The sequence below is a fragment of the Mytilus trossulus genome, chromosome 2 (assembly GCF_036588685.1).
Source record: "Mytilus trossulus isolate FHL-02 chromosome 2, PNRI_Mtr1.1.1.hap1, whole genome shotgun sequence".
Lineage (NCBI taxonomy): Eukaryota > Metazoa > Mollusca > Bivalvia > Mytilida > Mytilidae > Mytilus > Mytilus trossulus.
The window spans coordinates 65,718,016-65,862,194 of record NC_086374.1 but is presented as its reverse complement, the minus strand read 5'-3'; the positions used below and the strand labels follow the sequence as shown (position 1 = coordinate 65,862,194).

At 32.2% G+C, this 144,179-nt stretch overlaps 6 protein-coding genes across 8 annotated transcripts; 2 read left to right on the top strand and 4 right to left on the bottom strand.

The window, feature by feature from the left end:
* Positions 1–56,734: 56,734 nt before the first annotated feature.
* LOC134707819 (protein CutA homolog) lies at positions 56,735–76,494 on the bottom strand. The gene is made up of 7 exons (XM_063567874.1): positions 76,381–76,494; positions 66,658–66,800; positions 64,608–64,667; positions 63,084–63,129; positions 62,661–62,710; positions 60,307–60,349; positions 56,735–58,455 (listed from the first exon to the last, which is right to left on the bottom strand). Exons 2-7 carry the CDS (start codon positions 66,777–66,779, stop codon positions 58,372–58,374), a joined length of 405 nt encoding a protein of 134 aa, XP_063423944.1. The 5' UTR covers positions 66,780–66,800; positions 76,381–76,494; the 3' UTR covers positions 56,735–58,371.
* A 5,385-nt stretch (positions 76,495–81,879) lies between these two features.
* On the top strand, positions 81,880–94,437 carry LOC134705333 (uncharacterized). 2 transcript variants are annotated; one of them, XM_063564078.1, is made up of 5 exons: positions 81,880–81,976; positions 89,166–89,292; positions 89,936–90,059; positions 93,787–93,952; positions 94,281–94,437. In XM_063564078.1, the coding sequence occupies exons 2-5, from the start codon at positions 89,171–89,173 to the stop codon at positions 94,379–94,381; spliced, it is 513 nt and encodes a 170-aa protein (XP_063420148.1). In that variant the 5' UTR covers positions 81,880–81,976; positions 89,166–89,170; the 3' UTR covers positions 94,382–94,437. The 2 variants fall into 2 exon arrangements, with proteins under 2 accessions (XP_063420148.1, XP_063420149.1); XM_063564079.1 differs by having other exon boundaries at positions 81,904–81,971; positions 89,165–89,292.
* LOC134705944 (uncharacterized) lies at positions 85,133–88,545 on the bottom strand. The gene is made up of 3 exons (XM_063564657.1): positions 88,010–88,545; positions 85,633–85,774; positions 85,133–85,142 (listed from the first exon to the last, which is right to left on the bottom strand). Exons 1-3 carry the CDS (start codon positions 88,455–88,457, stop codon positions 85,133–85,135), a joined length of 600 nt encoding a protein of 199 aa, XP_063420727.1. The 5' UTR covers positions 88,458–88,545.
* A 6,618-nt stretch (positions 94,438–101,055) lies between the features above and the next one.
* On the bottom strand, positions 101,056–107,826 carry LOC134705332 (uncharacterized). 2 transcript variants are annotated; one of them, XR_010105535.1, is made up of 4 exons: positions 107,392–107,826; positions 104,512–104,577; positions 102,747–102,816; positions 101,056–101,539 (listed from the first exon to the last, which is right to left on the bottom strand). XR_010105535.1 is itself a non-coding variant. In XM_063564077.1 (4 exons), exons 1-4 carry the CDS (start codon positions 104,974–104,976, stop codon positions 101,428–101,430), a joined length of 336 nt encoding a protein of 111 aa, XP_063420147.1. In that variant the 5' UTR covers positions 104,977–105,208; the 3' UTR covers positions 101,056–101,427. The 2 variants fall into 2 exon arrangements, 1 of the variants encoding a protein (XP_063420147.1); XM_063564077.1 differs by lacking the exon at positions 107,392–107,826 and adding an exon at positions 104,889–105,208.
* Positions 107,827–108,410: 584 nt separating this feature from the next.
* On the bottom strand, positions 108,411–124,708 carry LOC134705943 (uncharacterized). The gene is made up of 9 exons (XM_063564656.1): positions 124,645–124,708; positions 119,469–119,780; positions 119,089–119,217; positions 117,328–117,432; positions 116,640–116,726; positions 111,244–111,449; positions 110,690–110,936; positions 109,118–109,147; positions 108,411–108,448 (listed from the first exon to the last, which is right to left on the bottom strand). The coding sequence occupies exons 1-9, from the start codon at positions 124,706–124,708 to the stop codon at positions 108,411–108,413; spliced, it is 1,218 nt and encodes a 405-aa protein (XP_063420726.1).
* A 1,012-nt stretch (positions 124,709–125,720) lies between these two features.
* LOC134707818 (uncharacterized) lies at positions 125,721–143,773 on the top strand. The gene is made up of 9 exons (XM_063567873.1): positions 125,721–125,938; positions 127,510–127,627; positions 133,882–133,982; positions 134,510–134,651; positions 135,508–135,602; positions 136,820–136,925; positions 138,320–138,404; positions 139,505–139,694; positions 140,464–143,773. The coding sequence occupies exons 1-9, from the start codon at positions 125,795–125,797 to the stop codon at positions 140,584–140,586; spliced, it is 1,104 nt and encodes a 367-aa protein (XP_063423943.1). The 5' UTR covers positions 125,721–125,794; the 3' UTR covers positions 140,587–143,773.
* Positions 143,774–144,179: the final 406 nt, after the last annotated feature.

Genomic DNA, 144,179 nt, shown 5'->3' with positions numbered 1-144,179 from the left:
AATCTATACGCTGTAGGTGTTGATAAATTGGACATGTGTAAAATCATCTGTCTGTTTGGTTTTTTTTAAACCGAGAATGCAGAAATTTATCTTAATAATGAACGTTTATGGTAAGCGAAAGTCAAGTAGTCCATTAAATTGTGTCAGCTATTATCGTCAATTTTCATCCTAAGTTACATAAATCAATATATCAGCAAGTTTGATTGTTTAAACTCTGACTAGATAATGTTTGATTAACAAATTTATGGACACATACTCTGCTCTATCGGTTTCTATGCTCTATGTTTGTATAATAACATAAAACTTTTATAATACATTACCTTTTCTATATTGTATAGGGAAAAACTATATTGAATTAGCATTGTAAATTCATTATAAAATGTGCAAAGTAGAGCTTAGTTAATATGACATCTGCATGTCCGTTTGCCAGTATACTTTGGATGGGATGAAGTTAAAAGAATGATAATGAACACTAGGCTTTGGCAATTACAAACAAATTATTATTAACGATTTTTTATTAGACAATTATATAAATTTAACATTTTTTAAATTAGAATGATGGTTTTCCCGTTTAAATGGTTTTACACTAGTATTTTTTCTTCTTTTTTTTTTGGGGGGGGGGTGGGGGGGGGGGCTTTATAGCTTGCTATTTGGTGTCAGCCAAGGCTTCATGTTGAAGACCGTACCTTGACCTTTAATGGTTTACTTTTATAAAATTAGACTTGGATGGAGAGTTGAGACATTTGTACTCATACCACATCTTTCTATATTTAAGATATGACCAATTTTATTGGAAAGGGTATAAGTTTGAAAATTTGCATTAAAGGAAAGTTAAAAAGTATAGATACGCCATAATAATTCATTAAATAATAAAACTATAAACTCAAAATGACAAACTGATCTTATTTTTTTCTATTTCAAAATCGTGTGTTGACATCTAAGATAATGACATATGAAAGACTTCAAAATGTATCACTAGCTTAGGTGAAGAACAAATATAAGTTTTGTTTTCAAATCTTTGTATTTTTGATATTGCATAAATATCTTGATAGAAAAAAGTAAAATAACAAACATAAAAAAACTCCAAGGTAAATTCAAATCGAAAAGTCTCTTTATCAAATGGCAAAATCAAAAGATCAAACAAATGAAAAAGTATTGTAGTAATGCTGACTTGACTCCAAACAGACATAATAGGTAAGAAGAAAATTAGGCGTTTTGCAATCAACAGTGTGTTATCAGCATACTAGTTATCGAGATGTTTAAAGTCTCATCATTCTTATACTAAATGTCACTTAGCTTTCAGCATTTCATTTTATAGTCAACTAACTGTGAAGACAGTTTAAAAGCTTCCATTAAAGCTTTGTTGTTAACTTTGTGTTGACAAGCAATTATACTGTTATACGATAGATAGTTTTCCCTTTCTTTTCTGATCACGTGATATAGGCTCAGACAGTATAAAAACAAGAAGAAGGAACTGTTTCGATAAAAGAGTTTTTATTTCTTCAAGGAATTGTTTTTATACACGAAAAACTCGTGGGTAATTGTCAAGAAAAAATAAAGTTTAATTGTGTTTCAAGAAAACACAATTGTTTTCTGTTTTAAAATACAGGGTAGCTAAACTACGTCAAGGGCATAAATAGGGAAAAAATGGGATAATGTGGTACCGGTATGATTACTTATGGGACAACTCTCCACAAGAAACCAAATACCATAGCAATTAAGTACTAAAGGTCAGCTTGTCTTGTGTTGACAGGAATATAGGGGATCAATATGTTACAAAACAATATTTTACAAGGTGCAGACATTTATCTTACATGTAGTCTTCCGACTTTAATGGCAATGTCAACTTACCAACCTAGTACATGTATTATTTAAAAGCTAGACTACTTTAAAAACTGTTGACACTTATGGCCATTGTTGAAAGCTGATTGATGACCTTTCTGAACTATATAAGATCCAGTTTGGACTCGAACGGCAAACAAAAGATTGATACAATAGATTTTGAGTGATAGATTACAACAGGAGATTCTGCGAAGATCTCCTTCCACGTAGGTAGGCTGGAACTCATGCCCTTAATATCCGAATGAACTCTATCAGGACTGAACAGTAATACTACTATACGATCACGTGCCCATGTGACGATATTGAACATCCTACAATACAACATGAAAGACAGTTTGTGAACATTGGAACATTTGAACTCTGGAAATAATATTGACTTTGTAATTATATAATAAAATTATTTAATCAACCACTGACTTCATTACATCAATACAAAGGGAAACGGACACTCAAGAAAGTACGTACTATGAATGATACAGAAGTAGCGAAAACCCCAAACAGTGTGGTAAAAGGAGTACAGAAGAGCGTGAAGACAAAAAGTTAGAAAGGTCGAAAGTTTGATTGGTGTTCTTTTTTCCCAAAGGAAACTGATAGCACAAACTAGATAACGGCTGTTTTGTATAAATAGATATCAATATGTACATTTATCGCAATTACTGTTGAGTAGATAAAGTTTCATATTTGGTACACATTTCAATCCACACACAAAATGCATGCCCAATTTCTTTACCTGCTACAATACTCATTAAGATTATATTTAAGCTTTGTGTGTAAAAGTATAAATCGTAATTACTGGGTCATTTTTTTCCGCTTCTACAAGGTTACATGCAAGTATAGGTGTAATATCACGAAATTAGTTTAACATTTTTGAGAATGAAATATATCGCAAATTATATATATATATATTTATTCTTGCACACTCAAAGTATAAAGCATATTGTATTACCCTCAATCTAGAGAGAGGTATTTCTTGTGAATAAGTTGCACGTATATATCCCCAAAAGTGTTTAATATTTTGACTTCAAATTGCATTTTGTTGAAGACTCACGTTTGATTTTTTTTTAAGGATACACTACTTTTTATTATTAAATTTTAACGTTTTCTTGAAAAATAATTGAAAATGGCTCACCGGTTTCGTTTTTGCCAATTTTTTATCTGCATGTATAATATCTTCACATGTTGAAAAATAAGATAGTAGTCACAAGGTCATATTTATCGTATCCTTTTTTCAAGGTCACTACACACTGTGTAGAATAATCAACTATTTATACAGACAAAACGGAGTTGGTGACACCTTTACATTTTATATCATCGAAAAGTGTGATTTTAGTGGAAATAACATACCCTTTTAAAAACGCATTAGTAGGAAGCGATTTTGATACATAACTATTTAAGTAAAAATCTGCTAAATAATTATCTGCTGGAAGACTTCATTGTGGATTTCTATAGATATGCCATGTGTATTGTTATGATATTTTGAAAAGTATAACAGCTATACAAATGATTTATTTCGATAATAGACCTTTCCAATGAACTAAATCCTTAACTTTCAGATTAGCCGCTGAGATTTGATCCATCTTACGTCGGTTTTTTTTACATGTCTCATAAAATTAATCACATCACGATTCTACGAAAATATTAGAAAATAACAATCAACAAAATATAAGGCATTTTTTTTTAATAACAAGTGACAGAAATTTAATAAAAATATGTTCGTGTTGCTTTTAAAATTGACAAAAGTACCTTGATAGACAATAACTAACTACAAGTTTGATAACCTTTCGTTAAAGCCTGTTTTATAACCGATTAACGGCAGCTTTTGTTTTTGTTTGTATGTTATCTTTTTATAGGAGAAAACACCGTTTTTATCATTGTTTTAATGAGTATTCATTCGTTTTATCAGTCGCCCACTGTCTGTATCACTGTGCTCAGCTATTAATGAAATTGCACATCACGGATTTGTGACGTCACATATATTGACCCTCCTTATTGTACCTAGCGTGTCCTCTGCCATGTTGGATTTTAAAATAGATAACAATTGGTCAGAATTATATTGAAATGTAGAGAGGAGTATGTGGTTCATGTAGAGTGACTCTATCCTTTTCGTGTTCTTATTGAAAGCATATAATTAAAGCTATTTTTTCATATTTTATCTGAAAATTATATGGTGTAGTGTTTCTTGCATTATATGAACTACATTTTGACAAATCAATTAAAGAACTTCTATGAATTTTAATGTAGACAATCTTAATAACGTTGACCCGGATATATTACCGACGTCATAATGATCAAAACGACACTGATAGGCTATACCAGGTCCGCAATATGACAGTTGTTTTCCATGAGTTCGACGTCTTTGATCTTCTGATTGTGCCATTTGATCCAGAACTTTCGGTAACCAGTTTCATCTGGAAATGGGCGTTTTCGTTAATTTACTTTTATTTTTAACAAGTTATCTGCATTTTTATATTGTCAATAACATATTGGTCAACAATGTCAATATACAGACAACCTGAGAATCGGTACTTTATAGGTCGTAAAAGGAACAGAGTTATTAGTATCTCATTTTATATATTGTGCAATATTAGTATTAACTGGTGATATATGACAGTTTTATACTTATATTACATCATTTTCTTTTTAAAGTAATCGAATAAAACGAATGTATATTATAATGCATATCTCGCAATAGGAATACATAATGGTATTTAAAGAGGGACGAAAGATACCAGAGGGATAGTCAAACTCATAGACTGAAAATAAACTGACTACTCTATGGCAAAAGAAATAAAAGACAAACAGACAAACAATAGTACAGAAGACACAACATCGAAAACTAAGATTAAGCAACACGAACCCCACCACAAATTCACTATATATTTCTTGTTTGGGCTATCCATAAATATTTCTATTTCTATTTCTAAATGCTAATATCAGGTTGTTTTTTTTTGTTTTTAGAAATATCATATATAAAATTACATCTTTGTAGGTGTTTTATTTGATAAAAATCTATATTTCATAAAAACAAATAAATGTATGTAACTTACGACAGCTCGAAGAGGTCATTAAACGAGTGTCTATGTATCTTATCAATCCTCTGAAGGTGGCTCGAGCCTATTAAGAGTTTCTATTAGAAGTATACTTTAATCTGTATAATGACTGCATTAAATTGATCAAAACAATAAGAGGGCCCGGACCGTTTAAGCTCAAAATAAAACTGTTAAAGAGGAAAGTAATAGAGACCTTTTTTCAATGAAATGATAGGGAAAATAGAAATGTTGACATATTTTTATCGAAATATAAAAAAAAGTGCAATGACACTTTGTCTAAAACTGTAATATAAAAAGCTGAATATTGCTACAAAGAAAAAACAATTTGGCCTGATATAGCTGGTTGGATATTGAATATCGAATATCGAATATCGAATAACGAACCGGCTGCTAACATCACATACATCCCAAACTTGGGGATGAACTCATGTGCTCCATAAGGGTAGGCAGATCCTGCTCAACATGTGGCATCCATCATGTTGGTTTTGTTATTACGAATCCAGTAAATAGTCTAATTCGGAAGGTGACATTCGTAAAAAGCGAAGGATATTGTAGTTACGACATAAGGAACATATCCGATATCATTTGTGAAACGGTTATTCCATAACGGTCTACCAACTCGTGATGGCGTCCGTAAAATTTTCGAAGGAATGATTTCAACTTTACCATTTGTAAGTTTTTTGTTTAATACCTCCCTTGCGAACAGCAATCCTCTATCAAGAAAATCATGACAGGAAATACAAGCCCGGGAAGATCGTTTCAATTGGGAGATATATACTCCGTTTGCAGGCGCTCCCGGAATGTTGCTACATAGAAATGAAGAAATAAAAAGTTCACAATTGCGGAGCTGAAATCATCTCTTTTGTCGTAAAGTTTTGTTTTCAACCGACCCTCATTGTCAATTTCTAGATTAAGGTCAAGATAGGGCAAACTGAACTATCCCTGTTGTATCCTTCATCTGTAGTTGGAAGGGTTAGATTCGTTCAACATAGTCACTTAATTTGGTATTAATTAGTAAGAGAACATCATCTTTAAAGTGGAACGTACAGTTTAAGGATATTGCTAATTTCTTATCTTTCGTCTTAAGAAGTTCCTGTATGAAGTCAGTCTCATAATAATAAAGAAACAAGTGGACAAGAAGAAGGGCACAATTGGTTCCCATTGAAATTCTGACAGTCTGTTGAAAAACACGTCTTTAAAACGTAACAAATATATTGTCAATCAAGAAATCTAGCATCTTGATAATGTCAGTTTCAGAGATTTTTTGGTTGATGCTTTACAAAGTAGGATGTATCTCTCCCTAAGACAATATACTTGTATATACGTACACCATTCTCTTTAATGAAACACAGTAATACCAACTCTTTTTATTTATCTTTTAGTTTGGAATTGGGAATACTTGTGTAAAGTGTAGAAACGTCAAATGTTTTAATACTATTGCAAGATGAGAGAGGCTGAGCGTCACTGATGAGTCTTTTGTAGAAGAAACGCGCGTCTGGCGTATATACTAAATTTAGTCCTGGTATCTATGATGAGTTTATTATATGTACACTAAAAGATCGTTTTTGGTATCCACATCTGATTCACGCCACCTCTAGAATAGGCAGGTTCAAAATAACGTTGGAACCCGGTTTTGATTGCTGATAAAATAGATGTTAATAATTTAGAGTAGGTTTCGAGGAGCACTTGGAAGTTCCGGCAGTATACTGTTGTTTGTAAGGATCCTTATGTAGTTTAGGTTTCCATTACAGTAATGGAAGATCCAGTTCTTCGTCTTTGGTTGAAATTCCAAAGGAACATATATCTTTAATTATTAAGTTAGACCATAATCGCTTCCGATCATAATGTATCCGGCGAAATATACTCATCAATCAGGTATCGAAAACCCATATTATTATCTTATACCACCCTTTTTCCGTAAATAATTTCTTTTCCTTTCCATAACGTGTCCCAGATTCTCTAACTCATTGAAATGAATGAAATCTGAACCACATTACCCGGAAACCAATTTCAGAAATTACTAAAGTTTAGTAATAATTTCAAGATTGCGTGTATATCGTATGAAACTAATAGGATCGTAAGAAACTCTATGCTCTGTATCATGATGCAAAGCAATTAATGTTTTTGATTTTCCAATCAAAGAACAAAGTCAGCATTTAATTTAATAAAATCATTTATTGTCATTAGTTAATTGTCTATTTTATTGAGAAAAAAACAATTTTCCATGCATGTTTTTCTATCTATGCTACTCAAAAATACCTCAATACTCCGTTTGGGTAATTGATTAATTGGTTGTTTGTTTGCGTTATCTTTTGAAAGTATTCTGGCTTTCATTATGAAATCTATCATTTTGAATTGACCAACTATGATGGTGTGAATACACTCATGATATATACCAGGATTGAAATTTAATATTTGCGCCAAACGCGCGTGTCTTCTTTTGTAGACGAAACGCGCGTCTGGCATAAATACAAAATTTAATCTTGGTATCTGTGATCAGTTTATTTACCGATAGCTCAAACTAAATAGGGGCTGTTATTGAATATATGACTATGGTTATTGTTATGCCTTTACTTTTCTATATTGGCTAAAGATATAGGGGGAGGGTTGAGATCTCATAAACATGTTTAATCCCGGCGCATTTTTGCGCCTGTACCAAGTCAGGAGCCTCTGGCCTTTGTTAGTCTTGTATTATTTTAATTTTAGTTTCTTGTGTACAACTTGGAGTTTAGTATGGCGTTCATAATCACTGAGCTAGTATCTATTTGTTAAGGGGCAAGCTGAAGGACGCCTCCGGCGGCGGGAATTTCTCGCTACATTGAAGACCTGTTGGTGACCTTCTGCTGTTGTTTTTTCTATGGTCGGATTGTTTGCTCTTTGACACATTCCCCATTTCCGTTCTCAATTTTATAATGTACTTATACTGCAATTACTGTACATGTACATCATAAAATTAAACCGAGTAGATAAAGATAAATGTTCGGTATACATTTAAAATCGGTTTCTGTAAAATGCAAGATCACCACTGAAAGAAGGTGAATATTTATGTAAGAAGCTTGTGGGTATAGATACTGTTGATGAATTCTATATAATACTGACCATATAATTTAGATAAAAACTATGCTTGCTTGGCGGATGGAAGGTTTTGTTATACAATGCTTCATTGTGTAATCATACGTTTTTTGATTGAGTTAAGTCTGCCAATTATATTTTATCGTATGTTTTTCTATGTTGTGATGTTATGCTATTGTTTCAGAAAAAGGGAGAAGGTTTGGGTCCATTAAAACGTTTAATCCCGCTGCAAATGTTTGCACCTGTCCTAAGTCAGGAATCTGATGTACAGTAGTTGTCGTTTGTTTATGTAATATATATGTTTCTCGTTTCTCGTTTTGTTTATATAGATTAGACCGTTGGTTTTCCCGTTTGAATGGTTTTACACTAGTAATTTTGGGGCCCTTTATAGCTTGTTGTTAGGTGTGAGCCAAGGCTCTGTGTTGAAGGCCGTACTTTAACCTATAATGGTTTAATTTTTAAATTGTTATTTGGATGGAGAGTTGTCTCATTGGCATTTACACCACATCTTCCTATATCTATTTACAATTGTTTATATCAGTTTCAATATGGAAACGGGTTTTTATATCAAATCTAAAAAAATATGGTTTCGTTATTTCAGTTAAATCCCGTATTTTGTAGACTATTTATTTACAATTTCAATAAAATGCTTCATCATTCATCTATTTTGACGATAGTCATTACTTTTTCTAAATACAGTAAAGTAGATTCAGGTATAATGAATGATTCTTTAGGAGGCGTCTAATCTTTAAAATTAAAAGATGACACTGAACACGTTAAATGAATCAATGTCAATATTTCAGTCTGTATTCATTGCATCGATGTTACGTAGATATAGGAAGATGTGGTGTGATTGCCAATGAGACAACTCTCCATCCAAATAACAATTTAAAAATTAAACCATTATAGGTTAAAGTACGGCCTTCAACACGGAGCCTTGGCTCATACCGAACAACAAGCTATAAAGAGCCCCAAAATTACTAGTGGTAAACCATTCAAACGGGAAAACCAACGGTCTAATCTATATAAACACGTGTCTTTCAAGATTAAAACGGTTTTATCTTCTTCCTTTGAACTTTTTTGGATAATTTTATCATTAAACCACTTCTCCTTTTTTATATATTGTTACGTCTATTACTCGTGATGCTTATTCTTTAGTTTTCTATGTTGTGTCATACTATTGTTTGTCTGTTTGTCTTTTTTCTTTTTTAGCCATGGCATTGTCAGTTTATTTTCGATTTATGAATTTGACTGTCCCTCTGGTATTTGTAGTGCCTCTTTTATACTAAATTATAAGCTATGTATTTTTGAAGAGTTTTTCAATATGTACTATCGATACTTCTATATATCGGGTTATTACCAAAAGAATGATGTATTTTTTTTTTTTTTAATCTTTGTTTGCCATTGTAAAGTTATATTATTAAAAAACAATATTTGAGCTAATATGTTGAGTAAAAAAGACAAATGCACTTTATTTATGGTTTCGCTAATAGGTCAGATATTCGGAATACTCTGTTTTTGCCATATAGTGCAAAATATTATATTAAATTTATATAAATCAGGACATTTTAAATCAAGGGATGACCGACCAATATCTGGAAAATCTTGATCAGAAATTAAGAAAGTTTTTGAGTGTATGTAAATCGCCGCAATTAGTGATCACCATCATATGTTGACTCAACCATGAAAGGGAAAAAAACATATTAATCAAAGTAGTTCAAGGAAATGCCACTGAACGTTGTTCTTTTAAAACACTTTTTATCTTATTAATGATGGATTTAAAATGGGTCTCTCTATAGAAACTGTATTCAAAAAAGTAATCATTAGAAAAATTGTTAACAGCGATAACAAATCTGTTATTTATTATAAAAGTTTATTTTACTTGTAGTTTTTTCTGTTGTTTAGCGTGGATTGTATAGTAAAGTTTTACCTGTTCGTATACCCGGTAGTGCCTCGATAGCCGCGTTATCTAAGTAGTTTATTGTTAAAATATTTGAATAAATTATCTTCGTGATATTACCTTTGTGCGCTAAAGCCGTGTAAAGCAAGCACTAATCAATCAGTCAACCAATCTAGGTAGTCAACAACTGTAACACTAGCCTGCCAACACTAAGATAAGGATTCCGAATCCCGTTCATATCAAGTGCGCGCACCGCTCCACTCTTATCTTCTTTATTATGGCTTCTTCCGGGAATAAAACCTGACTGCCACAAACTAGCATACTTTTGCTGAAAGTTGCGTTTAACTTTTAGTAATTTTGGTCCTCAATACTCTTCAACTTCGTACTGTAATTAGCCTTTTTAACTTTTTTGGATTCGAGCGTCAGTGATGAGTCTTTTGTAGACGAAACGCGCGTCTGGCGTGTATACAAAATTAAGTCCTGGTATCTATGACGAGTTTATTTACAACCAGTGAGTCGATGCCACTGCTGGTGGAGATTTATTTCCCCGAAGGTATCAACAGCCCAGTAGACAGCACTTTTTTGTTGTGCTGACATGAATTATTTTTGATATTTATAAATTACCTGTTCACACAAAATTTTAAATTTTTGGATTCTAAGGCTTTTCTACCTCAGGCAAAGATTACCTTAGCTGTACTTGACAAACTTTTAGTAATTTTGGTCCTGAATGCCTTCAACTTCGTACTTTATTTGGCCTTTTTAACTTTTTTGGATTCGAGCGTCACTGATGAGTGTTTTGTAGACGAAACGCACGTCTGGTGTATATATACCAAATTTAGTCTTGGTATCTATGATGAGTTTATTTATTAACATTAATTAATCAATCAATCATCGATAATTGATGCCACATGATTCTTTAAGTATCTATCTCTTTACAGGTCCTCTTATATGAGATGCGTTATTACTTGATTCTTTAGGAAAATAGTTCGGTATTTGCTATCTGCTATTATTTTTTATAATGTAAACCAACTAATTTTCGGGAGCGATATCTTTTCGCGTTTTTCGCGATTATTAAAAAACGTGAATATAAAGAGTCGCAAATATAAAAAAAACTTGGATCTTTCTTTATTCAACTACATCAAGCAAATTTGAAAATCACGACTAAAGGACTAAATGCGAAATAAAGTATCCGCTAAAATAATAAAATTGAGAATGGAAATGGTGAATGTGTCACCAATCTGTCTTCAATGTAGCGAGAAACCCCCGGACCATAAGGCGTCTTTCAGTTGGCCCCTTAATAAATATGCCTAATAGTTCAGTTATAATGGACGTCATAATAAACTCTGAATTATACACAAGAAACTAAAATTAAAACTCATACCAGACTAACAAATGCCAGAAGCTCCTGACTTGAGACAGGAGTTGGTTTACAATATACAGAAAATCTATTGCTTGCAAAAATACCTTTCGATGAAAATCGTTGACATGTTTGATGACGTAAGATTAAACACTCAAGATATGGAGCATAATTTAAACGTAAATAAAAAAGGCGAGGCCGAACTGTCAAAAAGATTGTAATAGTTATAATAGAATGGAAAATGGAAACTGGTAATGAGTCAAGGTCCTCGATGCTGTTCAACTTTGTACTTGTTTCGCCTTTCAAACTTTTGTATCTGGGCGTCACTAGTAGGTGTTGTGTGGAAAAAATGCACTTCTGGCGTATTAAAATTTTAACTTGTTGCCTTTTGTTGGCTGTTGTTCGTGTGAGTCTTTGTCAATTGTGTTCTCTAATTTATTTATATTGTAGTCCTGTGGTGTTATGTTGACATTTTGATCTTATATTTCACATGGCCATAAAAGTGCGAGGTTTGGCATGCCACAAAACCAGGTTCAACCCACCATGTTTTCCTTTAAAAATGACCTGTACCAAGTCAAGAATATGTCCATTGTTAAATTATAGTTCGTTTCTGTGAGTGTGTTACATTTTAACGTTGCGTCGTTTGTTTTCTCTTATTTTTTAGTGTAAATTCACATTGCGATAAGACGTGTCACTTTACTTGTCTATCTCAAATTCATGTATTTGGTTTTCATGTTATATTTGTTATTCTCGTGGGATTTTGTGATGCTCGGTCCGTTTCTTGGTGTGTGTTACATTTCAGTGTTATGTCGTTGGTCTCCTCTTATATTTAATGCTTTTCTCTCGGTTTTAGATTGTTACCCCGATTTTGTTTTTTGTCCATGGATTTATGAGTTTTGAACAGCGGTTTACTACTGTTGCCTTTATTTATCGACCATATTGCAGAAAACAATTTCAGTTCGCTCCTTAACAATGACATATAATAGTTCCGCAAAATATGTATAACTCTTAATGAAGAAAAGAAGATAAAAAAAATACACTATGATTTCAAAACTGATTTTTGTTCCACGACTTTTAATTAAGAAAGTTGAAAATGTTGGTGTCTTATATAAAGTATTTTGTTGTTAATATTAAGCTTGCTGGTAAAATATGTATAACCGTTTTTGAAAGCCTTCAAATACAAAGAAAAGTGATGCTGATTAAGTAATACCATGAATTCGCATGGCATCAAAATATAAATAGATTCAGTCATCCTTTTATACAGTTTTTGACCACTTAGGAAAGTGAACAATATACTATTTTGTGCAAAATCATTATATATTTTAGTATATAAAATAAGAACTGCAATGTATATTTGCAGATTGTTTTCGTAACACGCCTTGAATGGAGACATATGATATAATATTCCATTCAGACACTTGTCCAAACAAGATATGATCTGGATTTTTACATTTAGATATATTGATGTGCTTTCCATTAAAAACATGACCTTTTCTTATTCCATTAATGTTCCCCCCTCCCCACAAAGCAGAATAAGAAATTAAAGAAAAAACAGACTTGGCTTCCACCGCCTCATTTTTAGACTTATAACTCGAATTCGACATACGCGGTCATCTCAGTACCAGAATCTAAGATAAACTAGACGATTTTAATTTTGAAATTATCAATTTCCACCACCTCAGTAGCGATATAACAACTTCGTCTGCATATGTGATAAATATTTTCTAACTTATTCGGCTTTCGATAGCTTGTAGCTGCTACTCAGACTTTGTAAAATTTAAAAATTGTCTGAGTAGAAAGTTTATGAATCAGGGTCATGTCAAAGAACGCCTTGTCTTCTTTCTAAAACAAAATCATCGAAAAGTACCAAGACCTTGTTCAACTTCACATATAATACATGGTGGTCTTGAAGTATAGATTCGTGGTACTGACGTTGTTTATTATCATAATATCTCGTTATAATATTATTTTATTTGTCTTTATGGCTTATAATTTAACTGTTTATTATTTGTCTTAATTATTAAAATACTTTTACTGTTTAGTCTGTTTTTGTGAAATCCATTTGGTGTGACTTTGTACTTGTGTTCTTGTTCTATGGTAAAACAATTTGAATTCTTGTCTATCAGTTTAGCTCATGTACTTGTACTTTGTCTATATGCCTTGTTGTAATTCTGTTTAACACATAACGTGGCTCTGTACTTATCCTGGTAATGTGTGCTATGGTGAATTTTTGTATCCTTGTCTTTCATTTTTGTTCTTTGCTTAGAATTGTTTCTTTGGTACATAATTGTTTGTTTTTATTGTGTTTGAGATTGTAACACAGTGTTGACTGCTGTACCTTATTTTTTTACATTATGACCTTTTTCGTCTGTTTGATTTGTTCACACATCGTTGTTATAGTGGAATTTTGTGCGGCTGTCATTCACGTGAGAAGTTTAGCTAGCTGTAGAGTCTGTTTAATTCATCATTTTCTACTTTGGAGCCTGTGCCAAGTTTGAAATATACCAGTTATCCATTCGGTTTATGTATTTGAGCTTTTGATGTTTCCTTTTGATTATGAACTTTTCGTTTTGAGTTTTTTCCTCGGAGATCGGTATTTTTATTATTTACTAATTTTTGTATGCACTGCATTAACCTTCATCATGTGCAGTAAAAACAATCTAAAAGCAAAATGTTCCAAATTCAGATCGTTTGCGATATTCTTATCTATCAAAGAATGCATTCGGTCGATTAAAATTGATTTAACGAAAAGTAATTGTTCAAATATGGTAAATGTGCAACATTGTCAGAAATTTCAACACATTTGCTTGCATTATTCTGTTAATTCAACCTCATTAATAAATGTAGATATCAAACTTACATACGAAAACATTTACAGCACAACCGACCGTGAGAGGAATGTATATCCAGTCGAGGTCGTTTAAATAAAGGCAACAGTAGTATACCGCTGTTCAAAACTCATAAATCCATGGACAAAAAACAAAATCGGGGCAACAAAACACGTGCATCATCATTTACAGCACATAAAACGTTTGGGAGTATTCACCGAACGATAATCTGACAAATAAGTATGAAACACTATAAATAACATCTTATTGAGCTTTCAATTTGTGAAAAATAAAAGACTGAACTTGATTTAAGGTGGTATGGGAGTCTCAAATAAAAATTATAGAATTTGTTCATACTTTGTAAAAACGTAGTATCTATTAATATATGTTGAAAAATATAATAAAAATGATAGGTCATCGCGCATTTTCTCAAGCTACAGTTCGCGACAAAATGACACATTTTGTATGGAATATACAGGAAAAAACACCATTTTGTGGTTAGAAACTAAACAAAATGATTGAATTGTTAAATACTTAAGGATAAGGTACTTTTCAGACAATGCTTAAAGAATTTCAAAAGAAAAGAAAAGGTCGCCGTATGTTTTAACCGGCTAAAATACAAAATGGGAAAATTCCATGTAGAATCCTTCAGAAAATGCACTGTTTGAGAATTACCTCCCCTTAAAATGGCAATTTAAAAAAAAAAAAAACATTTGCAATAATATTAATTTTTTTAAGTTATATTCTTATAAATTGGTTATTTTAAATGAAAATTTACATTAAATATCTGCTTTCCTGCATCAAATTTGGCTAACTTGATAGAAAATCTGGAACTATGGTTCTCTGTTTTTTACAATCCAAGATGGAGGAAGACACCCATACAACCTCAAATAGTGTTCGATTCATCTTAATATTTTGATGCGATATCATGAGCGCTATCGTTTAAATGGGCTGGATTTAAACAAAGAAACATAATATTCCAATTAGTTCACAATCTTTTTGCATCATAGTTTATAGAAACAGGAAGTGTTATTGGAGATCGTAATATTTTCAATGATTAAAATATCCATCAAAGATTAGAGGACGTGGGTGACAACAGCTTCAGGTGACGAAGCTGTTTGTTTTTGTATTAAAGCGATTTGTATAAAATGCCAACTTCCATTGCAGCTGTAATAATTATACAATTGTATTATTAGTCATAGTTCACGACTGCTATTACATGTCAATGAAAGGTTGCACATACTTTTAACATGGAAACAACAGAAGTAAGGATATTAACATTGTCTTCTATTATTAGCGTTTCATAGAGTGAAAATCTGGATTTTCCAGAAGCCATATTAAGTCATTGGGAGAGAGAATAACATTAACCTGTCGTACAAACAAGAATAGGAATGTTCCATTGTTCTATTTGTAATCTCTCTTAAGATATTATTTCTGTAAATGCGGTCACATTGTGTCTGCCTCAGTAATTTGATTTACATGCCGCCATATCATGGACCGGGAACTCCAAGTTTTCGTGTTAAAGTCCGGTAAATTTTCTTATTTCTTGCACATTAAAAATTATACACCAATTGGACGTATAATTGAATACTAGATAAAGTAATTTACAGTGATTTACACCCTGATGCGATTAAATGTAATTGAATATCCTAATATAAATTTGTCATATCTTAACATAAAATATGATCTCTAAATCATTGACATCAATTAGTATTTATTACCTGTGATATTATGGTGGTGTTTATGGATTCATGCATTCAGGCTTACATTCACCCTCCAGTATCTTATAAAAATGACACAATAAACACGTTCGTTACTTTTAGAGAGAGACAAAAATGCAGACAGTATAAACCGGATAATGGTTGTTTTAGTATATAGAATAATGGATGTTTTAGTATATGGAACAATGGTTGTTTTAGTATATAGCATGAGGGTTGTTTTAGTTTATAGAATAATGATTATGAGCATTTATCGCAATAACCGTACAATCCCACATTCGATTGTCGATGTTATTAACCTTGTATGGTAAAACCGTGCAGATAAGATATTTTTTTGGTATAAATCTAATTTATTGTCGGGATCGATTGCTTAAGTGCCCAGCGTGGTCGCTTTTTAAAAATTGTCAGTGAATAAGGGCATCTAGAACAGAAAGTCTAATTAATTTGAATAAATCTGCCAACAAAAGAGAAATCTTCGATGATTAATTGTACTTGGATTTTATTTAATTGTATCAATACTAAGGATAAGAAATAAAACATTTATTTAGAATAATGTACGTGTTATAGGTGGAACAGACCTCCTCATGATGTTAACGGTGAAATGCAAAGGTTTTTAAAATTTTTGTTTGTTTTATATTTCAATCAATTGATTGAAATAAAAACTAAAAAAAATATTGGAAGTGATTTGTGTGTTCGTGTATTACCAATAAAACTGGTAACTTTTTGTTGACCTGTAAAAGTTCAACATGATTATCTCCCTTTATTTTGGAATCCTTGTGACGTCATCTGTGTCCATCCATTCGCAATATATTAAAAATCAACCGAACGTTTCAATCACTTAAAAAGAGATTTAGCTTCAAAATGATCAAAGTATGTTTTCCAAACTCTGTACATGAGATGAAAGTATTCCTGAAAATATGTTCTGTATAAATGTTTTGAAAGTTTTATGATTTGTCAAAATTATATGAAAATTAAACGTGCCAATTCGGTTATAGTGAAAATGTGGGGTACCCAATTTTCTGTTTCAATGTTTCTTATTCATGTTAACATTTATATATCAGGATCACAAATTCAAATTGGTTAGAAAGAGTCCTGTTCCAGAATTTGCATAAACGAACTATTTTTAAAATTTATTGGTTTCTATGGAACTTATGATTCTCAGAAACATTAAAGTATGGTATAATCAAAAACGTGCTTCAATGAAATGTCGTTGAACAATATTCTTTTAAGATGCTTGATGTTTTTCATCCTATTATTTTATCGGTTTAAAAAGGTGAGAACTGTTTTCGAAAAGTTATTAGTAAAAAAAATATATTTACAGCAATAACAAATCTTTGTATTACTTGTAGATTTCTTTTTTTATTAATATTATTGTTCGTACATTCCTGATGCTGCAAGTATCTTACTCTTTACTTATCGGCAATTATTGGGTTAATCCGCTCCTTCTATCTTAGGTCGTCGACTACGATTTTATCATCTCTCTGTAACATCCCCAATATAACCTTTTGACCCGAGTCGAGTTCTACCTTCCACTTCGGCAGGATATATCTAGTAGATTAAAAAAAACACGATGGAAGACCAAGTATAGTAAATAAAAAGAGCCCAGTTTATATCATACACAATTAATGTATATATAAAATGGTATTTAATTGAGCTTTCAGTTCGTTAAAAAAAAGACTATACTTGATTAAAATTTTATTTGATTCTGCGGTTCTTTGATACAAATGTGCTAAATTAAAATATAAACAAACATGATATCAATAACAATTGTTTTGTACCATATTTTACAGAAACATTGAGTTCTGTTTTACATTTTGCCATGGCTAGTCCGGTACGTGTATACTTAAGAAATAGGAGATTTTATGATTTTCAATGAGACAGCTATCAACCATGGATCTTCGGACGTGGTTGAAAAAGCTTGACCAGACTGTTTATAGATAAATTATATTATTTTTTTATTTTATTATTGTATCTCATATTGATTGACATATACATATCATATTATATCTGTATTCAAATGATTTGTATAAAATGTCAAATTTGACTTCAGTTTTGATAATTAAACAGTATAAAACATTGTTCATAGCTCACCACATCTTTACAATGTCACTAACCGATTTGTAATATATTTTAACATGGCAACATCAGAAATAAGGATATTAAGACATTATATTTTATGTTGTTTTCGTTTCCATTTAAAATGTGTGCGATTCTGTGATAATATGATACAAATGTGCTTAATTAAGATATAGAAAACTATGACATCAATAAAAATTAAAATCATTTTGAATCATGTTCTAAACCCCGAGTTTTTGGTGGAATTCGTGTGGCTTAGTCCTTAGATATCTTTGTTGTGTCCTGTGTACTATTATTAGTCTATTTGGTTTTTTTTAAATTTCCATGGCGTTGTCAGATTATTTTTAATATATGAGTTTGACTGTCCCTCTGGTATAATTCGCCCTTCTTTTACAGAAACATTAAGTTCTGTTTTACATTTTGTCATGGTTAGTCCGGTACGTGTATACTTAGGAAAAAGTCGATGTTATTATTGCCAATGAGCAGCTATCAACCATAGATCATAGGACGTGGTTGAAAAAGGCTTAAGGTGACCAGACTGTTTATATCTATATTCAAACGATATATATAGAATGTAAAACAATAGAAATAAGGATATTAATGTTTTACTTTTTCTGTTGTAATCGGTTCCATATTGAGTTAATAATAACAAGCTAGTTGGATTTATCAGAAGCCTTTAAGTCATTGGAAGAGGAATTACATGGTCTTTGTTAACTTTACAAAAGAGAGGAATCATGTTATATAACAGGGTGTGTTGCACTATTCTGTTGAGAGCCTTCCTTAACGTCAGAAGATGTTTTGGTAATGCAGATTTATTTTGTGTACTGATTTGATTTCCTATTCTAATATTTTACGAGACTGTCTTTTGCTACTGTGAATAAAAGCAGGTGAGGTGGAAACGATTATGAGACAGAAACCCATAAACAAAAATAATTAAAAGATATCTACAGGGCAACATATAGTCTTAAAAATAAACACAAATAAGCTGTGAATCCACATGATATTTTTTTTGGATTTCATAAATAAAATTCTTTTTTTTTTTGTGGGTGATCTCAAATAATACTCTTTTTTTTTAATGCGTGCTTCAATCATTTATTTCACGGTGTGTTTATTTTTTCGGCTAACCGGACAACTAGTTAAAAAAATCTCTATGTGTCCGGCCTTCCGTTTCCAGATGCGTAAATCTTTATGATTTCATATTGATAAAATATTAGTAGGTTTTTCTATATGAATGGGATTTTGAATAAATAAGCATATTCACCTGCGGAAAATGGATATTCACCGCGCAAAATGTCGCGTGCGTTAACGTGTATAATTTTGGTAAAAAACGTTTGTTGTAAAATTGGTTCTGGTTAATATTTTCCATTACATTCGTTTCTCTCTGAATATGGAATTAGGCCGTGTTCACACCAAACGTCGTGTACAGTAAACATGTTTACGTTTGGTTGAATGTAATGTACACTAGTTTCACATTAAATTTGTTCATATCTATACACCTTGTTTAGCTACATGTTCATAAAGATTTGTTCACACTTGTAAACTATATGGCATTTAAATGTTCATAAGGAAAAACCGAATTCAAATTTTTGAACAACTTTTCTAGCAGTTAGGGAACGACCATTTGACTTTAAAAAAAAAAGGGGGGGATGGACTTTTACACAATTTGATTCAGAAAATCAGAATGAACAAATATTCTGAATCCAAAGTTTGCTCATACATAAAAGTGTTGAATATTGAATTGGTACCATCGGAAAAAAAACTAATTAAAAACTTTCGCGCAAGAAAAAATCTGACTCAGACCCTCCTTTTTTTTAAGTGAAGTGGTTGCTCCGTTTTGCAAATTGTAGATCGCGATTTATATATTTCAAGATGTCATAAAGAAAACTAGAGAGAATGTGATTGATTTAAAACAAATTTGTATATGTAAGTGACTCGAGAACAATAGCATATATAGTTTACATGTGAACTGAGAGGAATAACGCCTGACATCAAACTGAAAGTTTTACTACAACGCAGGTTTATGATATCTGATATACCTTGACTTGGAATAGGATACGAGGGTTGGGGTAATCCCCCTAAATTATTCTTTTTAACTTAATAAATATTTATATAAGTGCCTATAAATAGCAGCACATGACATACAAATCTATGGGAGTGTGGATTAATCAGTACAGAGTATAATTCAATTACACAAATAAAATTATAGATTGCCTAACAATGTAATTTTAACACACTATTTTGTATGTAAATATAAGAATGTTTAAAATATTTACAAAATGATGAAAATAAACGCAATATTTCACTAGACCAACTAGCTTTATCAAGCGTGCATCTATCCAGGTGAAATCGGATGTAGATGATAAGAAAGTCTTAACATCTTTCCGGATGAATAAACATGTTTGACTATTTCTTCAACTAGCCGGACGAATAGCCACTTCCTTTCTTATAATTGATAGATTTCTCTGTTGATTTTTAAGAAATTATTCTTGTGTGAAGCCAAACATTATTGTTCTTTTGAATCATCCCCATCTTAAAATTTATCATTTTTGCATGGCAGTTAGATCCTTGTCGTTACTCCTATTGGCATCATTTTGAATTGTTTTGCTATTTTGCTAATTTTCTAATATAAAAAGAGGTGTATTTCTTTAGCTTGCTAGAACAATTTCTCCGAATTGTTAAAACAATACAAAAGCATTTTTTTTTCAATATCAACTGCTGTTATCTCGTATTACATACACTGCTAAGGGATAGTACTTCAAATGTATTAAATGTTTACATCTGAACGAATGATCTGTTTATTCCCAGCTGGAAAATTCATTTCTAATTTTGTCAATGAATATGGTTAGCTTTATTCACAACGCAGACATCCCCAATAGAGGTTTTAGATTTACATCAAGGAACCTTCCATCGTTCATTTACCTTTTTATTCCGACATCTTCCTTATTTTGTTTACTGTGTCATGGCCAAAACCGTTTTATCTTATGTAAGACTTTGCTAAATGTGTTAAGAAATACATATATGTAAGAAATAGCTGTCAGATTATATAAACATACGGAGATGTGGTATGATTGCCAATAACACAACTATCAAATAACGTATTAATGAATTGTATGTAAAAACCTATAGGGCTTGAATGACTTTCATAAATAATCAAACCCGGTAACGTATAGTCAAACATAACAGAAAAAAAACGTGACTTATTTTAATCGGAGAAACCAACGGCCTGACAAAACATGATCTAAAATAAATTTGATGTCAAAACTTTAAAACACTTCCACTTTGATTTCAAATATTTTGGCCACGAGCATCACTGAAGAGACATATATTGTCGAAATGCGCATCTGGTGCAAGAAAATTGGTACCGTTAATTTTATTACTAAATTACAGGCTAGAAACTTAAAACAGACACATACAGAATATGACAGGGATATAAACATCTCTCTAAACTAAAGCAAGTAATGTCGTTACAGCACAACATAAGAACAAACTATAAAAATCAGTAGCTAATTATTCCACTCATCAGATCGGCACAATGAACAAAAAAACTAACAAAAAGACAGAATAGTCTAAAGGTACTCGGGGGTTATTGAAAATTAGCTAAAAGCAAACTGTAATCAATAAGTACACAGACACTATTGTGGTCTTAACGTTAGAAACAATCTTTTCATTAGTGTATATAACATGGTTTGACGATTATATCATTTGCATTTTTTATACATCAGATGATATCGGCTATCACGATATGGCAGTTGTTATCAAATAGTCCGTTAATGTTGGTTGTTTACTGTTTCTGTTTTTCCGTTGTTTACCTCTAAAAGTTGATTATTTCCCTCGGTTTAAGTTTATAACCCGGTTTTGATTTCTTCAAATCGATGTATGACTTTCGAACAGCGGTATACCAATGTTGCTTTTACATAAATCATTTGTATGATTTTTGTTTTGTTTAGTTCAAAATTGATGTTTTTATTTCAAATGTTCTTATTTGGGTTTTTTAACATTATTTAATGTCTATATCTCCATTTCTTGATCTGTTATTCAACGAGAATGGCACTTGTCATGTTCATAATAATGTCACATAAATTACAGTTGAAAATGCATGTTTGTATTTCATTATCATCTCAGATATTGAGTGAATAAAGTAAGGCATCTATAATATAAACTTGTACAATAAATACGTTTTCTGAATTGTAAAGCAAGTGAAATTTCAAGTTTTATGTGATAAAACAAAAATATCAATCAATATTTATATATTTCCTGAAATGCATTTTCCTCTACTTTTATATTGTGTAGTACTAAAAAATCAATCAGTACACATGCAATGGGTTCTGTAAAATAAGGACTTGATTCTAAGAAAAGTATCAACAGGACGTAAAGATAGATACAGTACAATAGAACACATTTAGTTTGGTTTTAATTTATTAAACCCGATATTAAAGCTAGAAAATGTTAAGCTCTTAATAATCTTCAGAAATGCTCTATCACAATCTGTAAAAACTTTGCAGCTATGTCAAAATGTTTTATTTTCCTACGCTTAACACTAATCATCAACATGCTCAATTGAAAGATCGACTCGGTCGTCTTAGAAAAATACTTAATTTACCAGAACCACACTTAATCCTACATCAAATACATACACAATATTAGATCAATGTCAGGAAAATATAAACTTTTTTGTATGAGGCTGAGAAACTGGGGAAAGGCGAGGTTCTACCGGGCCCTTCCTCAGTTATGCGTCGAGTACAAAAAATTTTATATTTTTTTTACATTGACCTAATATTGTTTATATAATGCAACTGATATTAATACATTAATATGTTTTAATACAAATGTCAAACTTAATTTCATCCCTTTATTGACCCATGATTGACGAGAAAGTGTTCCATGATGAAATTGACCTTATATAAAACATAGCTTTGTTACTATATTTTGGAAATAAACACAACTAGTTGTAGTATCAAAGAACATATTTGTTGAGTTTGGTTAATTTTTTTTGTCATTAATATGGTTATATTTATAAATTGACTGTTTACAAATGTGTGTATTTTTTGAAATACTTAGGCTTTTCTACCTCAGGCATAGATTAATTATAATTATAATCCTGGTACATTTGATAACTATTAACTTAACTGTATTTGGCAACACTTTTAGGGATTTTGTTTCTCAATGCTCTTCAACTTCGTACTTTATTTGACATTTTAAACTTTTTTGGATTCGAGCGTCACTGATAAGTTTTTTGTAGACGAAACGCGCGTCTAGCTTATCTACTAAATTTAGTCCTGGCTTCTATGATGAATTTATTTGATATTTCGGCAGAAGATCAGTCATATTGTGCAACATTTTTTTTCGATACCTTCTCAGAGACAATAAGACAAATATCTTGCTAAGTTCTTTAATTTCACTATCAGATTTTCTATCACTCATTAACCTTAAATTGAATGAGTACTTACCTCTCAAATATCATAGCAAACATGAGAGTTGTGATATTCTAAAAAGTAATAGCTCGGCTTTTTGTTTTGATATTTCCTTTTTCCTCGATGTTGACACAGATGGGTGTGATGATCCATCTTTCCAATGTTAAACTTCCCATTCTCTCTCTGCTTCATAGTCTGCTGTCAGCATATCTCGGAAATACGATACACTCCTGCAATACCCTATTGACGTTCATAATTATAAATCAACTATTAACAACATTTTGATTTTTTGAAATAATAAGGCTTTTCTACCTCAGGAATAGATTACCTTAGCTGTATTTAGCAAAACTTTTAGAAATTTTGGTCCTCAATGCTCTTTAACTTCGTACTTCGTTTGGCCTTGTTAGCATTTTTTTATTCGAGCGTCACTGATGAGTCCTTTTGTAGACGAATCGCGCGTCTGGCGTAAACATGAAATTGCAATCCTGGTATATATGATGAGTTGATTTACTGTTAAAAGGAGTATGTCATAAACAAAGACTGCTCCAACATAAAGATGTGGAAAATAACTGAAAACGACATGATATAAGTGTGGCGATCAAGATCACGATCTGGTTGATCGATACGATATGTCGGTGTCTCAAATTAGTGACATATTTTCGCGCTCTTTAATTTTTAGATAGCAGTAAAGATGACTCTGATCTGTAAGTATACCGCTTTTGTCTTATTCCGATTGTGGCCATTTTACTTCGGTGCGAAGTTACATGGCAATAATGATCAATGTTCCGTGTATCTACACAACAAGTCACGCTCTTTTAAAGTAGATGCGATTGTATCTGGGTTTTTTTAGCCTAATTTGGTCTCTTTCCTCTAGATTTGCTGGATTTGAAACATGTATAAACTGTTATCGCTTTAATTTATTGCCGATAAAATATGTAAAAGAGGGACGAAAGATGCCATAGTGACAATCAATCTCACATATTGACAATAAACTGACAACGCCATGGCCAAAAAATAAAAAGACAAACAGACAAATAGAAGTACACAAGACATAACATAGAAAACTAAAGAATAAGCAACACGAACCCCCCCCCCCAAAAAAAAAAAATAGGGGTGATCTCAGGTGATCCGGAAGGGTAAGCAGATTCTGCTCTACATGTGGTGAAAAGAGAACGCGATTGTATGAACAACATAAGGAACATATCCGATATCATCTATGAAACGGTTATTCAATAACGGTCAACAAACTCGTGATGGCTTCTGTAAAATTTACGAAGGAATGATTTCAACTTCACCATTGGGAAGTCTTGGTTTGATAGCTTCTTTGTGAGCAGCAACCCTCTATCGAGGAAATCATGATAGGAACTACAATCCCGTGACTATCGTATCAATTAGGAGATATAAACTCCCTATGTAGGCATTGTTGGAATGTTGCTTCACAGAAATTGAAATAATAAAAGATTACTACGGATTTTAATTGATAACTTTTTAGAAGTTTAGTCATGATCGACTAGTTTAAAATGATAGTATCTAAATTTGCAGGCTCTATAAACAGCGTTACCGTAATGTAGGGATATGATATCCCGTTTTCTGTAAGAATTCTACAAATAAAATGTGCATAACTTCTAAACCAATTACATGTATCTTTGAAAGATTATAGAACCAGTTTTAATTATTTGTTGTATCGCATTCCTTGACTATATAAATATTTTTTCCCGTTCATCACTTCACGTTTAAGAATTCTATGCTAGGAATGATTTGTCCCTGGTGGTTGATACAAATTTATTTTGATTTAGCATGTTCGTGCATCGTCTTCTTGATTAAATTTGATGGTTTTAGTTACGTTTTCATGTTTAGTTTTGCATTTTCCATTCATTATTCATTTATAAAATGCATGTATCACGGATATTAGTTTGAATGATTGAGCAAATCGACTGTGTTTGCCTTAAGTTAGCGAGGCATAGTGCAGTTTTGTTAATATCTAAAGAATACTTCACTTCGCAAATTTAAAAAAAAAGTCTCTTTAGGATAAACTAACATTGACAATATAAACCTAACTGGCTGAATTCATTACTATGCCTTTCAAATCTTCTTGTTCAGTAAATTAAATGCATTTCGTTTGGTTTAGAATAGAGATTAGAATCACTTTACTTTACATTGTATAATATTCTTAAAATTCCTTATAACAATAGATGATGACTAACAAGATGGATTAACAATATATATTTGTAAATCGTCAACTTGTTTCCTTCCATATTCTTTCAACCTGCATATTGAACAAATTCCTTTTCTAAATGTAGTACATTATAGTCTCATCGTCATTATATTGTTCATACCATTTTAGTATATTGTTTTGTTATATATCCTTTGTACTATAATGATGAAGCGATAAATATTGTAATACAGTTGAGATTTAAAATGGGGAATATTTCAAAGAGAAAACAACCCGACCAAAGAGCAGACAACAACCAAAGGCCACCAATGGGTCTTCAATGCAGCGAGAAACTCCTGCACCCGGAGGCTTGCTTCAGCTGGCCCCTTTACTAAGATGTATACAAGTTCAATGATAATTGACGTCATTCTAAACTCCAAAATATACACAAGTAACTAAAATTAAAAATCATACAAGACTAACAAAGGCCAAAGGCTCGTGACTTGGGATAGGCTCAAAAATGTTGCGTAGTTAAACATGTTTTTGAGATCTCAACCCTCCCCTTTACCCCTAGAAAATGTTGGAAGAACAAACACACAATGCGCACAGTAAAACTCAGTTAAATAGAAGAACGAGTCCGATGTCAGAATAAGTAACAAAAGAAACTAAAGGACTACTATCAGTAACTGACATGCCAGCTTAAGCCCCAATTAAACTGATTGAAAGATTATGTCATCATCATATATATATCAAATATAATCCCTCCCGTTAGGGATTAAGTTTCATACAATCATAGAATGTATGAAAAGAGCATAATCTGTATCATGCCAACAACTGGTCAAACTGGTATAACTAGACTATACAGTGTAGGCTTTGCTCATTGTTGAAGGCATATAATTGTTAATTTTAGTGTTATTTAGGTCTCTTGTGGAGAGTTGTCTCATTGGCAATTATACCACATTGTCTTTTGTATAAGAATTTGTCTTGACACACCAACTACACTATCAAAGTTTAATAAAGTATCCACTTTATTTATCAGGAAGCACCAATGAACAATGATCAGCTTCAATCACAAAATATGTGCATACAAAGGCAACTTCTTTATGGTCTTATCCTACTAAAATGCACTAAGACATAAAAAAAAAATGACACTCTTATTCATTTTCTGAAGTAAATGTTGTGAAAGTTTTTCTGAATACAAATATTACTGATTTCGCTTTTCAATACATTTATTTCTGGAAAAAATGAAGATTATCTTGATACCCAAACCAAAATAACTTAATATAAAAAAGTGGTTTTGATCTTGATGAAATATTTTTTTTCTTATTCTCTACCAATCTGTATATTCTATGTTTTCGATGAGATTTTGGGAAACAAAGCAAATAACTTACTATACCAACAATAAATTTCATTTTCATTCAGTTATGACGGTAATAAAAAGCTATTTATAATAAATGAGTTGACGACATCATAAATATTTGAACTAACTCAATACTAAACGTTAGTTTGAAGCTAGCTAAACATCTCCTATATATGACAATCATGTAAAAATCCATGAAATTGACAACAAAGGGATAGAAAAACAAACTAACATGATATACTAATTCTAGATAAAAAAAAAACACGTATATCCATCTGATCATAATGAATTATGTCTTTTTCGACTGATTTTTATAATTTGTTCTAATGTTGTACTGTTAAACAACTTTGACGATTTAAAGAGCAAGAGTCTCTCGTCTTGGTTTATGTGCTTATTTAACAAAGAAAACTATCCAACATTGTAGATGAGAATATAATTCATGATAGATATATCTTCTTCTTTAGGTTTTGGTCTTGGATTGCTGATCATTCAGTTTCTATATTTTTTCTTTTAGTGTTAACTTTGCTCAAAACATAGAAGAGGGTAAAAAATCATCATTAAAAGGCAATCAAACCTATAAAGAGTTATAGTATAATAACTTAAATGGCCAAAATTAGTAGAGTATGCCTTAGTGATCATTTTTGTGTTTCAAGTGTCTGTAATACGCTTTTTTAAGTAACAATCGTCATTAAAGGGCAACTATGGGTCGACTGACGATTTCAAACATATAACGTATTGTGGTAGAACTTTTTTGTATGTCTATTATAGTTTTCAAAATAAAAGGAAAAAATGGGAGAAAAGATAGAATTTGTCATTTAAGGAAATAATTCATATGAGGAATTGTCTAATAGTTTTAACATAGTTATATGAATAATTGGTGGAGCTCAACATTTTGAAATTGTTCAAGTTGAGATAGATTTGGCCCATAAGTTTCACAGGAGAAGATATCTGTAACGGTCAACGACGACGGACGACTTACGACGACGACGACAAACACCTAGTGATGAGAAAAGCTAACGTGGCCCTCCTTCAGCCCAAGTGAGCTAAAATGGCAATAGTTTATTATTTAACCGTATATAATTAAAAACAACTTCTATGACAAAAATGTTTGTGAAACAATGTCAAGATCAAGTTGAGCACGTACATTTTTTTTTATCTAGGCAATACAAAATGTTTGAATATGTAGACATTTTTAATATCAAAGAAAGGTTAAACGTCGTGCCATTAACAAATAAATAATGTCTATCATTAATTGTCTGTTTGGAATCCCCAAAGGCTTTCCCATCTATAGACTTTATATTCCTATTAACGATAATGTATTATATTTACTTTCAACAATGAAAGTTCATTCTATTATATATTTTGTTAGATAATGGTACATTGTATTTTTTCTTTCATATCATGATTTATAATATAGAAGCTAAATCAGAACGTAATTATGCCCTGTATTTGTTTTTATTATGTAAATCATCTTTATTGTCATCTATGCCGGAACCTAATTATACATTTGCGATAAAAACATTTTTCTCCAAGAAATGCCTCAACTGTAATTGAACTTTAACCAAGGTTAAAACCCTTTCTCTCCTTCAAACAAAGTTGAACAAAGACGTTTTTGTTGTTCTATTAAGGTACTTTTAGCTTTGATTCTTTCAGACATATTTTATCATGGTTTTTTTCTAAATTGTGGGTGTCGAGTTTTTCTGGTGTAAGTTATTCACCAAAATATTTGTAAACCCGAAAATTAGTAATCATTTTGAATACAGCTTTTGCATAATAATCTCTTAATAAGAATTAAAAAAATATGAATTTATTATTTAAAAAAGAAATAGTTTTATTTCTTTGTATAAAATGACTTGAAATCGATCGAAAACTTTCACAGAACGGAGAATGTATTAAGAAAAAAATAACCTTTGGAAAGTGTGTAACTGAATGTCAAAAAAATATTTGTCTAATGGTCGTTTTTTTTTAATCTTTTCTAGGCTTCGCCACTTTAATTTCAAACTTATGAGTTTGTATATTTCCGGTGAAGAACCTTTTGAGTTTGTTTATATGCACTTGAGTTACCTCCCATGAGAGTGCCGTCACCGACGTAAATAAACGAAATGGCAGCGCTCACGGTACACTTGAAACCCATCGAGAGACGAGGAAATATGGCATTGAACGTAAATAAAGCTGATGGTGCCATCAGCCGATGATATCTCTTCTTTCAGTCTTCACAATTGAGTCATGAAAGAAGTAAAAATCTGCCGATGTTTAATTTTAACATTTTGAATACTATGTAGAAATAAAAAAGATCATTAGAAGTACAAATAAGTGATGAAAAGGATCATTTTTAATACATAGAAGGATAAAAGGGAACATTTTTAATACACAGAAGGATAAAAGGTAGCATTTAAAATACAAAGTAGGAATAAAAATGGAACAATTTAAAGCAAAGTAGGAACAAAAAAGAAAAGTTTGGATATATAATAGGGATAAAAAGAAACAATTCGAAAACAAAGCAATGATTCAAAATAACGGTTTGAATACAAAGTAGAGATTAAACAGAAGTAACAGTACAGAAAAGGTCAATACTGAATGAATAGCATCGGTTATAAGTACCTTATTGGTTTTGAAGTATACATTCTAGGTATTGATGTCGTTATTAATTGTAATCACATGTTTAAAGTGTTGTTTTATTTGTCTTTCTAAAGTACTACCCTTACTGTTAATCTATTTTTGGTAATATTCTTGTTACGTGGATCGGAAGTAATATATCCAATCATTGTTTTATTATGTTATTGTGCTATGGTAAATGCTTATATATGTTCTTTGTCTACATGTATAAGCTTTTTATTTTTTGTTGTTGACATATTTCTTAGAGATAGAGATTAAAATAAATGATGAAAGCTGTATTTCAATTTTTGACAAATCTATATAGTAACTTAATTATGTCTGTTTTATATTGATATAATTATTCAAAAAGCATTTATATGATATCCATTATATCATATTCCGAGTAAAATTTGAAAAGGAAAGCCCATCAATAAATGGCATAATCCGAAGGTCACTTCAAATATTTGACCTAGTTGTGTAGCTAAACCTCTCACTTGTATGACAGTCTCATAAAATTCAATATTATTAACACCAATGTGTGAGTAAGCAAACAGGCAAACTAGGCAGAAATGTCAAAAGTTGTGAAACAGAAGTCGAAATTGGGCAATAATCAAGTAAGCACATAGTCAAAATACATCCATTTGTTAAATTGATTTCGAAAATCATGTATTCGAAGCCTCGATTATTCAAGAAAATCTTCTTTTTTTATTATTGCATCTCTTTTTTCACATTAGAATGTTACTCAAACAGTAAATCCTAAATAACTGCACCTCGTACATGACAATTTCAGCTTGGTTAATCATATATGTTTCTCTTCCCAAAGAAATGCCTCATTTATTTCTTCCTTTTTTTATATGATCGTGTAAATGCTTCCACTTTTGTAATTATAAAATGGCATAAAGCTTTTTATGTTGTTAAGTTATATCATTAAACATTTGTCTTTTGTTTGCTGAAGAGAAATCCAATAGAAATATGCGTACATATTCATACACATTAACAAAAGATATAATTCAAATATTGGAAACAGGCATTAGGTCTGCATGATTTTTTCCAACAGATGAAAACGAAAAAAACTCAGTTTAGTACCATGTGATAGGTTAAGTAATCCATAAAAATTTAGCAGAAAACACACTTTCACTAAAAGCATTTTTTACTTAATTGTTTATTAAGTATTTTCAATTTTATTCATCAGTATAAATTAAAAAGGAGGATATTTACTAAGGGGCCATGAAATACACAAAACGAAGAAAATTTCAACGCATGAATAAAATAAACGGCAAAGATTAAAAAGAACACAACAGTTAGCAAAACGTGTGTTGATGTGTTCATGAAATAGTTATCAGGATTATAATTAAGTACGCCAGACGCGCGTTTCGTCTACATAAGACTCATCAGTAACGCTCATATCAAAATATTTTAAAGGCAAACAAGTATAAAATTGAAGAGCATTGAGGATCCAAAAGTCCAAAAAGTTGTGCCACATACGGCTCAGGTAATCTATGCCTGGGATAAGCTTTACACTGTGATCCGCTCTTGGTACACGTCGTAATGCTTGCGGAAATATGATTTTCTTTATGAAAAAGTCGAAATCGGTCGAGAAAATTGACACGAGGAGGACATGATGTCCCAAGTATACGGTAACTATCTATGCAAAAAAAAGTTCGCAACGGTCATCTTAATCATGATTGCGTCAATTAAACTTTCGAACAAATTCTTCATAAGAACACGGACAGGATGACAGAGGGATAATGACAAATTATAAGTCGAAGAAAAACACACAAATACAATAGAAAGAAAAAAAAGGAAAACAAGACCATAAAATACTACACTGACAACAAATGAGTGAGCAAAATAAAAGGTAACTTGTATTTTATTAATGAAACTCAATGACTTGCTTTAGATATTCGTATATCTAGTGTCGCATTGACGAATTTTTATTCATTTAATATCAAAACATGAAACATGAATTAAAAATAAAAAAATAAAGCGGTGAAGGTCATATAAGTAAGATAAGATTCATGTTGAATTAATCTAAAACATAGAAAATTTAAAACAAATCAAATTAACGACCGAATATTCTACAAATCAGCACCATTGAAGGTTTGTTAGTTTGTTAAAATAGAATTCTGCATTTGATCTTGACTCTGGTATGAGAAAGTACAATGTCTCATCTGTTGTTATACATTGAATAATCAATTGCTTTAAGCCTCGATTATTCCGGATAAAACTTCTTTTATTTTTGCATCTCCGTTTTTACATTAATATGTTATACCAACAGTAAATCTTTAGAACTGCACTTCTTACATGACAATCTTAGCTCGGTTAATCATAGGTTTTTTTTTCTTTTTACAGAAATGCCTCATTTCTTCTGTTTTTTTATAATTGTGTAAATGATTCCATTTTTGTAATTATGAAATGTCTTACAGCTTTTTTGTTGTAAATTTATTTCATCTGTTCTTTCTTGGAAAGAACTTCAATAGAAATATAAGTAAATATACAAAAATATGACTAAAGACAGAATTCATTAATGCAAAATAGGCATTAGGTTTGCATGATTTTTTCCAAGAGATTAAAAGAAGAAAAAAAAGTTAAGTACCATGTGATAGGTAACGTTTACTACAGGCAATTAATAAATAATTAACAGAAAATAATCTTTCAATGTAAGCATTTTTTATCTAATTGTTTATTTTCCATTTTTGATTTTTTTTCACAAAATATAAATTTTAAAAAAAACACAACATTAAGCAAAACTTGCATATCTAAAACATATAATGTGTGTTGATATGTTCATAAAAATTAAATCACCGGGCTCCGTTTATTGTACCCAATGTATTGCTCCTGGAAATAGAAATGTTTCTGATAAGTTGGAATTGGTTGCGAGAATTGCAACGAGGAGGTTGTGAATGTTGCTACGTTTACGGTCAGAGCCTACGACAAAACCATATCACAACTGTCATACAACTCATGATTTAGTCAGTAAAACTTTCATACAACTCATGATTTAGTCAGTAAAACTTTCTAAAAAATCATTTAAATAAAAAGAGAAAGGATAGCAGAACGACAATGAAAATTATAAGTCGAAGAGAAATATGCAATGCCATGACTAAATAAAAAAAAACGACGAAAAGGAAAACAAGACTTAAAATTACTACACTATTAACTGATGACTGAGCAACATAAAAACACATCAACGGATGATCATAATTGCTCAAGCCAGATATGCAGATCCGTTAGATGCAGTCGTCGCGTTGCTCTATATTTAGTCGCATTCGATAATTTCACTTCGGAATAAAAAGGACAAATGCTATATAAACGAGGTCATAAGTAACAAAGATTTACCATAAAATTATGAATGCATCTGCAAAATCTTCAGAATGATCACCTCAGTTTTACTATTTGATATCCTTCGTTCAACAGCTTTTCTTTAGCAGCAACTTTCAATCAAGGACATTATTATATGATAGGATTAAGCAATATCTGGTATCTTGGAGATTAACGTTCCATATGCAGCCGCTGTTGGATTTTTGCTTCATAGAGATAAAAGGTTAAATAGTTGTTAATGGCTTTGAACTAGATAACTGCGAGTACTCCTAGATCTGTTCATTGTGTCTTTTGATGTCGGGATGTATAAGTACCCGGCCACGTCCACTTTTATTTTTTGTCTATCTGATGAGTCACGCCTTTTTCAACTGATTTTTATAGTTCGTTCTTATGTTGTACTGTTATACCACTCTCCCAGGTTAAAAAAAGGTTGGGATCCCGCTAACATGTTTAACCCCGCCACATTATTTATGTATGTGCCTGTCCCAAGTCAGGAGCCTGTAATTCAGTGGTTGTCGTTTGTTTATGTTATACTTATTTGTTTTCCGTTCATTTGTTTTACAGAAATAAGGCCGTTTGTTTTCTCCCTTGAATTGTTTAACATTGTCTTATCGGGGCCTTTTATAGCTGACTATATGCGGTATGGGCTTTGCTCATTGTTGAAAGCCGTATGGTGACCTATAATTGTTAATGTTTGTGTCAGTTTGGTCTTTTGTGGATAGTTGTCTCATTGTCAATCATACAACATCGTCTTTTTTATATTAACAATGGGAATAGTAAATCAATTTTTGTCCTAAAATTGATTTCTCGGTCGACCCTCCGAATCCATTCCTGGCTCGTTGTATAGATACTAGTAATGTATAAATGAGTCAAATGCACAGGTGCATAATGTTTGAGACATCACCAATATCAATTTCAAGCTACAAGACTTTCTTGTAATAATTCACTCGTATTTAGATGGAAATGTTGACATGAATATCAATAATGTGGTCATTTTTATAAATTTCCTGTTTACTAAACTTTAAATTTTTCGAAAAACTAAGGAATTTCTTATTCCAGGCATAGATAACCTTAGCCGTATTTTGCACAATTGTTAGAAATTTTGGATCCTCAATGCTCTTCAACTTTTTACTTGTTCGGCTTTATAAATATTTTGATATGAGCGTCACTGATGAGTCTTGTGTAGACGAAACGCGCGTCTGGCGTAACAAATCATAATCCTGGTACCTTTGATAACTATGTAAACCACTGAATCGATGCCACTGCTGGTGGAGTTTCGTCTCCGAGGGTATCAACAGTCCAGTAGTCAACACTTCGGTGTTGACATGAATATCAATAAATGGTCATTTTTATAAATTTCCTGTTTACTAAACTTAAAATTTTTCGAAAAACTAAGGAATTTCTTATTCCTGGCATAGATTACCTTTGCCGTATTTGGCACAATTTTTTGTAATTTTGGATCCTCAATGCTTTTCAACCTTTTTAATTGTTCGGCTTTATAAATATTTTGATATGAGCGTCACTGATGAGTCTTGTGTAGACGAAACGCGCGTCTGGTGTAATAAATCATAATCCTGGTACCTTTGATAACTATCCTTACTGACAATATTGTAACAATAAATTCATCTTGGAGGTAATAATTCTAAACTCACATGTAAAAGTTATATATCTGAGCTAGTTCATTTAGCATAACTTGAATTTGATAACTTAATGGTGTAAACCTCTGAGGAGCCAAACATTGTAGAATAAAACTATTTATTTTAACATGATTCAGTGTCTGATCAAGAACTTTTCATAAGGGGTTTAGCCATCATGTCATAAAAATCATCATTAAAGGGCAATATGTCGATAAAATAGGCAATTGAGTGGGTCATGCGACACATTCCTATATTTGGATGATCATTAATGATTTGATTTTTCACTCCTTTTGAGACAATCCTGTATACCACTATTCCCCATGTGAAATTGAAAAAATGTCTAGAAGGAGTAAACCATAATGATATTCAATATGTAAATGGTAGCATACGCCATAGATTTGTTACTTTGGGATATCATACGATATATTTTGTTTATATTGCACAAGAAGTTGAAAAATGTTAACATAGGAACAAATGACCAGTATGCCGGAGTTTCTTGTTGACAACACGTTTGTGGAATTTGGAGGTAGACTTGTTCAACAAATTGCCGGCATTAATATTGAAACGTACTGTGCGCCTCTCCTTGCTGGCCTCTTTTTATTTCAATAAGAGTCGGAGTTCCTTCAAAAACTTGTCAAAAACACGATCAAAGAAGCAAGATATTTTAATTTCACATTCAGATATATAGATGATATTCTTTCTATTACCGATCATTATTTTTCTTATTTGGTTCCATTAATATATACTCCAGACCTAGAAATTAAAGAAACTGATACGGCTTCATCAGCCTACATTTTTAACTTATACCTCGAAATTGGCATAAGTAGTCATCCCAGTACAAGAATCAATGACAAACGAGACAATTTTAAATTTGACATTATCAACTTTCCCCACCTTCGTTGCAATATATCAACTACACCTTTATATTGCAATGCATTTCCCCCGCCTCATTCAGTATACAGGAGCTTGCAGCAGCTATCCGCACCTATAAAACATCACGCGTGTCTGAGCAGAAGTCTAGGTTTTGTCCTATTGGATAAAAATACCATATCAACTTCACAAATAATAAATGATTGTCATGAAGTTTCGATTGTAGGTATTGGCGTTGTGTATCTTCTTAACTGCGTGTTAAGTGTTATTTAATTCACTTTGGAAATTGTTAACCTTTTAACGTTTAGTTTATTATAGGGACACTTATTGATGTCTCATAGTTGTTCCAAGTGAGTCGTTTTAACTTGAAGTTAGAACGACACGCTGTTCTTTGTCTACTTCACTAAAACTTTGGCGCTATTTGCTTGTGCTTTTCATGTTAAGTAGCACATTAAGGTTAGTCTCACCTATTTAGTAACTTGTTGAAATGCATTGATAAGTCATTATTGGTGATAAGACTTCACACAAAAGGGCATTGACATTTTAGATGAAAAGCTTACATTATAATATTTGAGATCCCTATAAACATTGATAAATAAAATGCAACACATGGTATACTTGGCATATTTTATTGACAAATTGCTTTTATACATTTACCAAAAGAGACACAGACACCAGCTTTTCAAGCATGTATTGTTTTATTGACAATATGTGTTTATATATTCAACCCCAAAAAAAACACCCACGCTAGCTGTTCAAGCATGTGTTACAAAATGCTTATATGCATTCTGAAAAAAAGACACAACTAAACATTACATAGGAGATTTCAAGCGTATGTGTTTATCTATTGACAAACTGCTTTTATACATTTCACCAGAAAAAAACAGACATAAAAGTATTAGCTTTTTAATCTTATCTGTACAGCTTTTTTTTTATCTTATCTGAATAAATTGTTAAAGATTTTCAGATTAGTTTTAAAAATGTTGCACTAAACGATTATATCAAAGATCGATCTGAAACAATATTATTCTCTTCTTAAAACAACATATATCAAAGATAACAGTCTTATAATTATGTACGCCAGACATACATTTTGTCTTAAAAAAATACTGATCAGTAACACTTAATAGATATAGGAAGATGTGGTGTGAGTGCCAATGAGACAACTCTCCATCCAAATAACAATTTAAAAATTAAACCATTATAGGTTAAAGAACGGCCTTCAACACGGAGCCTTGGCTCACACCGAACAACAAGCTATAAAGGGCCCCAAAATTACTACTGTAAAACCATTCAAACGGGAAAACCAACGGTCTAATCTATATAAACAAAACGAGAAACGAGAAACACGTATATATTACATAAACAAACGACAACTACTGTACATCAGATTCCTGACTTAGGACAGGTGCAAACATTTGCAGCGGGATTAAACGTTTTAATGGGCCAAATGTTAAAAGGCTAAATCAAGTACAGTAATGATTAGAATTGAAATTTAATCTCTACATACTAGCTTTTCTATGTCTGATAGGTTGTGTATTCAAATATTATATTTAAAGCTGTCATCTATTGATAAAATCATTAATGGCTTGACAACATTTGATTGCCATACATAGATTTTGACAATTAGATACTGACCACAATCCATTTTTAGTATATCAACCCGCATTATTTCCAGCAAGTGTAAATTGTTGTTGTTATGTCTTTGACAACTTCTTAACTAAGATGCAAAGCAAGGTCATTGATCTCCCACACACTTAGAGATAATGTCTCTAAATTATTTCAATCTTCATATACATTAAAAAGTAAAAACACAAAAATACCGAACTCCGAGGAAAATTCAAAAAGGAAAATCAAAAATCAAAAGGCAAAATCAAAAGTCCAAACACATCTAACGAATGGGTAACAACTGTCATATTCCTGACTTGGTACAGGCATTTTCTAATGTAGAAAATGGTGGATTGAACCTGGTTTTATAGCTAGCTAAACCTCTCACTTATATGACAGTCGCATCAAATTCCATTAAATTGTCAACGATGCATGAACAAAACAAACATACTCAAAGAGTAAAAATTTCAAAAATAGGGGTACAACAGTCAATATTGTGTTATCATCTTAATAACTCTACATAAACAACAAATGTAACAAAGAAGCACAAAAAGGCATACATTAATTTAACATTCTCATTTTGCTTTTAAAACAACTTATCTTATATTCCCTTGTTACAGTTGAGGTCAACTTTTATGTAAAGAAATAGTTAATTTTTTTCTTAACACTTGTTCATTAAATCGGAAAAGAATTCCTATGGGGAAAAACTTCAAGAAATTTTTACACTGATGTATCCTTTCCAAAAGGAGGGAGTACACTGAAGATGCAATGTTACATATATGCAGGAATCTACTCAAAAGATTACAATCATAACTCTTTGCTATTTTACATTACTCAAATTGATTTATTTCACATATAAAAAAAGTGATCCAATCTCAAGGCATGTCTGTGTAAACTTCATAAAGACAAAAGCACACCACCTGGGCATACAAACCAGTGATTGATTGTAAAAGAAGAAGATAACAAAATGTTGGACATAAGTAAAACAATAAACCTCAATAACTTAGTGGCATATGCCTTAAAACAAATGAACAATAACTTGAAGCATGAATTAGTTATCCAACAAAATGCAACTTTCATTTCAATTCTATAATGTTAGAGTTAGCTGTCAAGCTTTGGTTCTTTGTCAGAAGCACCTACAGTATCATAAATCTACTGCAGATATGGTGGATCACCATTATCAATCTGAAAAAAGAAATGCAGCACTTGTAATATAATTTCCTTGATTAACTATTACTTATTCTATAAATATATAAACTAGGGAATAGGTTTGAGGAGTTGTATATGTATATAAATATATATGACTTGTCTAAACATAAACCCAACAATGTGAGATCTGTAAATTTGCTTTCGCAATTGTTTTGTTCTTCCCTCGCCGATATTCGAACCCATGCTACTGATAAATCGTGACATCAAATCGTCTGCACTTTAGTCGTCCCACTGACCACACGACCATCTGGGCTTCATAAAAAATAAACTGACAATATCATGGCTAAAACTGTTCCTTTTTATCCCTTCTTTATATTCAAAATCCCCCGCTTTTATTCCTTCTTTGGATCTAAAATAAAAAAATTAAAAAAATATCCCTACTTTGTATCCAATAAGAAAATTTTTTTTTCCTGCATTCTTTTCATTCTGTTCTTTTGTATCTCTACTTTGTATTCAAAACGTTCCTATTTATCCTTCTTTGTATTCAAAATATTCCTTTTCATCTCTTCTTTGCTTTTCAAGTGTTCTTATCTATTCCTACTCAGTATTCAAAATGTATGTTATCAAGTATCGGCAGATTTTAACTGCTTTCATGACTCAAAAGTAAAAACTGAATAAACAACTTTTTTAGCATTTGTGTTAAGATTTTTTTTTAAATAAGTCTTTGAATGAATTCAAATAATCTGTTTACCAAGAGAGTTACTGTGAATTGGATACTAAATTGATATATATTTTTCACATTTTTACTGAAAACAATTAAGGAAAAGACATACAGTATTTTATAAAACATACAATATTATTGTTCTTGTTGTTAAGGCGCTTAATATTGTAACTAAAATTACGTTTGTTTACCCCTCTCTTATTTTCATTTATTTCCACAAAAAATTATGTAATACGAAATTGCAAAATAAAAGGTAACTTGTACTTTGTTAATGAAATTCAATGACTTGCTTTAGATATTCTGATATCTAGAGTCGCATTTATAAAATTTGATTCATTCAATATCAAAACATGAAATATGAATTTAAAAGAAGGAAACATGAAATGGTAAAGTCATATAAGTAAGATTAGATTCCTGTTGAATTAATCTGAAACATAGAAAATTGTAAACAAATGTAATTAACGGGTGAATATACTATACTACAAATCAACACCATTAAAGTTTTTTTCCGTTTGTTAAAATATAACTCTACAATTGATTTTGATCCTGATATCAGAAAGAACATTGTCTCATCTGTTGGAATATACTGAATTATCAATTAATCTCATCATAATACCCGGCATCCAAATTTTATATTAACGCAAGATGCGCGTTTTGGCTTAAAAAAGACTCATCAGTGACGCTCAAATTAAAAAATATTTAAAAGGCTAAACAGAGTATAAAGTTGAAGAGTATTGAGGGCCAAACAATCCTAAATGTTTTGCCAAATACAGCTACGGTAATCTATTCCTGATGTAGCCTTATATTTTTTAAATTCAATTGTTTGAAGCCTCGTTTATTCAGGAAAAACGTCTTCTCTTATTTTTGCATCTCTTTTTTCACATTTATATTTTACTCAAACAGTTAATCTTAAGAACTGCGATTCGTACCTGACAATCCCATCTCGGTTAATCAATGTGTTTTGTCTTTTTATAGAAATGCCTCATTTCCTTCTTTTTTATATACATAGTATCGTGTAAATGATTTCCTACTGTAATTATATCATGTCATCAGCTTTTTTGTTGTTAAATTGTATCATTTTTAAAACATTTGTCTTTTATTTCCTGAAGAGAAAACCAATAAAAATATGCGTACATATACATAAATATGAACTAAAGACAGAATTCACACATAGAAAATAGGCATTACGTTCGCATCATTTTTCCAAGAGATGAAAACGAAAAATACTCAGTTAAGAACCATGTGATAGGTTACGTTTATAATTGATTTTGCCATTTGATTAGGGAATATTTGATTCCATTATTTATAAAGTATTTTAAATTGCATTCCTCAATACTAACTGAAAACAAGAGGGCCGTGAAATCATCGTGATAAAGAAAAACACATCGCAATATAAAATACGACAAAGATTCAAACGAACACACACCATTAAACAAAATGTGCACACTTTAAGCATATAGTGTGTGTTGATGTTTCCACGAAAAATAAACATCGTGATCCTCTTATGGTACCCGTCATTTTGCTCCTGGAAATGGAATTTTAGTTGATAAGTCGGAATCCGATGAGAAAATTGATTGAGGAGGAAGTGAAAATCGGTCAGTATCTGTGACGAAACCATTTCGCAAATGTCATTCAAATCATGATTGCGTCAATTAAAGTTAGGAAGAAATTTTTCAAATAAAATATAGACAGGGTACTAGAGAGACAATAAAAATCATAAATCGAGGGAAAACACATAGCCATGACTAAACCGTAAAAACAACGAATAGGGAAACAAGACTAAGAAATACTACAAAGATAACTAATGACTTACCAAAATGAACTACACCAACGAGTAATCGTAAATGCTCAAGACAGATCCATATCCATATTCAGCACCCGTCGAGTTCATCTTTGTCAAATCCTATTCGGTAATTTCACTAAGGAAAAAAAGAATATTCCATAAAATCGTGATGGCGTCTGCAAAACCTTTAATATGACCACTTCAACTTGACTATTTGATATTCTTTGTTCAACAGTTTTTCGTTAACAGCAAAAGAGGGCGAAAGATACCAGACGATCAGGCAAACTCATAGATCAAAAATAAACTGGCAAAGCCATATCTAAAAATAAAAAAGACAACCAGAAAAATAAAATAATAGTTCACAAGACACAACATAGTAAACTAAAGCAACACGAACTCCACAAAAAACTGGGGGTGATCTCAGGTGCCCTGGACGGGTTAGCAGATCCTGATCCACATGTTGCATCCGTCGTGTTGCTCATGTTATTACAAACCAAGTAAATAGTGCAATTCAGTAGATGACTTTCTTGAAATGGGATTGTAGTCACTTTTAATTAAGGACATTATGATAGATGAAGCAATCTCTATCAACTGTGAAAAAACTTTCCATATGTTGCTTCATAGAGGTTAAAGGTTAACAATGGGAATGCTAATTAAATTTTATCGCAAATTTTTGTTCTTTTTTCGACCCTCCGAATCCATTTATGGCTCAAGTAATGTCGTCGCAGAACTTAAGGATGAAAACCTGCTTTCTGGGTTTAATGGACTGTATGATAATTGGTGAAGAAAAATAATATAGTGGTGCGCTTATACTTTTGCTACGGCTATTTGAAATTACCTTATTTGGATTATTTCCTCATTTTTCATCGATTTCTATCCATTTTGGGGTTGTAATACTGAATAAAATAACAGTTTCAAAATTAAACTATTTTTTTCATGCTTTCAATTAGAATAAAGAGGGACAATCTGAATAGATTTAACTTTTAAAAAACTATAGGTAGGCGTTAATGTAATGAGACAGTTAATCAAATTGTGTTGCTTTTTCGTGTCTTTACTATCCTGTTAATTAGGGAATGCTTTCTTTTCATGGCACAAGAGGCATTTTAATTCAACTTATTTATTTCAAATAAATGATTGAAATAATATATATCTATTAAGCAATGTGAAAAGAAAAAATAATATACGGGATGTCACGTTTCGGGTAAAATCCGTTCTCGTACCCCTCGCCCATTATTTTCAACATATAGGCTAATAAGCATGATAAGACTGACTTAATTGGTACAAAATTTGAAAATGTTATGCCTGAAACACTACTTATATTGCAAATACACAATTTTGTTTTACAGAGTTCAGTTTGATTGTAATATTTTTTAATTCATTAATAATTTCGAAACGAAATTTCAACAAGACTTAACGTCCGAAAGAATAAATCAATAATAGTTTCGAGTTCAGATCTTACATCATCTTTTGAAATGTTTCAAATTTCTTCAGGTCTGTGCAGTAAGGTTGCATTGCGTTATGGAATTTGCTTATTCTTTTATTTATGAAGACAGTGCAGCATTCTTTGACTTTTAAGATCCTAATCATTTTATTTCTGGCGAATAGTCGTCTTATCGGCTATCCGCATATCACATTTTCTTTGTATCGTGTTATGTTTAGAAGTTAGCTTCATATAAGTTTATGACACCCACCATACAATTTGATAAAATATATAGCCATAAAAACTTTTGAGTCGTTTTCTGTCTGGCATTATCTAATGATTAAATGTTGTTTTTTGTATTAGAGCAAAAATCATTTACTAAGTACTATATTCTAAAGTCTTTTCTCATATTACACTAGATGGTCAAGGTCTATTGAATTTGACATTCAAATTGACAAATTTATTGATGGAATGATACAAGAGATATATTAACATGCTAACATTTAAAATTTCTGCAGACGTAACTAAAAGGTGGGTTTTTTTGCAATCGATTGATACGGTGCTTTTTGTCCGCAATTTGCTTTTTTGTCCGCTTTTGCTTTTTGTCCGATTATTTTGCTTTTTGTCCGATACTTTTGCTTTTTGTCCGTTGCATTTTGTCCGTTTTGCTTTTTGTCCGATAATTTTGCTTTTTGTCCGATACTTTTGCTTTTTGTCCGTTGCTTTTTGTCCGTTTTGCTTTTTGTCCGATAATTTTGCTTTTTGTCCGACACTTTTGCTTTTTGTCCGTTGCTTTTTGTCCGTTTTGCTTTTTAGCTCACCTGGACCATAGGACTAAGTGAGCTTTTCTCATCATTCGTCGTCGTCATTAATTTTTACAAAAATCTTCTCTTCTGAAACAACTGGCAAAATTAAAGCAAACATGGCCAAAATCATCTTTAGGGTATTTAGTTTCAAAAAAGTATCCGATGACCCCGCCCAATAATTAAGATGGCCGCAATGTCTAAAAATAGAACATCGCATAAAATGTAGATTTTGGCTTATATATCTGAAACAAAACCATAGAGACAATCTAACAAGGGATAAGAACATTTCGCCTCATAAAATAATGTGGAGCAGTCAGAACTTTTCATGTGGGACAATATGAGTTCTTAATTTCAAAAAAAGTGGGACAATCGGGAATAAGCCCTACAGACATGAGCAATTCTAAAATAAAGACGGTTGATGTATCTCTTTTAAATTTTCTATTAAAAAGTGTTTTACATTTACGAATGCACTATATTGTATCTGTATCTAAAATATTAAACGCATTTATTTCGTGATAGAAATTAAGTAAATGCTTAAGTAACCATTTTATTACTTTTCCCCCTCTTTTCGAGTTTGTCAAACAAAAATAAACTACTTTGTTGAAAATGCTGTTGTGTTAACCAAAGTTTCCTTAATCTTATTACTTGAATAACCTCGAACTTCCTCGTCATTTGGATATAGTTGCTAAATAATTCCGAAATGTATGGATTAATACAGTTTATCTAAATAAATAGCTACACATGTATTACGTAAACTTTGTGATAGTGTTCCAAAAATGAAGTTTGTTTGTTTGTTATATTTGTAAGATTTGTAATGTTTAAGAAAAATAACGTTGTTGGAAATATGACGAAAATATTACAAGACTTAAAAAAGTTTTTTTTTAACTGAAATGTTGCAAAATATTTTGGAGCGACTGTCAATCGGCCATTCGCATATAAGTGCAAATGGTGACTATATATTATTAGCGGGAAGAAGAAACTGTGCGTTTAAGCAATAACTTGTCGTAAATGTGTGCACTTCCACATGTAGCAAACGCCGACACCATTTAACATAATGATAAAACTATTCAAACGAGAAAACCATTGATTTACAAAACACTATACGACAAACAAATACAGAAACAAGCAATAGCTATTGAATTACAGATTGAAACTCCGTTCCTGACTTATTCGTATGATTATCATATATAATATTAGCGCGGTTAAACATCAATTTAGAATTTCAATAACGAAACCATCACTCAAGGATTATTTGATTTGATAAATTTCTAAACTATTCTAAAGTTTCGAGCATATAAAAAAGAAGATGTGGTATGATTGCCAATGAGACAACTATCAACAAAAGACCAAAATGACACAAACATTAACAACTATAGGTCAACAATGAGCAAAGCCCATACCGCATAGTCAGCTATAAAAGGCCCCGATAAGACAATGTACAACAATTCAAACGAGAAAACTAACGGCCTTATTTAAGTAAAAAAATGAACGAAAAACAAATATGTAACACATAAACAAACGACAACCACTGAATTACAGGCTCCTGACTTGGGACAGGCACAGATTTAAATAATGTGCCGAAGTTAAACATATTAGAGGGATCCCAACCCTCCCCCTAACCTGGGACAGTGGTATAATAGTACAACATAAGAACGAACTATAAAAATCAGTTGAAAAAGGCTTAACTCATCAGATAGACACAAATACAAGAGGACGTGGCCGGGTACTTATACATCCCGACACAAAAAGACACAATGAACAGATCTGAGAGTACTCGCAGTTATCTGACAGCTATTTCAAAGCCACTAACAACTAATAAAAAGTCATGCCTCTGAGACTTAACGTTCGTTTAAGTCTTTGAATATCCCATGTATTCTACAAATTGGTGTACGTACACCATTGCTCACACGTTTGATGATGACAGACTAACTTACGACCAGAATGAATAAGAATTAGTCTATATAACAAGATCTAAAATATTTCTAGTGTAAAAGACTTTAACCTCGCCACTTATTTATGTATGTGCCTGTACCAAGTCAGGAGCCTGTATATTCAGTGGTTGTCGTTTGTTTATGTGTTACAAATTTGTTTTTTCATTTATTTTTTTGACATAAATAAGGCCGTTAGTTTTCTCGTTTGAATTGTTTTACATTGTCTTATCGGGCCTTTTATAGCTGACTATGCTGTATGGGCTTTCCTCATTGTTGAAGGCCGTACGGTGACCTAATGCTGTTAATGTCTGTGTCATTTTGGTCTTTTGTGGATAGTTGTCTCATTTGCAATAATACCACATCTTCTTTTTTTTATAAGAATGCCATTTCCTCACACGTACAATTATTACTTCATTTTCTTTTTTTCACTCATCTAATTATTATGTCTATTTTAATTCAATATTGTATCCATATAAATGTATATGAACGCTTACATATATATAATTATTGCGATATCATATATAAGAGAGAGTCAAAGTGTACCAAAGGATAATCACACTAAAAAGGGTTGAAACAAACCAACAAAGCCGCAGCTGAATGAAAAACAACAAGATACACAACAGTCCACAAAACAAATGGTCCGAGAACACAATTAATTCGTAGTGCATTTCTTTTAGAACATAAATGAAAATTAAAAAAAATCCAACCTGCGCTTTCTCAATGAAACTTTTACAGTGTGTTGTACTAATTTTGGGACAAATTATATCAAAATTATAGAAAACTTCATCGCGTCTAACTCAAAATATGGACAATTTTGTGTTTAGGGTGTCTTGAAATCTTTTGACAGCTTCCGAAGTGCTAATTTTTAACCTTTTTCAGCTGGACCAAATCACTACTTTCCTGTAAAATTCTACGTTAAAATTCTGGACCCAAATTTGTTAACATTGTAATTTCACCACCCCCACCCCTCTACTTACAATGTGAGACATTAAACAAGGAGAAATAAATTTGGAAGGGGTATAAAAATTATTGGCAAGTAACCCACTGTTATCACTAGGGACTAATAACGAAAATCAAGGGACGACAATTGTGGTCTCGGACGAAATTATTGAAATTTAAAATCTGAGCAACAAGAACCAATGCAACTGTGATGATGTATCGTTAACTGGAAGAGTAAGATAATCCTGCTCCGTCCATTAAGTTCTAAAAAGTCATGAATTAAACTCAAACTCTCGAACACGTTGTATTGGAAGATAATTATTCCAAGGGGTCCTTAATAGTTGCTTTTTGATAATCCTATAAGGAGTTTATAATTTAACTCCTTGCGAACACTTTCATAAGGAACGAAAATTCCCATCTGCATCTTTTTGAAAAGATTGCAAATATTGTTTAAATTATATAGGGTATCCTATTTCAAACCCAGCGTCTCGGGAAATCTCATTTTAGGGCACTAGACAATGATTACATTTGTAGTGATTCGATAATAATACATGGATTTCTCGCGAAAACATCGTTAATGCGAAATTTAAAGTTTGTCTTGGCTGATTGAAATAATTTCACAATAAAAACTGAAACGTAAAAACGCAAAAACGCATAAAGATGTTTATTCAGGACAATAACTTATATAAAACAACAGCAGAAATACATATATTGTTTCACCAATGGAGGTTGTAAAATACTGTAGGTGATACTTAAACGTAATGTTCTATTTTATGTTGTCGTTAAGGGGACTGGAGGGTATTAATCCATTATTTTTGAAATATACATGTAGGATTTTGCTTGTTTTTCTATAGATGAACTTTTATCATATACAAAATAGAAAAATCAAATAAAAACATGGGGTTATCGTTCACTTAAGCTCACAATCTGCCCTCGAAAGAAGCAACCATTTTTGTTAAGGTACTTTTTTTTAAGTTGAACTAATAGGAGAAATAGAGAGATATATATATCGAAATAAAAAAGAACTAAATTACAGAAATCGATTTAATTTTACAACTGTTTAGTTTACGTAAAGCATATTTGAAAAATATCTATAGGTCACCGATGAGTTGAAAAAGACATTTCAATTCTAATACCAAAACAAAATGTCATTATTGCACTAAAGGGAGAGAATTTGGAGCTTTTACAGTGATATAAACATTTGAAAAATAAATCTGAGGCCAAAATCATTCGATTTTTTGGGTTGATTTTTGAGCCAATTCATAAAGTTATAACTAATAGTGTAATAAATAAAATTTGCAATGAAAACGAAAATGATAAAATTTTTGCTGAAATTACCCTCGAGCCTCCGAAAGAGCAAGTATTGCACAAAAAAAAAAAAGGAATCATCCTTTAACGGAAACAAACCTTGAAATCATAAGCTATTCGGCGATGTCTAAAGGCTATTTATTTCTGAAATCTAAATTTTGTTTTGCTGTTCTAAGTGTTCAAGATGTTACATGCAGCTAAAATATTGGTAAAACATTTGAAAAAATACTGATCTGTATAAAATTTACACAAAAGTAAACGAATGAAAGCCACTGGAATGCAGTCCAGGACTCGGATAAATAAGCACATTTAAACAAGAGTGCACATACTGAAATGTCTCGCCTACTTTACTCATTATTAATATTATGTTGATAGCCCTAAGTATAAAGATTTATTACAACTGCCACATAAACTTAACATTAACCAAGATAGCTAAACAAAGACCAAATGAATTATGAAAATGAGGTAAAGGTCAGACGAACCATACCAGGCAGACATGAACAGCTAACAATTCTTCGATACAACAAATATACTTGACCTATTACTTATAGTTTAAGAAAAACAGACCAAAACACAAAAACTTAACACTGTGTAATGAACCGTGAAATTGAGGTCATGGTCAAATAAAACCTGGGAGACTTATATATAGATCATAAGATATTTTCATGCACCAAATATAGTGACCTTTGGCATATAATATTAGATAAAAAGACCAAAACTCAAAAATTGAACTTTGACCACTGAACCATGAAAATGAGGTCAAGGTCAGATGATATCTTCCCGCTAGATATTTACACCTTACAATCATTCCATACAACAAATATTGTAGACTCATTGAACCGTGAAAATGATGTCAAGGTCAGATGACACCTGCCAGTTGGACATGTACACCTTACAGTCCTTCCATACACCGAATATACTAGCCCTGTTGCTGATAGTATCTGAGATGTGGACTTGACCACCAAAACTTATTCTAACCTTTGTTCACTGATCCACGAAATGAAGTCGAGGTCAAGTGAAAACTGTCTGACGGGCATGAGTACCTTGCAAGGTACGCACATACCATGCAAATATAGTTATCCTATTACTTATAATAAGAGAGAATTTAACATTACAAAAATTCTGAACTTTTTTTTCAAGTGATCACTGAACCATGAAAATGAGGTCAAGGACATTGGACATGTGACTGACAGAAACTTCGTAACATTAGGCATCTATATACAGAGTATGAAGCATCCAATTCTTCCACCTTCTAAAATATTAAGCTTTTCAGAAGTTAACTTACGCCGCCGCCGCCGCCGCCGGATCACTATTCATATGTCGAGCTTTCTGCAACAAAAGTTACAGGCTCGACTAAAATGACAGGTTATATGAACTGAGTGGCAATAAAATCACTAGTCTAACACTTGCTTTTAAAAAAAATAAAATCTTTATTTAAAATGGTAATCTTTAAACAAACAAAAATTGAATATGAAAATTTACAATTCCAACAATAGATCGATATTAAACAGAAATGTTTCATTATCATTTTTCGGCTACAATTGGTATATAACCATCCAAATGTCAAAATATCAACATAGAGTATTTACAAAGAATGTTTCTGTTATGTTGTGCAACTAAATCTCTACAGCAAATGGTAGTGACAACACTAGATGTTAATTAGGATCCAGCGAAAAGTCAGGCTTTTGTCCACGAAGGTAGCAAACTGTCGGTGTGACTATCGCCGTTGGCTTTTGGTAACACACGATATGGTTGTTGGTCATGTTGTTATCACCAAGGGAAGGTCATCGTGCTCTTAATTTCCACTAAAACTGATATAGCTCCAAAGGTTTAACAATGAACACCAATGGACACTCGTGTCAATTGGAAGGCCACGCAGAATCAATATCGGAGATGTTAAAGACAAATGCATCGGTCATGCTGGGCTTTTGTTGCTTAATGTCTAAATGGACATGGCCTATAATTAAAAGATCCTTTTGCGGAATTTGTGGATTATTTGGTCAACTGTATACAGTCTACGAGCAATTGCATCCTGGGAAAAGCCTCATTAGATAAACCCCAATTGGTTGTCAGAAAGACCTGGCATATAGTCTTATATTTATTGACCTTACTTATTTACAATAAGGGATAAGCCAGCGAGTAAGTCAGCAAAGGGTTAGGGAAGTACCTTGGTATATAAAAAAGTCGAAATAAACAATTGCCGGCTGGCCAAGAGATTCTCCACGTGGGGTATGATGCCAGAGGTAGAAGTAGGCATTGCCTTAAAAAAGGCACAGATCACTTAGGCCCAAGACCCGTACGAGTTTGACAACAATGAATTAAAAGGGTAAGGTGGTACCTCTGTTTGCAACGAAGTCGAAATACACTTTAATAATTGCCGGCTGGCCAAACTAAAAGATTCTCCACGTAGGCCATTTTACCAGTGATAGAGGAGGGCATTGCCATACAAATTTCTTATAACACTTATGCCCTAGACCCGTACGAGTTTGACAATAATGAATCAAAAGGGGGAGATGGTACCTCTGTTTACAACAAAGTCGAAATAAAGTATTGCCGGCTGGCCAAACTAAGAGGTTCTCCACGTAAGCCATTTTACCAGAGATAGATATGGTAATTGCCTTTAAAATGGCATACAACACTAATTCCAAAGACCTGTACGATTTTGCCTGCAAGGGGTTAAAAATAAAAGGTGTTACCTTTGTTTACAACGAAGTCGAAATAAACCTCTACCTCTGGTATAATGATCCACGTAGAGAATTTGGGTTACCGGCTACAGTTATTTTGACTTTAATGTGAACAGAGGTACCACCTCCTCATTTTAGCTCTTTACTGACAAACTCGTACAGGTATATGCCATATAAGTGCTATAGGCTATTTTAAAGGCAATGACCACCTATACCTCTGGTAGCATGGTCCGTGTGGTGAATCTCGTAGTTTGAACAGCCGGCAATATTTCATAACGACTTTGCGATATACTAGAATACCCTCCTTTCCTTTTGCTGGCATAAGTGCTATAAACCATTTTAAAGGCAAGGCCCACCTCTACCTCTGGTATCATGATAAACGTGGATCATCTTTTATTTTTGGCCATCCGGCAATAGTTTATTTCGACTTTGTTATATACCAAGGTACCCTCCTTATCCTTTGCTGACAAACTCGTACAGATCAATGGAATAAGAAGTATGGGCCATTTTAGATGCAATGTCCACCACTACCTTTGTTATAATGGCCTATGTGGAGAATTTCTTTGTTTGGCCAGCCGGCAATAATTCATCTCGACTTCGTTGTAAACATAGATACCACCTCCCCCTTTTAACACTTTGCTGAAGCACTGGTACGGGTCTACGGCACAAGTGGCCATTTTTGAGACTATGGCCACTTCTACCTCTGGTATCATGGCCCATGTGGAGAATCTCTTCGTTTAGCCAGCCAGCAATAGTTTATTTCGACTTTTTGATATACTTAGGTACCCCCCTTATCCTTTGCTGATTAACTTACACGGGTCTGGGACATACGTGTTATGGCTATGTTAGAGGTAATGCCTACCTCATCCTCTGATATAATACCCCGCGTATAGAATCTCTTACTTAGGCCATTGGGCTTAATGTATATTTTCGTTGTAAAAAGAGGCATCGCATCCACCCTTTAACCCTTTTGCTGACAAACTCGTACAGGTCTAGGGCGTTAGTTTTATCAGCCATTTAAAAGGCAATTCACACATTTAACCTAGGATTAATGGCCAACTTGGAGAATCTCGTACTTAAGCAAGCCGGCAATAATTTATTTCGACTTCTTTGTAAACAGAGGTTCCAACTCCCTTTTAAACCCTTTGATGATACCGCGTACTTCTCTAGTGAATAAGTGATTTAGGCCATTTTAGAGGCAATGACAACCTCTACCTCTGGTATCATGGCCCACGCGGAGAATCTCTTAGCCAGCCAGCAATAGTTTAGTTCGACTTTATTATATACTAGGGTACCAACCTTACACTTTGCTGACTAACTCGTACGGGTTTAGGTCATACGTGCTCATGGTCATTTTATAGAGGCAATCCCTTCCTCTACCTCTCATATTATGGCCCGCGTGGAGAATTTCTTAGTTTAGCCAGCGGGCAACAGTTTATTTCAACTTCCTTATATACTGGGCTAATTCATCCCCCTTTTAACTCATTGTTGACAAACTCGTTCGGGTCTATAGCATAAGTGCTATGAGCCATTTTTAAGAGAATGACTACTCCAACATCTAGTATAAGGGCGCACCTAAAAATGTCTTAGTTTGGGCAGCCGTCACTATTTTTGGTGGACTGTGTGATATATTAGAGTATTTCCCTTACCCTCTTCTTACCAACTCGTACGGGTCGAGGACATAAGTGCCATGGCCCATAGACCATTTAAGAGGCACTGCCTACCTATACCTCTGGTATAAGGCCAACGTGGAGAATCTCTTAGTTTGAAGAGCTGGCAATAATGAGGTTTATTTTTACTTCGTGATATACCGGCGAAACTCATGCCCCTTTTAATTAGTTGCTGATAAACTCGTGTAGATCCAGGACATAAGTGCTATAAACCATTTACATGTATATGGGTTTGACTACCTCTTCTTCTGGTATAATGGCCTACCTGGAGTATGTCTTAGTTTAGCCAGCTTTCAATAGTTGTTTTTTAGACTTAGGGATATACAAGAGTATACCCCTTGCCCTCTGTTGACCAACACCTACGGGTCTAGTATATTAGTGCTTAGAGTCATTTTAGAGGTAATGCGATATATTGTAAAAGACATGAAATTTCATGTACAAATCATTTATAATGTGAGTATGGTCTATATTTAACTCCTAAAAGGACATGGTATTTTGAAGTTCAAAATGAAACCTGCCAAAAATATACACATTTTATATCGGACATAAAGCAAAATTATCGGACAAAAAGCAAAACGGACAAAAAGCAACGGACAAAAAGCAAAAGTTTCGGACAAAAAGCAAAATAATCGGACAAAAGGCAAAACGGACAAAAAGCAACGGACAAAAAGCAAAAGTTTCGGACAAAAAGCAAAATAATCGGACAAAAGGCAAAACGGACAAAAAGCAACGGACAAAAAGCAAAAGTTTCGGACAAAAAGCAAAATTATCGGACAAAAAGCAAAAGCGGACAAAAAGCGAATTGCGGACAAAAAGCACCGTATCAATCGATTTAGGTCTTAGATTAATATATTAAAGCAATAAATAATTTCTTTTTAGTACTGAAAGATATTAAAATCATTGTTCTGCTGATCACGATATGACATACCATTGTCGGATAAATGTCTGTGCGGGAAGTTTCCGCAGACTTGTCTGATCTCAAAAGGTATGCATCACTCATTGTACAGCCAATTTTACAAAGTAAAATCAATGCCAGTTCAGACGTTTTATTTGAAGAGAAAACAACTTTTGAAAACATCTATTGACAGCTTAATAAAACAAATCAAAGACGGATATCACAAGTTGAGATAGTTCAAACATGAAATACAAACCACTCATCTATACCGTGTTTATAGTTTTGTACTACAGACGCGCGTTTCATCTACAAAAGCCTTATCAGTTACTACGGAATAAAAACAATATCAAATGGAAAAAGAAAAAAGAAAAGCAAAGTATATATCAAAGGTTGATATCATCTTAATTCGTTTTTCATTAGACAGTTTTGTCTTTCAAATGTTTGGTGTTGAACGTTGTCAACGAAACTAAATCAATAAGAACGCATCGGAAGGAGGAAATTTATAAATAATTCTTATTATCATCTATAGATCATAGTTTTTTACTAACCTATTTTCAAAACCAATATTATTTAAGGAATGACTCTAATATTTTTTCTGTCTATGAAGAAATAACATAAAAAATGCGGTGCACACTGAATAACGCGCGTAGCGGGTTATTTAACAGTGTGCACCACATTTTTTATGTTATTTCGAATAGACAGAAAAAATATTACAGTCGTTTCTTATAATTTAATTCTAAATTCCATTTAAAACCGTAGAAAACCATGAAAAAACGTTGATGACGTCACGGTCACATGACTGAATTATGTATATGGGCTCATAACAAAATAATGTCAGCCAATCAGAAGACGCGTTACATCCAAAATTAAATTATATCATCATATCATAAAATGCGATTGCCATATAATATCATTATTTCAAGCATCAGGTACTGCAAACATAACTGACAGTACTTTTCATTGTCTTATCCATCATGTAATAAAAAACATTATTAAAGGGCACTGTTTCAATTAAATAGGCAATGGAATGTGTCATGCGACTCATTCCTTTGTATGCTGTTTTGATGATCATTTATGACATGATTTTTCATTCCTTTTGAGACAATTCTGTATACCAATATTCCCCATGTGAATTTGACAAATCGTCATAAAGTAATAACCCACAATGATATTCAATGTGTAAATGGTAGCATTCGCTATGGATGTATAACTCTGTGATGCCATATATTTGAATAATATATATTTTTGATATAGAATAAAAAGGTAAAACCTGTTACACAGAGAAATAAGTGATCAGTATGACGGGGTTTCTTATTGAAAACACATTTGTTGAATTTGGAGGTCAAATTGTTCAATGAAAGGTCGGCATTATTATGGAAACGAACTGTGCGCCTCTACTTGTTGGCCTATTCCTATTTCAATATGACTCGGAGTTCCTTCAAAACCTTGTCATAACCACGATCAAAGAAGCCACATTCAGATATATAGATGATTTTCTTTCTGGTACCAATCCCTAATTTTTCTTATTGGGTTCCATTAATATATCCTCTAGACCTAGAAATTGAAGACATTTTTTTTAACTTATACCTTGAAATTGACATGAGTAGTCATCCCAGAAGCAGAATCTATGACAAATTAGACAATTTTCTCACCTTTGTACACAGCTACTTTTGCGGTACTATTTATGACTAAAAAAATGCAGTACTGGAAATTTACTTTTAATATTTAGTACTATTTCTTTACTTTAAAACTGTTTAGAATATTTAGGTACTTGTATTTTACAGAACTTGATTTGTACTAAATATTTTGGTACATAAATAATACAATATTTCATGTTTGAAAATCATAACTTTAAGATATCTGAATTAGAAAAACTTTCAAAATGCTGAAAATGTAAGGGTAGTAACCAAAAATCTGTAATACCTAAATTTCAAGTACAAATAAAGTACTGTAAAATACAGGTACCTAAATATTACAATAATTTTGGAGTAACAAAATAGTACTGAATATTAAAAGTAGATTTCTAGTACTACATATTTTTAGTACAGAAATAGTACCTATGCAAAAGTAGCTGTGTAGTAATATATCAACTTCACCTGCATATTGGATACTAGTATGCATCCTCCAGACTCTTTCAGTATAAAAGAGCTTGCAGCAGCTACTCGGACTTTGTAAAACATCAACACTCTCTGAGCAGAAGTTTAATGAACCAGGGTTATGCCCTTGTTGATAAATATACTATATCAGCTTCACAAAAGATAGATGATGATCATGAAGTATCGATTGTAGGTACTGACGTTGTTTATCTTCTTAACCACGTGTTTAAGTAGTTTTTGTTCGCTTTGGGAATTATTAACCTTTTATCGATAAGTCGATTTTTGGTCTTATCCTTTTGTTTGGACACGGTACTAATGCATGCCGCTAATGTGTCTCTGTGCTATGGTAATTTTTGGTATTCTTGTTTTTCGTTTGTACTTTATAAAGGCAACAGTAGTACACCGCTTTTAATATGTGATTTACATTTTGTCTATGATCCATTTGTTTTGTTTTTACTTTGATGACATATGTGTTTGTTTTATAGCGATTATGATTATAATACAATGCTGACTCCTGTGTCCCTTTTTTTATACTTTACTTGTTATTTCTGTCTGTTTTGTTCACACACTGTTGTCAATATAATGGAATTTAATGCGATTGTAATATTAGTGATAGGTTTAGTTTGCCATTTAACCAAGTCTAATTTGCCTTTTTATTTGCCATATTGAAAAGCATGTACCAAGTCAGAAATATGGCAGTTGTTTTACATTCGTTTGATGAGTTTGAGCTTTTGACTTTGCCATTTCATTAGGGACTTTTCGTTTCGAATTTTCCCTCGGAGTTCAATATTATTGTGATTTTACTTTGTATAGATTGTGTTGTATTGCTGCTCATGTTTTTTTATTGCAGAGTATGTCTCTATATAAAGTAGTAACATAGAAGACCAAAATGCCAAATTGTGTAAAAAGTCATCACTAACGGTAGATTGGGGAGGGGGCTTAATTAAAATCCATAGAATATTTCGAAATGAAGGTTATATCATGCTTTTTCACAAATAAATTAAACGTATGGGTCACCGGGGCTTTTTCAACAGTACATTTTTTGAAAGAAGGAGTCTAGACAAGCACACAGTACTTACATGGAAGATGTCGTAAGCAGCGAAAAGAGATTCTGGTCACACGTAAGCCGTAAACAAGATGCACCCCAGATTGTTACCTTTACGTCAAAAGATGGCTTCCTCCATAGTGACACAGATACTAAGGCAGCTATATTAAACTACCGTTTCTAGTCAGTGTACACCAAGACATATACCAATACGTTACATGATCTAGGTAACAGTTAACATTTCATTATTGACAATATCATTATTAATGAAAGAGGTGTCTAAATTATAATCCTGGTACCTTTGATAACTCTTATAAGTTGCATTTCTGTAGATATTGACAATGCAGTTTCCCATAGGAACTCTTTTTACGGCTAAAACTGTACCACATTAACTATGAAGTTTTCAAAAAATCATATCCTTGAATTGAAAGTACATATGCATAACTATTTGTTTTCAAAGGTCAAAATATAGGGCTGTGCGGCATATTTTAAACGTTTATACGCCCCGAACTTCTCAGAGTTTAAATTAACATTAACTACCTTTACCTCGACTGAAGCGTCAACATAGATTTCAATATAAACAATATACACATGTATATTTACTGGTAACATTCCTAAGTTATGTCTCTGTGAGATGCAACACAGAAAGCATAACTGGGAACCAGTACGTAAACATATTAAATTTCTATGAATATTCTAGATCTCCCCAAAAGAGACGTGGTTAGAGTAACAGCTATATTTACAAAGTGCAACCTAAAGAGACTCCGTCCATTCAAAGCAACAGGCCCAGATGAAGTCTAGCTAATATCCATTAACAGGCAGCAGAATCACTAGCTTCATATCTTAACCAGATGTTTCAGCTTTCCCTTGACTAGAATAAGATTCCAAATAAATGACGCATAGCGAACATTGTAATTTTCTTCAAGAAAGATGAGAAACATCCTCCCTCAAATTACAGGCCTGCCTCATTGCCATCTATATCATGCAAACTGTTAAAACATGTCATACATATCACGGTAATAGATCACTTTGATCAACACCACACTCGAGCAACATGGATTCAGAAGTCGCTGATCCTGTGAGACGCAAATAATCAAGATGACAAAAAATAAAATAGGTATGTTCTACAGAGGAGCATCTACTTAAATGAAGGGCGAGAAAGATCAAATGACATTGGAAAAAGAATTATTATAGGGACACGGTTGTTCCAAATGTGTTCTTTTTAACTTGCCGATAGTACGACACACTTTTCTTGAAACAGAAAGATAATTATTGAATGGCTTCTTCACTAAAACCCGGGGGCTAAGTGCATGTTCTTCCCAAATGTTAGTAGCACATCAAAGCAAGTCACACCTATTAAGTAACTCGTTGAAATACATTGAAAGTCATAATTGGTGATAATACTTCACAAAATAAGGCATTTTAATATAAAATGTGAAAACTTTAATATAAATTTCGAGATCCCTACAAATAAAATGCAACACATGTAGTACTTCACTTGGCATATTTTATTGACGAAATACTGTTATACATTTAACCCAAAAAAAAACATAGACACTAGCTTTTCAAGCATGTGTTATTTTATTGACAAAACACTTTTATACATTATAAGAAACAATTGGACATTAAATATGAGCTTTTCAAGCGTATGTGTAATTCTATTGACAAAATGCTTTTATACATTTCACCAGAAAAAAGCAGACATAAAAATACTAGCTTTTTTAGGTTAACTTTAGGACTGATTTAACATAAAATTACAAAAATGAATGTTGCACACAACGATTATCTTAAATGTCGATCTGAAACAACATCATTCTCTTACAGGCTTATAATTTGTAAGCCAGACAGACATTTTGTCTACAAAGTACTGATCAGTGATGCTCGATCTATAGCTAAAAAATGCTAAATCAAGTACAATGTTCACAAGAATTGAAATTAATCTCTACAGACTAGCTTTCTAGGCTTGTAACGATGTTTATTCAAATGTTGTTATAATTAAAACTGTCAACTATAGATAATACCTTAGGTGGCATGTCAACATTTCATTTGCATACTTAGATTTTGACAATTAGATACTTAATATAATCAATTTGAAGTATCCCAATCCTTATTGTTGTCAAACAATGTCAACTGTAATTGTTATGTCTTTGACAACTTCTTAACTAAGATGTAAAGCAAAGTCAATGATCTCCAACTCAACACACTTAAGGATAATGCCTCTAAATTATTTCAATCTTCAAATACATGAAAAACAACTTAAACTTATATTCTCTTGTTACAGTTGAGCTCAACTTTCATACGTCAAATGAATATTGATTTTTTTAACATTTCTGTGTTCATTAAATCGGATATGAAATCCTATGGGTAGGAAAATCCAGAAATTTGTTCACGAATGTAGTCTTCCCAACAGAGAGAATACAGTGAATAAAATATTCTATGTTACATATATGCAGACATCTACTCAAAAGAATAAAATTTTAAACTATTGCTATTTTACATAAGTGAAACTGAGATATTTGACAAATAAAAAAAAAAGTGATCTATTCTAAAAGCATATCTGACACCATCAAATACAAAAAGCACAGACCCATGGGCATAACAAACAACTGATTAATTTTAAACGAACAAAATGACAAAATGATGGACATAAGTAACACAATATGCCATAACCACTTAATGAATGGCTATTATCTATTTTGAATTTATTGAACCATAAAACTAATTTTTGACTCTTTACATTGAATAATCCGCGAAGCGGATTATGTAAAATGCGAAGAGTCAAAAATTAGTTTTATGGTTCAATAAAATCAAAATATATTATTGCCATTCATTATAAATAAATTTTTATCAAAAACAAGACTCAAAGAACTTTTTAAATTGTTTATATTTACAATAACAACGTACACACATGTTGGCGTATGAATACACAATGTCAGAGTGGGCGTGTCGCCATCAAAATTGACAACATTGAAAATAAAACTAATAATTTTAACCAATCAGAAGACAGTAAAAACACCAAATTTATTTATTTAGTGGTGAATGCCTTTAAACAAATGAATAATATCTTGAAGTAGGACATAATCATCCTACAAAATGCACATCTATTTCAATTCTATAATGTCAAGAGTTAGCTGTCAATCTTTGGTTTTTTGTCAGATGCACCTACAGTATCACTGATCCACTTCAGATATGGTGGATTGCCATTATCAATCTAAAAAGTAAAGAAAAAGAAGCATTTGTATTATATTTTTCTTGTTTAACTACACATTATTTTATCAATATTGAAACCGAGGAACAACATTTTATCTATTAAATTGATCATAACGAGAAAATATTTATTGAAAATATGCCTTACAGATAAAGCATGCAACTCTTGCTCCCTCAACATTCAAATATAAGTAGAAAAAAAGAAAAAAATAGTTCAATTTCAAATCTTCCTTTTAATCTAATATTTTAATTCATTTCATCTTCCTAGAATGTAAATCTTAACATTTTTTGGAAACTGTTTGTTTACTGTAACATTTTCTAGATTTCTTAATCCTTTGATTTCAAATTTCTTAATTGCAACTAAAATGATTACAAGAGGAGTTCTATAAATGCATGTGAAAAGTCAAGCAGTGATCAAATAAAGATACTAGTAATGATCATATTACACGTAAATTGTCTTTTTATAATTGTTTTTTTAAATAATCGTTCATAAAACATTTTGTAGGAAGTATAATATTATTGATCATAACCTATAACCATAATTTGATCTGAACTAGTTGAGGGGTCAGCTGAAGGATTTTCTTGCTGTGTTGAAGATACATTGGTGGCCTTCGGTTGCTTTCTGTCTTCGGTTGTTCACATTCCCAGTTTCAATTCCTAATTTTGAAATTACATCACCTTATAAAATTTGGAAGGTATATATGCTTCTATATATTGAATATTACATTCAGGAATATGATAGTTGTTATTCATTTGTTGTTTGTGTTTGGGCTTTTAGTTTGATTATTTTGCCAATAGACCACTTTCGAGTTCATCCGTCACTGGCAAAAACTTGTCAATTATGCACGCCTTTATGACGTCATTTACCAGATAGAGGGGGTCGCCTGTATCCCTGCACTATTTACGTTCATCAAGCGTCTTAGTGATCGTCTTTGTGCAGGATAAACTAGAAATAATTGTTGTTCTGTAGGTACTTACTGACAATTCCCTAATGACAGCAGGGTTGATTGTCAATTTTGAGAATTTAATTTGCCGAATAATTCGTACATAATAGAATTATAGTTTTCTTACCACTCGCTCAACATTGGAAGGGAAGTGACGATGCCCCTAAACGCACAAATGACGGTGATAAAGGCGCGTATAATTGACGAGTTTTTTCTGGTGACGGATGAACTCGAAAGTGGTCTATTGATTAGGGACTTTCTGTTTTATTTTTCTTAAACTTTAGTATTTTTCATTATTTTACTTTTTGAGTTACATTTTACATAATGTTTATTAATTAAAATGAGTTACATTTCACATAATGTTTATTAATTAAAATGAGTTACATTTTACATAATGTTTATTAATTAAAATGCAATCAAAACCTTAATTTCTATTGTTCTGTAATTCTACACTTATAAAAAAGAGATAAGTAATAGTGGTTTATTCATTTACATTTTTTCAGCCCGTAGCTGATTTTGAGCTATCAATCTATAATGTTATATATGGACCAAATGTTGATTCTTGATCACATGGGCAGTTATTTGTTAATCTTGGTTTCTGTCTCATTAGAGTGTACCCAACTAATCTTTTAATCTATATGCCTGACGAAATTTTTTTTTATGAAAATTTATCAATTTAAAGATTTCGTAAATGATAAATGAAATGAACAATCTGTAGTTATTTCTCCTAAAAAAAAAATATCTAAGATATTTGCCTGTCCTGAACATGCATGAAATATTGGCCACTAGAAGTCAAGTGACCAACAATCAACCAACAATGGAAATTGAATGCACATGATACATTTAAATAAACATTTCCAGATTTTTTGCAATTTGATATCTCATAATTATAACAAATAAAGAATATTTACCTTTGAACTTATGACCTCTGCACAATCATATGGATGATTTTCTCTACAGAAAAATAAATAAAAGTAGATAATTATTTGTATTTAATACATGTTTTCAAATTTTGAAGAAGAAAAAAATTATAATATTAATTACTTGAACTACAGCTACTGTTATGATTAATTAATTTAATACCAATGCATAATTGTAAATAATTATTATTGAGTCAGAGATTTCTTTATAAGACAGAAAATAGTACAAAGTTAAAATGTTCCTTGACCCGCACATATTTTACCTATCTAAGGGCAATAACTGAAGAAAAAATATTTGTTAAGTCTTTTAAACATTTTACAAATTTATATGTTACGAAAAATAAAGACTTGGGAGCAGATACAATACAATTCCCAATATATTTACTATTTCAATGGGGCATCGCTACTTTTGAAAATAACTGATCAACACTGATGTACATATGAGAGCACCTTGATGCAATTTTCCATACAATCAATATTTCCAAGGGTCATAACACTCTTTCAAATATTAGATAGACATTAATTTAAAATCATCCTAGACCCTGTTCATATAAACCTTTGATAAACATTTGATAAAAATCTGTCAAGAATTGTACACATGAGAGTGCTACCAACGCATGACCAATGCAATTTTCCATATAATAAAAAAGGGGCATTACTCTTTTACAATTAGTACATCATCATCTATTTCATATTTGTTCATACATTGCTGTGATAAACCTATAAATATAAGTTTTATAATAATCTGGCAAAAAGTGTACATTTGAGCACTAACAATACCAAGCATACAGACAGACTGATTGTGGGTTTGGATTGAAGCCTGATTGAATTCTATGTTGCTCAGGACCAAAATAAGAGAAGATACCATAGAGCAAATAAAACATATAAGTTAAAAGAATACAGACAACATCATGACCAACAAAAAAAAAAGGCAAATAAATGGCAGTCCACAAAATACTACACAGAAATCTAAACATTGAGCACCATAACTTTTATCTCTAAGGTTGAACTCAGTGTCCGAGGTAAAGAACTCCAGCAAAAATGTCTTCACACAATGGTGGGTTAGTTTTTATCTCTTGTCAAACCATTGCCATCACTAATACATTAAAGTTTTAATAATCATTGTGAGTGCCAGGTAATTTATCTTACATCTAGTTTTGAATTCACATCACAAATTAATGATCGCACTACAGGCCCCTGGATAACTGAGTCTTAGCAGTTTTAAAATATATAGCTACAGAAAGAAGATGTATTTGGGGTCATTAAGTGTTCCTAAACCAATAAAATAAAGAGACATGCATACAAAAAAAGCAAAGTCAACATTTCCATACATCTACTACCACTGAGTTGATATGTACTGCAGTTGGTATACTTAAAGGCCAGAAGTATATCAACTGCACAGCATTCAATGGTTGGTTTTTTTTATGAAGTTCTAGATCAATAAATAGCACTGAGATTTCCTTGTCAATTTGATACAACTGTTTGATGGTGAGGAATAGAGAATAATAGGCAAAGCTACAGAAATGGGGAAAAATAAAGAATAGAGAAAAATAGGGGTGAAAATATAAAGAGAATACTGTAGTTTTAAATTTTTTTTTAAATTAAGAATTATAGGCAAAATTGAAGAAGATTAATGAAAATTGGCTTGAAAATAAAAGAATAAAGAATCGATGGACCCCTTCCAGACTATTTTATGAAGCTGAATTCAGCATTCAAATACAAATTAAGACCCATCCAGACCCTTATAGGAAGCTGAAATTAGCATTCAAATACAACACAAATGATACTGTGTCTATTATGAATGTTGATATGCTGATCCATCACTTCCTGTAAAATTTAATATGAATCTTGCTTTCAGCAGTCAAACACATCCCTATAATATAGAGTTGATGATGACTTCAAGCTCAATCAATTGTATGAGATTTGACGATGACCTTTCACTAGTACTTTAATCATTCTCATTAACCAAGAACTAATCAAGTCAATAGACGACTGAACTAATGCTCTACAAGTGAAGGTTATCTAATTTCATGCAATCATTAACAAAATGCCAAAAGTGATACCAAAAGCTAAAATACCTTCAGACAAGATGAGGTAAAAAGTTTATAGTGTGTTTGTTTCATTTTTATTTGTTGGATACTAACTTTCATCGATAAGTTAATGGTACAGGAGAACCACAAATTTAGATTTTTAACAAACTACTGCTATTTTACAGGAATATATATAGACTATTGAAAAACAAAGAAATCCAAATTCAACTAAATGCATGTTTCCCTCAATCTACAAAAATTGTTACCCTTAAAATTAAATGAATCCACAGTATACTAATTCATTATATACCATACCTCACAAACTTGGACAGATCATCAACTTTATCTGTTGCTGTTTTTATCATCTAAAAGATCAAAAGTGCTTAAATAATAACTCATTTTCTTTACAAAGGCAAATAAAATATTTGTTCTTTGACAAGTTTGTATATGTGAGGTTTACTATAATTTGAAAATAGAATTTTTTTCTAAATTAATAAAAACTTTGTCACAAACAATCAAAAAGAAATATACCTCAAATAAAGTATAAGGCCACACCAATTAATTTCTTGTTCTACAGATTTTTAGACTCCAAAATTTAGGGTGAGCGAGCGATTTGAAAAATTTAATAAAAAAATTTCAAAGGTTTTGTATAGAAGAACTATACAAATCATTGCCATGTCACGTTTATACTTAAATATATGTCCTTGGTATTTATCATCCTTAAATGAATTTACTTACCAATAGCAGTTCCCCATCTTCATTGATTTTTTCTTCCCATTCATAACTGAAATTACATTTCTTTGATAAATATATGTAAACAGATTTTTTTTTATATATTCTATCAAAAATAACAACAAAATCATTGCAACTAGTCTTCATACAAAATTTACAGTAAATAAATCAACTAACAAAAACATGTGCTTTTATTAATGTTTTCCTTATCATGCTTATCGATATAAAACTTGGAATTCGTAATAAGATTAAATTATTACTATGTAATTTTGGAAAACTATGATTGTGTTTTGATTAAAAAAAATCTCATTTCAACTATTTCATATATATAGAATCATTTTCATAACAGCATAGACAACCTCAATACTTATGTTGGTAATAATACTGAATCATTTACCTTTAACTTGTTTGTCATCAGTATCGATAACAGTAATTTTTACGATCACTCAGTCTGCCAGAGGCCTTCCAGTGGAGATTTAAATAGAATTAAAGAGAAATGTGCAAGCAGGTGCACGAGAAGAAAAAAGGAAAGTTTTAAGTATTCAACATGTGATTCAACACACAAGGCAAAGTCCTCAGATAGTTATTCCTATTATCATTATGTATTATTTGATTTAGGCGTTAAAAACCTTTGGTGAATCCAGTTTAACTGTTTATATCAAGTAGGATATGACAACTGGGAGTTACAGAAAAATGTTCAACTTATCTGACCCATTCAATTGATAATCTGAGCACGCCAAGAAATGGTCATGTCCATGCTGTTATGAAAATGATTCAATATGTCATGTGTGCCTTACAATTTTAATAATAGAGAATTTCACTTCATTTGCTGCAAACTCGTTATAAAATAAAATCATATTTTACACTTGTAATAAACAGCTAAAACAAGGTTATAACCTATAGGTGCAAATGAGATAACAATCAACAGAAGGACCAATCAAGTTCTCTAACAATGTGCTACAACTTAAACTTAGTAAAATTCCGATGTCAAAAAAGAGGCACATCTGTGCCTTAATGGCTCACAAGGTGAAAACATTATTAGATTAATGAAAAGGACTTTTATATGCATATACTTTAGATACTGTTTGTGCTGCTGGCCTTTTTTGCAATTTACTTGCTGAAAGTGCTCCTAAGAATAAGTAGTTTCAAGATTACAGCCAAAATAACCACACAAAAAGAACAGTTCAAATCTCCATTTCAGGGGCATTAACTCCAAAACAGGTTGTCAAATTTTCAGAGTAGATAGATCATATCATGATGATTATATTTGCAGTTTAAACCTTTAACCTTAGCTCTTTCGGTTTAAAAAAAAATTAACAGAATCGGAAAATTTGGAAAAATTTATAATTCAGGGGCAATAACTCATTGCCCTTGGAAAAAAATTGTTATTTGCATGTGCTTTCATTGTAAGAGTATCTTTATGAAACTGAATACTTAACTATACAGTGCTATTACTATGGTTTACTTGCTGAGATAAAATACCTGACTTTCAGTGAGTTTAATGAAGCATTTTCAAAATGGTTAACTTACACAGATGTAATGCCTGGTATTATATTGACACATGCTGCTAACTTATTCTTCACTATACCACTGCAAAAAAATAATTATACTTATAATTATGTGTAAAAGATTCTAATTATAAGCATAAAATTGAGAACAGGAATGGGCAATGTGTCAAAGAGACAACATTAACCTGACCAAAGAGAAGTAAATGAAAGCCATTGAGTCTTCAATACAGCTAGAAAAGCCCGCACCCAGAGGCGTGCTTCAGCTGGCCACTTAAAAAACGTGTACTAGTTCAGTGATAAAAACAGACGATTTTTCCCCACTTAAATATTTTCCTCCTCTTGGATTGATGCTTTTTTCTTGATTTTTATTTTTTATGTATTCTGGTTTAAAGAGATTAAAAACTGCCAAATGGCTTTCAATAATTTGCCATTGCTTAAAAGATATGACTGCTTAAAAGATCACGGAAAAGGGTATCAATCATTTTTTTTAATATCAGAATTCCTATTTTCGTCTCTATCAAATGTTTTTTACTTCATGTCTATTTTTTATAAAGGTTATGATGATCATGCTATTTGTTGATCATTCAATAAATAAGATGAATCTTTCTAATGGGGTGCTAAAGGACCTTAACTAGCCATGAGGGTCTCACATAGACAGCAATAAATAAGATAGTTTTTAAATAAACACTCTAAGAAATGCTAAGGCTAGTCTAAGTTTGGTGATAATTGGCAATTAGAAAAGTGAAAAGCTGTAATGATAGATCCAAGCTGCTGGCAACAGGCTAATTTTACCACTAAAAACAAACATGTAGGACATTAGTGTCATAAAAAAACATGTGATATTAAATCAAATTCTTAATTATTGTCTTTGGGAGAAGCCCTTAGGAAAACACAAAAATGCATCATTTCAAAATTATAAATAAAAAAAAGACTCAAATAGCCAGTTTGCATAATTTATTATGTACTACATTTTGCTTTGAAATGACTGTTCAAATCCTTCGAAAAAATGGGAAATTGCATTAAACAATTCCAAAATAACAGATACACAACTTCAACATATAGTCAATCTTTCTATGAATTTTAAAAAATTATTATAAATCACATTTTTGTTCAAAGTTGCACCAACTCAAAATATATTTTTTTTTGTTTTTTTTATAGACACAGCAATGTTTAGAAAATATAGAATGGTATTATTTAAATGTACTTGAAGAAAACATACAATTTTCATGTAAGGCCTTTTTTGCCCAATATATGGTTAGTATGGGTTTTTCTCATTGTTGAAGCCTTACAGTTGCCTGTAGTTGCTAACATTGACTTCATTTCAACTTTGGTTGACAGCTGTCTAAGGGCAGTCATACCACATCTCCGTTTTCTTATACATGTATTGGGGATTTTTCAAAATTGAGTTTAAAATAACTTAATGAAACCCTATAAAAGAGAGACGAAAGATAATAAAGGGACAGTCAAACTCATAAATCTAAAACAAACTGACAACGCCATGGCTAAAAATGAAAAAGACAAACAGACAAACAATAGTACACATGACACAACATAGAAAACCAAAGAATAAACAACACTAACCCCGCCAAAAACTAGGGGTGATCTCAGGTGCTCCGGAAGGGTAAACATATGTATAACAAGTCAAATTTGATAACAAATGACATGTATTGAAGAGGTACTGCTCATAGAATTTTTACTGAATACAGTAATAATTGTGAGATACTTTTCGATTGATGAATTCAGCTGTGAATAAGACATGTACAAATGTATATGTACATTCTTTTAGCACAGACTCTCTAATGTAGTGGTTACAATTTGGTTTGCTAATGGATCAAGAATGTCTTAATGCCAGGTAAACCAAATCTCATTATAAATGTACATGAAAGGCTTCAACGTCAGTATTTTTCAGAGATGTTTTTAAAAACCAATAATTTTGACAACATGCAATTTTTACACCTAATAGTTCAGTGATTCAAACCTTTGCAGTAGCCCACAATCAAAATTTCTGCAACTGAAAGGTGCCAAGATATTTATTTAATCCATTAAGTTAATTAAAACATAAGAATACATACTGAGAGAGCTTTTTGGCAACTTCCAGATCAGGTACTGTGACAAAGGCCATAGAATGAGTTCCAGGTGTGTATGTACTCATGGCTCTGCAAAAGTTTTTCACTACAGTCAACAGAACTGGCATCAAGTAGGTACCACAAATTACCTGAAATACAAAAATGAGTATTCAACATGTTCAACAGGCATTTAAAAAATCAGAACTGGTCTAACATCCACAACACATATACATATTCTACATTGTTAAAATAAAGTGTTCTTTACCTTCAAACTATTTGAGTTTTTCTAGATAACATGGATAACTAAACTTAAATCTTTATAGTAAAGGAAATTTATAAGATATGTAACGGTATTGAACTGTAACCAATGTTTGTGCGAGTGTTTAAGCCAAATCTGTCTCAATTAACACTAGCTTTATAAAAGGACAGCACACGCTGTTATTGGGTACCACGATTTCCCGAGAAATACGAGAAAAACATAATATCCCCAAAACAAACTAATACATCCCAAAAATAAGATTTTTAATGGTGTTATAGGTGTTATACTGCTTAAATTAGTGTAACAGCATACAATAATAAGGTTTTAAGGGTTCATAATTTATAAAAATACACGCAATCTTAAGAAATTCGATTTTTATATAATTATATATTTATAGAAAGTCAGAACCAAATGAAAAATGCTAATAACTTTTTCATTTCTAAAAGGATTAATCTCAAATTTGAAACAAAATAAAGATTTCATCATTTGAAATATAAATTTAAGAAAAACATATTTCTTTTAAAAACGTGACAAGACCAACGCTGATAATGACATTACCAACATATACAATGAGAGGACCAAATAAAAATGCTTATAACTTTTTTTTATTTTTCAAAGAAATTATCTCAGATTTGAAATATAAATGAGATGTCATCTTTAAATACATAAATTTTATAAAAAATATAGATTTTTTCAAAAACTTTAGAAATTGTGACATGACCATCGATGACTGACAGGACCAACCTGGACAATGACAGGATCAGATGAAATTTCCAATTACTCTTTTATTTCTAAGAATATATCTCTGAAATTTGAAATATAATAAGATTAGACCATTTTATACATAAATATAAGAAAAATATAGAAAAAGGTATAAAAAGATTGTGGTAAGGTAACTTCCTATTATTGGGTATACGGGGATGTGCCAAAAATATGGGTCATAATTTTGCGAAATTTTATATAAAGATGACCCTCCTTTTTAATGACATCCTATATTGAAATGCATTTACGTTTGATAACTTTATATTAACTTGGGGTATCAAACATGCAGTTAATCCAACAATCCATGCGTATATATAACGATAAAATATATGTGCACCAAACGATGTCAATTCATATATAAAAACTTAAGGGTAGCTGGTATATTTATGAATTATGAGTAATGATGAGTTAGTGCTTATTTAAGCATGGGTCATATTTTAAATATTGTATATAAGTATAAGTCATTCTTTCTTAAATATTTATATAACTATATGTCCTGAGTTTCAGTGAATGTTATATTAAAATGAGTATATAAAAAAGAAGATGTGGTATGATTGCCAATGAGACAACTATCCACAAAAGACCAAAATGACACACACATAAACAATTATAGGTCACCGTACGGCCTTCAACAATGAGCAAAGTCCATACCACATGTTTTTTGAGGCAAAAATGGCACACCCCTACCAAAGTTACCCCCTCGTGGATATATCCTGCACAAGACTCGAATATTCCTTGAGAAATACATAGTAATAATTATTTACTGTTCTGCAAATATTAAATAAACAAACTATATGTGATTTTAATTACTGTCATCACAATCTATATTGTATTTATCCACTTTTTTATGGCTTATTTCACACCTTTTGTTTGTTACCATATAATTGTGATCAAACATGTCAGATTATGACCGGTAATTGATATACAAAATATTCTGCAACTCAGTTAAATACAATAATATACGAATCAAAACCATAAAAAGTTCACATAACACAGTGGGCGTTTGCACCCTGACATTTTTTTCCAAGTTTTTTTCTTATTAGTGATAAAAACTTATTCGTTCAATCTAAATGGTTTTTTTTTGGTGTTTTTTTTTATGAATTTTAAGCAAATCCTCTAACACTTAAATAAATATACAGTAGTACAAACAATGATCTGGACACAGTCAACGCTGGTTAGGTCAAGATTTTTACCCTTATAAATATATTTTTCATGTTTTTTATTACTACTAATAATCATGGATCAACTTTTGAAAGTAAAAAATTCGAGGGAATATGATTGACTTATCATACATCGGTCATGCATTGGTCAGTCAATGCCCACTTAATTGGTCATGTCACGTATACAGAATTTTCTGATATTTAATCTTAACATTTTGCTATATTAATGTACTAAATATTTTATAATTTCTTTTTTATTATAGAATCTATTCTTTCAGTACTTTTGGTTTTCTTAAGATGTCTACCTTAAGAATATATCCGCCATATAATTTGTCTCCAAAAAGGATTTTGCATACAATTAACCCTTACCATGCGGAATTGTTTTTAGAAAATGTCTAATTTTCGTTTATTTGCAAAAATATGCAAATTATATGCAAATGAGCTTAGCCCTGTTGCTGTAGCATATTGAATTCTTTAAATATAATATAGGTGATCACGGGGTGGGGTGGTCGGGGTGAGAAGGCGGAATTTTTTTTGGCGGAAATTTGCCCCAAAGAGGGTCTTCAGGTGCAAAAAGCGTCAATTTTGCCAATTTTTCACCCTTTCTCTTGACCCAGAAGACCCAGGGTTGCTGGTTCAGGTATCCAGCTGTAGCCTGCGTGTAGAGTGGACCCTAGTGAACAAATTGACCACAACAGTTGTTAGATCGGAGTGAATCTGATCTTGATTCATCAGTCTACAGAAGGTCATTTGGACCCAAAATACCGAATTTCACGATTTTTGCCGATTTTTGACTTCGAATGGACCCAAAACCGGAAGTAGTTGTTTCCTATGCGTATTTCATTAATAATAATGATCAGTAGTTATATGGCCGTGGGTTTGCACTATCTTTGCCAGTTTTATGCCTCTGAACGTCTTGTGTAAGATACAGATGTGAAGCCTACCCCTCCAGAAAACCGAGTTTTAGCCAATTTCATTTTTCCAACTCCGTATTTGTGCTCAAAATGCTACTTATACATGAGAAACGTGAATATGGATAGCCTCAGGTTGACGGGACATACATAAATTTTAAAATAAGTATCATAAAGTGGACTTCTAAAAGTATGGAACGCCATTGGAGCCAAATAACGGTTATTAGGGTCCGCCCGTCAAAAGACGGTCACCGCATGGTAAGGGTTAATACATACAAATCGAATTTTTAGTACAACACTATAAAAAGTAGCATAACACCATAAGAAATCTTTTTCTCAGGATATATCAGTTTGTTTTGGGGATGTAATAGTTTTTTCGAATTTCTCTGGAAATCATGGTACTGGCTGTTATCAGATGTAAGAACTGAAGAATTGGCACACTCAGAGAGAGGATAAAAGATGAGTGACAGAAAAAATCACAAGCAGATAGTGATCATTAATAAAGCTTTTTATCTAATAGTCTAGTCAAAATAGCATTTGACCTCAAAAAAATTGCAACAGAATTTGTTTTTGTATTTTTCAATTCCAAATGGCTTTCTTTGTAACATACTAAAAGTCTACCAAGATATCTGAGTGGGAACATGGATTTTTTTTGGGTGAAAAAAAGCAAAATTTGTCAAAAATAGCTAAAAACAGGGGAAAGCTTGTTAAACATGCATTTTTTATGATAATCATTTCAAATCAAAAGTTTTACAACAGTTTATACAGTGTTAATGAAATAAAATAATAAAAAATAGGTGTTTTTTTAATAAACATGGAATTTTAGGTGAAAACATCCGATTTTTGTTGGAATTTGAGATTCACATAGCGTGAATTGATTACCAAAACAGACAGGAAAAAGATAAAAATGGTAAAAGTAGTTCATTTAATTTTCCAATAAAGACAAACACCATTATTTTAATCATTCCAAAACTTTACAGCAATTCCTTATTGTGAAAATGATGATTTTGGGTAAAATATAGCAAAATCAATCAAAAATCGTAAAAAAATGGAAATACACCAATTTGGAGTTTTAACTGCTTTTGAATCACTCCAAAATAGAAAATGAAAATCTTGATATAATTATAATTAGATCAAACAAAATTCATTGTAAAACAAATAGTAAAAATAACTGATTTTAGGTGAAAACAGCTAAATTTGTCTAAAAATCGTCAAAAACAGGAAAAAACTTCTATTCATATTTTTCAGAAACCATTTTTTCGACAGACTCATGGTTTGGTGTCATAGTTTTGTTTATAACTGCATCTACTAGTGTAAGAAGCTTGTCAGGTCTGTGGAAGTGCCATCAAAATTGGATAAAGTTTTCCAATTTTGATTTCCCAACCATAATCTGTAGGATGTATGTCAACTTCTTCTGATAATACACTCGAAGACCTGAACCAATGTGTTTCTAGTAATATCTATGGATTTTAATTTTCTCCAGACAAAAATGTCAATTCCTCCATATAAACATGTTAGCGCTTCTTCTCCTGCTTAGATGGTATCTGCTTTAATGAAGCCTTGATCTTGATATTTGTGATTAAGTTTTTTTAATGGAAGTCCTTTGCCTATTCCAAAAAGCCTAGATGATGAGTAACAACCTGTTATAGAATGCAAAAAGAGCAACAAATTACAAACATCCTCCCAAAGAATCCTTTAATAGACTGTTCTTTGTTCCATATTTTCATTATTTCATATTTAAAAATACCTAACCTGTTTGCACTGTTGATTAACATTGTCCAAGACAGTGTTGACAGTGGTTACTTGCCAAATTTTTATACCCCTTCCAAATTTATTTCCCCATGTTTAATGCCTCATATTGTAAGTAGGTGGTTAAAATTACACAGTCACTGTAAAAAAATTTGGGTCCAGAATTTTCAAGGAAAGTAGTGAATTGGTCTAGCTGAAAAAGGTGAAAATTTAGCACTTCAGAAGCTGTCAAAAATTTTTTGACGCCCTAAACATACAATTGTCCATATTTTGAGATGAAGATGAAGATGAAGTTTTCTATAATTTTGATATAGTTTGTCTCAAAAGTAGTACAACACATGTTCTAAAAGAAATGAACTACGAAATAATTGTGGTCTCGGACCATATGATGAATAAGTACAGTAGCACTAATAGATCCTTATCTTCACCATTTACTATGAATTCTAAAGACAATGCTGTTTGCACAATAAGAAGATCTGCATCATCAATTGCAATCTTACATTTAATGTTATTATGCTTTAGCTTGTCACAAAGCACGTTAATAAGAACTTGTTTGTTTTAACTGTTTGACATGAAAAGTTCCTTTGGATAATAGATCATCAATACTACATAGTACACACATTTACAGACTGTTTTCTACAGATCTGACTATAGAACAGATCTTGATGAGAAGTGTCAAATCTTATGGAGGTCTAACCTGAGGCAGAGGAATGGGTGAATCCCAACGATCACAATGAATACTATCAATGCCAGCTTGTGTAGACTAAAACAGTGCCATGCAAGATCTCACTGGTGTTGCATACTGGACTAGTGATAAGCACGAAGAAGCTAACCGTACAAGGAAAGAACGAGACAGGGTAGAAACTCTTGCAATTCTTGAGTACCTTAGTGAAAAAAAATCATTTTTCCAATTATGTTTCACTTAGAAATATTGAAACAGTTGTTAAGGCAGAGCCTGCTATTAACGTTGAAAAAAAACAGTAAGTTTTTGAAATAAAACGTTAGAATCGATGAAATAAGAAAAAAATAGAGTTAAAGCTTCAAGAAGTCATACCAATCAACAACATTGGCAGCCAAAGCTAAGTCAAAGTCAGATTCAGACTTTCTAAAAGCATATATAAATATATGGTGAGGGTCTTCACTATGTCCTTGACGGTGGATGCATATTGAAACGACTTCATTGGACACATGTTATATCATTTGGAGAAATTAAACAAACAAAGACCCAGTAATTGTTTTTGAAAGTTATCAAGAACTTCCTTCAATTAAAGATATTACACATTTACGTAGAACAAAAGGCATTATTTTGAAGAACATCAATTTCACCTCATCTATGACTTGCAAAACTAAAACAGAACTTTTCATGTCAAACAGTTTGAACAAACCACATCTTCCTATATCTATCTTATTAAGGTGCTTTGTGACAAGCTACAGGATAATAACATTAAATTTAAGAATATGACTCATGATGCAGATCTTTGGTTTGTGCTTTGTCTAAAGTAGTCATAGTAAATGGTGAAGATACAGATCTATTAGTGTTACTGTACTTATTCCTCGTCAATCAACAGTGCAAACAGGTCATTTTTTAAATCTGAAAAAATGAAAATATGGAACATAGAACAGTCTAAAGGATTTCTTTGGGAGGATGTTTGTAATTTGTTGCTCTTTTTGCATTCTATAACAGGTTGTCTGGTTGGTTAAAAACAAAACTTTACGACAAAAGAGATGATTTCAGCTTTCCAATTGTGAACTTTCCATTTCTAAGTAGCAACATTCCAGTGGCACCTGCATACGGGGTATATATCTCTCAATTGATACGATATTCCCGTGCTTGCATTTCCTATCATGATTTCTTGATAGAGGGTTGCTGCTAAACCAAGAGTTGCAAATGGTGAAATTGAAATCATCCCTTCGTAAATTTTACGGACGCCATCACGAGTTGGTTGGCCGTTATGGAATAACCGTTTCACAAATGAAATCAGATATGTTCTTTACGTCTTAACTACAATCCATCCCCATTTCCTTTCATGAATGTGACCTACCGAATTAGACTATTTACCGGATTTGTTATCACATAAGCAACACAACAGGTGCCACATGTGGAGCAGGATTTGCTTACCCTTCCGGAGCACCTGAGATCACCCCTAGTTTTTGGTGGGGTTCGTGTTGTTTATTCTTTAGTTTTCTATGTTGTGTCATGTGTACTATTGTTTGTCTGTTTGTCTTTTTCATTTTTAGCCATGGCGTTGTCAGTTTGTTTTAGATTTATGAGTCTGACTGTCCCTTTGGTATCTTTCGTCCCACTTTTGTAACTCATCATCTATGCTTTTTGGAATAGTCAAAGGACTTTCATTAAAAAAACTTAACAAACAAGATCAAGTTTTCATGGATAAGGCTTCATTAAAGCAGATACCATCAAAGCAGGAGAAGAGGCATCCCATTCAGGGCAATTTCACAGTCTTTGAGTTTGAGTGTATAATCAGTGCCAAAAATGGATGTAATAAGAAGTTGACTTAGATCCTACAGACCATGCAGACTATGGTTGGGAAATTTGTCGTGGAAAACTTTATCCAATTTTGATGGAACTTCCTCCTGCACCTGATAAAAGTTTTACCATTATAAGATGCAACTGTAGGCAAAACTGCAACACTAAATGATGTGTCTAGACAAAATGGTCTTCAAAAGTGTTCGGTAGGATGCGGTGAATGTTGTGGTTTGAATCGTTCTAATTCTGTTCCCATTGCTGAATCTGACTTAACTGATGAACAGATATTTGTTGTATACAGAAAATTATGGAATAATCTTTAAAAAGAATGTTTCCATGTATCTTGTCATTTACTTTTAAATCATGATCAGTTTTGGTCAATGAGACTGTTTACTTCTCATTATGCATGGTCAATACGTCTCAGTTTCAAAATAAATAGCTTTCAATAACACTAGTATATATTGATAGTGGATTAATTGAGGAATCAAAATAGCAAAAATTAAAATAGGGGTCAATGTGGTTGTTTTTGAGATATTAGCCATTAGAATTTTGGCGGGAAAATGTTCTCTCTTGATTTTTCATAGCTAGTTAAAGTTCTCAAAAACTATTAAAAAATAAAATAGATTTTATAAGACTTTTATAACAAATGGCTTATAATTATGCATGTAAATGATTTATAAAAAGAAAAATGGGGGTCGATGGGCCATTTTTTTTAAGGCATTCAAATGGATAAAACCAGAGTATTTCGAAATCTGACAAAAATTCCAAAACATGACAAGCAAACATCCTTAAAGTCACTTGTTGGTTAACATAGTATGAATTTAAGCATTGCACTTTTTCATATAAAGAATATAAATTAATTTTTACTAACATCTTAATTGATTTTTGAAAAACTATGAATTTTATCAGTTTTTCCCAGTTTTTGACAATTTTGGGCCCAATTTAGCTTTTTTCACCCAAAATCAGCTATTTTCAAATTTGTTCAACTATGAATTCTGTTTGATCTGATTATTATTCTATTAAGATTTGAATTTTTCTTTTTTTTAGAGAGATTTAAAAACAATTAAAATTCCAAATTTGTGTTTTTCCATTTTTTAACGATTTTTTGATGATTTTGCTATATTTTGCCCAAAATCACCATTTACCAAATTAATTATTGCTCTAAAGTTTTGGAATGGTTAAAATAAAGGTTTATGTCTTTTTTAAACTATCAAATGAACCTCTTTTACCAATATTTATATTTTTGCTGTTCGGTTTGTAATCAATTCACGCTTTGTAAATCTCAAATTCCAACAAAAATCAGATGTTTTCACCTAAAATTTCATGCTTATACAAAAAAAATTTTTTTTTTTATAATTTCATTTTATAAACACTGTATAACCTGTTTTAAAACTTTTTATTTGAAATGATTATCATCAATAATGAATGCTAAGCAAGCTTTTCCCAGTTTTTCGCTATTTTTGTCAAATTTTGCTATTTTTCACCCAAAAAATCCATTTTCCCACTCAGATATTTTGGTAGACTTTTAGTATGTTACAAAGAAAGCCTTTTAGAATTGAAAAATACCAAAAATAATTCTGTTGCAATTTTTTTGAGGTTGGCCACATTTTTCATCTATATTGACTAGACTATATAAATATTTCGCATTGTATAATGGTATCTTAAAAAACAGGAAATATGTAGCTTTTTCATCAAAATGAACACTGAACAGCTGAAAACTATGAGGAAAATCTTCAGTTTTTAGGCCAAACTCCAGCTAGCTGACAATTTTCCAGGTGTCAATGTGACATGACATCATGTATAAATGTGTGCATGGTGTTAGGTTATTATAATGTCTGCTGAGGGTATTTTCAAATTTTACTTTTTATGCATCACTAGAGTAAAAACATCTAAATTAAGGTTCATCATAACCTTTTGGCTAAAATGGCCGTATTTACACCCCAAATTTTACTCCGAGTACAGACTAACCTATACACCTGCAACAGTTTTAAGGGATGGCAGGAACTAGATATATAAATTTTAAATGCATTTTATGTTTCAGAAAATTATTAACTTTTCTAGATTTTGCTATCCATTTTTTTTCGTTCCTGCAGAAGGTGCAAAAATTAACTAAGTAGTGAACATGGTGAAAACGATTGAGAAGCTCCCCTCATATAATCAATGTTGTGAGTAGTATTGATTTAAATGGACAATAGATGGACAATAGACACCTGTAAACAATAGGTGATTTACACAGGCAAAATATATACGTTGATAGTGGTTCTTCCAATGGATAGAAACAAGTGCCTGTGGTCATCATCATCAAACGACAATTAACATATTATCTTTAGAGTTTAACAGGTTTTTGGCGTTTTGCATTCGATCATATTTTGTTTGGAGAAAAGAGCATAATTAAGTTGTTACCCCTATGAGGATTAATCCCCAGATATGCCTTCTGGTTATCTCTGCAATTTTGTCTTTCAAAACGAAAGTACTTAATCCCAATGAGGTTAAAAATAGATACACACACGTATGATAAAAGACTCTTTGATAACTCGGCCCTTTACTAACTCGGACTTCAAATAATTCGGACTATTTGAAAAAAATAAGTGAATCATGATAGTATTTACTTTAGTTTATTCAAAATTAGTAATAAAATGAGACTTTTTGAAAATTATTGCAATTTATCAACAACAATAATACTTTAATTTGATTTTAATTACTTTAAATTCTAATTCGTAAACTCAAACGAAAAACAAAAATATCATATAACCACAACACTCTTACATGGCAGGCGCGGATCCAGAGGGGGGGGGTCCGGGGGTTGGAACCCCCTTTTTTGGACGATCAATGCATTTGTAATTGGAACCCCCCCCCCCCTTTTTTTGTCCTGGGTAAGGAACACCCCTTTTTAAAATGGCTGGATCCGCCCCTGCATAGGAGACGCCACTTGCATAGACAAGCGCTCATTTTATTATAAATATGTGTATTATATTGTAGTAAGTTCATATAAATACACAGCTATTAAGCTATAAGCAGCTTGTACTGGTTTCCCCATACTTGTGCATCCTGTTAGAAATCCTCAATTACATGTAAATTTAAAGGGTAGTACTGTAAAATCGATACTAACGTTCTCCACTGAATTATAGGCTTCTTGAGAAGGGTACACACACACAGAATGTGATGGGGTTAAGCATGTTAGTGGTATCATAACCCACTTCCTAACATGTGACAGTGTGTTGCAGTGCAACCGTATAGGATCGAGCTATAAAATCAGTTGAAAAATTAAAGGCTAAAAGTTAACTCAACAGAGGATACAAATAGAAATTCATATAACAAAACCGCTGAGTGGACGTGACCGTGTATTTGTACAACAAACATAAAGACCCTTGATTACAGATCTGAGAATACTCGCAGTTTCTTACAGTTAGTTCAAAGCAAATAACACATAATAAGAGGGTAGTAAAGGGGGGTTGCTTGCACGAAAAAAAACGTGAAATAAGACATAATTTCACGTTGAACGTGAAATAATTTCTGTCATGAACGTTGCACGAAAAATAAAGACTTTGATGAAAACCTTTTGTGACTGAGTCACTGTCTTCTTGTATATATAAACTCTCTGTTTTACTTGATATTCCCGATTTAGTATACACATTTATAATATAAATGGTTTACGGCTTTTAAAAAGGTATTTCTTGACGATTCGAGCCAAGTGTTTGAATTTTATTTGAAAAATACCGAGCACGCAAAATAAGCATTTGACAATCACGATGCACGTAAAATTAAATAAGCAGAACACGTTGAACGAGGCACCTGTCTTGCACGACTGAACGTCAAATAAAAAAGTTAAAACACGTTGAACGTGAAATAAAAAAAGGCGATCACGTTGCACGAAAATAACCCTTTACCACCCTCTAATAAATATATCTTTATTGCAAAATTACACCCATTAGGGTCAAGCAATACAATCAAACAATAATTACAGAGGATGACCTTGAGGTCATTTCGATGTATTGTTATCGCTTAAATTTCCGTCATTCATAAATTCTAGTCAAATTAGTTTTGGGTTTTCAACACCAGTGAAAAAAGTGCATTTTCATACCTGCGATTTCTGTTCTCCGGTTGTACGATGTTTCAACAAAATATGGAATCATTTCAGTTGTTGATTTAGTGGTGAAAATTTGACTGAATTATATCTTAATAAATACGGTTTTATATGTTTAATTGGTGTTTCAGAAAGAGGTCAGGTGCTCTTGTTCATTCATAAAATTATCGTTCATTCATAAATTTATCGTAAATTAAAATCACTACACGTGTAGTGTAAATGACCACCTGTAATCTAAAAATAGCGGTCTCACTAATAACATCAAGAAGAACTTTTAGCGACAAGAAAAGTCAAGAACGGACAAGAAGAATAAATTAAGCGACAAGAAGACTATTTAGCGACATGAAAACTTCTCGTACCGCATGAGGATGACCCATATCAAATGAACAATTATGTTTGGGACTTAGTTTTAAGAAATGATGTCAAAGTAACACTATGAAAATATTTTTAGTAAGCTGAAATATATATTTATTTTTTACATGTTTATGTCTTGTAAGTTATTTTATTTCTGTCCCATTTTTCAACATTAGCGTCTCGAAAGGTGAAATGTTTTAACTGAATGGTTAATTTAAATTAATTATGAAAATTGTTAAAATTAAATAAATAAAAGTAATTATTGCCCAGTTACAAACACTACCAGGGGATAATCCATAATTACCCCCAACTTTAGCCTGGTAAACTTGTTGTCTCCTTGTGAAATATAAAACATATTAAAAATGATTTCCTGCTTAAGTCTTTAATTGATATAAAGTCAAAACCTTCTTGCTTTTCACTAGACAACCATGTCCTGTCAGGTTTAATTCTTATATATGTAGACGAAAAATAAAAGTGTCCCAAAACATTAACATGGAAGCAATTGCTTTTACAGCCTATTAGACTTTGATTTTTTTTACAGAAGAGTGTCCACCATGCACTTGCACTGCACTATAATAATAGTAGAATAGAATTATCATATATACAAATAGATGAAAATGATATTTATCGGTCGTCCAACTGTCTATATCAATCTGCTCAGCTCTTAATAAAACTCCATATCACGGCTTTGTGACGTCAAATATGTTGACCTGGCCTTAATAACTTTGACCCGGACATATCAGCGACGTCATAATGTTTGAACCGACGTTGATAAGTTTGCCCCGAACTTATCAAGTCAACTTCCGGTTGCTGATGAAACTAAGACAATACTTCCAAAAGACGCAAATGCAGCCCGATAAATTGATTATCAGGTTATCGGCATATTAATATTGTAAAATATCAGCTGCTCGAAATAATATGAAGGCTTTTTGATCTCGTTCGCTGCGCTTACTCGACAAAAAGCTTAATATTATGTCTCGCAGCTGATATTTTACGATATCAACATGCAGACAACCTGATAATTGGTACATACATGCAATCGTAATATTAATAATATATATAACAACAAACCAGTGTATTCTCTACTACTATTATTATACAAGTATAATAGTCCAAGGTATACTGATTTCTTGCACTACAATATAATAGTTATTACGGTGAGGTTGAATTTCCTGTCATTTATTCATCATCCAAGCACGAACTTGTATCAGAAAAAAATATCTCTGTAAATTAACCCAAGTTTCAGGTATAGAGATGTGATCTGTTTCTGTGACATGTGCTTTTGACCATCCACAAGAACCTGCGGTCATCCGATGTTCAGTACTTCAGTACTTTGATTTTATAATATGCAATGCAATACAATGAAATACAATGTAATACAATAAAATACAAAATAATACAATACAATATATGGAATAATAGAACATTTGAGTTCAATTATAAATGTATGTAAAACACACCCTCATAACCTTGGCTGACACGGGTCTGACTCCCTTAGTTCTAAAGACTCCAATATGACAAACAAGTTCGGGGATGGGGTTTAGAATGTGTTTAAGTTTATTGAATGCATCAATATGTTGAAATAATGGTGCATAGTCTTTTAGATAAGCAAAAAGATTAGAACGCAAATATATGTTAATTTCACAATACAAAAAGAAATGAAATTCATCATCTAGGACTTCACATTTGTTACATAATCTTTGTGTTCTTGGAATGTTTCTGTACCTTCCTAATTCAATGCCTAGGGAATAATCACTTAGTCTAAATTTTGAGAGTAACTGCATATGTATAAAATTATTGCAATTTAAATATTCCTCAGACTGACAATTATTTTTTTAATTTCCCTTAAAGACAAAGTTTGGATGAGGAATCCATTTTTGAAAGTTCAATTAAAGTATATTTTTTTTCATATTCCTCTGAAACATACTTTTTTATATTACATTTTAACATGTTTTTCTATTGTTTAAAAGGTACATTATTATTAGAGTAATTTTCTGGGTTTATTTTCATTTCTTTAAAAAAATTATCTGCAAATGAGTACCAAGAATAAATTCCTTCTGAATGTAAATTTATGTTTGTTTGTAGAGATTCTTTAACCAGGGGATTAACATCATTACAATTTATTCTATAAAAATAAATGAGTGTTTGAGTTTTTATATAGGAGTCCAAAGTAAATCTACCTAATTCTGATCTAGCACCTATAAAAAAAAATCATGCATCTAGACGTCTTAATTATCAATCAGTACACATCCAACATTCAATAGATTAAGTAAGTAAGTAAAACTTTATTTGGATTCGGCATATTGACAAACAATACAAAAATAAGCTCTAATGAGCTTTTCACCGAAAAGATTTAGTGAAAAGACACGTTATACACAGTCAGAGCTGAGGAAAACATGACCTTGTACCACTATGTCTATGTACATATGCCACGATACATCTTATAAGTCCATGCTTCATATAAAGATGTGGGTATCACTAATTATATACTTTTATCTGAACAAAATTCTTCAAGAAGCGACAAGACCCATAATTTAGCGACAAGAAGCGACAAGAAATATGAGTTTAGAGGGAAAAAGCGACAAGAAGACTATTTATCGACAAAAAAACTTTAAAAACAGTTAAGAGGAGAAATGACAATTATAGCTTTTTATGAAATGCTTAACGGTCTTGCACATACCTCACCACTCACGAGAACATTAACATAGTTTTGCATTTTAATGCATCTTGAAAAAAAATGTCACTCTATTATCTTGCATTATGATGCAAATAGATAAACCTTAGAATGACAAATTTATTTTTTGTCACCTTTACGCAAATTTTAACTACTTTACATGTGAATAGTTTTATCTATAATACAAAATTAATGGTAATTGTCAAATTATCATTCACTAGTAACAAACTAGAAACGAAAAAAAACGACATTGTTTTGCATTTTAATGCATCTAGAACAAAATGTCACTCATGTGTTGTGTATTATAATGCAAATAGACAAACATTAGAATTTTTGTCACTTTTATGTGAATTTTAAATATTTTACTTTGAATAGTTTTATCTTTTATATTGAATTACAAAATTGTTTCTATTTGTCAAATTATAGTTTACTAGGTAATAAACTAGAAACGAAAAAAGTGACATTGTTTTGCGTTTTAATGATCTATAACAAAATGTGACTCTTATGTCTTGCTTTATGATGCAAATATAAAAACCTTAGAATGACAAAATAAATTTTAGTCACTTTTATTTGAATTGAGATACTCTACATTTGAAAAGTTTAATTTTACAAAAGTGTTTATATTTGTCAAATTACAATTTACGATATTCTGTAAATAATAACAAGCATGAAATAAAACTGAATTCACATTATTTTTTTAAAAAAATGTCTTTTTTGTGACTACAAGTCAATTTATTTTCTAGGGTATATGGTCGAATAAATGTATAGGTAGATTAAAAATATTATATTATCTGTTTATGTCGCTGTTGTCACCCATATATAAACTTCAATACATACACCCTTTTATATAGATAGCCAAGACAAGTGTGCGTGAAAAGATTACTTAGGTAAGTTGTATTGCTTCATAATATTTATAAGAACTTAGTCTAGTTCGATGTGAATATCTTTGGGCCTGCAAACATGATCATTTGAAAGGCCATGTTTTCAAGTCCGGAAAAAAGTCTAAAAAGTATAGGCAGCTGATAGGGCACATCTATGAGCATTTCTTAATACCCGATTATGGATGACTGTTACTGTCCTAATAATCATGTCATGGACGTGGTGAATTTTACATTCTATGGACTCGTGATTATACATATGTATCTTAGGAACGTACAGTGTGAGATAAGACTTGAGTAGAGTATATCAAATTGCGAGCTAAAACAAAGTCGAGATGCCAGCTAAGAAAGCCGAGTTGCTAGTTACACGACTCGATCTGAGAGTTTAAAAAGCCGATCAAGGTCCGGAATCAGCAGTCGATTTGAAAGTTACAAAATCGACGTCGCACTTAGTGTGAGCTAAGGTCGAAGAAGCGAAGTGCAAAAGTCGTCTTGCGGAAAGATACGACTGAGTTGTAATACAACGGGGCCTGAAGAAGTAGATATAAGTGGATAAGAAGACAATTTGATCATATAAGGGGATGATCTTAGATAAGAGAAATTTAAAGCGAGTTGCGAGTTATAAAAGCCAAGTTGTCATTCCCAAAAAGTCAAGATGCCAGTAGAATTATGTTATGTTCATTTCCTATTTTTGCTCATAAATTCCCAACTCTACAATCTTTTCGGACACTATATTGTTATCCTTAATAGTCGTCTCGTCACCATCTACCTTGACAGAATTCTTGGAATCTGGAATAAATAAACTCAGTGCATTTTAAACCAAACGACTAGGGTAACATGCAATAGGTTTTTGTTTTTACAGCGGATGAACGTGAGGGAATTCAGGTGTATTGATATCGCCTAGATTTCCATTACGTAATATTCGTTTTCGGTTTTTAACCGATTTATATATATAAACATGATGAATACATAGACAACATCAAGTGCAAACTAAAATTCCTTATCGCTTGTTATAAATATATTTCTTCAATTATTACTCATCAAATACTCTTTAAAGAAGTTAAATTAATAATATGAAAATGTTTTATTATATGTATATACATGTAGTAAAAAATCATTTAAAATATCTATATATATGCACACGCTTGTAGAAGAATATCTCAAGAACGTTTGCAATCTTAAGGTAAGGTTTGCATGATACGTGGATTTTTTCCTTAGTGGTAATATACCAATATGATACATCATTTTGTTCAGGTAGGAGTACCGGATAATTTAATGAAAAAAAATCAAATATCGCCCGTCCCGTTTTTTTGTACGAAAAGCTCAAAAGTTCGGTTTTTGGCGTTTTTCAGGGGAACATTTTTTTGCACTCTACTGATTCAATAATGTATGCAAGTGACGATAGGCAAATAAAACTGAATAAAACATGTTTAAACTATTGTTGTCCCTTTATTTATAACAAATTTCAAATCAAAAGTTCATAAAAAAGTACTAAAAATCAAAAAAATATTTTTTTTGGTAAAAATAAAACCGTTGCCATGGCAACAAAAAGCAGAAAAAAATCCTATTTCCGGTTCCACCGTTTTTGAAAAAAATTGAGGACATAGAGATTTTAGTATTTTCAGTTTGATGATCTAATAAAATTGATATGTCACCGAACTCGTTTTCTCAGAAATGGGCGTTATATCTTCATCATGTCATCTCGGTAAAATGCAAAAGTAGCTTTTTTGTGGATCTTCAAAGAAGATTTCATGGTCAAAGACTTTAAGTCTTGTAAGATAGCTTTAGAAGAGGTGGATTTAGAGGGGCACCTAGCCCCTCTCCCTTTTCTCAGGGGAAAAAGGGTTGAATGTATAGGGAATCAATAAAGCATGACCAGAGCGAGTTCCCTCTAAGGCAGTCAGTAGGCCCCAGCTTTTGCAAATTTCTGGACGTGCCACTACTTTCTTTTAAGAATCATTTTGCCTTGTAACCATTGAGAGCAAACCGTGATTAACTTACCTTTTATGCTCACATCTATCTTCCAGTAGGGGAGTTATTTATCTTTGGTCAAACTTTGTTTTACATATACAAGTATCTGATTTTGAAGGAAACAAAAAAGCTTTCCATGCTTCTAATGTTATATTTTAATTCATAGAATAATATTATGATTGCCATTGAGAGTAACACATACTTCTTTATTATCCAATGGGGGCCTCAAATGTTTGGTGAATTGTTTGTATGCAGCAATTGGATGAAAAGACATAAGTTGTGAATTTGAAAGTCATGTACAGCAGCAGTGTTTATTCCATTCATTTCAATCTAGACATAAACAAATATTATACAAATATTTATGAATAAGCAGAAAAAAAGTCCTGCATGAAAAAAGATAGATTTCTGGTATGATTTGTCCAATTGTTACACTTATAATGTTCAGATTTGGAGTCTTTTTTGTATAACAAACATGTACAGTAGTTGTCGTTTGTTTATGTAATTCATACATGTTTCTCGTTTTTGATATAGATTAGACCGCTTTTCCTGTTTGAATGGTTTCGTTTACACTAGTAATTTTTGGGCCCTTGATAACTTGTTGTTCGGTGTGAATCAAGGTTCCGTGTTGAAGGCCGTACATTGACCTATAATGGTTTATTTTTATAAATTGTTATTTGGAAAGAGTGTTGTCCAGATCCGGACATCCTGGCATTTAAAATTTTCAGGGGGTGATGCCAACAGGAATCCTCTAGATTTTTCATCTATTTGAAGGTGATACTTGATTATTTATATTGCATGGCCAATTATTTTGTAACCAGAGGATAAAGTTTGTTAAAAATCAAAATTGAGATATTATATAGTGTCTTTAACAATTATATTTCAAGAGTAAAATTACTATATTCAACAGGTATTGATAGATATCAATTGTATTAATTTGCATTGAAGTCTGGAAAATCTAGAGGATTCTTATTGGCATCACCTCTCAACATTGTTAACGTAACACAATTTATGCTAATCATTGATTGGTCAGTTACATGGTGTGATGTCACTGCAAATCTGAAAATTGGCACTCACGCCACATCTTTCTATATCTATATGCATGCTTCTATACATGAAGATAGACGAAACAGAAGATTGACAGACAACACAAAGCAGCTGTATATGTATTGTTATTATATGAAATAACTAATGTGGTCATGTAGACCTGTAATATGAAAATCTTACTTTTAATTTAATAAATTAAAATTAGTTCAATAAAGTTCACTTCTGGATATCTGTTTTGTATACCCCATTATGTGATTTGTGGTGTGTTTGTGTGATTGGCATGAACATTTGTATATAGATGTCTTTTTTCACATCTGCTCCCTGGTATAGTATGTTGGTTATTTTGTTGTTCAGTGATTACAGTATTTATGCAAGTTTAGATGAAATTTTATAAAATGAAAAATTGTCCAACTTTCAGAAGTATAAAGTGTTTTGGGGATCTTTTCATCAAACGTAGCACTATGACCTTCACCTTCAGTTGAATGATCAATACAACACTTATATTCTCAAAGAAGAACAATGAAACTGAAGAATAATTATTTCTTTATCTTTTGAAAATAAATGTTCGTAACATTAACAATGTAAATTTAGAAAAATAACAATAGGATATATATATATATATATATATAAGCTTGTCCAAAACTACCAACATCTTCAATTGCACCCAATCCATTACAATTGTATCAATTTTTTGTTCCCTTCTCTTAAGAGTGGACGGCACAACTGGTGGTAAATTTAAAGTTGCAAGGAAGTTGTTAATCTGTACTGGGCCCATTCCTGTGTGTACCATGGCTACAATATTTTGCATACATATTAGTTTAAAGAACAATCGCTTCCAAGAAAAGTCACATTTTTATCACATTAAATGCACCAACACTGAAATGAAATATCAATTCATTATTAAAATCATGATTGTCAAATTGACATATTTATTCCGTATTAATTTTTCATGCAAGCTGAAGGAAAAGTTGAAAATGTATAAATATATACAATTAATGAGTTCTAATAATCTGAAAGAATTATGTAATTTGGGTAAATTTATATTTCGTGCACAAAAATTCTGCTATCTATGTATACTTGTGTAGTTTATATGTTGTATGCCTATAGTTGTTATGACTTTGGTAAATAAAGATATATTATATTGGATGAACGAAATTTTAGTCATTGAGCTTTATAATAAGTCACTTAAACTTTAATCCCTTTTTAACTACATAAGGAAGAAATCAAATTAGGGACTGCCTGATCCAACACCACTTTTTTCCAATAATGTAAAATCTCATCTTAGGGCGAAATTTGATGGGCATAAAATTTACATCCGTCATCATGGTAATATACTTTTCTTTTGCCTAATATAAATCATTCTAATGTAGACAGGAAATGAGAAAATAATAATTTATAAAGCAGCAAAATTTAATCTTTAACCTTTGTATTGGATTCAAACTTTAACAGGTCATGATAAATCTATACCAAATATCAAATTAATATCTATGTAAATCTTCCCACTGCATCAGCTTGTCTTGCAAAACAGGCATTGGACTTCAGACAATCGCTGAAATGCAGTTGTAAGGGGAAAAGAGGGAGGGAATTATTTTTTTAAATGGTTTAAAAATAACAAAACAGTGTAAAATAATTGATTTCTTCCTATTGAAATCAGAGTGATTGTAATACCCCCACCCAGGGTTTGAAATTAGCAGGAGCCCACACGCCAATGGCCCCTAAAATTTGATGTGGGTTTCTTAAATTTCAGTTTTCTTGGGTATTGGGTCCGTTCGCCCTAATAACATGTTCACCCTGGGATTATTCTTCCATAGTGTCCATTGCCCTACTAAAATAAATATAATATTCAGGGCATTGAAGTTAAATAAACTTATTCAGACAGATTCAGTCTTTTAATTGCTTGTTTAGGATCAGTAAATTCAGTGGTCCGAATTATTGAGGAATTAGTAAATCCTCAATAATTTGGACCACTGATTATTGTGATCCTTGTCTTTTCAGTTGATGGATTAATAATAAAAACAAATGTTTTGTTTTGTTTTGATAAAATATTCAGCTTTAAATTAATGAAAACAATGATGTACGAAATGTAAACCACGAAACGGATTTACAAGTTCATTTATTATTATACTATGAGACTACTATAAATATTCTGTCAATTTTTCAACAAATTTTAACATAGTTTTTTTTTGGTTTAAATACTTAAAATCATGCAACTAGACTGAGACTCCTACTGTAGTAGTCTCACAACTAGACAACAGTTAAAAACAAGAATGTGTCCACAGTACACGGATGCCCTACTCGCACTACCATTTTCTATGTTTAGTGGACCGTGAAATTGAAATAAATTCTCTAATTTGGCATTAAAATTAGTTTGATCTTATCAAAGGGAACATGTATACTAAGTTTCAAGTTGATTGGACTTCTACTTTATCAAAAACTACCTTGACCAAAAACTTTAACCTGAAATTTGCACTGTCATTTTCTATGTTCAGTGATTGTGAATCGAAAAATTGGGGTAAAAACTCTAACTTGGCATTTAAATTAGAAAGATCATGTATACTAAGTTTCAAGTTGATTGGACTTCAACTTCATCAAAAACTATATATACATGTACCTTGACCAAAAACTTTAACCTGAAGTGGGACAGACGGATGAACGAACAGACGGATGACGGATGGACGAACGGATGCACAGACCAGAAAGCATAATGCCCCTCTTCTATCGTAGGTGGGGCATAAAAAATAATAAGACAGGGCGAATGTATCCTGAGCAAACAGGTATCAGTTAATAATCAGGGCGAACAGGTACTAGGGTGAATGTAAATCAGTGAGAAATTCAGAATGGACCAAGATTCCTTTTCTTATATAGGAATATATATTTGGCATACACAATTTAAGCTGTGGGCTACAGCTGCCAGTCTTCAGTTAAATCCCTGCCCACCCCATCCATACATTTGTAGATTACATAGTTGTTCCCTTTCATTTTTTTTCTATAATATTTAAATGTATGTACAAAAAACATTGTAATTACCTAGTGCTAATTTTGAATTGATGTCAAATGTTCCGTTGTTTCTCTTTCCTGTTTTAACGTCGTTTAATGAACTGCACACACTGTTCTGACACCTTATACAAAGTATGCTGCCTAAACCATATCGTCTCTCGCTCTCGATGTCGGCCAGGTGTAGTCGAGCATCACACGAGGTGCAAAACATCTGTTGGGCTAAGGCTTGAAGCTCGACTACCCGTCTACCTGTCTTCCAGTCATTATTAAGAGATGGGTCAATGGTACAGCTTGCACCAAGTTCAAGATCTGAGTCTGAGAAAACTGGATAAGTGTTGGCATGCACGTAGTTGTGATCTTCTGTAATGGGCTCATCAACAGGATGACTTACTAATATATTTCTTCTGGACTCTTGAGCTTTGAATTGCTTAACAAATGACTTTTTCGATTGAAATTTTCCTGTTTTACTTCGCAACATTTTGCAGACGATAAGTAGAATGATTGCAAATTATGTTTGCATTGACAAGGTAAATTTCGCTGATTTCAAACGCTCGAGTGAATCAGCGTTATTCCACGATTTGAATACGAGTTGTCTCCCTGTGAACGCAAACCTTACCTTAAGGGACGATAACTCTGCATTGCTGATTAAACATTTTTTTGCGGAAAAATACGAATGCCTACTCAAATCCATTCTATTAGAAAAATCGAATTATATCAGGAGAGTGACTGTAATATACAAGTATTAATATAACATATTAGAATAAACCAGAGTATAATGATTTGTAACAGTCATTACGGTGAGGATGAATTCCCTGTCATTAATTTATCACTGTCCACGCACGAACATGTTTCAGATTTATTTTTTTATATCTGTACATTAACATCAATTTCAGGAAAAGAGATGATGTTTTTTTCTGAGACAAGTGCTTGTCGGACCATCCACAGGAACTTGCGGTCATCCGATGTTCAGAAAATCGGTTCTTTGAAAAAAATTTCTTATTTGACTTTACTTTGATCAACGCAAATTTAACTCTTTGCATTTTGTAATTGTCTCTATGTTAATTCCTTTATGACTTGATATCAATGGTGTATATATCCTTTATGCTTTGTCGTTGTATGATAGATTTTCGTTGAATGTGTTTTATGTATGCCGTGATATACACTTCTCCCTTTATCTTCTGTACAGACAAAATGGCAGACAATGAAATCCAGAAAATTGTAGAACAGTTCAAAATGGTTCATCATCCAGAAACTGGATACTTTAAAGAAGTATGGAGAGGCGAAAGACAAGTAACGTTTACACAGGAAACGACGTGAGTGTAAAATGGTGCAAAAAATATACTATATTTTCAGAGAATTGTAAGTTTGAATAAAATCACCGTATTTTTTATGATAAAAGGCATAAACAAGGATTTTACTCTCGTCTTTACTGACATCATAAGACAACATGTTGCTGCGAAGTTCTTTATTATTCATTGATATAAAAAAGAAGATGTGGTATGATTGCCAATGAGACAACTATCCACAAAAGACCAAAATGACACAAACATTAACAACTATAGGTCACCGTATGGCCTTCAACAATGACTCATTTATAAAACTAAATTAAATTACTCAATGCTATGTTGAAAAAACATATATCAAATACACACAAAAACAACTAAGAACATTATAATGACACAGGTCAATATTATAATTATTACTCCATGCTGACCGAAGGAGGTCACTAAAGGATGGTTTTAATGTCGACTGTTTATACCAGCTGGTTTGACACTGGTGTTAGTTTAAAATCACGGAAGCATGCACATATATGCTTCTTTTTGTAGATTTTATTCATAATAATGTCGACCGAATCACATTTACTATGTAGCTTACTTGGTTTTAATGTGAAAGCATTCAATTGCCTATATTTTCCTATATAAGTAACCCAATGATGACAGTGAAGTGTAATTTCAGGCATGATGGAAAAAGAGACGTTGGGTCTAGCATATACTCCCTTCTGATCAATCCTAATTTTATAAGCTGGCATCAAGTAAGGTCGGATGAAATTTATAACTGGCATGCAGGAGGAACACTAAAGGTACATATGAGAGAAATACACAATAATATTTTTATTTTTAACACAAACATGACTGTGAGAATTATAAAGCAAATCATGTTCCCTTGCACAGTCGCTGGAAAATGTTAAAATCCTTTAAAAACATACAAAATATATTCCCACAGCCGCTTCTGTGCCAACCTGACTATTCTTGAAATGTATGCTAAAGATTTGTGTTGCCCCATTACTAGCAAAATAGCAAAAGTTAATTCGTTATTTAAATAGAATACTGCCGTTATTTCACATGAAACATATCAAATTAAGAAAATTATAAAAATTAAAAAGAACACGTGTAATGCTTTACAACTTGAACACTTGTCTCTTCATAGACCAATCAAGAACTTTGTCCAAATAAATTGTGTCTGTACTTAAAAAAATTGGCATTACCTAACATGCGAAAGGCACATACATAGATAATGTGCCGGTGTCAAACATGTTAGTGGGATCCAAACCCTCCCTTAACATTGTACAGTGGGATCCAAACCCACCCCTAACATTGTACAGTGGGATCCAAACCCTCCCTTAACATTGTACAGTGGGATCCAAACCCACCCCTAACATTGTACAGTGGGATCCAAACCCACCCCTAACATTGTACAGTGGGATCCAAACCCACCCCTAACATTGTACAGTGGGATCCAAACCCACCCCTAACATTGTACAGTGGTGTAACAGTTAATAAGGCTTAACTCGTCATATGAATAAAACTACAAATACTACATAGACAAGTGGACGTGATCGGGTCATGCATATTTAGAGCAAATATAAGGGTATAAATTGTTTATAAAGTAAATTATTATTTTCCACTAATAAATTGCAGTGATAACTATATATTTAAATAATTTATAGGGATTAATGGTATTGCAGGTACATGTACGGCTTCATGCAAAAGTGTTTTCTGGCTTTTAGAAAAGTACTTTTAATTTTACTTCAAAAAAAAAGGACGGGTTTTGTAATAATATCACTTGGATATATATCTAAATATCATGTGATTGATTTTCTGAAATCTATACCCCACTTTTTATCATCCAAAACGTTAAATCTAGAATTTCTAACAATCGAGATGGAGCTTACATCCATAGATATAAACAATTCACCAAAGTTTTATGGGAATTCGTGAAAGTAGGTTGTTTAATTATATAGGTAATGTACGCCATGTTGACGACAAACAGACGGTCAGACACCGGTATACCATAATTCATAATTGTGTCTAAAACACAGGCGTTTAAAAATAGATAATGCTGACTGAAATCTTGAATCATTATTTTTTTTCTGATTTTTGGCTGAGAGTTAATAAGTACTGCCTTCTACGAAACTGTAAATCTGGCCGGGGTAAAGTAATAGCAGAAAACCTTAACAAAAAGATGTTTTAATTAATAAAGTGACTTTTAATACACTGACCCCTGTAATTGAGGGTGTGAACAAGAAATGATTCCCACTTGCCTCCCCTTTTTAGCTCACCTGGCCCGAAGGCCAAAGTGAGCTTTCTCATCACTTGGCGTCCGTCGTCCGTCGTCGTCCGTCGTCGTCGTCGTCCGTCGTCGTTAACTTTTACAAAAATCTTCTCCTCTGAAACTACTTGGCCAAAATTAACCAAACTTGGCCACAATCATCATTGTGGTATCTAGTTTAAAAAATGTGTCCGACGACCCGGCCAACCATCCAAGATGGCCGCCATGGCTAAAAATAGAACATAGGGGTAAAATGCAATTTTTGGCTTATAACTCAAAAAAAAACACTGCATTAAGAGCAAATCTGACATGGGATAAAATTGTGCTTCAGGTCAAGATCTATCTGCCCTGAAATTTTCAAATGAATCGGACAACCCGTTGTCAGGTTGCTGCCACTGAATTGGTAATTTTAAGGAATTTTTGCTGTTTTTGGTTAATATCTTGAATATTATTATAGATAAAAGATAAACTGTAAAAGCAATAATGTTCAGCAAAGTAGGATTTACAAATAAGTCAACATGACCGATATGGTCAGTTGACCCCCTTAGGAGTTATTGCCCATTATAGTCAATGTTTAACCATTTTTCGTAGATCTAAGGAATCATTTACAAAAATCTTCTCCTCTGAAACTACTGGGCCAAATTTAACCAATCTTGGCCACAATCATCATTAGGGTATCTAGTTTGAAAAATGTGTCCGATGACCGGCCAACTATCCAAGATGGCCGCCATGGCTAAAAATAGAACATAGGGGTAAAATGCAGTTTTGGCTTATAACTCAAAAACCAAAGTATTTAGAGCAAATCTGACATGGGGTAAAATTGTTATTCAGGTCAAGATCTATCTGCTCTGAATTTTTCAGATGAATCGGACCCGTTGTTAGGTTGCTGCCCTTGAATGGGTAAGTTTAAGGAAATTTTGCTGTTTTTGGTTAATATCTTGAATATTATTATAGATAGAGATAAACTGTAAACAGCAATGATGTTCAGCTGAGTAAGATTTACAAATAAGTCAATATGACCAAAATGGTCAGTTGACCTCCTAAGGAGTTATTGCCCTTTATAGTAAATTTTTAACAATTTTCATAAAATTTGTAAATTTTCACTATCATTTTCCACTGAAACTAACTGGACCAAGTTCATTATAGATACAGATAATTGTAAGCAGCAAGAATGTTTAGTAAAGTAAGAAATCAGTCAAACACATCACTATCACCAAAACACAACTTTGTCAAGAATCCATCTGTGTCCTTTGTTTAATATTCACATAGACCAAGGTGAGCGACACAGGCTCTTTAGAGCCTCTAGTTTTTTTTTTGGTGAAGCATAAATTATCATTTTATACTTCCATCACCATCTAGTTCCCGCACCACTCTAAATTCCCTCCAACCTATCTCCCACTCATTTCCAGGCTTCGGTTTCAGAATCATGTCCACCTAGTGGCATCTTTGATGGAAGGGAGTTCCGTTGGTTGGACGATCAATTCTTTTAAATTGGATAAATGGTTGCCCCCCCAAACTATCCCCTAGATTGGGAAAGATTGTATAATTATATACAGACTGATCGATTGTGCAGGGGTTTTTCATATTTTTAATAAATTAAAATATATGTTTATTGAACTGGAGAGAAACAAATTGCGACCGATATTTGAAACCTTTCCATCATTATTCAAAGCATGTAACTATATGATATAGAATTAATCATTAATTATAAAAACCATGATGGATAGCTTAGTCGGTTCTCGAATAGAGGGGTGTTATGCGCGCGACTCGCCTGCATCGGTCAAAGGAAAATTTCGAAATGCTTAACAGAACTGGAGAGAAAACCTATTGCTACTGATATTTAAAACCTTCCCGTCAGTACATTTATTTTAAAGCATAGTTTTGATATAAACATCCCTTTGGTAGAATTAATGACATTGATTGAGAGCTTAGTCGATTCTCAAATTGAGGGATGTGTTCGAAGCATCTGCATCGGTGAAAGGAAAATTTCGAAAATTTGACCTAGATGGTCAAACGAATATTTCTTTTTTAAATATTGTTGTTAATAAATACAAAAAATTGCCGTTATCCAGTTTGGATTATATCTTGTCATGCTCATGCTAAGTTTAAAGTTTCCATGGAATGAGATTTATAATCACAACAGTTCAACATCAGCTCTATCTTTAACTCTCTGTTTTTGCTAATTTCTTATAATAGCTTCTAACATAGAAGTAAGATGCATGTTTGTAAGCTTAATGTCAATTTTTGTTTGTCGTCAGGTACATTTAATCGACAAAGATGGAAACCATACATGTACTATGCTAGGAGACGGAGTGAAAAATCCTGACTGCGTGTATCAGTCTATTATTCCACACGATACATGGTACTCTGCTGAACTTATTGAAGATTCTAAATATGTCTTATTTGGTGCCGTGGTCTTCCCAGGTAAGAATAAATCATGCCAAGTGTGACTCAATAGTAACCAAGTCTGTCAACATAACGTATTTTGAAAACGTAATCTCGATATGAAGATTTTTTTATAAGTATGGCAATAGATTTAGAAGCAATAGTTACCAGTTTATCGATACCACACTATATCTAAAACAGTTTACTGTTATCAAAATAAATATCAAGTTTTTTCTAATTGTTTAATTTTATTCTAATTTTAATTTGAGAGTTTATTGCATAAAACACATGTTGAAATCACTCTTATGACATAACAGTTGCTAAAACATTTCTACAATTCGCATTTTGATTATTCTGTTTATTTTAGGTTGGGAATTAAAAGACTGGACCGAAGGCAACAAAGAAGAACTGATTGCAAAATTTCCCCAGCACAAAGATCTCTTTACAAGACTTACAAAACAGAAATAGATATATGCATACTGATCCATACTCACTTAACGACTGTTTCTAATGCATTAATTTACAAAAAGTAAACAAATTTGAAATCAACATGGTTCTTTAATAATCTATTTGTAAGGTAATATACCATGTATACCAACGGTCTAATCTATATAAACAAAACGAAAAACGAGAAACACGTATATATTACATATAAACAAACGACAACTACTGTACATTAGACTGTTGTATCGCAATGCCACTTTACATTTGATCATATAAGTTTTCTTACATCCTTGAGTGTCGCTTATGAAGTCAAATCCCGAAAAAAAGCTTTGGATGCCACAATAGTTTTTTCAAGTGATACTTTCATTTTTTATCACTAGTAATCCGAAAAATAATCATCCTCCCTTTTTTAGTCCAGTCAAACTAAGATTTAACCTCAAACTAATTGCAACAGAAAATGTTTTAGTTCTAATCTATAGTATTTTGCCCTTTATATACACAGAAAAAAGTCCCATAAAATCTAACTTGAGGAAAACTCAAAATCAGCATTTTTAATTTCCTATGGAAATTAACATTGGGAAGGGAGACAACTCTTGCAAAAATTAGTCTTTTTTGGTCAATTGTTTGTTGTTTTTCTTGAAATTTATGTATAGTATGATACTTTGAGTGGGTTATAAGTTTGTATTTGACTTAATTATATAATCTTCTGCTCATGAAAAGTACAAAACCGAAGTGTTATGGGTAGTTTTATTTTTTTTCGTACATTTTTCATTAAAAAAATTGCAAATTTGAAGCTTTATAACCATTTTGAAAAAATAATGTGAAAATTTGGTATTGTTTATAGCTGCATATTATATTTTTTCAGCAACTTACTTATCTTAAGAAACTTTAAACTTAAAAAGAAGAATACATGCTGAATTATTTTTTTATTAAATTTGAGATTCTTGACCTTGACATGTTGAAAAATTTAATAAATGGTCAACTAATAAATTACGAAATCTAGATTATAGCTTGATAAAATATATGAAAACACCTTTAGAGTTGTTGTTATACTCTAAAGACCACTAAAAAAATCAAGAATCAATACATTCTGATGAATAAAAGCGGTAAAGTTATAATTTTGTATCAATTTTTATTGATATTTCTGCCTTTTTTGCAAGAGTTATTTCCCTTTCAATGCAAATCTCCATAGGAATTTAAATGGTGATTTTTTTAGTTTTCCTCAAGTTAGGTTTTATGGGACTTTTTTCTGTGTATATTTAGGGTATAATGCTAAAGATTAAAACTTAAAAATCTTCTGTTGCAATTACTTTCAGGTTAGGGTCAAATTTATGCTAGATTGACTGGACTATTTCACAACATTTAACAAACTTTAAAAAAAAAAAAAGAACAGAAATTTCATCTACAACACTATAACTACATTTTTAATCATCATTATCAATGTTTAGTTTACAAACCATTTGCCTTACTCGTACTGCAACAATAAGACAGTTAGGTTAGGACTGTAACACATTTCATAATTGAATTATTCATTTGCACTATTTTTGACAACTCTAAGTAATGTACCTTAAAATATCATTATACATCACGTAACATTTTTCATATTTTAATGTATATAATTGAGTTGTGTTAACTCGTCTAGAGTTCTGTATCACTTTAAACCTTTCAGCTCTGAATATCAAGACAGCAGTAAATGCACCGCAAAATTTAGTAATGAATATATGGTGCATTTAACCAATTTAACAATTACTTGAATTAGATTTGAAATTAAATGGAACCATATTTATCATCAAATCTTTCCGTTTCGTCGGATCACTGAAATGCATATATGGCCTTACATATCACGCTCTATCGTCGTGTATTATTTATTTCGTAAATCTATATGAATAATATTTATATTTTTTTTTATGTTTTCAATATGCAAGTTAAACTTCTACTCATCTCTCTCACGCTTTGAGCATAAAGTGACTAATCATTCGGCAATCCTTGGTAGAATCCGCTACTATCCTTCTATCAAGATGAGGGTGCGGAATCGGTCGAGTTGAGATGAATGAGTGACAAAAAAGTAAAATCACAAAAATACTGAACTCAGAGAAAAATCAATTTGGAAAGTCCATAATCACATGGCAAAATCAAAAAAACATAACGCATCAAAAACGAATGGACAAGAACTGTTATATTCCTGACTTAGTACAGGCATTTTCAAATGTAGAAAATGGTGGATTAAAATGTGAAAGTGACAAATGTCATCACATGCATGAGTAATTGCTATACAATTCGTACTGTTAGCGCGAAATTACTTTATTTGGACGAAAACGTTTATTCTAGAATTATAGAAGAAGATCATATTTTACTTAGATAGACAAAACATCAATTCCTGTAATACAAATGCAATTGAAGATATCATTGCATATAGAAATACATACACTAAAAGTATATGATAAAATATTAAACCGTGTAAGTTTTTACAGCATGTACTAAATAAAAAATACTCTAAAAAAAGTACAAATTTTATAGGTTTCGCGTATAGAAAAATATGAAACATATGAAAGAAACATATCATTTACGTTGAATGTAATTTCAAACAAAACCAATACGTTGGCGTAAGACATTTCAAATAGAATATATACCTGGAATGATGTATCTTATTCAAGTGTATTAGTGATAAAAAAAAAAGAAGGTATTAATAATTCAGTATCTAGAGACAACATTGATTTTTAAATGCCTCCAATTTTCAAATATTTATCGTTTAAAACACGAAACAGACATTTTAATCGTAAATCTAAAATATTTAATGATATTCTACATAAGTGTTTGTAATAAATTAGAATTTCTGTTTGTGTTTTTATGTTGCACTGTTTCTCCAATGCCTTCATTAAGGAGAAAGGTTTGGTGCCATCAAATATGTTTAACACCGCCACACTATGCACATGCCTGTCCCAAGGAGCATGTAATTCAGTGGATGACGTTTGTTGTTGTTTGTCGTATTTGCTCTTCTTTTTTGTTTTGCGATATGGGATTTTGTTTTAAGGCTGAACGTTGACCTACAGTTGTAAACTTCTATGTCGTGAAATAACTGGAGGAGCGTTTTCTTATTGAAAATTATATAAGAAGATCTTTTTTTTTTTAAATTAAGAGACACTTTCTGTAGCCGTGGTTTTTTTATTAACTTTTTTTTCAAAGCTCTAAATGTAGTATGGATGTGGTATTAATGTTAGATCTTTGAATGTAGTTTATATCGGTACTGAATAACGACAACAGTAGTTATACCGTTGTTCAATAGTCATAAATCGATTAAGCGAAAACAAATTGAGGTCACAAACCAAAATCTTGGTAAACATATCAAATATAACAAGAAAACAACGAACAGCTGAAACACTGAAGTTCGACAAAGATAAACATCAACAAACAAAGAAACGAACTACTTGAAAACAACTGCCATATTCTTGACTTTGTTCAGGAGAACTGGTTTTATGGCTAACCATACCTCCCACTTATATTGCAATGTTTCAAATACCGTTAAAATGACAGAAAACATTGTTTGACATGAATACAGCACAAATTAACACTAGAACACTCGAGACAGAGAAATACATATAAAGATAATCCAATAGTACATTACAACAATCAAACCATAGATTAAAAACGGACACCTCCTATGCATTTACAACAATATAATGGACAACACAATAAAATTATAAACTGTGCATCACTACCTAACTTTGATTTTCATTTTAATGTTTTACTATATTACTCAAAGAGGGACGAAAGATACCAAAGGGACAGTCAAACTCGTAAATCTAAAACAAACTGACAACGCCATGGCTAAAAATGAAAAAGACAAACAGAAAAACAATAGTACACATGACACAACATAGAAAACTAAAAAATAAACAACACGAACCCCACAAAAACTAGGGATGATCTCAGGTGCTCCGGAAGGGTAAGCAGATCCTGCTCCACATGCGGCACCCGTCGTGTTGCTTATGTGATTACAAATCCGGCAAATAGTCTAATTCGGTAGGTCAATAGTCTAATCTAATGCCACATGTGGAATTCAACATGCAATGCTAGCAGTCTGTTGTTATTTATGTATTATTGTCATTTTGTTTATTTTCTTTTGTTACCTATTCTGACATCGGACTCGGATTCTGGTACAAGAGGGACGAAAGATACCAGAGGGACAGTCAAACTCATAAATCGAAAATAAACTGACAACTCCATCTCTAAAAATGAAAAAGACAACCACACAAACAATAATACACATGACACACCGAAAACTGGGGGTGATCTCAGGTGCTTCTGAAATTAAGCAGATTCTGTTCCACATGTGGTACCCGTCGAGTTGCTCATTTTATAACAAACCCGGTTAATAGTCTTATTCGATAGATCACATTCATGAAAGGGAAGGGGATTGTAGTTACGACGTAAGGAACATATCAGATATCATTTGTAAAACGTTTATTCCATAACGGTCAACCAACTCGTGATGGCGTCCGTAAAATTTAAGTTTCATAGTTTCCTTGTGAGCAGCAACCCTCTATCAAGAAAATCATGAAATGCAACACAAGCACGGGAATATCGTATCAATTGGGAGATATATACCCCGTATGCAGGTGCTGCTGTAATGTTGCTTCTTAGAAAGGAAAGTCACAATTGGAAAGCTGAAATCATCTCTTTTTGTCGAGCCTGCAACTTTTGTTTTGAAAGCTCGACATAGGGATAGTGATCCGGCGGCGGCGGCGGCGGCGGTGTTAGCTCACTTCTTAAAAGCTTAATATTTTAGAAGGTAGAAGACCTGGATGCTTCATACTTTGTATATAGATTCCTCATGTCACGAACTTTCCGTCAGTCACATGTCCAATGTCCTTGACCTCATTTTCATGGTTCAGTGACTACTTGAAAAAAAAGATTTTTTGTAATGTTGAATTTTCTCTTATTATAAGTAATTGGATAACTATATCTGGTATGTGCGTACCTTGCAAGGTCATCTTGCTTGTCAGACCATTTTCACTTGACCTCGACCTCATTTCATGGATCAGTGAACAAGGTTAAGTTTTGGTGGTCAAGTCCATATCTCAGATACTATAAGCAATAGTTCTAGTATATTCAGTGTATGGAAGGACTGTAAGGTGTACATGTCCAACTGGCAGGTGTCATCTGACCTTGACCTCATTTTCTTGGTTCAGTGGTTATAGTTAGGATTGTGTGTTTTGGTCTGTTTTTCTTATACTATATGCAATAGGTCTACTATAATTGGTGTATGGAATGATTGTAAGGTGTACATGTCTAACTGACAGGTGTCATCTGACCTTGACCTAATTTATATGGTTCATTGGTCAAAGTTAAGTTTTTTAGTTTTGGTCTATTTTTCTTATACTTTATGCATTAGGTTAACTATATTTGGTGTATGGAAATATTTTATGATCTATATGTCGGTTACGCAGGTTTTATTCGACCTTGACCTCATTTTCACGGTCCATTGCCAAGTTTTAAGTGTTTGTGTTTTGGTCTGTTTTTCTTTATCTATAAGCAATAAGTCAACTATATTTGTTGTATTAAAGAATTGTTAGCTGTACATGTCTGCCTGGCATGGTTCATCTGACATTGACCTCATTTTCATGGTTCATTGATCAATGTTTCATTTTCTTGGTTAATGTTGAGTTTATGTGAGAGTTGTAATAAAGCTTTATATTTAGGTGTTTCAAGATAGTATCAAGGATTAGTAAAAAAGGCGAGACATTTCAGTGCGTGCACTCTTGTCTCGTAAAGTTTTGTTTTCTACCGACCCTCATTGTCAATTTCCAGATGTAAGTCAAGATATGAGGCTGACTTAATTGCAGAGTTGGGGTAATTGTAATTGTAATCGTTAATCAGATGTAATTGATTACAATTTTTCAAGTAATCATTGTAATCATTAATTAGCCAAAAATCTGATTACATGTAATTTAATTTAATCAATTACTTTTCAAAATACCCTGTAATCCTGATTACTTTATGATTACATTCTGATTACAATGAAAAAAATCTTAAACTGTGTTTATGTTCAATAAAGGAAACTTTTTGTTATTCTTATTCAATTTATTTTGAACATGTGCCACATGTGGAGCAGGATCTGCTTACCCTTGCGGAGCACCTGAGATAACCCCTAGTTTTTGGTGGGGTTCGTGTTGTTTATTCCTTAGTTTTCTATGTTGTGTCATGTGTACTATTGTTTTTCTGTTTGTCTTTTTCATTTTAAGCCATGGCGTTGTCAGTTTGTTTTAGATTTATGAGTTTGACTGTCCCTTTGGTATCTTTCGTCCCTCTTTTCTATCCTTTATCTCTAGTTCGATGGGATAGATGCATTCAATATAGTCTGTTTTTTACTGTACGTATTGTGTTATGCGTTTGTTATCCCAGTCAGGAGCCTCTGACCTTTGTAAGTACGCAATAGCAGTATGTTTTTTATTCTATTAAGATAAGATGAGAAATTTTCTTTTTATAAGAAAGTCCATGCACATTTGTTTTATAGAGAAATTTGGCCTTTTAAGTTTAAGTTTCATATGACTTATAATACAAACAATTTAAAATGATTGATCATTTATTGTTCAAACTATTTTAAACGGGACATGTATGGCTCCATCCACATCCCTTAACATGAAAGAAACAATGAAAAAATTTCATATACAAAATAAAAAATAAATATAAGTGAACTTGCTAGATAAATATATACAAATATTCCAAATTAAATTTGTATTTGATATCTTCTTTTCCATATACTCTACTGATAGATATAGGAAGATGAAGTATGATTGCCAATGAGACAACTATCCATCCAAGTGAAAAAGTAACAATTTACAAAAGTAAACCATTATAGGTCAGGATATTGCCATCAACACGGAGCTTTGACTCACACCGAACAACAAGTTTAAAAGGGCACAAAAACTACTAGTGTAAAACCATCCAAACAGGAAAACCAACTGTCTAATAAATTTCTTTGACTTTTCAAAAGAAACTAGTAGCATAAATGATGACAAATATGACAGTAGAAATGGTTCATTTGAAATCAAACAAAATGCAAAATTCAATCAAAAATCTTGACCATCATCATTCAATAAGTCAAAGTCTGTAGACTGACGGTGTAGTGCGTCAGGGCTATTACGATAGTAGTTCGGATCAAGGTTAAACTTATTTCCCATTCTGAAAAAATAATAGTTTGCATATATTCATTACCGTTATTTTCGCGGGGTGTAAATTTTCGCTTATTTTCGCGGATAGAACAAAATTGCCAAAATAAATTCCGCGAATTTAAAAGTGCACATGTAAAGGTATAGATAAAAATTCGAATCCGCCAAAATAATAACCGCCAAAATATTACGTATATGTTATTCAATAAAAATTGCGAAATTTTACACCCGCGAAAATAACCCGCTATACGGTATTTAATAGATTTACCTCTCATTTTATAGAGATCTTAATTAAAACAAATAAAATAACATACAAATAAATCAGTTAATACTACGAGTAGTTCCATAATAAAATATTTCAATAGCGATAAGTAATTAAAAGGGTTTTACTTGTTTTGGGCCTGTTAATTAAGATACAATTCATGAAAGCATATATTTCCTTGAGTAAACCTACTCGCATATGCTATCAATTAAACATTATCATTAGATCTTTATAAACACTCTTTTTATTGGTCGTAACATTGATCTTCATATCAATAAATTAAAACTAAATTGCATTGCTTTACATAAACAAATGTTAAAGTATTGCATCCTGTCGATAATTATAATTTGGCATTACGTATTCTAGACGGTTTATAACGTCTATACGTTAAATCCATTTGAAGTGCACCGATTCATATTTTGTCTTTAATATATGATTTTTTATTGATTGTTATTATCTTTGAAATAGCTTTCCATAACGGCGAGTAATATCAGATGTCAAGTACTTCGCAATTAAAGTGTTCTTTTAGTTGTATTTTGTACTTTGAATTGATCTGATCAAGCCCTTTTTAACAAATTTTCTAAAGTATGTTCTTATACTATGCTGTTTCATTACTGCACGTCCAATGTTAAATTTGAAGAAGGAGGTCTTATATGTTTAATCCTAAATAACTGTGGATGCACCTGAACTAGCCAGGACGCTGTAATTCAGTAGATTTCTTTGGTTGAAGATTTACAATTTTGCTTTTCGTTTATTTTTTGTGCAGTCTTTTCTTGTCTTGTGTTGTTGTACCATTTCCCCAGGTAATGCCGAGATTTAGTCAGTCCGGTTGTTTCATCTGGTTGTTTAACGTTTTGTTGTGACGGAGGTTGTATATAACGCTTGACACACGCTAAAATTTTTGTTCTTTGCTGAAGGCCGTAAGTGAATCTTAAAATGTAAGAAACGTGATACATACAAATTTTGCAAACATCTTTCCTTTATGCATTCTTCTAGATACTTAAGACTTTCTTCCCTCTCGGGGTTTCCTAAAAAAATTAAAAAGATCACAGATTTCAATAGCCGGGTTTCAAAGAATGCTACTTGAACAAAAGAGAATGCTTTTTACTTGACAGGGGGCCGCGGTTGCAGAGTGTTATAGGTTGCATTTCTGTAAATATTGACAATGCAATTTCCTATAGGAACTCCTTTAACGACATAAACTGTACCACTTTTGCTATGAAGATTTGAAAAAAATCTTATCCTAGAAAGTTCATTTGCACCACAATTTTTTTCAAAGGTCAAAATATAGGGCTGTGCGGCATATTTTTAACGTTTAAATGCCCTGAACTTCTCAAAGTTTAAACTTACACTAATTTTCTTAACTACCCCTACCTCGAATGAAAGGTTACCACAGATTTCATTGTAAACAATATGCACGTGTTTATTTACTGGTAACATTCCCCAGTTCTGTCTCTGCGATATGGAACACAATGAGCATAACAGGGAACCAGTATATTAACAAAATTAATTTTCTATGAATATTCAATTACTCCCCAAAAGAGGAGGGTTTTCAGAAACAGATGTATTTACAAAGTGCAACACATAAGTAGTAACTACTATTATCACTAGTAGCCAGTCAACACTGAGGTTGTGAGCTCGAACCCCGCTCTTGCGGGTGCACTCGACTCCAATCATAATTGACTAGTGTTTTCAGTTATCCTATCGAATATCATAAGTTTTCTCCACCAATAAAAACTCTCCGCCACGATATAGCTCAAAACCGCTGCTTAAAAGTGGCGTTAAACACACATTAAAAATATAATCTATACTGGACAGTTGAATATCTGATATGTCAAATATCAAAATTCCTCTAACAGTTTCCTAATATGATGTGCATAATTTAAACATACTTGAAATCGTTCAATGACGTTTCAGGGTTCTGGTCTAAGCACTGTAAGAAGAGTTGATAACACAAACCTATTTCTATCTTTCAATCTTTTTACTGAAAAATGTCTTATTTCGAAGTCTGATAATTTGAGATAAAATTCCTCATACAATTCAACAATAAAAGGTCACAGTTTTCACATATTTGCAATATTGCTGCTGAACTCAATCCGTCCGCCTTTCTGCCAGACGTCCAAACATAACCAAATTACATGTGTAACCAGCCCAAACATAATGTTCATGTTTTAAGCTAGATGCCGAAAATTACTTGATTAACCCGTTTTCTAATATTTAACTGTGGGTACTTTATGAAATGCCAATCTAGGTATACACTTAAACATTTCTGTTTTTAAAGTTTTATCACTACATTTCAACACAATATAAACAAATCTTCGAATGAAGTACTAGTATATACAGGGTTTTTTGTCAAACAAAATTCGTATGTGCTATTCTCCTGGAAACCTTGACCGTTTAAGCCAAAGAAAATTACTTATACAAAAGAACAAGAAACTCTCATTTAGATCACATTCAAAGTTTTGATATCCTAGCCCAGTAGTCAGTACTTCGGTGTTGACATGAATATCAATTATATGGTATTTTTTATAAATTTCCTGCGAACAAAACTTTAAATTTTCAGAAAAGCTAAGGATTTTCATATCCTATGCCTATATTACCTTAGCCGTATTTGGTACAACATTTTTTGAATTATGGGTCCTGAATGCTCTTCAACCTTGTACTTGTTTGGCTTTATAACTATTTTGATTCGAACGTCATTGGTTCGTCTTATATAAACATACCAAATTCCAAATCCCCCGGATTCATATTTTCTTCCTTGCACTCTTCAATACAGTCTCTGTATCCTTCTACAACAATAATGTGTAGAATATGACAATCATGTCGGTCCTATGTTGTGGCTTAATCAAATGAAAACTAATCAAAGATACCAAACCTATAAATTGGTACATCATAAACAGATCTAAATCCAGAAAAAAACATTCAATCAAATTATTAGTTTCATAAACATTTCTAAATCTCTTTTATATATACATCAAAATTTGATTAAACTTTCTTTCAAGTATTTTCTCTAATGAGAAAACGTTGCTGAAAATTAAGTCACAAATATATTAATTAAAACAATTTTCAACCAGTGGTACCTATGAACACCCATACTTACTTTTGTCATTTTCTACCGTATCCTCATGTATCTGACTAAGTGTTAACATTGTCAAAGCTGAAAGAACTAAGATCGTTAACTTGTTCATGGTTTTCGTCGTTCTGCCAAAATGTCTGCGTTTTCTGTGTATCTTTAATGCTGATTCCTATTATTTTATAAAACTTTAATGATCTTCATTGATTTTCGTATTAAATTTCTTTGTAGAGATAACATTCTTCTTATGGATTCGAAAGGCATAATTTAAAAGTGTCAGAATAATATCGGCTTTTTACTTCAAATGACATATGCTATATTGATAAAGAAACCGTTCCCTTTTAAGATTTGGCGTATTCATTTTTAGCTCACCTGGCCAAAAGGCCAAGTGAGTTTTCTCATCACTTGGCGTCCGGCGTCCGGCGTCGTCGTCGCCGTCGTCGTCGTCCTGCGTCCGTCGTCGTTAACTTTTACAAAAATCTTCTCCTCTGAAACTACTGGGCCAAATTAAACCAAACTTGGCCACAATCATCATTGATGTATCAAGTTAAAAATAGTGTTTTTTACCTGGCCAACCAACTAAAATGGCCGCCACGGCTAAAAATAGAACATGGAGGTTAAATGCAGTTTTTGGTTATTACTCAAAAACCAAAGCATTTAGAGCAAATCTGACAATGGGTAAAATTGTTCATCTGGTCAAGATCTATCTGCCCTGTAATTTTAAGATGAATGGGACAACCCGTTGTTAGGTTGCTGCCCCTGAATTGGTAATTTTCAGGATTTTTTTCTATTTTTGGATATTATCTTGAATATTATTATAGATAGAGATAAACTGTAAACAGCAATAATGTACAGCAATTTCAGACTCAAAAATAAGTCAAAATGACCAAAATGGTCAATTGACCCCCTAAGAAGTTATTGTCCTTTATAATCAATTTTTAACAATTTTCATAAAATTTGTAAATTTTTACTAACATTTTCCACTGAAACTACACGGACAAGTTCATTATAGATAGAGATAATTGTAAGCAGCAAGAATGGTCAGTAAAGTAAAATGTACAAACACATCCCAATCACCTAAACACAATTTTGTCATGAACTGTCTGCTTCCTTTGTTTAATTCACATAAACCAAGGTGAGCGACACAGGCTCTTTAGAGCCTCTAGTTTGGGTACTTAATGCTCTTAAACTTTGTACTTGTTTGGCTTTACAACTAGTTGATATGAGCGTCACTGATGAGTCTTATGTAGACGAAACGCGCGTCTGGCGTATTAAATTATAATCCTGGTGCCTTTGATAAATATTTATGCTTCCTCATAAAAAAAATAAAAATAATATTTGGAAGGTATCCAAACCTCAATATTGTTCCATCTTAATAGAAAACATTTGTTTCTATGATAAACGTATGGTAATATTTAATGAACTTATATATTATAAATTAAGCTTCGGTGACTTTCATGATTATTAGGAAATTAAGAAAAGATTACTTTCCTGTAGTATCATGTTTCAGGATTAAATGTTTCATTTCAAGATAAATTATTTTCTTTCTGAATTGTAATTTGCATCAATGAAAAATAGTCACTGAAAATCATTCAAAATTTGATCTTATTAAATACATTTTATTTGAATTTCAGGCAGATGTACTTCACACGTTTGTTGTTTGCAATTGATGAAAATAACTGATTTGAAAAATTTATCAGAGAAGGAAACAATAGCCGAAATAAAGTGTTATTTTTATGCCTTTATGCGAACTTTATAAAATCTAAGGGACTCTTTAATAACCGTCATGGATTTCTTAAGATTAATACAAATGTATAGTAATATGTGTGCATATATACTTTATTGTGTTAAATAATGGCAACAGTAATATAACGCTGTTCAAAAGTCATAAATCGATTGAGAGAAAACAAATTCGGGTTACAAACTAAAACCGAGGAAAACAAAGACACAACAGAAACACTGAAGCGCAACAAAAACGAACGACAATAAATAAATTTGGTGTATTTACTGTCTTCTGATTGGTTAAAGGTATTAGTTTTATTATCAATGTTGTTAATTTTTATGGCGACACGCCCACTCTGACGTTGTGAATTCATACGCCAACATGTGTGTACGAACGTTGTGATTGTAAATATAAATAATATAAAAATTTCTTACAGCCATATTTTTGAAAGAAATTGATTTATAATGAATGGCAATAATTTATTTTGAATTTATAGACCCATAAAATTAGTTTTTGACGCTTCACATTTTACATAATCCGCTTCGCGGTTTATTCAATGTGAAGAGTCAAAAATTAATTTTATGGTTCAATAAATTCAAAATAATTAATAGCCATTCATTAAATGCAACACACACAGAAACGAACTATACGATAACAACTACTATTTTCCTGACTTGGGACAGAACAATTCACGATATAATGTTAAAAAAACGTGTTTTTCTCTGACTTTTATAAACATAAACTGTTCATTGAATTTTTCTTATTGAAAATCTAAAATAAATTCATTTGAACTTCTGCTGGACGTACCTTTTTACCGGCTTCATATGCGAAAGAAATTCTTCGGAACATTGTTTTTTTATAGGAACATTAATGTTATGGTTATCGTTGTATAGAAAGACGATTTTACTTCATAATATAGTATATGCATAATATACATTCCTTGCTTCTCTTATGTCCTGGAATGGTTTTTTTTTCCTTAAAAAGATAAAAGTGTTAAAAAATCTGGTGAAATCATATGTGTTTCATATTTTACTGAAATAGTCTCTGATAAACTGTTTATGTTACGAGAAAGAAAAAAAAATTCCCGGTATCAATGGTGGCATTCAAAACAGTCAGATCATGGTTTGTCTCTCACGAATATTATAACTTACTAGATTTTAACACCGGAAAACTACTTTTATTTTTATCAAAATCATATTATTGTGAACATTTCACCAACATATCTAATGTAAGTTAAATGATATAAATTAGGTTTTTTTAAGTGAATGTATTTGACGAATTACAATGGGAAGAAACCATGACATATTTGTATATGTATTTTGTATGATTTGTAAAAAAAAATCTTGCCTTGTATAAGCCTATGTGTATTTGTTTGGAATGGAATGTATTATATACATGTATACCCATACACTTATTTTGTGTTTTTTTTTGCCTATGCACAAAGCTTCACTACAATAAAATATGGATAAAAACTATATAAAAATCGGCACTTTTCTTAATTCTTTTTTGAATTTATATTCATCACTGAATTACTGTGGAATTTATTTACATTTAGTTACTTGTGTTACGTATTCACCTGTGCACATATATTGTTCGTCTTAAAATCTTTTTTTGTTTCGGTCCAAACTCATATAAATTACAAGGGATGAGTATCAAGAAACCTTATCTTAAACTTTGCGAACTTGCTAATAATTTCTTTATACCAGAAAGCAAGTTTTGTCTACATTAGATTCATCAGTCGTTCGTATACTTATTGATTTTTTTCTAGTATCGAACGTGGGGAATCCTCTATATATTGAATATATTTTGACCATTTCCTTCATGTTCTAAAAATGTAGACAATAAGTGAAGAAACTGGACTGATCTAAAATGGAAAAAAAGTTAAACTCTCACATCATACAAAGAGTTCCCAATACATTCAATTATAATTACTGTGATAGAATAGATATGATATTTTTACTTTTAACAAAACATTCAATATTTATTTGGAAGTATATAAAACAATAATAAGCTAAGCAGCTTTTAACTTTCTCCACTTCAATGAAACAACAGGAAAAATAATCATGCATGTGCTTAAGAAATGTGATAGAAAATTTCCATACATTAATACACAATGTACACATACTTCAGAAATATAATAAAATATCTAGCACTAGGTAAACTAATATATTCTATTTCAACAGCAGCATATAATCAAGCTAAACATATGTAGTAACTACATGTTTCCATTCTCAAATTTATGTAAAAATGTCCATCTAACAAATTAAGTATTATAAATAGTTTATAAAAAAAAAATGAAACAAGCGCTGTTACTATCACAATAATCGATTATTTTTTTCAATCATACTTTTTTCAGTGATAAAGGTTATTATAAAAGAACTGTATCATTTTTAATGTTTTATACCCATAAATTAACATCTACATATTATTAATTTACAATAATTTCTGCAATCGTATATAAAGTAATACAACCTCAAATAGAGTTTATTTATTTTAATTCCTAAACCATTTGTTTTTATATAGTATAACTTACCACATGTTTGAGTGACACTTGACTGGGTATCTAAATGAAACAGCTTAATTAATGTATTATTAAACAAATATATATGTATGCTTTTTGCAGTGTTTTTTTTTCTTTTTTCGAAATGGCCCTATTCCTCCCCCTGAGATCAACCCTAGATTTTGGTGGGGTTCGTGTTGCTTATTCTTTAGTTTTCAATGTTGTGTCATGTGTACTATTGTTTGTCTTTTTGTCTTTTTTCATTTTTAGCCATGTCATTGTCAGTTTATTTTCGATATATGAGTTTAACTGTCTCTCTGGTATCTTTCGTCCCTCTTTAAAGTGTAATATTCGGAATTTTTTAAACAGATATATTCAGCCAATGTATTTTTCAAAGTATGGTGCAGATGTTGAAGTCCAATGTACATCACAATGTCGTATAAAAGAAGGGCGAATGATACCAAAGGGACAGTCAAACTCATAATTCAAAAATAAACTAAATACGCCAATGTATTTTTTTTTTCTTTTATAAGGTACAAGCATCTCCGGGGTACGAAAATATAAGAACTTCATGTGCTATAAACAACATATAGGTACAAAGATAAATCATGAAATAATAAAACTATAAAAAAATCCAAAATTATTGATCGATGAACCGTAACTGATTTTTGGGACCAATGAAATGTAAGGAAATGGAATGTGCCAATGCTAATGAAGCTGAATACCATAATATCAAATGTCCTTGACTTAACACTAGTCTTTTCTCTGACAATAATGAACGTTTACAAATGTTACTGTGCCGACACCAGAAATTAAACTCCAAAGTTTTCATCTTTCGCTACTTTATCGCAGAAAAGGCAAAAACAATAACGCATCTTGGTATAATCATAAGGTATTAATCTATACACACGTGCTATAAGTCAATTTCAAAATCGTTTAAATACTTGATTAAAATCATAGATTATTATTGATACATTATAAGTTCTGATTTTTTTCAAAATTGCTTCATGTTGGGTTTAAACTGTAACACTTAGGATACGATAATAATAAATTTGAAAACTGATTTATGAAAATAGAAGAAATTATACGCTTGTCTCACATAAAGCTATGGCAAAGTGTATTTTGGAACATTTTCTAAATGACATGTGATAGACAAGATAATTCTAAATTTTAGCGATACGTTCTGATAAATAATTTATGTACTATCATGTAACTATAAAAATAATGATCTTTCATCCTGTCGTTAGTACATACTTATATTTTTACATTGCACAATGTCGTGCTGTTTTATTCAGTCCATGGGATGTGCTTCATTTATTAGTTGCTATCTATTTCTATCTAGGTTTAAACGAGTACTCATTGATCGATACTTTGTGATTTGTGCTTTGTTCCGATTTAATGATTTCAGACATATTCAACTTCTCTAGCATTTCTCGGGTTGTGTCGTAACACTACTCTCTTGGACTAGAATGCTTTGTTGGTCTTTTAACATTTGGACTCTGTTTCCTTTAAAATTACACCACATCTCCTTATTAGATAAGATTAAAACTGTAGCGGTAGTGAATACATTTAAAATTTAAAAAAAAACGAATAATTTGGATTTACCTGATAAATAATATACAACAACTTTCACATCTACTACATCTGCAGATTCACTCTGTTGTCCAGATCCCCAAATACCACCGATATATATCAGATGTCCCTTTTCTGCTTTTGGAATCCAAAACATTATACTGTCTGTTGTATACGCATAAACTATTCCACCATATGGATTCAATCCAGACGCCATTGAGGATCCTACAGCATTAAACACCATGCCACTGTTGTTACTGTTTCCAGTCGGAATCCTAACCTACAAAATATATCGGAAAATGTCTAATTTCTAATCAAATATACAATTCTGTTTAAACTTTAAAGTATCGGTGAACGATTAAGTTTAAGCAAATAATGCAATACGAAAAAATGAATAAATGTTTTTTCATAATTTTCAGGAATCTTTACAAGAGAGATAATGATTTACTATGTGAGGTAATATTTGATCGATTTGTTATTTGTTATGTACCTCATGCTCTTTAACCTAAAATACTGATGATTTCTATCACATGTATAAATATATTTCTATGTGATTTAAAGCTTCTCTGAAACAAACAAAAATATACCTTTATTGAAATAAAAATGTTGCTTAAATCTAAACCTTCTTGAAAATGGAAACTTGACTGTGTACTACAGTTTTTCATGACCGTAAAAACTTTCTGGAATGAACGGTGAAAATTGTCCATTGTCCATGCAAGGATTTCTACATTACCGTTGTGAAACACATCTGATGATCCTCCCCATCCATCAACTAATGAAAACGTAGCATAACCTGTCAATGATTGCGAAAAGAATCATATATAATTATACCGTTAATGGTGACTCAAAACATTAGAATGGCTGAATTTAACTTTGTTTTTTTATTGATTCGTGTAAATTGATGAACTAATTTTATACTCCATCTATTGTATTCAAATTTCAAACAATATAATGGAGTAAAAGGGGTTAATTCATAACATTATAAACATTTACCGTTTTCTTCACTACTATTTCGGTCTTTGTTTCGGTATAGACTTATAGTGAAAATGTCCATTTGAACGTATCAGTGTATAGTGTTTTCTAGTGCATGGTAACGATGATTTCAGAGGAATGTGTTGCATTATGCAATTAAAGTGTTTTAAAACGTTATTATTAAAAGTTTCGTTTGAATAGAACCATTTTTTTTAATAATTATCTGTATCTACCTGTATTAGTGGCGCAAATGAAATATGGTTTGTGGCGCAAATAAAATGTTAATTGGCCAAAAGCAAAGCACCGTCTAAAAATATATACAGTTAAAATAAAACTAAGTTCTATAGACCATGTAGGTTGATCTTTGTGATTTTTTTTTACCTTATACACAACACATAGTCTGATTAAGGAAACTTGCGTTTTACAAATTTCCAAACATATGTAGTTAACGGGTGTGAGTTCATAAGTGTTATTATTTGTCGTTGGGTTACTGTCTCATTGAATAATACCCCATGATACTTATGTTTATCTATAGAAGATTTTATTTTGCACAACCACTTGAACAATACTTGAACATCTGTTTTTTTTCTGTAATGGCGATTATGTCATGAACTTTATTGATAATGTGCAGCAGAAAACAGTTTATTCTATGTAGGTCTACAATTATCAGGAGCAGAATTCTTTTAGTAATGTTTCTCCGATGTTTACTAAATGCCGATTTAAAAAAGAATTGAAAGCTTCTTTTTATAAATTTCTTGGGATTCAAAAGGGTTGACCGAAATCCATTTTGTATGAAGCACAGAAGCGCTTCATTCCCAAAAGTGAGTGCATGGTCAACGCTTTACAATAAAATGGAATTGAAATGGGGAAATTGTCCGAGAGACAACAACCCGATTAGACAGGGGATACCAGTTTGCGGCAACCAAAAGGTCTTCAACGCAGCGAGAAAACTCCAAACATGTAATTGAACTTGAATTAAAAAAAAACTCCAAGACAAACAAAGGCCAGAGGCTCTTGACTTGGTACAGGCGCAAAAATGTAGTGATGTTTTGGTGAAATCTCAACCCTCCCCCTATACCTTTAGCCGATGTAGAATAAAGAAACAAACAGAAATTCGCACAGTAAAACTCAGGTTAAAAGAAGTCCGAATACGATGTTAAAATAAGTAACAAAAGAAAATAAGCAAAATGACTATGACACATAATTAACAAAGGACTACTAGCAGTAGCTGACATTCCAGCTCTAGACGCCAATAAACTGATTAAAAACTGAAAATCATGCATGCAATATTCCTCCCGTTAGGGGTTCAGTATTATACTATAATAAAATGTATGAATAGCACATAACCCGTATCATGCCAACAACTGGTTTAAAATAAATGCGTTTACTTCCAATATATAGACCCTATAAGTGAATCCATATTAATTCTAAAATATACAATCCTTAGTGACCTGAAAACAGTATCGTACCTATATCCCTTCTTGATAAGTCTGTTTAAAGATTTTGTTAGTTTCTGCGGTGAATACTGACTTTTTTGTGCTTTATAAAGAATATTTTTTATAAAAAATGGATGTGAAATACCTGAACGTATAAGAAGTCTGCATGTTATGCCATATTTACGAATGATGTCCTTATACCGATGATAAAATTTAGTAAATGTTTTGACTAGTTTGTGATATCGAAAACCCTGGTGTAATAATTTTTCAGTAATACATAAATTTCTCTCGTTAAAATTTAAAACATTGTTGCATACACGAGCGAATCGTACAAGTTGAGATATTTAAACACCGTAAGATGGTGACAAGGGAACGTCACAATCTAAAAATGGATAATTAACAATAGGAAATGAAAAATCATCTCTTTTATCATAAATTTTAGTATTAATCTTTCCGTTAGTGATATAGATATCAAGATCGAGGAAAGGGCAGTGGTCATTGTTAGTTTTAGCTTTATTTAAAGTAAGTTCAACAGGATAAATTAAGGGTGCTAAATCAAATTCTTTTTCTAATATAGGATTTCGCTATATCTTTATATAAATAAACCTTATCATATTCTTAAAAGAAAAATGAAATAAAAAAATGGGTTCATCGTTCATCTAAGCTCACAATCTGCCTCCGGAAGAAGCATACATTTTTGTTAATGTCCTTTTTTCTGATGAACTAATAGGAAAAATAGAGGTAATATCGAAATAAAAAAATAACCTAATATAAGTAATTGCTTATTTTTTTAAAATTTAAGTGGCTTATGTACAGCTTATTTGAAAACAATGATAAAAAATATAGGTCACCAATGAGTTAAAAAAAGATATTTCAAATTTAATGCCAAAAAATGTCATTTTTGCACCAAAGGGAGATAATTTGGAGCTTCTTAAATGATATAAACATTTTAAAAGTCATCTGGGGTCAAACCGAATCGACTTTTTGGATTACTTTTTGTACCATGTCATTAAGTAAAAACTAATAGTGTAAGAAATAAAATTTTAATGAAAAAATAAAGGTTAAATTTTTGGCTGATTAATTTTTGTACCCACGAGCCACCTTAAAGAAGGGATATAGTTACGATACGGTTGTCAGGTCATTAAAGATTGCATATGTTGGCGTTAATATTGATTCACTTATAGGGTCTTTGCATCGGAACAAACCACATTTATTCAAAAACCAGTTGTTGGCATAACACGAGTTATGTTCTTCTCATATATGTTATGATGGTATGATACTAAACCAACAAAATTGTTTTAAATATTATTATTACTTTTACTGTTAAGTCTGTTTTTGTTATATCTACTTTACGTGACTCTGTATTTAAGTTTCCCGTCATACTTTGAACGACAAAATTATTTTAAGTCTACCTGTGCGAATTTCAAACGCGAAAGTTTACACCAGTACTTAATACCTTACATACTTTATGGGTTGATTTTAAATAGATATATAAATCGTATGGTATAAGCTAAATGAGGATGTTAAATTTGATGTATGCCTTTTTGTGCCTCTTCGTTACATTTGTTGTTTTTGTAGTGATTAAGATGATAAAACGGTGTTGAGTGCTGTACCCCTATTTTTGACATTTTTACCTATTGTGTCTGTTTGTTTTGTTCACGCATCGTTGACAATGTAATGGAATTTGATGCGACTGTCATACAAATGAGAGGTTCAGCTAGCTATAAAACCAGGTTCAATCCACCATATTTTTTACGTAAGAAAATGCCTGTACAAAGTCAGGAATATGACAGTTGTTATCCATTCGTTTGATGTGTTTGAACTTTTGATTTTTCCATTTGATTAAGGACTTTCCTTTTCTAATATTCCTCGGAGTTCAGTATTTTTGTGTTTTTACTTTTTTCCCTTAACGGGAAGGATTGTGCCTGATATTCATATGATAAAATCATAATCTTTCAATCAGTTCAATTGAAGTCCGGAGCTGGCATGTCAGTTAACTGCTAGTAGTCTGTTGTTATTTATGTATTATTGTCATTTTTTTTATTTTCTTCAGTGACATCTTCTAACATCAGACTCGGACTTCTCTTGAACTGAATTTTAATGTGCGTATGGTTATGCGTTTACTTTTCTACATTGACTAGAGGTATAGGGGGAGGGTTGAGATCTCATAAACATGTTTAACCCTGCCGCATTTTTGCGCCCGTCCCAAGTCAGGAGCCTTGTACCTTTGTTAGTCTTGTATTATTTTTAATTTTAATTTCTTGTGTACAATTTTGAGTTAAGTATGGCGTTCATTATGACTGAACTAGTATATATTTGTTTAGGGGCCAGCTGACGGACGCTTCCAGGTACGGGAATTTCTCGCTACATTGAAGACCTGTTGGTGATCTTTTGCGGTTGTCTTTTCTATGGTCGGGTTGTTGTCTCTTTGATAAATACACCATATATCCATTCACAATCTTATTCCGAAATAAGATTGGATGTGAAATACAGGAACGTTTTAAAAGACGTCTGCATGTTGATTTATATTGAAAATTGATTATAAAATTTAGTAAATGTTTTGAAAAACCCTATAAAATTACTAAAACAAGCAATCAAAACTTATAATTATACATTGTTTTACTAGGTGTCAATTATTTTCTTTTATTTTCCTGTGCACTTTAACAGATACAGTCAAGTCGGCTTCATATCTTGACTTACATCTAGAAATTGACAATGAGGGTCTGTTGAAGACAAAAACTTTACGACAAAAGAGATGATTTCAGCTTTCCAATTGTGAACTTTCCATTTCTAAGTAGCAACATTCCAGCAGCACCTGCATACGGGGTATATATCTCCCAATTGATACGATATTCCCGTGCTTGCATTTCCTATCATGATTTTCTTGATAGAGGGTTACTGCTCACAAGGAAGCTATTAAACCAAGAGTTCCAAATGGTGAAGTTAATATCATCCCTTCGTAAATTTTACGGACGCCATCACGAGTTGGTTGACCGTTATGGAATAACCGTTTCACAAATGATATCGGATATGTTCCTTACGTCTTAACTACAATCCCCTTCCCTTTCATGAATTTGACCTACCGAATTAGACTATTTACCGGATTTGTAATCACATAAGCAACATGACGGGTGCCGCATATGGAGCAGGATCTGCTTACCCTTCCGGAGCACCTGAGATCACCCCTAGTTTTTTGGTGGGGTTCGTGTTGTTTATTCTTTAGTTTTCTATGTTGTGTCATGTGTACTATTGTTTTCTGTTTGTCTTTTTCATTTTTAGCCATGGCGTTGTCAGTTTGTTTTAGATTTACGAGTTTGACTGTCCCTTTGGTATCTTTCGTCCCTCTTTTATTGTGGAAACACGTGTCATCAAAAATAAATGTTGCATTTCATTTTTAAATGAAGGTTGATTTCAGACTTACGCGAGATTGCTGTTAGCCAATCAAAACAACGTATTATAATGAAGGATACATGTAATGTAATTAGTCATCAATATTCTAATATTGTTTGTTAACTCGAAATAATCATATTATCCTTATTGTTTTGTTTAATAATAATGATTAGTCTTGTACGTACCAGCTGGCACCCACAATCGTATCTTTTGATGGTCAAACCCATATATAACTCCGCCCATATTACACAAACATGACTCCAATGCAGATCCTATTTGGATATTTCAAAAAAAAAAGTGTACATGTAATCTGTAGAGCATATTAACACAGCAGCCAGCTTTTTTATTCCAACCTTATTTAAGTACATGGAAAGTTAAGATACAATTATTTGAAAGGTGTACTATACTACTTACTTCTCTGTCGAAGTAAATACGTATCTGCTTTTCAAAGAAGTGCCAATGAGACAAATATCCATCTAAGTCACACTTTAAAAAAGGAGACCATAATAGTTTGCTTTGATTAAAAGACAGATAACTATGTGCCTGTGTCATTTTCTCCAGTTTGTCAGTTGTTTGATGAAAATTGCTCACTCCGTATTGATATAAAAGGCTGAACAAACCTGAAACTTGTTGAGTGTAACTGCTTTCTTTTTTAAAGGGATTCTTTAATCAAAAACAACTATTATATTTACAAATTCACTGATTCAGTTCAGTGATTATACAAAATCACTGAAATTTCAGGGATTTTACGAAATCCATTATTTTACCAATTCACTGTAAAACATATAGTAGTCGTGTATCTAATATTATGTACAAAATTAATTGGTTAATAATATTTCAGTTTCTAAGAATGATACATAAATACCATTATACCTTGTGCATCAGATAAATATCCATTAGCAAGGTGAGTTCTGACTGACATAATATCTGGATAAAAACCTAGTGTATGGTTGATCTCCGTATAGCTGTCAGCACCGTCTGCAAAAATATTCTCCATGATCAATGTTGTAAAAGTTTATAAAAGGCAAAAATATTAAAAAAAGAAGGAAATTCCCTGATCAAACGGCAAAATGAAAAGCTGAAACACATCAAACAATATAAAAAAGAGGGACGAATGATAACAGAGGGACAGTCAAACTCATAAATCGTAAATAACGGCTAAAAATATAAAACAGAAAAAGAATTATAGTACATATGACACAACATAGAAAACTAAAGAATAAGCAACATGAACCCCACCACAAACTAGGGGCAATCTTATCCCTGCAATTTTGAATAGAAAAAAAACTTCTTGACATATGAAATGAGATTTAAAATGTAAATTCAAACCTATATTATTTTCGTAAGTTATCATAATTTTTTTTGACGACCTCAACATTTGAATAGATTTAAGAAGGTGTGGTATGAGTGCCAATGAAACAACTCTCCATCCAAGTCACAATAGGTATACGTAAATCATTACAGTTCAAAGTACCGTATTCAACAAGGAGCATTGGCTCACAACGAACAGCAAGCTATAAAGGACCTCAAAAATGACTAATGTTAAACCATACAAACGGAAAGTCAACGGTCTAATCTATATATACAGACAAGAAACGAGAAGCGCTAATGAACCACATCAACAAACGACAACTACTGAACATCAGATTGATGACTTGGGACAGGTGAATTCAAACTCAGCGAGTTTAAACTTTTTAATATGTAGGACTCTTCATCCTTTTCTGACACAATAGTGTAACATCACAACATAGAAAGACATACTATAAAATATCAATTGAATTGGCTAACTAAAAAGACATAGTAACGCTAGTAAACATATACTGAACGAATAAATTTGATCTATGATACAATGTAAAAACAAAATTAATAAAATAAGGGGTGAATAAATAAAGGCAACAGTAGTATACCGCTGTGAGATCTTAAACAATTAAAACAAAAAAAACAATAACCTTGAACAATAAGCCGTCATATACAATAATATACACTGGTAAATGAACATAATTTTGTGGTTAGGGATACAGTTTTAATGCAGCAGGGAAATACTTTTTACACGATAAATAATTGTGTTGTTCATAGTACGGAGAAGTGAAATTTTATAGTAATGCCAAACACTTACAAAAAGCATTACAAAGAGTATTAATAGGTCACATTAAATAGAGAGTACGATTAAAGAGAACTCTTAGTAACTGACAGCTAGTTAAAAGCCAAATACACTTGATAATGAAAATTCATGCCTCATAGACTAAAATCAACTAAACACACACACATATATAATATAAAATATCAATAACCTATTCATGCAGCGATTATTTCATTAATTGGTGTCTAATGCCACTTTCACTACTATTGTTCTATTTCGCGGCGGTCAGATTTTATTTGTTGAGGAAGCCGGTGTGCCTGAGTGAACCATCGCCATGTGGTCGGAATACTGAACCATCGTCCTGTGGTCGGAATAATTAACCATCGTCCTGTGGTCGGAGTACTGACAATCCCAGTCAATTTAGCCACAGTCGGAGTCTAGGGCACCTGTCACGTGCTTCATGCAACAAATGACAGCAGTGTACATTTACATATACTGAAAAGTTGGAAACATCTTATCAAAACAAGTAAATTCACATTATTTCTTATACTTACTGTCGACACTAACCAACATATTAAGTTGAAGTTTTGGCATGTCCGAGTTTCGCCAAGCTCTGACCTTCACCATTCCCGTCATAAATGGTCCTTCTAGTTTTGATGGACCATTGTATAATTTATGGGAACCTTAAAAAAATCATATATGTATTTCTTTTTTTTAATTTTAATTAAACTATACTGTAAAACTCCGATGTACCTTTAACAAAATTTAGCTTTGAAAAGTTAAGCTTTTACGGAGCTCTTATGTTTCATTGCTTTAATTTAACATTCAAATCATTTGTTTGAACTTTCAAGGATATGGATTTTTTATCATAACTTTAATAATTTTGATGGAAAATTTCTCAGAAATACCAGTCATTTATATTATCCCATTTTACCTGTATATGCAATGCCTCCTGTTTCAAAATCGTTGTTCTTCAGTGGAAATGTAAGAACAATGTCAATATGATTATAAATGTACACAGTTCCTCCGTAAGGATTGTTTGTGTCGTCATCTATGTGTGCTGATCCAATTCCGGTAAAAATAAAATCTTTTCCATTTTTATGTATTTTTATTTGCACATCAACTAACGCTGGATACTCCCCAAGATTATGGCTTATGATGAGATTTTTTTTAGCCGGATTCTGTGCCTTTATTGTGTACCATGGGCTTTCAAAACTTGGAATTGTAAGAGATGTCGGATTGGTTCCTAAAATAGAGTGGATCAGTTCAGTACTATAATGACTCTGTATATGTTTTTTATTGTATTGGTCGATGCACTTAAAATGGTTTTTTTTAACTTTATCTAAATCTTTTACCTTAAAGTGGTCTTGTTTGGCATTATATTTTTTTAGATTTGGATATTTGGAATACAATTATACATTCTGTGTCGTTTTGTTGAGAGAAAAAAAACTCCGTTTTGGTGTTCATACGATTTCGATTTAGTTTATATCCAAAATATATCTATTTAATATCTAGTCTTAAGTGAGTTAAACTATTAATCAGTTTAATATCGGTATATCATTAAACTCTTTTCATCAATGACATTTAAAAGATAACTTATACTTCCTAGTATGACATTTAAGTTTTCCATCATTTAGTTTGGTTTTTTTTCAAATTCAAATATTTTATTGATAGTTGTCATATCAATATAAATAAGATAACAGAGAAACTCCATCGTCATTTGATATCTGGGGTATAGTTGTCTCATCGACATTGATGAGACTTTGTCATATCTCCTTATTCTATAAAAACCCTTCAAACATGTATATATTTACATTTATATAAAATGACTGAATAAATAGTCAACGATCAATCTTACAGGGCGATGCATCATGTAATATGATTCTGTACACTACAAAATATAATATATAACAAGTCAAAAAGGGTACAATTAGTTATCAAAGGTACCAGGATTCTATTTTAATATATATATACAACTCGTCTAAACATCAACCCAACAATGTTAGATCTGTAAATTTGCTTTCGCAAATTTTTGGTTCTTCCCTCGCCGGGATTCGAACCCATGCTACTGTGATATCGTGACACCAAATCGCCTGCACTGCAGCCGTCCCGCTAGACCACACGACCACCTGGGCTCTCAAAAAAAGAGCTTTCATATATAGCGTTAACCTTTTAAATATTGAATACAATAGAAATAGTTCCTCGTTTATCACAATTAGCTGTCATATTTTCACTCGTAGAAAATTTGGAAGACCAATAACTTTTTGTGTTGATTCGGTAGACGACATTTCCATGATTTAAAAAAAAAATACAGCATGTATGGCTGTGTATTCTAATTTAAAATATATTCATCAGTGCTTTGTTCATAAAGTTCGTAACAAATAATCTTCAGACATTATCAAGGCAATTGTCATGTTTTAAAAGATGGTCCATGCATGAACTCGTTTTCAAGTTAAAACAGCCGGAATGATGAAAATCATTCGAACCATGCATCTTATCTCAATATGTCAACATTTGATGTAGCGAAAAATAAGACAACAAAAAAAGACGTAGCGAAAAATAACATTTTACTTTATCGACGCCATTGCCTCCATGTAAATAATATATAATTCGTATACAATCATTACTAAGTTAACATGGTTAATACATATATCAAATACCACATGTGTATAATTTCTATTTTCCCTTGTCCAAAATATGCATGCAATATATATATATGAAATCTATAAAGTAAAATTGTGTATGAGTATCGAATACTTTGAACTAAAACTTCAGCTACAACTAAATCCCCTCAAAATTGAGAGTGTTATTTAGGTGTTCTGGAGTGTTAATTTAAACAAATCAAACAACAGTTTTAATAATAAGATTTCGAATACCATATAGCTTTGTTTCGAAAATATTTTATCACGATATTTGAATTTAAATTTGAATGTAACTGTCAATCATCACATAAAAAGATACTCACCATAAACATTGGTCACCAAAAACAGACAAAAAACCTGAACGACGCAACTATCAAGAATAATATCTCTTTCCATTTTGAGAGTACCTTTTCTTAAACATTTAAGTTTTATTTCTACTTTATCTATAATGGTTTTGCATTAAATCAATAGATAACGTATGTTTTAGTACACAAAATAAAACAGGTAGTTGGACTATTTAATTTTTATCAATTTTATCCTGACTTTACACTAAAAAGTAAAAAAACATAGTAGTTCAGTGTATATAAAGTGCGAATCCTGCTAGTTCATTTTTACTGTTATATGCGGGTAGGTCTATTGTAGAATAAAGGATCATGGGAAAACTGTATTTGTTTACGTTTTGAAAATATCAAGTTAAAGGATTTTAAGTTAAGTTTTAACATATTTTCATTGTGATATGCCTTTATAATATACAAACATAGCATTAAAGTTCAAATAAGTGTTATAAAAGCATCATAATATAGCATATCGATTATTGAAAGCGATCCATTTTAACTATAGATGCGATGAATTATCACTGTTAGTGCAGTCATTATTAATGTAGAATTTTCAAAGATGCGAGGAATTTTTATTGTAGAATTTTGTGATAATTGCACTTGCAACAAATGAAAAAAAACTTAGTTGATGACTCTAGGATTTATGATACATTCATTTTCAAATTGAAATACAAACTCCTCATTCATTCTTCATCAAATATATAGCTTTTCAAACTTGTAACAAAAGCGATTCTCAAAATGTCATATTGTATCTTCAGATTACGTTTCTCCTTGATTTAAACTTATATAGGGAGTCACTGGAGCGTGACAGCAGCGGGCCCTCTTAGGCAGTCAGTGGGCCCCTACTTATGAAAAAATCTAGATCCGCGAATGGATACTACCGCAGAGTTAAAACCATGCAAATTTGGGTTATTGTACTCGAATGCATACAACAATTCATTTTTGTTGATTTTAGACCCTTTGGGACTCTATGTGGGCTATTTCAGCAACTAGGCAAAAAATCCCCAAACTAGCTAGATACACGGTTAGATTCAGCATGTCAACGAATTCCAAATATCTATATTAAAGGACTTTTGTCTATAAATTTGGACCCCACAAAATTGAAAAAGGGACCAAAAATATAAAAAAAAATGCATGCATCGGATACATTTGTTATTGAAGGCATGACTGTAACAATAGGATGAATATACAAAAATATCTTATTCTGGGGTCTCATTTGGGGGTTCTAATCCCGGATCCCGCTTACTGTTTTGGCAGATGCCCGTATTCCGCTTATTGTTTTGTCAGATTCCTGTATCCCGCTTATACTATGCAGTTCTAATTTTTTGTAATTATCCGTGTCCCGCTAGACTTCATTTCCCGTTTTTCACTACATTATCATTTGACATTCACCTGTCACGCTTGCAAAAAATCGGCAATCCGGCGTGACGCTTATACCCAAATGCGACCCACTATTTTACTTTATTTTGACTCATATTAAGCCCATTATAAATATATTAAAAAAGAAGCGTAGATTTTTTTATCCCTTTTTATCCCGTCTCGTTTCGTTTTTGAACCATATATAGATGTCGTATGTGGCAATGAGACAACTCTCCATCCGAGTCACAATTTATAAAAGTAGACCATTATACGTCAAAATACGGTCTTCAACAGAGAGTCTAGGCTCACACCGAACAGTAAGTCATAAAGGGCTCCAGTGTAAAACCTTTTAAACGGGAAAACAAAGGTGCAATCTATATCAAGATGTACGTAATTAGTGGTGAAATGTCATGGGAATGGATAAAACCAAATAAGGATAAAGATCCCTATACGCTTTATAAGAAACTAAATGGAATACATTTGAAATAAATGTTATTTCTATGGAATTTATTAGTGTTTTAAAACCAAACTTTCCTCCGTAAGTTAAATTTAATCAAATCTTTCTCTTACTTTATCTATTGTTTGAGCAAGTCGGCTAAATTAAGGCTTTACAGCTAATTTCATAATGCATCTAAAGCAAAACTTTGTTTGGCTTGCTTGCTTTGTTTGTATAATTGTTTATACAAACTTTGTAAATAAGATTGACATTTTTAAACAATATGAATAGGCATAGTTTAACCTGTATTTTTAATATTTGAATTAAATTAGGTGTTATCATAATGAGTATCCAATAAAAAAAAAAGCAAGCAAATTAACTAAAGTCTTGCTCTTCATGCTTAAAGAAATGAGCTGTAATAGATAAAAAAAATAATTATACAGTGAAAATGCACCGCATATACAATACTAATGATTCGCTCCACAGTAAAAATGAAAGAATAGTATCATTATTCGACAGTAAACATGACTAGCATTACGAAATCATCATAGTGGAATTTAGTTAAATATGAAGAAACTGAATGACAAAACATATTCTACGTTATAGAACTTTAATAATTGTATTAAAATGAATATGTTTTACTGCAACAACATATCACCTGTTAGTTATAAAGCACCTGCACGATCTGTTCGTGACATGTCCTAAATATTCACCTATTTTGGTATATATTTCACAGCTGGATGGCTTTAGGCGCGATAAAACCCCGCTCGCATCTCTAACTTTGTTTTATTAGTATTATGTATTTCTGAACATATACATTTTAACTGATTTTCTTCATTTTCTTCAAAAATTATAAAAAAGTTCGTCTGTTTATTTATCATTCTACATTAGACATTTATGGCATATACAGTAAAAATGATATTTTAGGATCCGCACTTTACATACACTGGTAGTTTGTCTTGGCTTTTTGATGGAAAGATGCCTAAGGTCGAAATGTTGTAGAAAAGGGTATTTTTTTACAGTATATTTATAAAGGGGGATTCATTTTCGATACCACAGTCTCTGTAGTTTTGAACTCCTTGACATCTGTTCTGGCGTTCAATCAATAACTATTTATCAATACTACTTTTCAATCGTATCAAAAGACGTTGATAACATTTCTTTACACCGACGAATGTCGTCAGGACAGGAAGAAAATACTAGGATATTATCGCAAAGGGGATATCCCTTTTCGACTTCTATATCTTCTGATTATGAAGTCAAAGATATTATTTATTGTGATTTAAATCATTAAAGTTATATAAGCTACATTTCGCTATACAACCAGGTTTGGCCTACCATCTTCTTCGTAAAATGCCTCTACTATAAATGTATATAAACCCTCATCTATGGGTGTATTCATCGATGACTTTTCCAAGTCATGATGATGTCATTTGTTGTACACCCGAACGTTGGTTGATGGCGTTTGATTTTGTCATTTTTACATTTCACCTTTTTTAATTAGTCTTGAAGTTCGATTGTTTTGTCTAGCGAAAAAAGGTTTGAAACTTTGAAAATTGTAAAGTACAGAGAAATCCTTTTGTATCAAAAAATTTAGAATGAAAATGGGGAATGTGTCAAAGAGACAACAACGCGATCAAAGAGCAGAAAATTGCCAAAGACAATGCATGGCTCTCAAACACAACGAGAAAATCTAAACCCGGAGGCGACCTCAGTTGGTCCCCGGCCAAACAAGAATGTGTACTAGTTCGAACAGTGAACATGGACGTCACACTTTAGAAACGTCAAAACATAAATGAACTAAAATTGAAAATCATACAAGACTTAAAAAGACCGAGGCTCCGACTTAGGACAGGCGCAAAAAGATTGCGGGGATGAACTTGTGAGATATAAACCCTTCCTTTATATATATACCTCTAGCCAATGTAAAATAAACAAAAACACACTCTGGCAATATATACATGATATATACGCACAGTACAACTCAGTTCGATGCCAGATAACCTGTAACAAAAGAAACTACAAGACACATTTATAAGACTACAAATGCTTCATCTTTTTCTCTTCCTGGTCACAAAGCTTTAAAGTTTAAGCTTGAATTAGAGAATTTACGTTTTCAGTTTCAAGACTTTGGAACTTTACATCTTGACGATAGAATTTACATCTTCAGCGCTAGACTTTACATTTTCAGTAATGGGTTTAAAAACCAATAATTCTTTATATTTATGAACCCAATAGGTCTCCATATTTATGCATTGAACCGTAATTGTGTATTTTTCTGTGTTTTGCGTAAATTGTTATGTTGCTTTTTATTCAATAATTCTGCGGTGAATTGACCAAGTATATCTTCTCATATTTTTAATCTATGATTTTACATACGTATCTATAAATCTATTATTTGTTTAATTGTGATAATCATATCGACCTGTTAACTAGATCTGCTATTTTTAATTTCCCGTCACACTCCAAAGCCTCATATTACTTCAAAATGGACGTAAAACCAGAAATGTATCCCGGATATACTGATGAGGCTCATCCAGAATGCTTTAATAAAGAGGCAATGCCACAACAACCGTCGGTAAAGAAACCAGGTCAATTACCGGAATCAATGATCAAACAGTATTTTGAAAAGGTAAGTCACAATATCAATTATTGTATAAGTATGTTCAGTTGATAATAATCATTGTAGGGTTAAATTGTAGGACAAATAATTCTATTTATACTATTCGTATACAAACAACAAATATTTCAAAGCAATTTTTGTTGCTAGATTTGAAGGAAAGAAAAAAAAGAGATGCAAACTTAACTTGTCCGAGAAATGTATTGTGATTGTGTTGAAAGATTTCCTTTATTGTTAAGGTTTTCCTATATTAATTAAAACAAAATTCGTCCTTTTGCATTGTTTTCTGTTTAAGATAATTCAGTGGGACACATGCATGTACTCTAGATTGATATGTTCACCCGACTCTGCTTAGTTTTATATGACCTTTATACATATGAAACTCAATAATTCGTTAATGTCAAAATTGCAAAATATTTAAAACACAAGTACGTCTTTTCCATATCATAGCTTTCTGATAAATGTTTTAGACTTACACAAATAGTACACGCTATCTGAATTTGTGTAAGCTCGTTTAAACTTTCAGGCTACTGAAAATTAAAGTTGCATGAGGAGAAGTAACTATTTTACAATTCAGTACTTTTTTTTAATTCTTTGTTCAGACCAAATAGCTCATGTAGAATATACTGTGGTAAAAACTTACAGTGAAACAAATCCTATTTTAAGATTGAAGGGACAATATAAAGAAAAGTGCATTTGCAAAGATCCAAAGCAGGCAAACAACTTCTTTGGAAACGTATGATTTGAGAATTTAAAAATAGATCTTAGTTTCCTGACAGAACAATTCCATATTAAATCAGACTAATTAGGTTCGATAAAGATGTGACGTAAACATGAGCGAGACCAACACAACAAGAACAAAATGTTATATGATGATGGTACTAGTCCGCTGGAAAACATGTCACTCTACCCTAACATATTTTCTGATCCGAGCTTTTCTATCTTAATTTGTTCTTATTCGCGTGCTTAGCGGGAAAACAAATTTACCAATTTTCAAAACCTACGAGATCCCACATTCGGGGCAAGCATCTGTAACACGATTGCTGTAACTGTTTGAACAAGCACTGGTTATACGAGTAGAGCGATGTTTTTGTGTGGTTTCGTAATGCTAAATTTTTTTTTCTCTGTATTTTTGTGGTATTATTTTTTTTTTCGTCGTTATTCGTTTGGTTATGGTCGACTTATGGTGTTTTGGTTGTCCTATTTTCTGTATGTCCTCTTTTTGTATGTTAAGTTACAATTAAACATATACATGCTTCAATGTTGCAATTAATACGAACATTTTAAAAGTATAAAGAGCTATACTTTCGTTTTAACATTCCTAAACCACCCAAGATATAGTGTTTGGATTAAAAGTACACGGATGTCTGTGAACTCAAATTTAGATTTAATACTCGTTTAACGATATTTCTTTGGAGACAAATTAGATTTGTGTTATTGAATACTTTATCATATCACATTATTCTGGACTTAAATCCTCTTTCGGCAGATGATTTGGGTTTTTTTTTGCAATTAGTCAATTATAGCTTGCTTGTTTCAGATGTATGTGCATGGTATAACCATTATTTTAATCTTTTCTAAAGGGTTACGTCATTGTAGAGGATTTTTTTAAACCAGAGGAACTTGAGCCCTGTAAACGCGACATAGAAAAACTGGTGGACGACGTGGCACAAAAACTATACACGGCTGGTAAAATAAAAGGTATGTATGTAAGAGGGAATAGTTAGTCACGTGACTGCATTACGTTTTCTTTTTTTCAACCGTCTATTTGTATGTTAATATTTATAGTTATTTTTAAAACTTTAGAATATAAAGATTCTAGTTAGGAACTTTAATGATTAACTCAGATTTGATACGAGAATTTGACTAATGGCATTTGCATGCTGTTAAGATGGGAAATTCCCCTTTGACATTTGGCTAATTTTAAGATCATATTGGTTAAATTGGAAGAATAATAATAATCATCTTCATTTTTTGTATTCTATACTAAGTACGTCTGTGTATCTTTTGTTCCGATGATGGGCTGATGCATTACTGTTCCATGTGATAAGGGATGGGTGTTGAGCACAAAAAAAAATCCTTTCATTCAGTATGTGCCTGTACCAAATTCGCAGTATTCATTTGTTACCTGTCTGTCATATTTGTTTTAAGCATAAACTTGTAGGGACGTTGATTTTCTCTTCACATGTTGTCATCCCGATGCGTTTTATAACATAGTTTACAGCTCATTGCTGATGACCCCACCTATAGTTGTTAACATCGTTGTCTCATTGGCATCCATTCCGCATATTCTTATTTTCATATGGCCGTAAATCAAGTTCACAATTATAAAGCAAAATTGATATACTCAGGTACGAGGGTTTCTTATCGTCGAGTTGCAAGTTGCGAGTTAAGAAAGTCGAGTTGCAAGTTAAAAAAGTCGAGTTGCGAGTTAGGAAAGTCGAGGTGCGAGTTACAAAAGTCGAGTTGCGATTTACAAAAGTCGAGTTGCGAGTTACAAAAGTCGAGTTGCGAGTTACAAAAGTCGAGTTGCGAGTTACAAAAGTCGAGTTGCGAGTAACAAAAGTCGAGTTGCGAGTTACAAAAGTCGAGTTGCGAGTTACGAAAGTCGAGTTGCGAGTTACGAAAGTTGAGTTGAGAGTTACGAAAGTCGAGTTGCGAGTTACAAAAGTCGAGTTGCGAGTTAGGAAAGTCGAGTTGCAAGTTACAAAAGTCGAGTTGCGAGTTACAAAAATATTGTTTACACCGAATTTTCAGGTTTGATTCACATTTGATAAACAAAACATGCATGTACCCGAACTTAGTTATTCCCGTGATTGACAATTTGTGGGATTTGAAACAGTTATATGTGATACTTATTTATAAGAGTCTAATATAAGTTAAGTTCTGGAAGCATTTAAAACAGATAATGTATCCTTTATGGACGAGATCGATCTTATTTAATCCAATGCGGTTACACTACAACATAAAAAGAACCGATCTGACCATGAATTACATTTCGTAAACAAATCATCCTAAAAATAGAATAGTAAAGGAAATTCTGCATCTCGCGCGAACATAATACATTGCAAAATCATTGAGAAAATAGTTTGCTCATTGGAATTTCGTATGGACTTATTAATCATTATTTTGGATCATACATCACAGGTCATTAAACAAAGATATGTGTGTAGACTATCGCTAAATAACGAATGGCCAATGCGTTTGAAGATGAGGATTTGCAGCAAACAAATAGAACTTATTGATTTAGAAGATAATAAAAAATTAGCCGAATAGTATGCGCTTCCATAGAATAGATATAGGAAGATGTGGTGTGAGTGCCAATGAGACAACTCTCCATCCAAATAACAATTTAAAAATTAAACCATTATAGGTTAAAGTACGGCCTTCTATGTTTACTTTTCGTATTCCATCCATCATTTTTAAACACGCCGAACATGCGCAGATTTATTTTCATATCTGAATATAACATTCAGACACCTGGAAAAAAACGATCGATCTAATGCGGGGTTCACACATTGCCGATTATTGCTCCCGTTTGAGACGATATGAAAAGTGAAAAAGTCGGATTGGTATCCTCAATTATCTGGAATGTCCTATCAATGTCTGAACGCATTCGTTTTAGTTCGTAACAGATTCCTACGGATCGGGAAGGGTCCGAATAGTTCGGCAAAGCATCCCGAAAGTTAGGTGCGTCCCGTAACATTCGGGGCAACTCAGCCGATTTTGTCTAATCGGATTACAATCGTGGCTATGTCGTGACAGATTCTGATGTATCGGATCGAATTCCGAACAATGTCTTGTGTATTCTGGACGGTGTCCTGTGGAACGGGAATGATCCGGAGTAATTTTTCATAGCTGTTTTTCTGCCGATTGAGTCCAGATTGCATCCAGATCTTGTCGATTGCGAACCGTTTTTTGCCGAAACCGTTCCGAAACAGTCCCGTTATTAATACGAAATTCGTCAATGATACCCACGTCAGAGTCCCGACAACTACAGAATACAATACGACTGAGACCAGACAAAGCCGTTTGCAATGCGATAGAGCGGATCGTGATAGGATTACGTTCCGACAGTACCTGATCATCCCGAATATGCCGACAGTTTTCGAACAAATAACTTCCGTCAGCGTCGGTTCACTGTCTGGTCACTGTCTGATCTCAGTCGGATTACATTCGGTAGAGTCGGGACGCAGTCGTGACAGACTCGGTCGAATTTTACCTGGCGAAAAATACAAATCGGATTAGAAGCGGATTCAGAACGGGATTATCGGGACTTATTCGCTTAGAAACGGTTAAATATCGGTGCTTCCTGAACACTATCTGATCGTTGTCGTGATCAAATTATTTTTTTTACAAATTTTAATTTAAGTTTGAATTTCCATCCACGATTCACAGGATCTTGATCAGACTTTTAATAAATTTTAATCGGGAATGGTCCTGTCAAGAACGGTAGTAAAAATCGTGAATGTGTGACCCCAGCTTAAGCATTTTCACTTGAAAAAAGATCGATTCAAATAAGATTGATCTTTTTAAAACTACATCGATATCTGGAAGTAGACTTTTAAGACCGATTGAAGATCGATCTTTTCCGTTTTCATTATTCCATCCGTCGTTTTGAAAAACGTGTGTTTATTCCGCCAAACAAAGATAGTAAATGCCATGCAATCGTGAGAGATATGTACAATAAAAGTGAATTATGTGCTAAAATAGACAATGTGCTTACTTCTAATTTTTATTCCCAAATTGGAGTAAACTAAGGGGATATTTTGAATCCCAACCTTTTCAAGATTTTTATAAATGAATTTTACCGGATGCATTTAATGAAACCCCAGATGCTGTTGATATAAATGACCGCAGAATTGACTGCCTCATGTATGCAGAGGATCTTGTTATTTTTTGTCTAGTTCCAAGGCAAGTCTTTCAAAAACGACTTGATAGTTTATCCTGTACTGTAAAATGGTGTTTAGAGGTCAATCTATTTAAAACTAAAGTTAATATGTTTAACAAACCTGGAAAACTTTTAAAAGAATATTTGTATTGCGAAAAAGATATAATAGAATGAGTTTACAATTATAAGTATCTAGGTTTAAAATATATATTGACTTTTTAAGCATGGAAAGGGAGAGTTATACAAAAAATCACTATAAGCAATATTCAAATTGCGAATTTCGTCATCTTACAATCCAAGTAATTTTACTCTATAACATATATATATATATATATGACCATACAATAAAGCCTATTTTAATGAATGGCAGTGAAATTACAGGAATGTTCAAAACTATCTCTGCAGCATGCCAGAAAGAAAGTGAATATTTATTACAGCACCTTTACATAATTATGAACGATTTTTTTTTAGATGAATCCAATTTAAAATATATGAAATATATTTTCGGTTTAACAAATAGTCTTCTAACTGTATAGCTGTGCTAGGAGAGCTTGATATATTCCCTTTATATTTTTCAGTTGTATTATCAATTATGAAATATCGGTTTAGAATTATAAAAAAACAATATGAAAGATGGTTTACTATATGATACCTTTATGTGTAACAAAAACATGTTCACTAATAATATTGAATGCTTTAATTCATCCATACACATACATTTTTTTTCTTCAAAAAGCTGAAATATTCATAATTTGGAAGTAAAGCTTGACTTTGTTATCAAGTCAGTTAAGCAAAAACTTTGTTATAGTTTAGTAAAATTTTGGAACACAAAAAGAATAGATACAAAGAGTAGTAAATTAGATTTTTATTTCAAATTAAAAACTTATTTTCTCAGAAAATGTATCTACATTGTACATGAATCTTTAAGCAATCTTTTGATGAAGTGTCGTCATATGTAAAATCAGAATCAGTGCCCACGATCTCAAAATAGAAAGAGACAAGATATAAAACTTTGTATATAGCAAGAGACCATTTTAAAGGATTTGAAAGAAATGTAGTTGAAGATGAACAACATTTCATTACAAGTTGTCCAGCATGTACAAAGATGATCTGTAGGGAGATGTTTTTGTAGGAGATATTTTTTCAGTATTTTTGCTAATTTTTCATATCTCTCAAATGAGACAAAATGTGTTTTGTTATGTATATTTGAGAATGTGTCTGTACATAAATATTTAGGGAACTACATGTGTATATTATTACAAGTCTAGATGTTAAGCGAAATGTAAATGAATATATGTTACCTAACAATGATAATTGTAATGATTTTATAGTTCAGGTCCTGTCTTGAATTAAATGTATGTGACTTTTTTAGAATAATATTTCGTTTCAACGTATAAAATATGGCAGTGACTGTTTTGTCGACTCCCTTCGGGGCTATTTTACCAGCTCCAGCAGAATAGCGATTTATATAGAGTTTTGCTATTTTGCCGGTTTTAATTAAGTTAAAAATAACTTATAATTGACAATATCAAACATGTGAACACGATATAACTCAAGTTTAAACCTAAGTGACTCAGATTAATAAGTTACCCAATACTTTAAAAAAAATACTTATGAAATCACGATGTAGCAATAATCATTTTATACTTTCCAATCTTACTTGTAAAATGGCGCAATTGTAGTTTTTACAATAGTATCTTTGACAGCTACATTTATAAAATAAAGAATAAAAACGGGGAATGAGTCAAAGAGACAGCAACCAAATCAAAATATACAATTCAACCAAAGGTCATTGGGTCTACAACACAGCGAAAAATCACACACCTACAGGGAGCCCTGAGCTGGCCCCGCAACACAATATTAGATAGATCAAGAATATAGACGCCATTCTATGCTGCTAAATATAAAGATGAACCAAAATTAAAACATATTCAAGAGCAACAAAGGCTAAAGGTTCCTGACATAGGTCAGACACAAAAATGCGGCGGGTTTAAACTGGTTTTATTCACGCCCATCATTTCCTCTTCATCTCTAGCCAATGTATAAGACATATATAATTTTAACATCCTCAATTTAGAGTGTCACTGACAAACAATAAATTTTGCGGTCCCTAACGAATCGGTATTGCCCGGCTCTACAGCTGCCCCAAAAAGCCCACTTTAAACGAAATCTGCAGAAGGGGTGTTTTACATATATGTACTATAGTTAAGTTGCTATCTCCCTTTACGTTTAATACGACGGTGCTATGTATTAAATTTAACTCGCAACTCGACTTTCTTAACTCGAAACTCGACTTTTGTAACTCGCAACTCGACTTTCTTAACTCGCAACTCGACTTTTGTAACTCGCAACTCGACTTTCTTAACTCGAAACTCGACTTTTGTAACTCGCAACTCGACTTTCTTAACTCGAAACTCGACTTTTGTAACTCGCAACTCGACTTTCTTAACCCGCAACTCGACTTTTGTAACTCGCAACTCGACTTTCTTAACTCGAAACTCGACTTTTGTAACTCGAAACTCGACTTTCTTAACTTGTAACTCGACTTTTGTAACTCGCAACTCGACTTTCTTAACTTGCAACTCGACTTTTGTAACTCGCAATTTGACTTTCGTAACTCGCAACTCGACTTTCTTAACTCGCAACTCGACTTTTGTAACTCGCAACTCGACTTTCGTGACTCGCAACTCGACTTTCGTAACTCGCAACTCGACTTTCTTAACTTGCAACTCGATTTTCTTAACTCGCAACTCGATACTCGACAACAAGTGAATCTCCTCAGGTACACCTTTTTAGGCAAAATCATCCATACTGATGATTACTAAAGTGGCGTTAGTGCAAAGCAATAATACTGTATTGCAATGTAATCATATTACTGTTTGTGACAATCAATAAAACAAAATATAACAAAGAAATAATATTTCAATTGCTAAACAATTAACACATAAAAACAAGTGAGATTTAGAAGATCTTATTAATTTGCGGACTACAGTTAATTCCTAAATGCTATCTTTTTAAAGAATTTTATTCAAATTTGTAAATGAAGGTGTGAATCTAATTTCAGGCTTATTCAAAGAATATGGATTTTATGAAAGATTAACCAAGTTAGAGGCAGAATTTCCCGGATCAACAGTTCTAATCCTGAAACAAGGTTATATGCCAAAGGTACAATAAGGGGAATAACTCCTATAGTATGAATAAGATTAACATTATAGTCAAACTTATGTGTTTGTGATTGCAATATCGTTCAGCCAATCCGAATATGTATCTCCATAAAAGTGGAAGTAAAATGTGAATTTGAATGTTTGATGTTCAAGCGAACATGTGGCATGCATAATATGTATTTCAATCAGATTCAATAGGCCAAAGACATCAACGTATGTTAATATTCTTATAGTGTTTTTCAGGCGCTTGGGTTATGAATCGATCTCATCGTATTCAATGTGTGCATGAGAGGTTTTTAAAGGTTTATTTATTTTTGAAAAATAGAGAAGCTGCACGTATAAACTACAGTTATAATAATATTGATAAGAGCAAGAACGGGTTTAAAAGGTTTAGATATTAAATATAAAAAAAAGAATCTTGAGTAAGAAAAAAGCGCCCATGATTATCAGCAGTAACTGTTAATTTTGTATCTGTATATGTTGATACTTTGTTCGAGTGAAAATAAAATGCATTGAATTGAATTGCAGGCATTTCAAAAACTATGGTCAAATGAGCGTTTACTAAATGTAGTAGAACAACTAATTGGACCAGATATTGTAGGCCATCCAGTGTGGAACCTACGGTCAAAAGTACCTAAAAATGAGGCCACTATAGTACCATGGCACCAAGGTATTTATTTTATTGAGGGACCAGATGAGAACCACCTCCGGGTGCGGGATTTTCTCATTGGTGGCCTTCGGCTGTTGTCTCCTCTTTGCGGTTGTTGTCTCAATTTTATTTATGGTTTATTCAAAGTATGTTTCCTTTGCACATACTCAAAGAATGATTGACTGTCTGAAATGCTTATGTGCAGTAAAAGTTTTATTTGATACAGGTGTATATACAAGAAGTGGTATAATGCTCAGATGAAAACTGCACACTGTTTCAATCAATTTAATCATTTATATTCACATACGGGCTAATGTGATTTGAATAAATTTCATTTTAAAAAGTCTCAATTTGCACTATTAAAACTTATTGCACAGTACTTTTTGTTTCTTTTTAAAAGCAATCATTATCAAAAGAACCGTGAGACCGGATGGTTTCTACAAAACTCGATTACAATAGTGATATGATATCTGTATCTGTACATTTCTTCACAAATTGTAATTAAACCTCACAGACACAAATAAGTGAAACCCGATAAAACTAAAACTTAATAAAATCCAAGTCAAACGAATGTACTTTTATTAATGAGGAATGTTACTGTTCTGTAGTAAAATAAAACCTGCATTTTTTTACATAAATAAGGCCGTTAGTTTTCTCGTTTGAATTGTTTTACATTGTCTTATCGGGGCCTGTTATAGCTGACTATGCGGTATGGGCTTTGCTCATTGTTGAAGGCCGTACGGTGACCTATAGTTGTTAATGTCTGTGTCATTTTGGTCTTTTGTGGATAGTTGTCTCATTGGCAATCATACCACATCTTCTTTTTTATAAAGTTTTAAAATGAATTGTGTAACTATTGTATCATTCTTCATTAAAGATGCAGGATACCTGGACAACGACTCGTACAAAGTTATGCAACCTACAGCTTGGATTCCATTAATAGATGCAAATGAAAAAAATGGATGTTTGCAGGTAAAATTAGTCTTCGTTTATGATATAGATATTAGGATCTATAATATTTCAATAAGTTAAACTTTTAAACAATTTCTTTCCTGGAGATAAGATAGATATAGGATGATGTGGTGTGAGTGCCAATGAGACAACTCTTCATCCAAATAACAATTTAAAACAGTAAACCATTATAGGTCAATGTACTGCCTTCAACACGGAGCCTTGGCTCACACCGAACAACAAGCTATTAAGGGCCCCAAAATTTCTAGTGTAAAACCATTCAAACAGGGAAAGCCAACGGTATAATCTATATAAAAACAAGAATGTGTCCTCAGTACACGAATGCCCCACTCGCATTATCATTTTCTATGTTCAGTGGACCGTGAAATTCGGGTAAAATCTCTAATTTGGCATTAAAATTAGAAAGATCATATCATAAGGCACATGTGTACCAAGTTTGAAGTCTATTGGACTTTAACTTCATCAAAAACTACCTTGACCAAAAACTTTAACATGAAGCGGGACAGACGAACGGACGCACAAACCAGAAAACATAATGCCCCTCTACTATCGTAGGTGGGCATAAAAACGAGAAACGAGAAACACGAATAAATTACATAAACAGACGACAACTACTGTACATCAAATACCTGACTTAGGACAGGTGTAAACATTTGCAGCGGGATTAAAAGTGTTAATGGTACCAAACCTTCTCCCTTTTTCTAAAACAATAGAATAACATCACAACATAGAAAATCACACTTGACAGGCTTAACTCAATCAAGTAACGTAAATCAGTAAACTATGAACTAATAAATTTGATCTGCGATATCTGAATGCAAATGCACAGTTAAATAGAATATTAGGGACAAACATTCAAGGCCAAAAAGTAAATAAACAAGTCCAAACAAATCCTTGGCAAGACACCGCTGCAAAATATTTAACCCTTCACAATATATTAAGTCGAGCATTTTATTATTTGTTTACATTTGTTGTAATGTATGGCTCTCACTATTTGAGATACTATTGATACACTGCCTAGCATTTTTTTCAGTTTGGATAGGAATTGCTCCAATGAGCTCTAGCCAAATATTAAGAATTTGAATAGTTTGGCAAATGTATATACGTCAATAAGGGAATTTATATAGTCTTCACTAATGTACAGGTGGCAATTAAATGTTTCAAACTCTATGTTGTGTCGGGTCTATTAAAGTTTGTCTTTTTATGAATTTTCTTAGATTGCATCAAGAGGTCACAAAACTGGTAAAATAGGTCAACATCAATGCTGTTGGGGAGGAACATGGTATGTTATGTTAGAGGAGGAAGAGATGAAAAATAAACTAGGTAAATAAAAACTCATCATAGATACCAGGATTAAAATTTGTATTTACGCCAGACGCGCGTTTCGTCTATAAAAAAACTCATCATCCCAAAAATTCAAAAAAGTCAAATAAAGTACGAAGATGAAGAGCATTGAGGACGAAAATTCCTAAATGTTTTGCCAACTATTCCTGAGGTAGAAAAGACATAGTATTGCAGAAATTCAAAAGCTTTGTTAACAATTAATTTATAAATATGACCATATCAATGATAATTCATGTCAGCACAGAAGTGCTGACTACTGGACTAATAGACCTATTCAAAAATGGATGCACAACTGCACGTCATTTTCCAATCTAATTGTCCTGTTAAGAGTATGTCGTATACAAGGCTGTCTGCATCGAAAAACAATTACAGTATGCTATCTTGGTGTATGCTTAAGGGTGTATTTCTTCACATGCAGGCTGCATTGTGCATGCATAAGGGTTTGAATTTTGAAGTTTAGTCTTCCTTACGTGTTTGGAGTTAATAATATTAAAAAAAAAATCACTTATTACCAATAAATCCCTCCCTTCCACCCGGTCCAATTAATTGTAGAACATTTTGTGTCTGGTGTATTTTAAGCATTTGTACTAAGATATTGCCACCGAACAGCACTTAGTAACATCAATCAATTAATTGATCTTGTTTTTATACATTGTATTTATATCATGCAAAGGTGAACCGTCTAAACAGCTCCAATTCTGATAATGCTGTGTCAGTCAATGCCACAATGCGTCAATAATAACCATTTGAAGTGATTTTTCACGGGGAAATTGGCACATATTAGTATTGTGTTTGATGTTTGCTTTGGACTTTTCTTATTCCCGTTCATGTAAATTCTTAGTTTATACAATTTTATTTGCCATCAATAATCTATCTGGTAATTCTGTGCATGTGTTATTCAAAGACGCATGTAATTGTTAAAGATGAATATCAAAGAGCTTTTCTAAAGAATAAGGTATTTAGTCACTTCATTAAAGACATAATAACACCTCAGTGTCAAGATTGATACTATGACAGGAATAAATTCAAAAAAGCCTATTTGATCAATTCTATTTCTTGACATTTGATTGGCTTGTCTCATTGCATTCATATTCGCCTAGACTAGTTAAATAAACAGATTACTGCTTTACTTATATATATTAGTACCATTGATCTAAAAAGAATTATATCAGATATGTATTTGATTTTTTATAAAATTCGAAGAAAAATATTTCAAGACGTAAAAAAAAAATTACCAATACAAATTATCTATTTTCCGATCACATCGCACATTAAGAGCAGAATTTTAATAATGACACAGCAATTAAAAATACAGAATAAACCCAACCAGTAATTCATGCATACGTCTACACGATTAGTATTATTATTTACAGAAATTGATATAAACAAGGATCTAGATGTTTGTCCTGTGCCTTATGGTGGTATGGTACTCTTCAACAATGTTATTCCCCACAGAAGGTATGCTGATTAGATATAAGATGCAGTATGAGTGACAATGAGACAATTCTTTCATCTAAGTTACACTTTTGAAAAATCAAACCATTATAGGTCAAAGAGCGGCCTTCAACACCATAACTGCTATGTGTAGGGCTTCTAAGTATAAACCTAGACTGCTGCAAACTAGAAATATATTATGTTTGCATAAACATAATGACAGATGGTGTGGTGTAAATTCAGTTTGACAACAACCAAATATGTAAAATCACAAAAATACTGAACTCCATGGATAATTCAAAACGGAAAGTCCTTAATCTAATGACAAAATCAATAGACCACTTTCGAGTTCAGCCGTCACCGGAAAAATCTCGTCAATTATACGCGCCTTTATCACCGTCATTTGTGCGTTTAGGGGCGTCGTCATTTCCTTCCAATGTTGAGCGAGTGGTTGGAAAACTATAATTCTATATTGTACGAATTATTCGGCAAATTGAATTCTCAAAATTGACAATCAACACTGCTGTCATTAGGGAATTGTCAGTAAGTACCTACAGAGCAACCATTATTTCTAGTTTATCCTCCACAAAGACGATCACTAAGACGCTTGATGAACGTAAATAGTGCAGGGATACAGGCGACCCCCTCTATCTGGTAAATGACGTCATAAAGGCGTGTATAATTGACGAGTTTTTGCCGGTGACGGATGAACTCGAAAGTGGTCTATTGATAAAACACATCAAACGAATGGACAACAACTGTGTCATTCCTGACTTGGTACAGGCATTTTCAAATGTGGATATTGCTGAACCTGCATGTTATTCATTTTTTAAACAGAAGTTCGTTGTATAACTTATCATTCGGGAATAGTCCTCCATGTATTGATTTGAAGTCCAGAAATTATTACAGGAGTGCAAAAGAACTTTAACAAGTCTTCCTATTTAACATAATCTTGACCTAATAAAGTAATTATATCCTTAAAGCCAAAATTGAGTTAGTTTGTTTCATAATTAAAAGATAATTGATGTTCAAATACAAATACAAATAATGAGTTTTAGATTTTTACTTACAGCATGTATTTAAGTTTTCATAAAGTAAGAGTTTAAAATAAAATGCCATTTTAGTTTACCAAATGTTTCAAAAGACATACGATGGAGTTTGGATCTTCGATGGCAGAAGCCGACAGAACCATTTGGGTTCTACAATTTAAAAGATGGAGTTTTGATGCGGTCCTCAAAAGATCCCAATCTTGAAATTGATTGGGAGAAATTTAATAAAGTTGACCGACATCAAGAACAACGTAAAGCTATGGATGTGAGTAAACTATCTGAAACAAGAATTACTTCGTTCTTTCTTGACAATTTCTTTGCTACAGTACTCTGTGTACATACAATGTTGTAGTCACTTTCTTTGTCTTCGAAGCTCTTTAAGGGCTCAATCTTTAATGGAAACGTTAAGAGCCGAAACATTCTAGAAAAGTAAAGTAATAATTAAAAACTTAAAGTATTTTTTTTCAAAATCTATTCGTCTTAGGTGTTAGAGTTTAAGGCATAGACAATACACTATGAAAGGATAATACTTACCACATGTATATGTACCTTCATTATAAACAGAATGTCTTGAAATGGTTTATTGAATGATAGGTATTAACGTCATGTAGTAGATATTCCATGTCTATTTAGGACGATCGATGTGGTTAGATGACGGCCTTTAACATTGAACATAATCGGACATGTCTATTTGTTTTAACTTGGTACCGTGACCAGGCAACTTTTGTTTGGCTTGATGAGAGTTAATTCAAACTAATATAACATTTAATTCACTAAATACTGAAATGTGATAAGTAGAGCGTTATATCGATTTAACACCACTGTTTGGTTAGCAAAGGAAACAATTTTGTTTCATAAATTAATGATAAGACTCAGATTGTCGAACCATGTGAAAAATTATGTTTTCCTTTGTCCTTTTAATCAAGGAAATTACTTGTCGTTTATCAAGCATATTTGAGTAAAATATTTCAAAACCCTACCAAGTTGACAGTAGTTACTACATCTTTTCAAATTCAATTTTTCACAATTAACAGGTTGAACCGGCAGAAGAGAGTGAATTTGATTTGACAATGCCTGGACCATGGATGAAAAAATGGGAAATGGTTCACATGAATATGCATACTGACAGACAAAAAGAATTAGATACAAAAGCATGAAGAATACATACTCCCGAAAAAGATACTAGACAGTTGTACGATGCAATGCAGCAATGTAATTCATGAATATTGCTGAAATTTTTTTTTCATCCAATCTCTGTTGAATGACACATGATTTGTTATCCCATTGTACACATTGTCTTTCAATTTCCATTTCCATTTCCCTATTTCCATTTTTTTCAGCATATATTGGGTATCAAACCATGGCACAAAAGCAGAACATGGACAGCAAAATAAAACATAAAAAGCAAAAGAACAGCTCTTTTATTGCCATTTTCCATCTCAAAGTTAGTTTAAACTTTGTACGATGTAACACCACCAAATTAGGCCCCGTAAAAGAGTACAAGCTGGAAAGGAGCACTTTTTTAAAACAAAAATAGAGCCTACGCATCTATTAGATGTAAATAATAAATGTAAGTTATTTTGGTTTGAACTGAAAGGGAAAGAACTGGTTCTTCTTGTAGAACACTTTTGGGAGCACTTTTTTAAAACAAAAATAGATCCTACGCATCTATTAGATGTAAATAATAAATGTAAGTTATTTTGGTTTGAACTGAAAGGGAAAGAACTGGTTCTTCTTGTAGAACACTTTTGGGTGATAAATACACTCATTATAGATACCAGGATTGAAATTTTATATGCGCCAGATGCCCATTTCGTTTTTAAAAGACGCATCAGTGACGCTCGAAATAAAAAAAAATGAAAAAGATCCCAAATAAAGTACAAAGTTGAAGAGTTTTGAGAACCAAAAATTCCTTACAGTTAAGGTAATCTATTTCAGAGGTAGAAAAGTCTTTGTAGTTCAAAAAGTTTTGTAAACTTTTAATTTATACTTATGAACATATCAATAATAACTCAAGTCAAAACAGAAGTACTTACTACTTGGATGGTGATACCCTCGGGGAATTAAAAAAATCCATTAGCATTGGCATCGACCCAGTAGTTGTAAATAAACTCATCTTAGATACCTGCATGGGTTGAAATTTTATATTTGCGCTAGACTCGCGTTTCGTTTACAATAAACTCCTCATAGATACCAGGACTAAATTTAGTAAACGCCAGACGCGCGTTTCGTCTACAAAAAAACTCATCCGTGACGCTCGAATCCAAAAAAGTTAAAAAGGCCAAATAAATTTATAAATATAACAATATCAATGACAATGACAATTCATGTCAGCACAAAGACTCATCCTTGATAAGTGGGAATCTAGACTGTTACTCAGATTTGATGTACATTTGTAACTGATTTCGTATATTTTAAGTTAGGGTAAATAAAGGCAACAGTACTGCTGTTCGATAACCAGTACAGTCTGATGTGTAATTAACGGTATAAAAACAACGGCCCCCATTAAGACCTTTTGGTAGGAATCTGATTGATTAATAATAATATTTGACTGATGGTTTACAAGATATTAGATCATTACCTGCATTTTATCTTTTCATTCTATCTTTAGAAATATTTGCAATGTTGGTCCTATTACAGGATCATAAGAGAGACTTTGTAAAGTAGAATCTCTAAAAAAAAAATATTCAGATTATATGTGATTACAATTTGCCCATTAACTATAGAAGAGATTTTGTTTCATTATTCATGACAACGGACGTCAATTAATTACAAATGCTCACGATGACCTTTTTGTGTGGTTAGCTAAAAATGAGTAGGACTAGTACTGCTACAACAGTAAGAGTAAAAATTTTTGGGTACAGATTAAATCATTATCTATCATTCATCTACTCATGATCTGAGTTGTTTATAATTTAACGTATAACACTTTTGTTTGTGCATGTGAGATGTATACATTAAACATTTATCAATTATTGTAAATATGAATACAAAATTGAATTGTGTTTTATAGCCAACTTTTCATACATGTATATTCTATTACTTTACAGGTTTATAATAACATTTGTTACAGTCAGAATGTCAACCTCTAGATGACTAGTTTAGTTGTGTCTTTTTGGTGGTGCCTGTTCTTCGTGTAGTATCACTCTTATCCCAACTTAAAAACAGCATTCATATGATTCATCTTTGCTAGCCAAGGGTTCATATTTTGTTTCACAGAAAACAGAACCGGTTCGCAATCCTTACCTAGCGAAGGTCAATGTTGACTCGACCAGCCAGTGAATGAAGAGGTCAGTTGTACATAAGATTTATGCGTGATACAAATAACCTATGATTTGAAATCTTCGAATTTTATCGCAGACTAAACAATTAACAAACTATAGTTCATTATTTTTATGCAGTTTACGTTACACATTTACGACAACAATCGTTAGCGAGACGCAAGGTTCAATCAAAGACTCTGAACCATTTACGAAATCTTATTGATAGAACTTTCTGTCCGTGGGAAGCCTTTATTTACTGAGGTGTCGTTTATAGATATAATCAATAAATAAACGTGTCAAAGCGACACGAATGGCCCCGTCCCAAAAAGTTGGAAAATGTGCAATTTCAATAACACATGTGGACATAAACATGATGGTAGTCTCACATATAAAAAATCAGCTCAAAATCTGGAGGCGTATAGAAAAAAGTTCGTATAAATGTGATTTTCAACAATTTTTGAAAGGCCAAAGCCCGTAATTTTGTTAAAAATTAGCGGAGAGGAACAAAACTGAAACTTGATCTGTAACTATTCATGGTTAACTCGCATACCAAAAAAAAACAGCTCAAAATCTGGAGGCGTATAGTAAAAAGTCCGTATAACTGTGATTTTCAACAATTTAAAGCCCGTAATGTCGTCGAAAATTAGCGGAGAGGAACAGAACTTAAACTTGATCTGTAATTCATCATAGTTTACTCACTGTTGAGAATATAATGCAAATGCTAACGTTATGTTTCCCGTATATACGTCTTATGTTTATGACGTTACTTTGATTTGTATGGGAACCTTCGATATAGATTTTGAGCAGAATAGTAACACAACGCAAAGTATTGAGTTTTATTCCTTTATTACAATACATTTTGATGCCGTGACCAGGAAACTGAAAGCCGTAAACTGAAAGCGGCGACAGCAGGCCATAAAAGCGCTATAACAAGACTTTTGAGAAAATGGGAAGAGGAGCAGAATTTAGAGATAGAAGAAAGTACCGAATTATTAAAAACACTTTTGCAAAAACAGAAGATTATTAGTGCTTTGAATGAAGAAATTCCTAATTAAATAAAGGTTGAGGATGAAATTCTATAGACAGATGAGTACAAATTCTTTCTGAATACTAAAAGTAGACACATACGTAAAAAATACTCAAATTCACCAACTTCGAATATAACCACCTTGCCTAATCAATCAACGAAAAATACGAATCAGCATAGTTCAGTAGAAAATACATATAGCTCTGTTCGACAACAAATGTATCATGTTCCACCCAACGTTACGTAAAATCACAAACTTCCGAAACTCACCTTACCTACATTTACAGGAGAAACGCTCATGTGGCAAACTTTTTGGGATTCGTACGAATCATCTGTACACTATCGTCCCACACTTACCGACATAGGACGTCTCTAATGTTGTTATAACTTGTGTCCAATCCCTTTTGCTACTTCTGCAAATAAAATATGTTTAAACTAAACCGACATACACAAATTCACA

Coding starts and splice junctions, on each gene's coding strand:
- LOC134707818 (XM_063567873.1), top strand. CDS start 125,795: ATGGACGTAAAACCAGAAATGTATCCCGGATATACTGATGAGGCTCAT. Junction 134,652..135,507: donor TATAGTACCATGGCACCAAG/GTATTTATTTTA, acceptor TCTTCATTAAAG/ATGCAGGATACCTGGACAAC. Junction 139,695..140,463: donor AACAACGTAAAGCTATGGAT/GTGAGTAAACTA, acceptor CACAATTAACAG/GTTGAACCGGCAGAAGAGAG.
- LOC134705333 (XM_063564078.1), top strand. CDS start 89,171: ATGGCAGACAATGAAATCCAGAAAATTGTAGAACAGTTCAAAATGGTT. Junction 89,293..89,935: donor ACGTTTACACAGGAAACGAC/GTGAGTGTAAAA, acceptor GTGTAATTTCAG/GCATGATGGAAAAAGAGACG. Junction 93,953..94,280: donor TGGTGCCGTGGTCTTCCCAG/GTAAGAATAAAT, acceptor TGTTTATTTTAG/GTTGGGAATTAAAAGACTGG.
- LOC134707819 (XM_063567874.1), bottom strand. CDS start 66,779: ATGCCAGTTCTGTTGACTGTAGTGAAAAACTTTTGCAGAGCCATGAGT. Junction 63,130..64,607: donor ATACCAGGCATTACATCTGT/GTAAGTTAACCA, acceptor ATGTAATTTCAG/TTATGAATGGGAAGAAAAAA. Junction 62,711..63,083: donor AAGATGGGGAACTGCTATTG/GTAAGTAAATTC, acceptor TTGATCTTTTAG/ATGATAAAAACAGCAACAGA.
- LOC134705332 (XM_063564077.1), bottom strand. CDS start 104,976: ATGAACAAGTTAACGATCTTAGTTCTTTCAGCTTTGACAATGTTAACA. Junction 104,578..104,888: donor TACGGTAGAAAATGACAAAA/GTAAGTATGGGT, acceptor TTATTGTTGTAG/AAGGATACAGAGACTGTATT. Junction 102,817..104,511: donor TCCGGGGGATTTGGAATTTG/GTATGTTTATAT, acceptor TAATTTTTTTAG/GAAACCCCGAGAGGGAAGAA.
- LOC134705944 (XM_063564657.1), bottom strand. CDS start 88,457: ATGTTGCGAAGTAAAACAGGAAAATTTCAATCGAAAAAGTCATTTGTT. Junction 85,775..88,009: donor CAATTCAAAATTAGCACTAG/GTAATTACAATG, acceptor AAAATATTGTAG/CCATGGTACACACAGGAATG.
- LOC134705943 (XM_063564656.1), bottom strand. CDS start 124,708: ATGAATACACCCATAGATGAGGGTTTATATACATTTATAGTAGAGGCA. Junction 116,727..117,327: donor ATATTTATCTGATGCACAAG/GTATAATGGTAT, acceptor ATATCCAAATAG/GATCTGCATTGGAGTCATGT. Junction 111,450..116,639: donor ACGATTGTGGGTGCCAGCTG/GTACGTACAAGA, acceptor AATCATTGACAG/GTTATGCTACGTTTTCATTA.